This window comes from Lutra lutra, chromosome 10, assembly GCF_902655055.1.
Source record: "Lutra lutra chromosome 10, mLutLut1.2, whole genome shotgun sequence".
Lineage (NCBI taxonomy): Eukaryota > Metazoa > Chordata > Mammalia > Carnivora > Mustelidae > Lutra > Lutra lutra.
The window spans coordinates 41,673,694-41,811,660 of NC_062287.1; the positions used below are offsets into that span (position 1 = coordinate 41,673,694).

At 38.3% G+C, this 137,967-nt stretch overlaps 3 protein-coding genes and 1 non-coding gene across 6 annotated transcripts in view; 1 reads left to right on the top strand and 3 right to left on the bottom strand.

Moving 5' to 3' along the window:
• The window catches only part of TRIM77 (tripartite motif containing 77), an 11,979-nt gene extending 4,071 nt beyond the window's left edge, over positions 1 to 7,908 (bottom strand). The window contains exons 1-5 of the mRNA XM_047693490.1: positions 7,893 to 7,908; positions 3,116 to 3,396; positions 2,365 to 2,451; positions 2,199 to 2,264; positions 2,069 to 2,134 (exon numbers count right to left, since the gene is read on the bottom strand). Coding sequence (XP_047549446.1) covers positions 2,069 to 2,134; positions 2,199 to 2,264; positions 2,365 to 2,451; positions 3,116 to 3,396; positions 7,893 to 7,908 — 516 coding nt within the window. The remainder of the gene's footprint in view (positions 1 to 2,068; positions 2,135 to 2,198; positions 2,265 to 2,364; positions 2,452 to 3,115; positions 3,397 to 7,892) is intronic.
• Positions 7,909 to 12,363: 4,455 nt separating this feature from the next.
• Positions 12,364 to 12,638, top strand: LOC125080096 (ragulator complex protein LAMTOR5-like). The gene is given in 2 exon segments (XM_047693941.1): positions 12,364 to 12,517; positions 12,520 to 12,638. Coding segments are annotated over 2 exon segments (273 nt in total).
• Positions 12,639 to 29,399: 16,761 nt separating this feature from the next.
• LOC125078783 (glutamate carboxypeptidase 2) lies at positions 29,400 to 90,872 on the bottom strand. 3 transcript variants are annotated; one of them, XM_047691950.1, is made up of 19 exons: positions 90,626 to 90,872; positions 88,557 to 88,665; positions 83,035 to 83,221; positions 74,473 to 74,574; positions 66,220 to 66,345; positions 65,191 to 65,377; positions 62,398 to 62,491; positions 56,511 to 56,609; positions 56,128 to 56,213; positions 54,493 to 54,612; positions 52,243 to 52,325; positions 47,248 to 47,311; positions 42,704 to 42,771; positions 40,755 to 40,846; positions 38,864 to 38,954; positions 35,681 to 35,945; positions 35,323 to 35,404; positions 31,883 to 31,975; positions 29,400 to 30,319 (listed from the first exon to the last, which is right to left on the bottom strand). In XM_047691950.1, the coding sequence occupies exons 1-19, from the start codon at positions 90,741 to 90,743 to the stop codon at positions 30,130 to 30,132; spliced, it is 2,256 nt and encodes a 751-aa protein (XP_047547906.1). In that variant the 5' UTR covers positions 90,744 to 90,872; the 3' UTR covers positions 29,400 to 30,129. The 3 variants fall into 3 exon arrangements, with proteins under 3 accessions (XP_047547906.1, XP_047547908.1, XP_047547907.1); XM_047691952.1 differs by lacking the exon at positions 31,883 to 31,975 and having other exon boundaries at positions 30,198 to 30,319; positions 35,327 to 35,404; XM_047691951.1 differs by lacking the exon at positions 29,400 to 30,319 and having other exon boundaries at positions 31,904 to 32,034.
• Positions 80,155 to 80,227, bottom strand: LOC125080307 (small nucleolar RNA SNORD107). The gene has a single exon (XR_007121328.1). It is a non-coding gene; the product is annotated as a small nucleolar RNA SNORD107 (small nucleolar RNA).
• Positions 90,873 to 137,967: the final 47,095 nt, after the last annotated feature.

Below are 137,967 nucleotides of genomic sequence, written 5' to 3' on the forward strand. Positions count from 1 at the left end.
CTACCATCACCTTAGGGGCTAGAATTTGAACCTACACATCATGATCTGAAGCATATATTCACATCATAGAAGTACTACATACAGCTTTATGTCTTTCTTCTTCTAAGAAACCACACATTTGGTTTCTTTCTTACCTTTTTCCCTCCTTCCTTTCTTTCTTTTACATTTATTTATTTGCCTGCACCAGTGTTTACAACGACTTACCCTCAAACATCCATGTTTTCATGTAAAAATAGAAATTTAAGATCAATTTTTATTGTTTTACATAATTCATAATATTTAAATCATAATTCATTTTCCTGAATGCTCATATTCATAAACTGACTATCTGCTCTCAGCAAAAAAGCAACAATTGACTTCCTCAGGAAAATAGAGGACATTGCACATGATCTTTCTAAATTACCTTCATTTCCAAAACTCAGTGCTTTACCAGAGCTTGTCCCTGCCTGCCTCAGGACCATACCCACCTCCTCTTGACTGGTCCACCCTGTGTCACCTCCTTAGAGACATCAGCTTACAATCCTACAAACACATTCTTGCCTCTCTTCTGTCTCCTACATCTCTGTGTCTCTGAACCCCTTGTTCTGTGGGTCTGTCTCCAGTTCACTTTCTCCCCTTCTCTTCACACCATCTTTAAACACACACAGATTTACCAGATTATTTTGGAAGTATCAACATTAAACATCCTTGTTAAAATGGCTTTAGCTAGCTTCTGTGCTAACACTTTTATTGCCATAAAAGCCAACTTATTGACCGAATGGAATCAAACTCAGTGTGTCCATGGGTGTAATTTCCGGTTATTCATCCAAGCAATGACTCCTCGCTTCTGTTCCCTACTCTTTCCTGAACTACACATTCCAACTTGCCAAGAGCCTGTTTTTACTAAATCCAAATAATATGATTCATTCTTATATTACTTCACCTTCTTTCCATGTTTGAATTATTTCCTGCCCATTTCTTTTACTAATCCTTCTGTCTCCTACTGCAGAGAGCTGTGTTCTCAGAGAGGTGCTCATCCCCCTGCTCCCCCATCCCTGACCAGCTCCTTCTGATCTCTGCCCAGGTGTAACCTTGGCCAGCATACATTCCCCAAGCCCACACTCCTTATACTCATTTTCTGCTTTCATTTTACCCAAGCACTTCATAAATATCATATATCACAACTTTTACTTTTACTAAATTTTACTAAATTTCTGGATCAAGTTCTTTTACTGATTATAAACTCCTGAGCTCAGTGATTTGTTTCTCTTTTTGCCCATTCCTGTATCTCTTTGTTGGCCTAGAACAGTGAGCAACACATCAAAAGCCCTCATATGAATGAATGACTCATTAGAAATCCATCCTAGGGGTGCCTGGGTGGGAGCGTGGGACTCTTAATTTCTGCTCAGGTCATGATCTCAGAATTAAGAGATCAAGCCCTGTCTCAGGCTCTGTGTTCAGTGTGAAATCTGCTTGAGATTCTCTCTTCCTCTGACCTTCCTTACCACTTCTTATCCCTGCTCACATGCTCTCTAAAATAAATAAATCTTAAAAAAATATAAAAGAAATCCATCCTAAATGATCAACATAATGTTCTTATTCCTCTTTGGCATTCTCATAGTACCATGCACAGATAACTGTTCAATGAATTTTTATTCTCTGATACTGGTCTCTCATATGTCTCCTTCAATATTGCTTGAGTTCTTTGAAAAGAAAGGTCTACTTGTCTTCTTCAGATTCAGGTTCTCAATTCTTCTTCATGAATCATCAATGACACAATCCAAAATCCTTAGCTAGGCATTTGTATTCTTGATCTGGGCATAATGACATTTCTAGCTACATCGCTCATCACTGTCTGCCTCGTGCCCCATGTACTAATCAATTGGAGCAGCAAGCAGATCTCGAACAATTTCATGGGTTGTCTGGTTTGTCTCGTCTTTACTTTTCTTGTCCCTCATATCTCTCTGCCATCAATATCCAGGAAATGACAAATTCTACTAACATACAAACATCACATTGATTTTCACTTGTTGAGAAGCTTTTCTTAACATTCAAAATTTGCTAAGTTCTTATAGAACTCTGTATTTACCTCCATCCCCGTGATCATTGCATTCTGTCTTGAGATAGTGCATTTCTTATCCCTGATGATGTATTGCTGGTAGATATTGCTTTATCCAGAAAAAAACAGGAAAAGTCTTTTAGTTACACAATGGGCTCACTGTGAAATCCTGTACTGAAGGCCATGTTTCCTGTAGAGAAACATATGTAGCTCTTTTCCTGATTACCTGCTCAAGGAACATTATGATTTAATTTAAGTTCTTCCACTGTCAGTTACCATGGTATCTCTCCCAAGCTGGTTCCAAGGGAAACAGGGCCTACTCTTACCTTCCATGCTCTAAATAAGTTGTACTCTTTGTTTAGATTTTTCTGTCTGCTTTTCCAAATAGACTTCATTTGTATCAGAAGTTTCTCCTGTAAAAGAACTGCAAATTTAAGCACTAGAAAAACAGAAATAGCACTTTTCAGATACCTCAAAAATTGATAAGGGGATTGACATGAGAAAAATAAAAAAGTAAAGAAAGCAGATATGTCAATGATTTTCCCTGGGAACACTAATAGTCAAATCTGGGAGACTGACCAAAAATAGAGTTCCTGAATTTAGAAAATGCAATCCATAATCTGAGGAATCTACTACTTACATTATATGTAATATGGACAATGTTCAGAAGTGAATCTTGATTCATATTTAATTTTGAAATGATGGCCATCACTTTTTCTATGGTATGATTACAATACATTATCTCTAAATCTGCTATCACTAGAAGACATTTTCTGTCATCATTGCTAAAGTAGCCAATGACTGTCACTGTCTCTAGAGATTACTTACCCTGTTAGTTATGCTGAAATGCCAACAGAATTTGCCTCAACCCAACAGAATTTAAACTTCAGGGGAGCAAAGATGTTTGTCTAGTTTCTTCAGTGTTGTATCCCTAATTTTTCAGAACAGTGCATGGCGCATGGTATCTTGCAATTCTGTTTGCTTGAGGACTAAGAGAAGAAAGATAAAGATCAACAATCATTGCTCATTGCCTGATAAGGCATAGAGTCTTCCACATTTCACAGTGACGGTACTTACCCTGCACTGCTCAGCAGCTTGTGACATTGGTGAGTGTCTGTGAGTGGCATGCCTTTGGGAATTGGAGCAGTGCAAACACAGCGGGCTCTTTTCAGTTGAACAGAAGAGGTCCTTTAATACTAGGTGTATCCTATAGACTTGCTTGGCAGAGTTCGGTAACTGGCAGGCAATGGATTCTTTGGAAGCACGAACTTGTTTCACAGCGAAAATAATGCCTTTGAAGTCTATTCGTGGAGATACTGTCCTGCACACAGAGCAGTGAGTAGGATGCTGAGCGTCCTCTCACAGGAGGCAGAGACAAGGAGTACAAAAGTTGTGCCCACCGCTAAGGGTGAAAGGGTCTGTGAAATAGTCCTTGCAGATGTAGCAGATAAGCTCCCTGGGGACATGCTGCACAAAAGTAGAATTCATGTTTCTGAGGAAATAAAAGGAAAAGGAAACTGAATTGAGTCAAGCCTTCTCTCACTAATACACACATGCACAATAGCAGCATAGGTAGTGCTGGGGATAAGTTGGTAAGGCAGAAGGGGAGTCCTCCAGACCGACAGCCGGCATGCTTGTTTTCCAGCCATACCATGTAGACCTGCTTCTCAGTTCCCATTAGAGATTCGGGATTTGTCAACCATGTTGTCTCCTTTACAGACATAAATACATCAGAGGTTCTGGCTCATCCCTAGCCATAAGCAGGGGGCCATATTTGGTCCAAAAATCATCATACTTTTCCTTTATTTTCCTCTTTCTGATTGGTTAGCACAAGGCATGTGCTCCAATTCTGACCAGTGGATTAAAAAGAAAGACTCCTAGGAGAGTCTATAAAAATATTTCTTGCTCTAGAAGAAACATGGGAGACAGACCTGTTTTGTTCTGTTTTTGTTTCCAGACATTATTTGGATACAATGCCCATTTGCATAGCCATTTTATGGTATCAAAGCCTAAGGATAACAGCCAATAGCCTGGAGCTAACAAAAGGGATGGGAAAAAACTTTCTGGATTTGCAGAAATGTCATTAAACACTACTTATCTTTGCTGGAGAGACCTAAAGGAGAGGTAGAAAACAGCCACTTTAGATACACTGTAACATTAACTAAATCAACAAGAATCATCAATAGATTCTAAAATAACTAAGATAAAAACCTTTGGGAAGAGAGTATTCATATAACAAATAAAGTTATACCCCACATATTAGTTCCTAAATGCAAAGAAGAAAAAAGTACCTTTATAAGGCAAATATTTAGCTGACACATTAACCAAGTAACCAAACTGTGGCCATGGATCTCATACATTCATAGGTGTAGACCACTTAAGGACACAAAGGCACATCTGTAGCATCCCTCCCAGAAACATTTAATCTGTAAGTAACCATGGAGGAATGCTAGACAAATACATTTAGGAGACATTATGTAAAACAATAATCCAGGGCTATTCAAATAATCTTAATTTCTTAGGAGAAAATGGTTTGAAATGATTATACATGAAAGGTGAGTAAAATAAGAAAATTCACTAGAATAGGCCATCCTTGACCCACTCCCAGATTGAAAAAAATAATAGCCAATAGGACAACTGGGGGACATTATAAAGATAATGGGGTCTTCCCATTTGAGTTCCAAAATGTGGAAAGCTGGAAAAATTGTTGCTGCCCTCCTACTGCAAGAAAAATGCTAGACAAACTAAACATTAATGATTTGTGTTCAAACCATTAGAAAATTGAGGAAGCAAATCAAACAACTAAGATTATGCATAGTGGCAGGCACAAGCGTGGAGGAAAACAGGCTCTCTGCATGTTTATCTGGAGGAGATTTTATTAGAGGCCATATAAATTGGTATGAAGATAAACTAGTTTTAATTAGCCACTAAAAACCAAATGCAAGTGAAAATAAGCATGCAAAGGTCCTTAGGATTATCGATGTAGAGAGCAATACAGGTAGAGAGATGAAAGAGTTAGAGTTTTCTAAGAAGCAGCACAAAGAGAGGACCTGGAGCCAAACCAAGAAGTAAAACAGAGTAGTGCCTCTCAACTGAGACCTACCCCGAATCAACCAGGGAAATTTGGTACTCTTTAGAGACAATTTTGGTTGTCATAGTTTGAGGATATTACTAGCATCTAGTGGGTAGAGGCCAGAGTTGTCTTTAAATACCCCACAGTGAACAGCACAAAAAAGAATTTACAACAAAAGTTATCAGCCCCAATTTGCTAACTGTGAGAGGTGGAGAAAACCCCTACCAGAGGCATTGGAAGTCTCTGGAACACATAACATTAACATACTCTAACTTTGGTAACCAGAGCAATAACAAACTTCAAACTCATGTCAAGTCCTGACTAGCTTAACACAAATCCCCATAGTAAAGGTCTAGCAGAAGAAAGTGTGTGCATCTATTGTCATAATACAGTACCTATTGTCATATATAATGCTAGGTATTCAACAAAACATAAGACATGTCAAAAGGCATTAAAAAAATCAACCTATGACAAAGTACTCCTCACAGCCAGACTTAGATACAAAACAGATGTTTGAGCTTTTATTTTTTATTTATTTATTTTTTTTAAAGATTTTATTTATTTATTTGACAGAGAGAGATCACAAGCAGGCAGAGAGGCAGGCAGAGAGAGAGAGGAGGAAGCAGGCTCCCCGCTGAGCAGAGAGCCCAATGCGGGGCTCGATCCCAGGACTCTGAGATCATGACCTGAGCCGAAGGCAGCGGCTTAACCCACTGAGCCACCCAGGCGCCCCATGTTTGAGCTTTTAAACAAGGACTTCAGAATAACTCATAATTAGTATATTAAAGGCTTTGATGAAAAATGTCAACAACATGCAAGATACACAGGTAATTTCAGGACAGATGAAAACTGTAGGATAGACTTGGATAAGCTAGAAACAAAATCTATAGAAAATGTCATTGTTGGGCTTCAAAGTACATGTGATACAGCCAAGGAAAGTCAATGACCACAAAAATAGGTCAATACAAAACACACAATCCAAATACAAAACACACAATCCAAACACAAAGGAAAAACAAAGAGTGGAAAATAAAAACAGAATAGAGCATCAAAGAGCAATAAAGCAACATTAAATGATTTACCTTATGTGTAATTAGGTTACACATAAGCAAGAAAACAAAGAGAACAGGGCAGAAAGAAACAACTTAAGAAATACCTTTTTTTAAAGATTTTTAAAAATTTATTTGACAGAGATCACAAGTAGGCAGAGCAGCAGGCAGAGAGAGAGGGAAAAGCAGGCTCCCTGCTGAGCAGAAAGTCTGATGTAGAGCTCGATCCCAGGACCCTGAGACCATGACCTGAGCAAAGGCAGAGTCTTAAACCATTGAGTCACCAAGGCACCCCTGAAAAAATACTTTTCTAATTTTCTAAAATTAGTGATAAATATTTAAAAAAAGATTCTTGATGTTCAGAAAATATCAAACAGAAAAAAATATATAAAACAAACAAGTGAACCAACAAAACCTCCAACACCTTAGCAAGTCACATTCAAACTGAATGAAAACAGTAACAAGGAGAAAGTCTTGAAGGCAGCCACAACAATGGATGGATGAAGATTATATACCAAGGAGTAAAGGTAAGAATTATACCAACAAGCCTATCAGAATCTATGCAACTAAGAAGACAATGTTTTTAAAGCATTGAAAGAAAATAACAGTCAACCCACAATTCTATATCCACTGAAAATATCCTTCAAAAGTAGGAGATTTTTTAATTTTTCAAAGAAAGAAAAATTAAGGGAATCGATATTAGCCAATCAAATGTACAAAAAGTACATGTACAAAGTTGTACAAATTTCTTCAGAGAAAAGAATGTCATGCTGAGAGGAAACTTGACTCTTTATAAAGAAATGGAGGGCACTAGAAATTAGATTAGATAAAATGTAAGGTATTACAATATTTTCTTTAATAATAACTATTTAAAGCAAAGATAGTCACAATGTACTATGTGTTTATGACATATGTAAAAGTGAAATGATGACAATGATGCAAGACAAAGTCAAGAAGAATTAGGACTATGATCAAGTTTTGACATCGCATGTAAAGAGTATTACTCTTTAGAGCATAGTATTACTATAAGAGTATAGTATTACTGAAGGTGGACAAGTGAGTCAAATGAATTCTTTCATTCCCCCACACATATAAAAGTTAGATTTACATTCTACCAAGTGTGCAAAAGCCTTATGTCTTAAAAAAGTATATACTTCAATCAAATATTACTTTATTGCTGAAAAATGTTAACCATCATCTAAGCTTTCAGCTGGTCATAATCCTGATTACAGATCACCATAACAAATATAATAATGATAAAGTTAGAAACATTGTGAGAATGACTAAAATGTGACACATGGACATGAAGTGAGCAGATGCTATAGGAAAAATGGTGCTGATAGACTTGCTGGATGAAAGGCTGACACAAACTTTCATTTGTAAAAATCTCAGTATCTGTACTGTGCAATAAAATGAGGTATGCTTATATTTTAAACTCTACGGCAGACACTAAAAAAAAATTAAAGTAGAGGTATAAAAAATGAGTGAGTCACTTGAAGAAATAAAATAAACTTGAAAAGTACAGGTCTAGACTTCCAGTTTCTGGTGTAACATGTGAGAAGCTCAGAAATCACACTATGTCCCAACAAGTAAAAAGCTAAAAAACTGAAAAATCAACAACTCTAGATCCATTAGAGACATGAGGTCACAGGTCAAATGGCTGCTGCTCCCAATTGGAGAGAGTCACATAGGCAGATACAGAGAGTCTCAGTTTACCAGAGCAGAAACTCACCTGCAGAACTGTCCATGGGACAGTGCTGGTTAGGAAAACCTATACTGCAGTTGATATATGGCTAGAGGCTCAGGGTACATAAGGCTGAGGGCTTAAAAACTCTAGGGGAATGCACACATAGGAAGGACCCACACTTTTGTGAGTTTTACCTAGAGAAACTTTATCAGGTCCTTACTGTGAATATTGAGGGGAAAAAACTGCAGCTGCTTTGGCAGGGGGAGGGGAAAAGTAAGTAACCATTTTGAAGTGTGTTAGAGCATTCTATTCTTCTTAAAGATGACTGTCCTCTTTAAAAGGAGAAACTATTTAACCAGAACCAACCTCCCAGGGAGAAGGGATGACCCAAGTCCAGCCACCTCTAGACATCAATCTATTTCAAGCAAAGAGTGGGGAACTGAGAAGCACTGCTGACCTCTACAGCCCATGGATACAGGATCACTAAAAGTCTGACATACTCAGAAGACTACACTCACCAAGGAGGTGGGGTGAGACGATATATCCCCCTTACTAGCACATTACTAGAATTGCACATTTCCTGCAATTCCTTTTATCTAGTATATCATGTTAGCCTTTCAAGAAATTACAAGGCTCACTAACTAGCAAAAAACAGTTTGAAGACATTGAAGAGGCATTAGAATTGGAGTCAGATATCCCAAGAATGGTGGAAATATCAGATAAGATATTTAAATTTGAAAACCTATGATTAATATGCTAACAGGGTTAATGGAAACAGTAGACAATATACAAGAACAGATAGATAAGAAGTAGGGAGACCAAAGTGCTAAGAGAGTATTTCTAAGAATGTTAGAGGTAAAAATAACATAACATAAATGAAGAATGCCTTTGATGGGCTCATTAGTACACTAGACATTTCGAGGAATTAGAGCTTGAGCTCCTTAGAAATACCTAAATTTAAAAGCAAAGAGAAAAAGGAAAGCAATAAACCCTAAGAATATCCAATAACTGTAGGACAACTATAAATAGCATAACATACCCATAATGGGAATACTAGAAGGAGAAGAAAGAAAGGAGCAAACATTAGTTGAAATAATACTGAGTGAGAATTTTCTGAAATTAATGTTAGGCACCAAGCCACACATCAGGAAGCTCAGAAGACACGAAGGAGAATAAACGCCAAAAATGTAATATTTAAATTTAAAAAATTAAATATAAATTATAAATCTTTAAAGCAGTCATGGGTAAAAATATCTTACTGACATAGAATCAAAGTATATCAGACTTTTCTTCAGGAATCATGCAGGCAAGAAGAGAGTAGAGTGAAATATTTAAAATACTGAGATAAAATAAACACAAACCTAGAAATATGTATACTGCCCAATCATTCCTTAAAAGTGAAGGAGAAATAAAGACTTTATCAGATTAAAATTAAAAAAGAAAGAATGAGGGTCACCTGGGTGGCTTCGTTGGTTAAGCATCTGCCTTCCACTCAGGTCATAATCTCAGGGTCTTGAGATTGAGTCCAAGGTCAGGCTCCCTGCTTAGCAGGGAGTTTGCTTCTCCTTTTGCCTCTGCCTCTCCCCACTGCCTCCCCGTTCATGCTCACACACACAAACTCTCTTTCAAATAAATAAATAAAATATTTTTTTTTAAAAAGGAAAGAATGAAAAGAAAGTAAGGGGATGTATGGCCTGGATCCACACCTTGTAAGAAATGTTGACAGAAGTCCTTTTAGACAGATGAAGGTGAAATAAATCAGAAACTAAGGTAAAGAAAAGAAACTCAGTAAGAAAACAATTTAAAAAATGAACAAAACTTCTGACAGACACCTTCCTACAGAAGATATGTGTATCTTTGTATGTCATTAGGGAATTGCAAATTAAAACAATTAATGGGCCAAACTTAGAATAATGACAACATCAAATGTTGATAAAGATGTGGAGCAACAGGAACTCTCATTCACTGATGTTGGGAAATACAAAATGGTATGGGTAGTTTGGAAGAGTTTGGCAGTTTCTTATAAAACCAAACATGCTCTTCCAACAATCGTGCTCCTTGGTATTTACCCAAATAAATATAAAACTATGTCCACACAAAACTCTGTACATGTTTATAGCAGCTTTGTTAATAACTGCCAAAACTTGGAAGCAATCAATATGTCTTTAGGTAGGAGAATGGATAAATAAACTTTGGGACATCCAGCCAGTGAACAGTACTCAACACTTAAAAGAATTGAGCTGTCAATCCATGAAAAGATAAGAACTTAAATGAGTATCACTAAGTGAAGGAAGCCACTATGAAAAAACTACATACTACATGAATCCAACTATATGTCATTCTGGGAAAGGCAAAACTGGAGACAGCAAGAAAAAAAAAATCAATTGTTTCCAGCGGTTGTTGTGAGGAAGTATTGGATAGGTGAAGTACAAAAGATTTCTGGGGCAGTAATACTATTCTGTATGATACTACAATACCATGTCATTATGCTGTTATAACCCACAGAATGTACAATACTAAGAGTGATGCCTAATGTAAATTATGGACTTTGGTTGATAATGATGTGTCCATGTAGATTAATCAATTGTCACAAATGTGCCACTCTGGTAGAAAAGGTTGTCTATAGTAGAAAATTTGATAGTATGAAAGGTTGTAAGTGTGTGGTATTCAGGAACTCTTTGTACTCTCTCCTGATTTTTTTTCTGTGAACTTTAAACTTCTCTGAAGATAGTTTATTTTAAAAAATGAAAAAAGTTGAAATTTGATCTCTTCTAAACAGTTTTATATTTTAAAATGCCCACTTAATTTGCTTAGCATAATACTCTCTAACATGTAACTAACTGGAATTTAAATAAAAACTTAAAAAAAGTATGTCTACTTAATCTCAAGAAGGCAGAAAAAAGTAAGTGAGAAAAAGAGAAAAATGGAAAACAGACATCTAATGTTACTGTTTAATTACATCAATAACTATGATAAATATGAATGCTTTCAGCTCACTAATCAAACAGAGATTGTCAGAATGCATAAAACATAATCTGAAATTCTGCGCAGTCTACAATAAGCCTGCTTTAAGTATAAAGGCCTCGGCTCAAAATAAAAGGATAAGAAAGATACACATGAACCCTAACCTAAAGAAAACTGGAGTAGCTCTGTTAATTTTAAAGACATAGGAACAAGGAAGAACATTAAGGATTAAGAAGGTATTACACAATGATATAGAAGTCGATTATCTAAGAATACATAAAAATCCTAAGCATGTATGCATGAAACAAAAAAATTTCATAATGCATGAAGGAAAAACTGATATACACAAAAAGAGAAAAAGAAATTCACTAGTATCTTTGGAGATTTCAACATTCCTCTTCAGGTAATTAATAAAATAAGTAGGAAGAAAATTATAAGGATATAGACAACTGACTGAGCTTAACTAATACTTAGAAATCATTCCACCCAACAACACAGACTATACATTTTTCCCAAATGTACATGAAACATTAATCAAGATAGTCATATTTTGGGCCATAAAAAAAGTCTTACATGTTTGAAATAACAGAAATCTTACAATATATGTTCTTAGACTAAAATGGGAATTAGTTAAACAAAAATATCAGGAGAATCTCAAGATACTGGAAATTTTTAAAAAAAGCATAATAATCCATTTCTCAAAGAAAGAATCATAGGAGAAATTTTAAAATATGTTAACGTCAATGAAAAATGTCATATAACATATCAAAATTTGGGATGTAGCTGAATTAATTCTTAGTGGAAGAATTACAGCATTAAATGCACATATAAGGAGAAAGGAAAGATCTAAAACAATAATGTAACATTCAACTTAAATTAGAGAAATAAAAGCAGGTTATAAATAGAGCAAACAGAAAGGAGAAACTAATAAAAGTTACAGCAGGAATGAGTAAAGCTGAAAACAGAAAGACAATCAAGAAAACAATTGAATCTACAATCAAACAAAAAGCTGTACAAGGAAGCATATTCCTAAATGTCCCTTAAACACAAAGGCAAAAATGCTTAATAAAATATCTGCAAGAAAAGAATCCAACAATATTTAAAAATGTAATATAGAATGACAAAGTTTGTTTGTTCAAGAAAACATGAGAGTACTTCCACATTTCAAATATAATCCATGTAAATTACCTTATTAAATTACTAAAGAAGAAAAACCATATCATATCAATATAAGAAGAAGAAAACACTCAACAAAGTACAACATCCATTCATGATAAAAAGTCTCAGCAACCAGGTAAAGAAAGGAGCTTCCTTGACTCAATAAGAGTTTCTATGAAAAAAACTAATGCTGAGAACATTCTTAACAGTGAGAATCCAAATTCTTCTTTTCCAATTTTAGGATAATAAAAGAGATGTCCTCTCTCACCACTTCTGTTTTACATTGCACTAGAAATCCTAGGTAGTGCAGCAAAACAAGAAAACAAAAACAAAAACAAAAAAAGAGAAACATTGGACTTGTTATGGATCCCAGAGCAGGTGGACAGTGGGAGTGATGGAGGTGACCTCGGAGGAGCACTTGGAGGACACAATGAAGAATTCTTCCATTGCTGGAATCTTGCACACAGATTCACAAGGACTTAATTTGGGCTTCTGTGAGACCCTGTCAGATGAGCATGCTGGAGTCATATCTGTTCTAGACTAGCAAGCAGCAAGCTAACCTCAGACCCAAATGATACTCCTGTCGTGTGTGTAGAATCAGATAATGGGAGCATTGTGATCCAGAAACATGACAGCATCACAGTAGCAGTGTGCAAAATGACTTCTTAGCATGTCATATCAGTTCTCCAGCAGTCTGTCATAGGGGCTGCATCCTACCTATGCTAATTATATTGTAGAACTATTAAAGTTCCAGTGGGTAGACCATTCATTTGGCATGCATTGGACACTTTTCTATTAATTTTAGAGTAAGCTTCATTTTGACACTCAATAGACTGAGTTATCAAAATATTAGTAAGAAAGGATCATGTTTTGAAGTAACAAATCCAAGTCACTTTGTATATAGAATTTTCTTATGTTCAATAAATCTAGTTGGAGGGAAAAATAGAAAAACATTGGGAAGGAAGAAATAAAATGTATGTATTTGCAGAAAACATGATTATGAGTGTAGAATATCCCAAAGACTTTACCAAAAAAAAAATCTTGAAATAATGAATGAGTTTAGCAAGGTCACAGGACAAAAGGTCAATATGTAAAAGTCATCTTGATTCCTACATATACACAATGAAAAAGTTGTATCTGAAAATTTTTTAAAATGCCACATGTATAGCTTCAAAATTTGTATTTGAAATTTTTAAAAAGCCTACATTTACAAAAACTTAAAGAAGGGAATTAACTTGATTCGTAAATTCTAGAGAGCTGATGTACAACATTCTTACCAATACTGTATTGTACACTTAAAAATGCATTAAATGGAACATTTTGTGTTAAGACTTCTTACCAGAATAAAGAAGTTGAAAACAAAAACAAGGGTCAAAGAAACTTTCACAGATGATGGATGGACAAGCTCATTATCCTTATTTTGTTGAAAGTTACTTATGTGTACCTATGATGAAAATTTCCAAATTGTGCATTTTTAGTATGTGCAGTTTGCTGTATGTCAAATATATCAGAGTAAAATTATTAAATTTTTTTCTTTTTATTTATTACAGTTAATATTAGTGTAATATTATTTTCAGATGTACTATTTAGTGATTCAACACTTCCATACAATACCCAGTGTTCAGCACAATAAATGTACTCCTTAATGCCCATCACCTACTTAATCCTTCTTAAAACCACATTCTCTTTCTGATAACCAACAGTTTGTTCTCTATAGTTAAGTGTCTGTTTCTTGGTTGGCCCGTCTCTCTTTTTTCCTCTATGCTCCTTTGTTTTGTTTCTTAAATCCCACATATAAATGAAATCATATGCTATACACCATATACAAAAATAAATTCAAAATGGATTAAAGATGTGTGAGACATGAAACCATTAAAATCCTAGAGGAGAACCCGACAATAACCTTTTTGATATTAGCTCTAGCAAGTTCTTTTAAGATAGATCTTCTCAGGCAAGAAAAGAAAAGAAAAAATGAACTATTGGGACTTAATCAAAATAAAAAGCTTCTGCACAGTGAAGTAAACAATCAACAAAACTTTTAGAGAACCAATGGAATGGGAGAAGATATTTGTGAATGACATATGTGATAAAGGATTAGTATTCAAAATATATAAAGAACTTATAAAAAATTTTACAAAACGAGTAATTCAACTAAAAAATGGGCAGAAGACATGAATAGACCTGTTTCCAAAGAAGACATCCAGATAGCTAATAGACACAGGAAAAGATGCTCAACATCACCCATCATTAGCAAAATACAAATCAAACTAACAATGAGAAATCACCTCACACTGGTCAGAATGGCTAAATCAAAAACACAAGAAACAATGTGTTGGCGAGGATGTGGGGAAAGGGAACCCTCTTGCACTATTGGTAGGAATACAAACTGGTACAGCCACTCTGGAAAACAGTATGGAGTTGCCACAAAAAGTTAAAAATAGAACTACCATATGATCCAGCAATTGTACTACTAGGCACTTACCTAGATGATATAAAAATACAGATTTGAAAGCATACATACATCCTGATGTTTATAGCAGTGTTATCAACAATAGGCAAATTATGGAAAGAGCCCAAATGTCCATCAACTGATGAATGGATAAAGAAGAAGTGGTAATATTCATTGTGTGTATATATATATATACACACACACACACACACACACACACACACAAACACACACACAATGGAATATTGCTCAGCCATAAAAAAAGAATGAAATCTTACCATTTGTAATGATATGGATGGAGACAGAGATTATTACACTAAGTGAAATAAGTCAGTCAGAGAAAGATTGTTAACTTTTAAGAAAGTAAATTAACTAGGTATAAACTTAACAAAATATGTGCAGATCAGTACAGTGGAAGCTATGATGCAATGATATAAGGAATAAGATTCAAATAAATGAAGAAATAAACCACATTCATAGAATGAATAACTTACAGACTTATGATGACAATTCTCTCAATTTGATCTATAAATTCAGTGTAATCTCCAACAAAGTTCTAGAAAATATTTTGTAGTTACAAACAAGCTAGGTCAGAAGTGTATTATAGTACACCAAAGCAAATAGAATAGCCAAAACAATCCTAAAACAACAAAAAAATTAGAATATTCACATTACTGGATTTCAAGACTTATAATCACACAGTAATCAAGACGTGTAGTATTGACAAAAGGATAGACATATGGATCATCAGAGCCAGACAAAAGGTGGAGCAGAGACCTGCCCAGTCATGTCAGCAGATTTTCCACCAAAGCATAAAGGCACTTTGATGGAGAAAAGACATCCTTAGATAAAACATCAAAAGCTCACTTCATGAAAGGAAGATTGTTAAATTTGACTTTATCAAAAATAAAAACTTCTGCTCTCTGAAAGTTAACATTTTAAGAATATAAACCAAGCCACATTCCACAAGAAAATATTTTAGTCAAATAACTGATAAAAAATTTATATTCAGAAGATACAAAAACATTTAAAGCTCAAACATAAAAAAGCAAACAATCCAATTTTTAAAATGCATGAAAGATACAGACATTTCACCAAAGCAAATTTCTGGATGGCAAACAAGCATATGTAAATACTCTGAATCATTAGTCATCAGAGACACTAGAATTAAAACCATAATTACATACTACTATATATCTAATACAATGGTTAAAATAAAGTAAAATAAAATAAAACTGATAACACCAGATACTGGTGAGGATGCAGAACAACAGGAAATTTCATTTAGTGCTGGTGGGAATGAATAGCACCAGTTACTCTGGAAAACAATTTGGCATCTATCTATCTAATCTATCTATCTTTAATAAAGTTAAACATAGATTTAGCATATAACTCAGTACCTCACTCATTGGTATTTACCCAAAGGAACTGAAAACTTATGTTCACACAAAAACCAGTATGGGGATGTTTATAAAGGTTTGCTCATAATCAAAACACCAGGAAGGAAACAAAATATCCTTCAGCAGGTAAATGGATAAGCAGTATGTGGTACATCCCTAAAAGAAAATGCTATTCGGTCATAACAAGGAATGAGTTACTCATGTACATAACAATATGGATGAATATTAGATGCATTTTGCTGAGTAGAAAGGAGCCAGATCCAAAGGGATACTTATTTTATGATGCCACTAGGGGAAATCCTCAAAAAAGCTAGACTATAGGGATGAAAAACAGAATATTGGTGTCTCAGGGTTATAGGAGTGGGGACTAGTTGACAACAAAGGGGACATACAGAGGAATTCTTAAAAGTAATGGAACCAGTCTACTCTTTGGGATAGGACTGGAGGATGGATTCATGCCTCATTGCATTTCTCCAAAGCCACAAAATTCTACATCACCAGGAGTGATCTCTAATATATGCAAATTAACAAAGCCAAATAGGCTATCCAAGGAACCTAGGATGGAATGTCAACTGCCACAAATGATCTCATTGTATTACAAATGAATGGCATGGCCTCTTTGAGGGAGTGGGGGAAAGTAGATCTAAGTAAATTTGGAAAACAGTATTTTGATTAGAAATTGTAAAGTGAAGACAAAAAATATTTATACATAAACACTAGACTCGAGTTTGTAAATTTGTTTCTCATAGGGTTGTATATTAACATTTCTGAAGGAATGTTATATTTGTGTCAAGAATGAACATATAGTAAACAAAAGGTAGATAATAAAAGCCTGACTTTTCATGTCAGGGAAAATAACTGACAAATAAGGGATGGGGAGGGCTGGAATAACCACTGCGGTTCTGAATAGAATTCTGCAATATACTATGATTTCATGTTTAGTTTAAAAATACACTGATAGATAAAGAAATTATATTATACATACATCTAGATGTAAACAGATTCGTACATAGACACAGATTTCCTAGTTATTTTCTGCTGAAAAGGTTAAGTCAGTAACATGCTAATAACAAACACATATGATCCAGCTCTTGGTTGGGTTCAATATCAGCCTCCAATAAAAAGGACCAGAGCAACTTGGAGAATGGCTGATTCTAGGTCTTGAGGAAAGAAAACACATATGGAATCTTCAACACTTCACAATACCAGCAGGTTAAGACATGGCTCAAAGAAAGAGAAAAAAAAAAAAAAAAAAGTGGAAGCATGCCAAAAGCAAAAAGGAGCCAACAACCTGAAAAAGTCCCCAGTGGCCAAGACTGGAACAATTTTTGCAAAAAAATAAAATAATATAGGATTCTAATCCAAAGTATAAAATAAATACACATGATATAAATTAAATCACTGAATACATGCATATATGTAAATATATATGAGAGAAGTGGCCGAATCTTCCTTATAGAGTATTTCAATAATATATGTAGACCTTAAACCCCTTACCAGGAGATTCAACTTAATTCCCACCATCATTATTCCATATACCTTTGAGATGGGGATAGACAGTGATTTAATTACAAAGAATAGAAGAGGGAAAGAGAAAAACTACTTTTACAGTATGTAAAACATACCTTCACCAAGTAATGAAAGTGAACTCATCAATGATAAATCCTGTTGTGGCCATTTAAGGCCTCATGTAGAGCCTTATATGATGATATGAAAAGGATACTTCAACTCTGGTACTCTTTCCCCAAACCTATAACCACAGTCTAACCATGAAAAAAAAAAACCAGTCAAACCCCAAATTGAAAACATTCTTACAGTATACCTGGTTATTATACCTCAAGATTGCCAAGATCATGAAAAATAAGGAAAGACAAAAAATGTCACAGGTCAGAGGACATTGGGGACACCCAACATTCCAATTCAGTATCATACTCTCGATTGGATCCTAAATAAAGAGAGCTTACTAGTGGAAAAATTTATGAAAGCCAGGTCAAGTCTGAGTCTAATTGGTGGTAATGTACCAGTGTCTTTTTTTTTTTTTTTTTTTTTTAGTTTTTGACACGTACATCATGATAACATAAGATATTCACAAGGGAGACACCTTGAATGAGGGGTTGTTATGGGTTGAAGTGTGTCCTCAAAAGAAGATATATTAAAATCCCATCCCCAGAACCTCATAATTGATCTTGTTTGGAAATAGGGTCTTTGCAGAGAAAATCAAATTAAGAAGAGGTCATTAGGGTAACCCCTCATCCCACAATATACTAACCCTACAAAAAGGGAAAATTTGACACAGAGACAGGCATGCATAGGGGGAAGTTAGCCATGGGAAGACCAAGGATTGAGTGAAGGATCTGTGCACTGAGGAAAGCCAAAGATTGCCAGCAAACAGCAGACACCAGGAGGATTGTAAGCAATAATTGCTCCCTGCAGGTTTCAGAGGAAGGATGATCCTGCCAACACCTTGATTTTAGTTGCTCCAGCAGTGTAAGACAATCCATTTCTTTTGTTCTAAGCCCCTCAGTTTGTGATACTTTGTTATGGGAGCTCTAGAAAAGCAAATGCAAGGTTATACAGGAACTCTCCATAGCATTAGTGCAATATTTTTCAAGTCCAAAATAACAAGTTTATATAAAAGAAACAACAACAACAAAATCAATGTATTATGTGAAAACCAAAATAAAGATACCATTTACAATATGTTAAAAAAAGAAAAGAAAGAAAGAAAGAAAAGAAAAGAAAAAGAGAAAGTAAGAAAAATGTAGGGAAATTTATCAAAACATGTACAAAATCTGTATGCTGTAATCTATAAAGTCCTAATGAAAGAAATAAAAAAGACCAAAAAATGGAGAGAGACATAATTTGTTATGGTTTGGAAGACAATATAGGAAACATGACAATTCCTTTCATTTTGATCGATAGATATAATGCAATTCCTACAAAAATTTCAGCAGGATGTTTGTAGATGCAGACAAGCTGATATTAAAATTTACATGTAAAGGCAAAGAAGCTCGAAGAATTAACAATTTTTGGAAATGAAGAATAAGGTTAGAATCATATTTTCTAATTTTATTTTTTTCCCATACTTTCTAATTTTAAAAATGACTATAAAGCTATGGTAATAAAGACAGTGTAGTGTTGGTAAAGAGACACACACATAGATCACTGGAACAGAATAGAGCCCATAAATTGACTTACATCCGTATGAATAGTTGATTTTTGATTAAAGGTGTAAAATCAATTCAATGGAGAAAGGTTTTTGCAACAGCTGGGCATACCCTCCAACTAAACTTCACTCCTTATGCAAAAATTAATTCAATATGAATCAGAGATATAAATGTAAAATGTAAAATTATTTTAAAAATTTTTAGAAGATATTGATTAAAAATCCTTGTGACTCTGGTTTGTACAAAGATTTCTTAGCTACAACACCAAAATCATGAATCATAATAATAAATACTAACTGAACATCATCAAAATGAAAGACATCTGCTCTTTAAACAGATAATATTTAGACTGTGAAAAGATAGCCATCAGATTAAAAGAAGATATTAGTAAATCATATACCTGATAAAAGATTTCTGTCCAAAATCTGTTAAAAATTTTCAAATCTGGATAAACAGGCAACAAACCAATTAAAAATATAGGCAAAAAATTCAACAGACACTTCACCTCAGAAAATATACAACAGGCAAGTAAGCCTAAGAAAAGACGCTAAACCGCATTAGTCATTAAGGAATGCAAATTAAAACCACAATGAGATCCAACTACATACCCAATAGAATAACTAACATTAAAATCAAACCAAAACAACAAAACAGACCACACCAAACATCGGTAAGGATATGGAGGAACAACTTCACTACTGGAATCTGGACCTTACCAGTAAGTGTGGCCCGAAGAGAGAGAGAAACCTCAGCCCCACCTTCAGACAGTGCTTGTTCTGTTCTCATGGTCCCTGTATTGTTCATCCTCTGAAGGGACAGTCAGGCTAATTCTTATGACAGCTCACTCTCCTGAATCGTGAAGGTTTTGATGCTGGCTCAGAGACATACCATCTATTTGCTAAAATCTAGTTTATATTAATACTCTGCACTGAATGGGGAGGCCCTGTCCTTGCCTCAGTCCTCTGACTGTGTCCCTATATGCACCTATATTCAGTAGAACCATAAGGTCTGACAGAATCATTCTGATGTGGGGCGCCTGGGTGGCTCAGTGGGTTAAAGCCTCTGCCTTCGGCTCAGGTCATGATCGCAGGGTCCTGGGATCAAGCCCCGCATCGGGCTCTCTGTTCAGCGGGGAGCCTGCTTCCTCCTCTCTCTCTCTGCCTGCCTCTCTGTCTACTTGTGATCTCTGTCTGCCAAATAAATAAATAAAATCTTAAAAAAAAAAAAAAAGAATCATTCTGATGTCCTTCTCCTTCTTCAGTCCAGATCCCAGTACAGAAGTCTAGAAGGTCTCTGCCCATGTTCCAGGGCTGTGTTCTTCCTCTTCTGGCTCACCACATGAGATGAGCTGTTAATCTAAATATCACAGAATGAGAAATGGGGGCTGCTGTTCTTACCTGAGATCTAGCAATAAGAATGTAAGATCCTCAGGTTGAGGGGAGGAAGCAAAAGGCGAGGGTTCTTAAACCGTTTGGTCCTATTCTTGTGGCATGACTTCATTTCAAATAGTTGGATTGAAGGTTCTCCAGTCTTGATTGATCCCATAAATATGTGAGGAGAGCATGTCTAATTGGACAGGAGATATTTGGGATTATGTAAAAATCCCAAGAGAGAAAGAGAAAAGTAATGTCCAGGTAAAGAAGTAGAAAGGAGAGTGAGACAAGAGAAGCATCAGAACCAGAGAAGAACTTAGGGAAAGCAGTACAAAAAGAGAAATGTAGTTTGAGCCAAAAAAATCTTCTGGGGGTGCTGAGGGCAGGTTCAGAGAAAAAAGTTCAAACAGTGCCTGCACAAAGTAAATTGCCCTTACTTTAAATGAATGCACCCATGAATTTGGGAGGAAGATAATCCTCGGGGAACAGCAGCCAAGTTGTAGAGAATATGGGATGCTGATAGAGGAGGTGACAGGCAACATGTCTTGTATGTTTCAGGTGGTCTAAGATTCCATTTCATGGAATTGGCACAAAACTGCTGTTTGTTAAGGCCCAAAGGGACAACACAGCTGAGAGTAATATGGCATCATAGTTAAGAAGTCACAGCCCCATTGCTCACCAGCCCAGTTATGTTGAGACGCCTGTTTCTTCATTTGCAAAACAAAGTGTCTGTCTCACAGGGGGACACTGGACCAGGGCCTTGCACTACTATTCACCATTACTGTTGTTATGTCTATAAACAGAATGACAATAAAGGAGAGAGGGAGCACACTTGCGAGAAGGGCAAAAAAAAGAGGAATGAAAGGAAAAGTAGAGAAACGAGCAGCGAGTGGTAAATACTCAGCAAGAGATGCAGAGAAAAACCCACATCTGAGTTAGTGATTGGTAAAAGAGCCCGGAAAAACCCTCAAAGGTTTTTAACACTTCAAAATTGGTAAGGGAAAAATGATGTTGGGAAATGGACACCCTGCATATATTCCAGAGTAGAGATCTCCTCTCACACTCAGGGTTCTAGGACCCCATGGTCATGTCCACCCCCCAGGGTCATGTCCCACAGTAGTAACAGATCTCAACTATCACTTCCTGCAGCTCCATGACCTGGCTAAAAGGTCAGCAGAGAATGGCCAAAGTTCTCAACTAAGGAGCTGGTCTATAGACAGTCTGACCTCCTTTCATTCAGTTCTCAGTCTGTAGGTGGGGCATGATGCCAGATTTGGACTCCCACAACCCCCAGAATGAATCTACAGATCACTCCCTCATGCTCTTGAACCTTTCCAGAGGTTTTAATAAGAGCTTCTCAGAGCCACAGAGGGTCTCAGCTGCCTTGAGACATGGATGAGATCAGGAACCGCCGTTAGGTTCATAGCAGAGCCACAAAGGGATGGGAGAATTGATGGGGTGTATGAGGTCTCCAGGCATGGCGAAGCATGAGAAGTGAACTCATGAGTTCTGGGAACTCTGCAAACACCCAGCAAAGCACACACCCAAGACTCAACTTTGTGTGTTTAATGAAGCCATAGCCTCTCAGGTGTCCCCAGACATGGCTCCCTTAGACTAAGGAGGACTAAATTGAAAATGTTCCCATTCTAGCTTTGAGAGTGAGCAGCCAACTGGCACACAGAACAGAGCTCCTCATAGCTCTCCCCCATTCCTTGTTCTCTGGGATACAAGCCCCTGGCAGCGTGAGGATAATATTCCTAAGCAGGACACTAATCACACACTCCCAGGCCCCATCCTAGTTTTCCTGAAAATAGGCATTTAAGCAGCCTTTTAGGGTCAGAGGTTCTAGGTAGGGCACTCCTCTTGTTTGTTCCTCAGAAGGCATAACAGCCTCGCAGAGACAGAGAACAAGAAGAAGAACAACAAAAATAAATGGCATGAATTTCCTCCTTTACTCCAACTGATTGATACAAATCAAAGCCACGAAAGAGAATAGTAACCACCTGTAATATTCCTCTCAAGGCCCCTAAGTGAAACCTTCTTCAATATTCACCTCTGCTTAGCCCAGCCCTTATTTCAAACCAGCTTCTCATAATACCAAAGGGCAGAAAATAATGAGAGGGAAGGGAAGGGGGAAAGAAAGAAAAAGAAAGAAAGAAGAAAGAAAGAAGAAAGAAAGAAAGAAAGAAAGAAAAGGAGGGAGGGAGGGAGGGAGGGAAAGGAAAGAAAAGGAAAGAAGGAAGCAAGGAGGAAAGGAGGAAGGAAGGATTGATCCTGGATCTCACTCAGGCTTGAAAAACAGGACCACTTTTTATTGCTATTTTTCTCCAGACACTCCGCAAAATTTTTCTCCAGAGCTCCTCAAAAATTACAAGACTTTTGGGGCGCCTGGGTGACTCAGTCGGTAAGCATCTGACTCTTAGTTTTGGCTATGGCTATGATGTCAGGGTCCTGACATCGACAACTGCACTCAGGGCAGAGTCTTCTTGAGGTTCTCTCTCTCCCTCTCCCCTGCTCTCTTTCTCTCTAAAATAAAATATTTTTTAAAAATTATAAAGTTTTCGGGGGGGGGTTGGGAATATCTGCTTTCTTCTCCCCCCTTCTTGTGTGCACGTGCTTGCTCACATGCGCTCAGACCTCGTCAACAGGATACAGACACTGCTGTGATTAGGGCTAATGAAATACATCTCAAATTATTATTTATTCTAGAAGTTTTGCTAATCCTTCATTCTCCCAAGAAGCATTCAAAAGTGCACCTGATTTCACAGCGAGGAGATCTCTCTCTCTCTCCTCTCTCTTCCCATCAGTCTGTCTCTCAATACATACGAAAGCAACCTTATCAGTCAATTCAAATTTTTGGCTGATTTTCTTAATAACATTATCTTTCACTGAATCACAAAATTGAAAAAAAAAAGTAACCAAAAGTATTAGCAAAAATTAACAATATTACTGAGAAAAACTTTCTATATTATGGGTTACAATGATTTAATGTAACATCCTTTCATTATGTAGCATTTTATAAACATATTACAAGGAGCAAAAGTATGCATGCACAGATGTGTTGGGAGAGTGGAGGAAGACTGCTGTCCCTATGTGTTCACAGACCTTTGCATGAAGAGCATAAATCCTCTTTCAATGACAGAAGTGAAACTCAGAACCTGCCAAGGAGCTCTGGAGGCATGTCTCCAGGCGTAGAAGGGGGTTCTCCAGTTCCACTTCTATGAAGGCTTTCTGGATAACCTGTCACCATCAAGGGGACCAGGGGTTAGTGTATGTGTGTTCCACACGAATATGCTGATTGAAGCTGGTCCCACCTCCAAGCAGGGGGCAGAGATGAGGCTGGCACTTTGAATAAAGCCTCCAGGAAAACTACAAGGGAAGAAAAGCAACAGTAACCAGAAGCAAGGCAATCTTGTTTTACACAACTCACTTTGCTCACCTTCCAGTTGCTGCTTCTCCTCAGGGAACTTCCCTCCCTGGCCTGTTTCCGTCGGCCCCCACCACCCAGAACTGACGCTCTGGATCTCTACCTAGACTGTCTAGGCTCAGAAAGGGGAGGATTTGAGCAGGAGAGGACAAAAGAAGCTTCCCTTCCCAGCTGTGCCATGTTTCCTTCCTGAGAAAGGACCCTCGTCCGAGATTAGCCTCCAGACTGCGTTCACCTAGGAATAGCGTCTGAATCACCGGCAGGGCTTGTTAGAACACAGACCGCTGGGCCTCCATCACAGAGATCCTTGATCAGACCCTCGATCACTCTGGGGTGCAGCTGGAGGGTTTGCCCATCTAAGAAGCTCTAAGACGCTGGTGCTGGTCCTAATGCCTGTACCATCCTCTGAGAACCCCCGCCTTAGGCCACTGTTCGTGAACAATGATGCTTTTAGGTTGTACGCTGGAAAGCATGAGGATGGAAGTTCAGGTTGCAGACTTGCTGCTGTGGCTTTTTGTGACACGTGGTGAGAGAAGGGAGTGGTGGGAAATGCAGGTCCTTCTGTCCCTGCAGCCCCAGTGCCTTGGGAGGGGGGTCAGGATGGCTCTGATGCAGCAGCCTTGGCAAAGGCATTCTGCACTTTCTTAAAATATTAACATTAATTGACCAGAGAACCCAGAAACCCCACTCCTAGGTGTACCCGAGAGAACTAAAAAACATGTCTGTACAAAGACCTGAACTCAAATATTTATAATAGCATTATTTTTGACAGCTAAAAATAGGAGCCTCAGATTTAACAATAGCTCTTCATAATGTGATTCTGCAAAAGCAAAAAATAAAAAACCCCCAAAACAAACAAACAAAAAAAACTGTAAAAAATTATTTTGGCTGGTTTTACAGAAATGATTCTGTTGATAATATGTACATATTTATTCACATTTTCTACTTTATGAATAACATATGCCCTTATTAAAAACTGGTAATACAAAAAAGAAGCAGCCCTAGTAAAATATTTATCACCTGAAATCTATTCCTAGCTAACAGTTGAATATACTGAATAAATGTATAATTTTTATATAATAGCAAATGACTTAGCTTACATCTGACCATAGCTCCAGCCACTTCCACTTTTGCTTTTTTTTTTTTAAAGATTTTTATTTATTTATTTGACAGAGATCACAAGTAGGCAGAGAGACAGGGAGGGAAACAGGCTCCCCGATGAGCAGAAAGCCTGATGTGGGGCTTGATCCCAGGATGCTGGGATCATACCTGAGCCAAAGGCAGAGGCTTTAACCCACTGAGTCACCCAGGTGCCCCCAATTTTTGCTTTTTTAAAAATGTCATTCTTTTTATCTATTAAGCAATGGACTCATTGGGAGACTGGATCACATTTCAGTTTTCCGCTACAATTCACTCTTCATCTTGCAAATAATACTACAAGGAAATACTCAGTTCTGAAAGGTTTTTGTGGTCAAATAAAGCACTTATTTCTGAAAATAATAATAATAATGAGCAAAAGAGGAATGAGTACCCATATGATCCCAACAAAAAGTAATCATGTATCTAGAGTATCCCTCCTAATAAAGCAGGTGTAGTGATGGAAATATATTTTCGGAAACAAATGATGTAAGTTTAAGAGAATATAGATTTCAGCTGAGAGAAAGAATTTCCATGCAGCTGAATGTGCAGTGCCTTGATACACCTGTCCTCAATTTTTAGCTGGAGAGCTCCTTACCTGGCTTATGGCACTTTTTTTTCTTAAGAGTTCTCTCTCATGACCCATTCTGGCTGTATTTTCCTGGAGTTACTGACAAATCCCCATGTCCTTCCTTTCAGGTCTCTCTGTATGATGCTGTTCCTCATGGAGACATGGAGGCATCTTCTAAGCTCTGATTGCTTCTCTTCTTAAATTCACATAATCCCGCCAGGACATTGGGTTACTCAGAATATAACCCTATTTTTATCTCTTTTACCGAACCTCGCTGATTCTCTGTCTCATGACAGGTCAATCTGTTACACCTAGGGCTTAACCTTGCCAATTCCCAGAGCTCTCAGAACTTTATTTCTCCCTCCCTGCTCCTTCTCTGTACCGGGATTGAAATTCTTTTATCCATCCAATTTCACCCACGTAATGAGTTCCTGATGAAGTGCACACCGAGAGCCTCCCTGACAAGTGAATTCCTGACTCCTCTCTTCCAACTCATATATTTGGAAAGTAGTCCCGCTGGTTCTCAGGAAATGGGTTTGGAGCGATATGGGCTGGACTGCAATCCATTATTTACCCCTGCTTCTGAGATCTGGGGCATCCTCTGTTCTCATGCCCACTCCCTGCTCTTCCTTTCCTCTTCCCTGCTTTACTGTTCTACAGAGTACTATCAGACTCTAATACATCATATATTTTACTTATTTAATGTGCACTATATTGCCTTCCCTGAATTAGATTGCTGGTTGTATAACAAAGGGATACTGTTTGTCTTGTTTGCTACTGCATTTTCATTAACTAGAGTACACAAAATATAGATACAAATACATGTGACACAGCTGTCCCTCCCTGCTGCTGGTACTCACAAGCAGTCTCTCTCTCTTTTAATAAAATGAACAAGAACAAAAAATAAATAAAGGAAAGTGTTTCAATCAACACTTACTATGTAGAATCATCTACCAAAAGAATGTCTTGATAAAATCTGTGACTGAATAATTGCCTCACTTTAGTAAATATTTCTTGGGTCATCTACATAATATTGTAATGCAAATAATGCGATTGAAATTCTGGTTTCTTAAATCACCCAGCTGGAGCTTGAATGATATCAGTGTATTGTTATTTTTAATCTTATATCCTTTGGAGTATGCATTGCTTTGTAATTTTGGTTGCCATGTAGATGCATTGGTTTTTGAGTATTAACAAATCACTTAATTAAAACACACATCCACAAGATATCATGCACTAAACTTACATTTATCAATATCTTCCTTTGTAGAATGTGTTAATTATTATAGTATTTTATTTTAAAATTATTTTAAATTTATTTAAAATTATTTTATTTTAAAATTATTCTCTACATTATAGACTTTTCAAGTTATTTAGTTATTCAGCTATTGAAAGTTGCAAATTGCCTCTTGATGTGCTGAGAACATTTTAAGATCAAGGTGAATAATAAATAGGGGCCTAGGGGCGCCTGGGTGGCTCAGTGGGTTAGGCCGCTGCCTTCGGCTCAGGTCATGATCTCGGAGTCCTGGGATCGAGTCCCGCATGGGGCTCTCTGCTCAGCAGGGAGCCTGCTTCCTCCTGTCTCTCTGCCTGCCTCTCTGCCTGCTTGTGATCTCTCTCTGTCAAATAAATAAATAAAAAATCTTTAATAAATAAATAAATAAATAAATAAATAAATAAATAGGGGCCTAGAGAATGGGCCTAAAGCAAGTGCTGCAGAACCACCCAGCAGTTAGGGAGGGCATAAGAACCTGGGTGGGTGAGGAGGACTGCAAACACATTTAGAAAAGGAACCCAGGGGCCTGGGTGGCTCAGCTGGTTAAATGTCTGCTTTGGGGGGGGGGCGCCTGGGTGGCTCAGTGGGTTAAGCCGCTGCCTTCGGCTCAGGTCATGATCTCAGGGTCCTGGGATCGAGTCCTCCATCGGGCTCTTTGCTCATCAGGGAGCCTGCTTCCCTCTCTCCCTCTCCGCCTGCCTCTTTGTCTACTTGTGATCTCTCTCTGTCAAATAAATAAAATCTTTAAAAAAAAAAATGTCTGCTTTGGGCTCTGGTCATGATCCCAGAGTCTTGGGATCTAGTCCTGCCCAAGGCTTCTTGCTCAGCAGGGAGCCTCCTTCTCCCTCTGCCCCCCTCCTGCTTGTGCTCTCTCTCTCTCTCTGACAAATAAATATATATATATATTTTTAAAGACAAAAATAGAAAAAGAACCAGAGCCCTGAGTGTGGTGGGAATAGTGCAGAGGAAGGATGTTCCAACCTGTCTTCCCCAGCTTGGCCCCTCATCCCCCCGCCCTACACACATACATACACGCCTGATAACACAGCAGGTGAGATTCCAGATTCCTTTGCTGGTTGCTGCAGAAAGGAGGTGCCAGGGCTAAGAGACCCAGCGGGGCCTTTCTTGGCTTCTGGTCCCAAAAGCGCCGCAGCAAATGCTCCTGATCTTGGTTTTGGTGCAGATGCTTCAAGGATTGTCCTGCTACACCTCCTGTCCCGAGTTTAAGATCCCTCTGCCCTAAGCTGAGGGCTGACAGGACACCTGGAGGACTGAGAAGCTGTTAGGGAGCTGGAACTATGGCTGAAGAGTCTGAGGACAGTTGGTAGTGTTTGAGGCTAGTACACAAATAGCCCCAGTTTAACAAATAATGTTGATCTATATCATTCTATTCTTATTGAATTCTCGTAGGATAACCACTGTTTTCTCCTAGATACCTAATGGGACTGATAATGTTGCAGTTAATTTTTATTCAGCATAAAAACTTGACCCCCAAAAAGGATTTGAATTTATTAGTGAGAAAATTAATGTTTGATTGCTTAATAAGAGCTTATTTCTCCAAACTATTTTGAAAATACAATAGGAAATAGTAGAATTTTTTTAAAAGATTTTATTTATTTATTTGACAGAGAGAGATATCACAAGTAGGTGGAGAGGCAGACAGAGAGAGAGAGGAGGAAGCAGGCTCCCTGCTGAGCAGACAGCCGGATGCGGGGCTTGATCCCAGGACCCTGGGATCATGACCTGAGCCGAAGGCAGAGGCTTTAACCCACTGAGCCAGCCAGGCACCCCTAGAATTTTTTTTTTTTTAAACAAAAGATTATGTGGCCTGAGTCACGTTACTCCTATGTTTCTCAGGATTGGCTGTCCAGGATAGAGTGTCAAAATATTATTAAATATGTTTGTATTTTTTGTCTTCTTTATTTTTTATTTAGACACACAATTTCACTGTTTTCATTACTGCCTGCAGTGCCCCATCCCGCAGGGCCCCCATCCTGCAGGGTCCCATCCTGCAGGGCCCCCATCCTGCAGTGCCCCATCCTGCAGGGCCCCCATCCTGCAGTGCCCCATCCTGCAGGGCCCCATCCTGCAGTGCAGGCTGCTGGGATAGTGCGTGCTCCTTGCAGTTCCTGGTGGCCAGAACTCAGTAGCCGGGAGCTTTTTCTAACACTGCTGTCGGTTGGTTGGTGGTAGAGGGCCACTAGAGGCAAGGCAATTCCCCTGAATCAGCTTCCCATGGTGGCCTAGAGTCCAGCGTTCTGGGGAGTTTTTTTGCACTCTGCTAGCAAAGCACCACCGTGCCTTCTCTGCTGTTCAGTAAGGCCCATAGCATGGGGAAAATCCTTCAATGGCCACTTCATCTCACTCCTAGGGATGGTGACTGCTCCTTGGACCTGCTATAAAGGTTCTTGTTACCTTTAACTAGATAGTATCTCATTACTGCAATGCTACTAGAACTAATCATTCTCTATATTAACCTTCCCTGCTTATGTTGCCGTATGGTTTCTCTGTCTTAACTGGACCCTGACTGATAAATGTTATGTTCATGCAAATGAATTCTCCACATCAGTGAACTGAACTCCAGCCCCAAATACCTGCAAAGGTGAGTGAAGAAATGAAGTGTTAGAAAATAGATACACAGTGTGATTTTATTTACAGTTTAAAAACCAAACAAACCCCCAAACACATAAAGAATATAGCCATGTGTGGAATAATGATAAATAACAGAAAAGATTCACGTAAGATTCAAGAAAGTGAGTATCTCTGGCAGAAGAGGAAGGCACACTCGTCAGTGGTAGATGGGACATTCAGAGATATGGGTAACATTCCTTTCCTTAATTTGGTTATTTGTGGGAGGCAGTTCAACAAATCTTCATTTCTTTATTATTTTTCACTGTACATACATTACATATATCCTTTGATAGAAATAAGATATTTGATATTTTAAGAAAAGTAATTATCCTTTACAGCACAGAGTGACTATGTTTACCAGCAGTGTGATTAGACTAGTGTAGCTCAACTAGTTGGTTAAGATAGTGATCTCTCAGCCCTGGGTGACCAATAGGGCCAATGCCAGTGCAGAATTAGCCTCGATTCCCTCTACTGCCACATAAGAGTTTTAATACAGTAGGTGTTTGCCTTAATTTTAACTCTTAGTTCAAATTCAGAATATCCTTCTATAATTATAGAATAAAAATTGTCCATCTTTCTTTTTTGATTCATAGGGAGAAGAATGCTAGTGTGTGTGTGTGTGTGTGTGTTAACTTTATTTTTTAAGTTTATTTTTTAGAATATGACTTTTATGATTCTTTCTGAGTGACAGACCATACCTAGTCAGTATAGGTTCTCTGAAGAACCACCTCAGGCCACTTCCCTCAGAGTCCCGGCTGCAGCCTGCACTGTAAAGGCTGCGATGGAGATCTGCCTCTTCACCTCTCCCCAGGCCTTGGACGGATCCACTCTGTTTTCAATATCAAACAGAGCATCATAAATTCCTGGGAATGACTCCCCTGCATACTTGTTGTGGCTGCTGGGAGCATAGATGACGTGCCTGTTAATAAAAACAGTTGGCTGTTTTTGGACAGTTGCTGTCCAAACGATACACACAAGAGAAAAACAAGAGCGCTCTACAAATCCTGGACTGCAGAATTCTAATCTCACGATTTGAACAAGTCACTTGTCAGCTAAACTGCCAAGTTTAATCATCTCCAAAGTCCAGTCTAGGAAGTATATGTTTTGACTTTAAACAGAGGACTTCATGTCATTCAGAGCAACAAAAATAACATTAATAGTCCCAATAGCTTGTCACCTACTATGGGTCGTGCTTGTGATTAAATGATTTGCCTATAACTTTTCTAGTCCTTAAAAATAAATGCTAGAGGGGTTCCTGGGTGGCTGAGTCGGTTAAGCCTCTGACTCTTGGTTTCAGCTCAGGTCATGATCTCAGGGTCTTGGGGTCCAGTCCCTCACCAGGCTCCCCGCCAGTAGGGCGTCTGCTTCTCTGCCTCTCTCTCTCTCCTTCTGTCCCTCCTCCCACTTGCACACGCACGTGTATCCTCTCTCTTTCTAAAATACATAAATAAATCTTAAAAAAAAAACCTCTACAAAGTTGATACTAGCATTTCAAAAAGGAGGAAATTGAGATCTGCGAGATGATGTGTTTAGTCTCAAGCTACACTGCAAGTAAGTACTGACTTTTCACTGTCCCACGTCACCCCCGGAAATGTAGCCCAGCGGTGATGATCAAAGTCCTATTTGTGACCTGCCTACCTACTACTGTGGTTTTTTTCTCTTTAAAAAAGGAGACACACTAACATGTGAGAATGCCTAGCTTAAAGCACGAATAATCATTAAAAACAGCTTTGAAAGTATAACATGATCTGGGTAGAAGGTGATATTTTACTGAAAGACATATGTCAGTCATGTCAAAGCACGTGAAGGGAAGGGTAAGTTCCCAAGCAAAGAGGTAAAGAAGGAAAGAAGCACACTTGTGCTGCCATTGGGAGACAGTCACCATGTCTGATGACCCCCTTACTCCTAATTCTGATCCTTTGATAATCCATAAACAAAGAGAACAGGGCCATTTCTCACTCGTCACTGATCTAATTTATTCTCCAATTCTTAGCAAGATCAATCTAATGTTCATCACTGATGTTTATCAGAAATATTTAGAATTGTCAAAAATTAGAAAAAAATCTGAACATTAGGAGAATGAGTATGTAAATACATATTTTATACATTTTACATATATTTATTATGTCTTATGTGTATACATACATAAAGACAAATATATTTAAAATGAGAGGGGGCTAAAATTATATAAGCCAAATATAAACATGATTTTATAACTAACTGACAGAATTGGGGTGGTTTTACTTTCTACTTGTGACTTTGTCGATCTTCTAAGTTTCCTACAATGAACATATGTTCTTTTATAATCAGAAGTAAACAATATATTAAAATGTATGCAGCAATCACATTACATTATATGAATAATATATCATTTCCTACATATAGTTTGAAATTTCTATTTGCTTAAATCAACTATATTTTTTCCACAGTGCAAAAAATAAGAAAAAAAGAATATAATCAAGTGTCATATTTGTATCCTTACCTATAGAAAGGCCTGTCTGGTAATCCTAAAGGATCAATAAATGCTCGTTCCAAAAACATCAGTTGATCATTCATAATTCTCAATAATATTGGGCTAAACAACAAAACAAATACAGTTGTCACTTCTTGAGAAAACATGCACCACACAGCAAACTGAAAATTCACAACAAAGTTAAATATAATATGTCTTAAATCTCTATAATATGCAAATTAAGAACAATAGTATAACAGTTACCTTTTTAAAATCTTATAGAATACTATTCTGCTGAGGCTTATAAAACCACATAAAGTTATAGTGGTTGAAAAGGACAATAGTAATTTTTATTTATTTTGAATAATAATTAATTGGCAATCCTAGTTTTTAAATATAAGCAAGATGTTTTTTTATCTTAGGAATCCTAATAATCTACTCAAAGTAGTCATTTGATATTGAATGGGACAGTCTATTAATGGTTAGTAGGGCTCCTGGAAAATTATGCATATTTACCAAATGATAGCCAATGTTTTATTATTATTTTATTATTATTAAAGCCAAATGTCCTAGTACATCATAATCTATTCCTGTAAGGCACTTTGCCAGAGGGAGGAAAGATCATAGTTTTTAAAGACAGAAAATCAACTTCATAGAATTTATGGTATTTGGAATCTCCTTAAGATTTATTGCTTATTGTTGATATTTTTTTAACCCACACAAAAATTTGAAAAGAACTGTAAAGTACAAGGAAAAAAAATCCCATGTCCACTCCAGGATGACATAGTTATTATACTAATTGGTTTACTTTGAATTTTTCTCTATATTTGTTCAATTAAAATATAATCAAAGTGTTCACAATTTTAAATATTTTTTGTTTACTTCACATTTTATAGTAAATATCTTATATTTCCTTTATAATCAACTCTTTCAATGCTTATGAAATGTTCAAATTAGTGGACATTTAATTTTTTAGTCATTTCTGTCCTCTTAAGTATTGATTGCTTTAAATTATTTGATATATTTTTTTAATAAACTATTCCTATTTATTATTATTATTTTTAAAGATTTTATTTATCTTTTTGACACAGAGAAAGCACATAAGCAGGAGGAGAGGCAGAAGGAGAAGGAGAAACAGGCTCCCCACTACAGGGAGCCCCACATGGGGCTTGAACCCAGGACCCTGAGATAATGACCTGAGCCAAAGGCAGATATTTAACTGACTGAGCCACCCAGGCATCTCTATTTATTTATTTGTTTGTTTGTTTACTTATAGAAAGATAGAGCATGAGCTGGGAGAGGGGTGGGGGAGGGACAGAGGGAGTAGGAGAGAGAGAGTCTTAAGCAGGCTCCATGCTTAGCATGGAGCCTGATGTGGGGCTCCATCTCATGACCCTGAGATCGTGACCTGAGCTGAAGTCAAGAGTCATATGTTTAACCAAGTGAGCGACCCAGGAGTCCCTTGAATTGTTTGGTGTTACAATTTGTATCTTACTCTGAGAAGCTCTTTTTCCTTTCCAAACTTGAAATTATTTCCTGAAGAAAAGGTCTAAGAAATGGAAATACAATGGCAAAGTCTAAGAACTCTGTAAATAGCTCTTGAAACTTTAACAGTATGTATTTATGCTTTTCAAAAAGGTTTTTCTTTTTGGTTTTATTTATTTTTTCAAAAAGGTTTTTAAAACAATTCACAACACTACCAGAAAACAGCAAGAGCATCTGCTCCAGGATGCCATCTGGTGCAATGGGTTCAACCAGGTTTTAAATCATTACTAAGTTGAAACAAAAATAGTTATTTTGAAAATGGTATAACTTTATTTTTACCTGTATTTTTTAATCAGTAGGGAATTTGAATGTTTTTTGTGTCTGTCTGTATAGGCAGTGTCTTCTTTTGGAGTTGTCTTGTCCACTGCCAACATTTTCAACTTTGTTCTTTTGTAGTTTCTTTTTTTAAAAAAATACTTTATTTATCTATTTGACAGACGGAGAGCACAAGTAGGCACAGAGGCAGGCAGAGAGAGGGAGGGAAGCAGGCTTACCACTGAGCAGAGAGCCCAATGCGGGGCACGATCCCAGGACCCAGAGATCATGACCTGAGCCGAAGGCAGAGGCTTAACCCACTAAGCCACCCAGGTGCCCCTCTTTTGTATTTTCTTAAACAATTTTCAAAAATATTTTTTATGATGTTCATACTACTCCCTTTCCATATTTGCTGGAAAAGAGGTTTCCCAGCCTTCTATCTTTGCTTTTGCTGATTAACTTTCATATTCTGAACCATTTCAGTGTTTTCAAACCTGATTGACTTTTCATTTCCCTGTTGCTTCTAAACTTAGAATTTCACTTCCAGGAAATTTCAACTTTTAATAAAGAATTTTTCTACAACCATTGCTTATGTTTGCATGCAATGTGAAGTGAAATTCAGAACTCCCTTTTTTATCAGTTGCTGAGAGCTTAAACAACATTACTGTTGAGTATGTTTTTCGTCCTCCATTTATTGTTGGTATGTCCTTCATTACAAAATACCTATTTCTTACCCAAATGCATTATTATATGTCACTCATCTATTTCTGGACTGCCTGCTCTTATCTTTCAATGTATTTTTGCATCAGTCCCCAAGGATTTCATATTTGTGTCATCATAATAGGCTTAATACACAGTCAACGTTTACTCTCAAAATTCTACTTTAAAAAAATTTCCTTAATATTGTCTCATTATTTTTCTCCCATCTTAAAGTTCTATTCCAATTATGTTTATTTTGGTGATTTCACACAGAATTAATGCTAAATGCTGAATATTGGAAGAAAACTGACTTCTCAATACTTGTTCTGGAGAAAGAATTTTACTGGGTAGAAGTGGACATGAGGAACTCTGGAGGTAATGACATTAAGAAGAGGAAGAAAAGAAAGTATGTTCTGGAAATAGGAGAAGTTGGTTGAAGTATGATGGACAGACACTGAAAGAACATGAGATGAGGCTAGAAAAAGCTGGGGTCACACAGTGGAGGACCTTCAATGCTAAGGTGGGAATTTTGTAACTAAACAGCTGGTCATTAAGGAGCTGCTGGAATTTCTCAGCACACGGCGGCCACTCAGAAAGTTAGAGAGGGGGGAGCCTGGGTGGCTCGGTGGGTTAAAGCCTCTACCTTTGGCTCAGGTCATGATCTTAGGGTCCTGGAATCGAGCCCCTCACCTGGCTCGCTGCTCAGCCGGGAGTCTGCTTCCCCCCTCTTCTCTGCCTGCCTCTCTGCCTACTTGTGATCTCTGTCAAATAAAATCTTAAAAAAAAAAAAAAGAAAGAAAGTTGGAGATGGGTCTTGCTGAGATATGGCAGCCCTGTACAGGATGCCTTAAGGTGGAGAGACAGAAAGGAGCAAAAACACTTCCCAAAGATATTTCAGCAACAAAGATGTCAATTAGTATCTCTTTCTCATTGTATTTGTTCTAGCCATAAGTTAAAAATGTAGAACATACTTGTTTTTGTCCAAGTCTTGAAGTCTCTCATTGAACTTAGAAGCAACTTCTGTAAAGTTCTTCACAGCAGAGAAAAGTGCATCTGAAATAGAAATTGGGGCTTAGGGGCATTGTCCTTTGGCTTATGCAAAGGGGACAGTATAGGAAGCAGTTTGTTCTCTTCTGTACTTTACAAGGTTCTTATATTTATATATTACAAGAGGGGCATCGGTGAAATGGCAAATACATTTATAGATGTCAACAATGTATCTGATCTCACAGACTGGCAATAAATAACACGTGGACTAAGGTAGGTCACTACATTTTAGAGATTAATTGAAACACGGAGATGAGTTTTCAGAGAGGAGGTGTAGCATACCAAATGACACACTGTATGTTTTCATTTCTTGTGGATGGTTCATTGAAATATTGTAGATTTTGTCAGCATACGTTCTCAAAACAATAGCATAATCTCGACAGTCAAATGGGAGCACTATGGAATTGGCTAGTTCAAATACCATCCCTCCTCGAACCTGTGCCACAGCGAGGTGGTACTTAAAAGTTGGATCATAAAATTTTTCCACCAATTCATATGTTTCGTAGACACTGTGATACAATGGATAGCTCCTGAATTTGCTTGTTGCCTACAAAACGAAAAGGAAAAAGAGCCACACAAAAGAACACAAAAACTAAACTATATCTCTTATAAAATAGCTTATAATAAGATGCATAGTACCATATTTACTATTAATATTAGTAAAACTATTTTGGCCAGTAATGAATAAAGAAATGTATTTAAGAACCTTAATAATACACTTACTAAAGGGTTAATATTATAATATGAAAATATATCCCAGATGTGTAATTAAAAAATATGTGTATACAACATAAACGATAGAATAAAAATTATCTGGAAAGACCTAATGGTCTTGTCTTCAAGGATATGGAGATGTGAAAACGTTTCTGAAACAAAGACAAGATAATGTTGCATTTCAGTCTAAATAATTTAAGAAGATAGGGAATTGCTAGAGGCGATGGTATATGGGCATTATGCAACATTATATATGGTAAAGCTGCAAAATACTAAAGACTGAAATTCCACGAATGGATGATTTTCTGACAAGCAGCCTGTGGAAGTGTGAAGAGTCCGCCCAGTAAGGAGAAATGTAGTGGATCCAGAATCTCACGAAGGAGAGAGAAGGAATGCTCAGATATATATAAGACACCAAGAACATAAACAAAAGGCCAGAGGCAAGGACTTTTCAAACTTTGAATTGCTGATTTATGTCTTTTGTCTGTCTTATTTAGTTGTGGTGTTTTTTTTTAATTGACATAAAAGAACACTTTATTTAGCAGTGTGTTGAAGCGGCTAGGATTCTAAAATTAGACAGCTGGAGTTTGAATCCAGCCCGTAGGACCTATTACCAAATAACTCTGACTGGTTATTAACCCAAAAATTATTAGCTTTTCTTTAGTATTCTCATGAGTAAAACATAGATAATATTAACATCTAGCCTCAACCCACCCCCATCTAACCCTGCCTAACTTCCTACCCCAGTGGTAGGATTAAAGATTTCCTGTCTGGAGAGAATAACTAGTCCAAGAGAAAAGATTGATAGATTCTATAGACCTATAGTTGTTGCCTCCCCACAAAGCATTGAGAACAGGCATTCTCGATCACTCTTCTCTGAAGCCTCCCATTTGACAGCTGCCGCCCTTGCAGACATGGCTTCAGTCAGCTTCTCATGGACTAATTCCTAAATAAGACAGGTGGCCAAAGATGACCAGGCACTTGAAAACAGCCTTTGACTTAAAAGATACAGACCAAAAACACAAACTAAAATAAAATCAACTTAAGAGTATGGAGGTACTGCAAGAAATGGAGGGAAACTTATAGTAATAATAATAATAATAATTATAATTATAATTATAATATAAAGATTTCAATAAAAAAGAATGACAGAGTTGAGAAAGATATTTTTTTCTAAGATTTTATTTATTTATTTGATGGGCAGAGATCACAAGTAGGCAGAGAGGCAGGCAGAAAGAGAGGAAGGGAAGCAGGCTCCCTGCTGATCAGAGAGCCCGATGCAGGCCTCAATCCCAGGACCCTGAGATCATAACCTGAGCCAAAGGCAGAGGCTTTAACCCACTGAGCCACCCAGGTGCCCCAAAATATTTCTGATAGTAAAAAACAAAACAAAACAAAACACAGATAAGAAACAAAAGATAAAAAATAAGCACATCAGAAAATAATCCCCAGATGTTAAACAGCTAGTAATAGTTCAAAAAAGTCAAAAGAGGGAAGAAGTGATCAAAGGAAAAAACATTCCCTCCAACGGCAGGATGTGGGTTTCCAGACCAAAAGGCCCACTCTGTGCCGAGCCCAGTGTAAGGAAAAAGGTGTACCAAAGCCCACACATAAAACGAGGACCACATAAAAGATACCAGAACCTTCCTTTAAAAAAAGTCTCCTTTTCAAGAAGTTCCTGAAGGATGTGTTCCAAACATGATAAAGAGTAAACAAGAAAAAGAAAGATACAAAATCCAGGAAAGAGCGGATGTAGAACAGGAGAGAACTGAAGGTACTCTCAGACTTTTCAGTGAAAGAAAATTTCACAGGCAAGAGCTGTGTGACAGGGAAAGAGAACCACCAGAGAACCCAGACGAGCAGGAGAAGAACAACCCAGGAGGGAAAAAGAAATCTGCCAGATCACTGATATGTTGGAGTATACTAAAAGTTTGTGGTGAGTTAGTTATGGACACATGGAAGGGGAAAAAAAAGATACTCTAATCCACAAGTATGGTACAACAGTATATTGAGAAAATGCAATGAGGGAAAATGGTTGAGAGTTGGGAGAAAATTGATATAGAAGCGCAAAAATGCCTATCTTCCCTAATGAGAAGCAAATGGAAGATACGTCAAACTGAAAAAGAAATAAATGGCACCAGGAACACAGTATGTGTAAGCATGCATGTAGGTATCAGAAGAAACCAGTGAAAAAACTGAAAAAATGTGAATCTGTTGAACAGAAGCAGAGGTGGGACAAGCCCACAAGTAGAATAAGGGACCAGTGTTTTTCATCATACATACTTACAGAACTGTTATGAGCTTTTATGAACTATGTTCTTATGTTACTTTGGTAAACATAAAAACTGTAAAATTGTCATTACCACCAGCATGAACGATGGTAGGGGAAAAAGTCATGAACTGTATATGTATTCATTGTTCCTTGTGCCATAGAGCATAACTTTCACGTTTACTTATTGGAGATCAAATGGGATAAAAATCCAAATATTTCTAGTGTAAGTAACTGGGTGAAAGCAATGCCACCTAGTGAAACAGAAAATAGATTTAAAGGAATACAAGCAAGTAAGTTCTAAGGCTCAGGACGCCGGATGCGGGCATTCCCCCGTGTGACAGTAGCCCCACCTCAACCACTTCTGCTTCAAATTCCTCTATTTCTTAAAGGCTTACGTTGCCTTTTTTTAAAATTCAGAATTATTTGTTTAGCTAAAATATATTCATAAGCAATCTTCAAAAACATACTGACAGACTTACCCAGTTTTTAGTGTACCGTGCTCTGCCTGAAGCAATTCCAAGTCTTTGGAAGAACACCTCAAAGTCATTACCAGATCCCAGTTTGCTAATCCTTTTAGAGATAAAATAGGAGATTACCTGAGTAGTTTGTTCAGTGACTACAAATTAAAGCTTAATTAAACTCCATTCTTGCTCTTATAATTTTTCTTTATAAAAATCATATCAGACGAACAACAACAAAAAATAATTGAGAGGAAAAACTGAGAGAAATAATTGATCACAAAGTATCTACTTCAATAAGACTATCTTGGGTTGGGGTGCTTGGGTGGCTCAGTGGGTTAAGCCGCTGCCTTCGGCTCAGGTCATGATCTCAGGGTCCTGGGATCGAGTCCCACATCGGGCTCTCTGCTCAGCAGGGAGCCTGCTTCCCTCTCTCTCTCTGCCTGCCTCTCTGTCTGCTTGTGATCTCTGTCTGTCAGATAAATAAATAAAATCTTTAAAAAAAAAAAAAAAAGACTATCTTGGGTAGTAGTGACCATTGTTCTTTTGGGTTCCTGGGCCCAATTCCAACATGTGGAGGGGGATGTGTGGTGTTTCCCGTACCAGCGACAAGCAATGCTCTGGGACACTAGCTAGGTGTCCTCCAATTCAACTCAATTCTGACACTGAAGGTAGCACAGATTCCACAGGTGAAGAGCTCAGTCCCACAGGACTGCCTCTCCACCGATTTCAGAACCAACCACAAATCCAGGTTGTCATCTGTGCTTCTGACTGACCGGCTGCAGATTGGAGATTCCCAAGTACTGTTCCTTGGGTTCAAATAATTTGCTAGAGCTGTTCCCAGAACCCAGAGAACAATTTTCCTTAGTAGATCACCGGTTTATTATAAAAGGATGTAACTCAGGAACAGCCAGATGGAGGAGGTGCAGAGGGCAATGTGTAGGGAAAGTACACACAGCGGTCCACAGCCTCCCCAGGTGCCCCACTCTGCTCTAAGTTCCATGTATCCACCAACGTGGAAGCCCTCCGAACCCTGTCTTCTTGGGTTTGTATGCAGGCTTCACTACAAAGACATAATTGATTAAATAATTGGCCACTGCAGACTGATTCAACCTCTGGTTATGGGGTGGGATTCAAAGTCCCAACCCTCTAATTATATGGTCGGTTCTCTTGGCCATCAGCCCCCATCCTTAGGTGGGGTCCAAGGGTCACCCTGCTAACAATGAGAGATACCCTTGTCTCTTTCATCACTTAGAATATTTTAAAGGTTTTAGGAGCTCTCTGTGCCACTCAACGGGCCAAAGATTGAATATATACTTCCTATTATAAATTATAATATCACAATTGCATAGGTTAATTTTTTTAAAGATTCATTAAGTTGGAAAATATTTTCCCTCAACTTACTTTATCATCTGTATTTGTTGTTCATGATAAAGTTAAGAGAAGCAGAATTATTTTTAGATAATTCAGATGTAAATCCTACCTTAAAATTTTTTAATTATTCGTATAGGTATGATCTTATCTATAATCAATCTATATCTGAGATACTTATTCCTTTATCCTTGCCTGTGAAGACACATCCAATACTGAAATGGCGCCTGTATTTTTCTTAGAGAAACCAAAATATTTTTTGACTGTATGATATTCAGAAAAAGGAAAACGTGTCGAGTAACTTAGGTACAGAAATGCTAGGGGAACTTCTTTAAAACATTATAACTTTGGACTTAGGGAGCATGCTATGTTTTGCCTTCTCAAAAAAGAACCATTTTTAGATGGCCTACAGGTTTAACTTCAAAACACATGGCAATAGTTTATTTGTGAACCAAAGCATCACCTTCCCTTTGAAAGAAAGCACACTTTCATTTTCAACCCAGTCCTACACTCTATCCAGTAGAAAGTCTTGTTTGTTTACCTTGGCATGCCACTGAACTCCGGTGAAGGACTTTTTCCATTCCAGCTCTCATAAAGAGATCTGCCTTCAAAGCCTTCATCAGGGCTTTGGAGCTACAGATTAAAAGTGAAAAAAAGGAAAATACTTATAAATAAGATATTTTAAAATTTAAATGTCCATTAACCAGGGAATAAATTACTAAAGTATATTCAGCAAAATGCATGATACACAATTTGCACATTAGCTGTCATTAAGAATTGCAATAATGAGTTTCTGACAATAGAGGAAAATGTTCATGCTACTATATATAAATGTGACTATTACAAAAAATACATGAAGTATATGGAAAAGCAGGCCATATTATTACCAAGCCACTTATGCAAATGAAAGGTCATATTGTAAGACTTTTTTGTCTATTTTTTCTGAATTGAGGGAGGCTGCTCTCAAAAACACGTTTCTTTCCTCTTCTAAAAAGAAAATGAAAAGAAGCAAGGTGATTAAAAGAAGGTATCTCTTTTAATATTGCTTCTTGACAGTAAGGTTGCCAAAGTCATTAAAACATAATAAAACAAATGCATTAATTTTTATTTAATTAATTGAGTATTTATTGTAACTTTGTTAAATACTGGGCTTGAAATACATTTTCTGGTTTTACAGATGAGGAAACTAAGGAAAAAAATATGACCTATTATGGAGTTCTAGACCAATTCTTGAAATCTAGTGTATAAGATGTTACGCTGAAAATACTCACAAACTAAATTTTAATTAATGTTCCATCAACTACTCACAGGTCATTTATTATACATTATATAGTATACAATTTTTTATTTTATATTTAATAAAAGTCCTATGTTCTACTTTTCAACAAATTCAATTTTTAAAAGCTTATAGAGTACCTATGTCATTTAAGACTTTGTGCAAATGCCAGGGATACGACGCACAATAAGACACATTACATACTCTGTAAGAGTGGGAACTGCAAGTAAAAAATGTGGAATTCAACATGCTAGGTGCAAAGGTCTATGGGAACATAAATGAATTTGCATAAACACAAGGAGAGAGTCAGAACATAGGTTAACAGAAATTATGTTATTAATCTCCTAATTTGTAAAATATGAATAAATAAGTCAACAAAAGAATTTCACTCAAGCTTCTAAGCTGACACCAAATTTTGATATAAGGGACAGCACTACTCCATTTATGCTAAAAAATGCACATTCAGAACCGTGTAGAAATACAGTACTAAATTTTCCATTTATCACTCAAATGTAAAATGCTATTAATCACTCTCCCCAAACAAAATAGAACAAAACCAACCCCCAAACTGTCAACCATCGTGTAATTTCAAAGGTGACCTAGAGGGTGGTGTTTTTGCAAGTGTCCCTGGGGGCCACCAAACCAGCCAGAAAAAGAATATAACTGATGAGCTTCCTTAGCATTTACCTTAAATTACATGAATGGTGCACATTCTCAGAAACACCCTGTCGCAGATACGTGGTCTCACCTAGCCTCTACCCCAAACCGACCAGACCCTGGAGTCAGCGGTTGGTGTTTCCACACATTCTCCTTCTCAGTCACTTGAAACTTTAACTCTTCCTGAGTCCTGGGCTAATTGATATCAGCACACGAAGGAGTATAAATCAGTTTTTAAATTAAGGAGTGAAATCACAGGACCAAGTCCCAGTTCAGCCACTGCACGAGTTGTGTGACTCGGGGGCTAATGCTTTTTGATCTTAGTTTTCTCAATTTCTAATGGGGATGGCAGACACAATGCTACCCCAAGGCTGCTTCAGGGTAGTTGGGAGAAATGGGGTAACATGTGTAAACAGTTTATTAAATGTAATGTTCTCTGGAGTTTAGTAGATGTATTATTTGCTATGCAAGAGAAAGACAGGACATAATAATCGTACCTCAAGAAAACATCACTTGTAGAACTCAAACTTTCTAAAATTATACATAATTATTTTTACCTCCTTTGTTAGGTTGTATACCAAGCTGTACATCAGTGGGGTACAGTCGACTCTCAGAGTATAGTTCCCTTAAAGATAAAGAGAGAGTGGTTTTTTTTAATTTACTTTATTCTTTCATTCAAAGATAAATCCTAACTCTTTAGCCAAAAGGATCCTTTTAAAACCTAAGTCCAATAAAAACTCTCCAACTTATTATTTAATAAAGTATCATGCTCATCACAGCCCTCATTTCCAAGTATGAAACAACCCCCATGGCCGCTCCAGATCTTCACCTCCCACTCTGCCTACTTCGCTACTCAGGGGCTTTGCACATACAGTTCCCTTGGCTTGGAACAGTGTTCTGCACTGATCTGCATGACTGTAGTCTAATGTCATGTTTTCTGAGAGTTTCCCCCAAAATCCTACCTAAAGGAGCACACTTTCTTCTCTTTATCCTAGCCACTCTTTTTTTTTTTCTGATGGTGCCTAATTTTTCTCATTGTTTATCTCTCAAATATGTTAAATATTTGCCTTTTTCTTTTCCATCCTCCCACCAGACTAGAAGTTCCATGGGAGCAGGGGTTCTCTTTTATTGTGGGCCCATCCCCAGGGCTTAGCACAGAGTCCTACCCTTTAGCATTTACCCAATAAATATTTGTTGTAAAAACGCATTTATGGGGGTGCCTCGGTGGCTCAGTCAGTAAAGCGTCTGACTCTTGATTTCGGCTCAGGTCATGGTCCCAGGGTCCTGAATCAATACCTGAATCGGGCTTCATGCTCAGCTAGGAGTCTGCTTGAGATTCTCTCTCTCCCTCTCCCCTAGCCTCTCCCCCCAGCTTAGATGTGTGCACATGCACATGCTCTCTTTCTCTCAAATAGAATAAATAAAATCTTTTTAAAAAATGTATTTGTAAGGCAGATACTCTCCAGCTACTTCTTAATAAAGAGCAGAGGTGGCATTCCCATTGCTCAGGAATTCTGTTTGATGAGTTTGAGAATCTTGTGAACAGCCAGGAGAGGTGTCCCCAAGACGCTGTGGGAGCACAGGGAGGGGATGCTAAAGCAGGTTGGGGGCCTGGGGAAGGGGAGGTTAAGACAACTTCATCAAGGAACAGCCCGTACAAATACCCAGAAATAAAATAGTACACGATGTACTCAGAGAATGGCCAGCAGTTCTTATCTCAAAACTTCAGATCCATGTCTGGGGACAGGAAAAGTTGAGGTTTTAACAATAAGTAGACACCCCAGCAGAACTGTTCATAGAACCTGAAAGGCTGGTTCTAAAATCCAACTGGAAGAATACATATATACAGATTTTAGCCACTGCCATTTTAATTTTTTTAAATTTTTTCATTTTTGAAATATTTTATTTATTTGTCAGAAAGAGACAGAGAGAGAACACAAGCACAGGGAAAGGCAAGCAGAGAGGGAAGCAGACTCCCTGCTGAGCAAGGATGCTGATGGGACATGATCCCAGGATCCTGGGATCATGACCCAAGCTGAAGGCACATGCTCAACGGACAGAGACACCCAGGCATCCCCAGCCACTGCCATTTTTAAAAGCGGTAAGAGCTAGTAGGAGTGCAAACCAGAGAGTCAGAGAAGTGTGTCAGCAAGTATTACCACGTAATGCACACATAGCATGATCCAGCCACGATACTGTAGCTCTCCACTTGTATAGAAAAAGGCAAGGCAGGCAAATAAACAAGATATTTACTGCAGCAAATTGAAGCCATCTGACCATCAGCTAGAGAACTGAGACATAAATTACTCTGTTGAAAACACTGTACAAGTTTTTGTTTTCAAGGGATAGATCTATATATACTGGCATGGGAAGTTTTCCATAATACGCTGTTGAATGGAAAAGGAGAAGACACGGAACCACATAGCATGTAGTACATAGTACGTAATATGTAATGAAAACCTGTATAAGGTAGTGAGGGGCAGCAGAATACAGTAGTTAGAAGGATAAAGTTGACCAGCTGGATTGAAGTCTCAGCTCAATCCTTTACTAGCTCTGTGACCTTGGGAAAGTTACTTAATCTCTCTGAATTGGTGGTTTTCTCTTCTACACAAGGGAGATAATAAAGTACTACCTAACAGGATTATTAGATTGAATAAATGTTTCCATGTAAAGCACTTAAGACAGCACCTTCAACACCACTGATGGTTTGTAGAGCTCAGTTCTATGCGTGAATGTCAGTGTGATGGAAATACCCCAAATTTAGGACAGTACCACCTTTGGAGAGAGGGCTGAGTTTGAAGGTGGTATTAGTAAAGGTTTTTGCTTTAATTATCAATTTTGCATTTTACCATGAGAAAGCCAACGTGTCACTTTTTATTTAAAAAATAAATATTTAACAAAAATTTAAATATAAAGCAAAGTAAGATATAAATGGCCTAGTCATCAAGTACCATGGTGTCACATGCTCTTGATCCTGAAAATCATGGGGAGACAATGAAGCATTGCAAGGCAGGGAGTGACATCAGCAAATTCCAGTGATTTAAAACCATTAAAAATCAAATCTTACAAACAGAACTAGCAATAAGGACATTATTCTACTTTTGAAAAATACATGTTTAAGTTCTTATTCTCTTGTAGCAAGAGTGTTTCATCTGATTATGTGTTTCTAAGTTAGGTAAAAGTGCCAAATACATTAATTTTTGAACTTTTGTTCTGTGAGAGGCACAGGTCTTGGAGTTTTGCAAATATTAACAGCTTTAGCCCTGATAAGAGCTTTGGAGATCTGTGCTCTTGGTAACTCAATTTTTAATTTTTTTTTAAGTGTTTTTCTTCTTCTTTTTAAAATATTTTATTTATTTATTTAGAGAGTGATTGAGCAAGAGAGAGAGAGAGAGAAAGCACAAGCAGGGGGAGCGGCAAAGGGAGAGGGGGAAGCAGATTCCCCGGTGAGCAGGGAGCCTGATCTGGGGCTCAATCCCAAGACCCTGAGTTCATGATCTGAGCCGAAGACAGACGCTCAACTGACTGAGCCACCCAGGCAGCCCAGTAACTCTATCTAGAGGTGAGAAAACTGAGACACGGAAAGTGAGTCACAACCTAAGGTAACATAACTAGGAAGTGGCAGTGCCACAAGGAAGGTGATGCCCTTCCCCGGAACGTAAGAGAAGCCAGGCAGGATGGCTGAAATGCACTGCGTGAGCTCCCTTCTGGGACGATGTAACTTGGACAGGTGGACGAAGAAGACATGTACATGACAGCATGCCTCTGGCAAAATGTAATGTCTTAATTACGGCTGACATGGAAGGTTTACTCCTACACTAAAGGGAAGATTCTAAAAGTCCACCCTGCGTTCATTGACTCATTCATTTGCTGCACCTGGACAACACATGTCTCTTTAACAAGACTTTAGGAAGTCACAAGTCATCCACATCCTGTCTGTTCCTGGCTGAAGAATACAGCCTAGTAATAGAAGTCCTTTGTAAAGCAAATCGTTGTGTAGCCTTGATAGTGATGAGTGCTGAAGACAGGGCTTCCCTGGAAAAGTTACAGTTCAGGGGAGGCTGTAAGAGTAAGAATTCAGCAGGTAGAGTGTGCTGAGCAGTCATCTGAGTACTGGGATCAGCAGCTGCCCTGGCTGGGAAGGTGCAGTCAAGAACAGGAAGATGAGTAGCTGGGAGGGTAGTGTCAATGGACTGCTTGATCTTGGGAATAGACCCAACAATGTCCTTTCATTCGAATCTCTGCTTATTAAAAGCAAATCCATTCTTAAAGGCCAGTCTCAAGTGTCATTACTCAAGCCTTTCCTGAACTTGCTACTATTCTCTCTTCTGAACACCCAGACCAGTCTGATTATAGCAGTTTTTTTAAACTAGTATGATTTTTTAAAGGTTTTATTCATTTATTTGAAAGAGAGAGAGACACCTGGACCAAAGTCAGACACTGAGCCAAAGGCAGTGGTTTAACGGAGTGAGCCACCCAGGTGTCCATATGGCCTTTTCCTTGTACCTGCAGATATTAGAAAGCTAGACTAATTAATCGTTCGTGCTGAGCCACAGACTCCTTCGTGCAAGACTGTTCTACACTAACCTCTGATCCCTTTGAAATACTAGAAAGTGCATTATAGAGAGAAATGCTCAATAACTATTCATTGAATTGAAAAAAAATTAAAAATACTTGGACATCAGTATTTTTTTTCTAAAATCTATATGCATGATATGATAAAACTAGGATTTTATTTACATTATACTTTTTTTTGTTACCCCATTCTAAAACCATAGGAATCTGTAGCTCTGTGATTTACTTATTCATTTCACTAGAAATCTTTAGTTCTATGATTTATTTATTCACTTAATAGGTAGTTACGATCCTTACCACAGACAAGGTAATCTGCCAGATGAAGCAAATCAGAGAAGGCTGCTTTCCCCAGTTAGCACTCTTGGGCTCACAGCTGCTGTGAGGCAAGTGCACAGCCAGACCGGCCAGCAGCAGAGTCCCTAACCCCATGTACTGGATTTGCCTTCCTTACGGAAGCATCATTTATGAATTAAGTGACGGCTGCTACCATGATCACATCTTTTCCTATGAGACCAATGTTATTCACCTTCTATGGAAGAATCAGCATTAACATAGGCCACAGCACGTTCCTGAAGGAGTCTGGAATTCTCCTATAATAAAGAAGAAAGAAAACGATAAACATATACCATGGCCTCCCCTTAAAACAATATACATCTACTTGTGTTGTGTGCAGATTTTGGAAGTAAGCTGACCACAAAATTGATACATAAGATTCTGAAAATTGAGTTTGTTTAGGAGAATTCCGATAAGGACCATTCTAAGAAATAATGAGCAAAACATTTTTAAAACTAAAATTTAAGATGAACTTGCCCATATTCTTAATATGGTAAATAGAAAATGAGCTGATTCCTTAACCATGCCATGGTTTATCCTTTAAGAAATTCTCTTAGCAAACACGAATGACCTAAGAAAGAAACCCCTCAGTGGAAATCTTCCCATGAACATCTCTATCTCAATCTCTCTCTCTTTCTCATTTTTTAAAGTAGGCTTCAAACCACTGTGGAGCCCAACTGGGCTTGAACTTCTAACCCTGAGATCCAGACCTGACCTGAGCTCACGAGCGGGATGTTTAACCAACTGACCCACTCAGGCGGGTCCCCCTCCATCCAAACATTTCTTTATTTAAGAAAAGAATCTTGCCTGATTCAATAATTTCAAGTTTCAAATTTATGGGTTAAAAATATATGAAATTTTGGGGTGCCTGGGTGGCTCAGTGGGTTAAGCCGCTGCCTTCGGCTCAGGTCATGATCTCAGGGTCCTGGGATCGAGCCCCGCATCGGGCTCTCTGCTCAGCAGGGAGCCTGCTTCCTCCTCTCTCTCTGACTTGCCTCTCTGCCTGCTTGTGATCTCTCTCTGTCAAATAAATAAATAAAATCTTTAAAAAAATATATATATATATATATGAAATTTCTGTACTATACTCAGAAGCATGAAGTTCTCCTGTGGGATGGCACCACCTACTGATCAAAACTGATCATTGCACAACAATAAAATGCTGAAGAAAAGCGTTGCTGGCTTTTTTTTTAGCTATCAGGTGGATTTTGAATCTCTAAAACATGTGATTTCCTAAGCGTCCGGACAGTAAGAAGAGAAGTGGAAAAAACCTGTAGCTCTAGGTGGTGAATATGGAAGAGACAAACCTCGAAATATTTAGGATCTTTCTGATGCCACCATAAATCTTTCCTGTCTTCCGGAACATTACTACCCCCCGCCACCCCGCCCACCCCACAAACACAGTTGAAGTTTATGCGGATTCTTCGATTCCTAAAGTATATAATAGAAGCCAAGTAAGTTTTACACCATGACTGGCAGTTAATGAGATAAACATTAACTTTGCATATGTGTACAGCTAATGGTCCTAGTCCACAAGGCCAACAATATATGCAAGTTTAAACATATGCCATCTACATTTTAAATCCAGTACAGTTAGCATATCCTGTTATAGTTTCAAGTGTACCATATAGTGATTCAACAGTTCTATACACTACCCAGTGCTCATAATGGTTAAGTGTACTCTTAATCCCCATCACCTATTTCATATTTCACAGCACCCTCACCTCCCTCTGATAACCACCTGTTCGTTCTCTGTAGTTAAGAGACTATTTCTTGGTTTGTCTCTTTCTCTACCCTTCCCCCTTGGTTGTTTCTTGAATTCCATATACGATATTCATCTTTCTCTAACTTATTTTGCTTAGCATTATACTCTCTAGATCCATCCATGTTATTGCAAATGGCAAGATTTCATTCTTTTTTACAGCTGAATAGTATTCCATTCTACACATATCTATATAGATCTCACATCTTCTTTATCCATTCATCTATTGATGGACACTTGGGCTGCTTCCATAATTTGGCTATTGTAAATAATGCTGCCATAAACATATAGGTGCATGTATCTTTTTGAGTTAGTGTTTTTCATATTTGAGTAGTGGAATTACTGGATCATATGGTAATTCTATTTTTTAATTTTTTGAGGAACCTCCATACTGGTTTCCACAGTGGTTGCATCAGTTTGCATTCCCACCAACCATTCATAAGGGTTCCTTTTTCTCCACATTCTTGCCAACACTTTTGTCTTTGATTTTATACATTTTGACCAGTGTGAGGCAATACCTCATTGTGGTTCTGATTTCCATTTCCCTGATGATGAGTAACATTGAGCATTTTTTCCTGTGTCCATTGGTTATCTGTATATCTTCTTGGGGAAATGTCTGTTCATGTTTTCTGCTCATTTTTTAATCAGATTGGTTTTTATGTGTTGAGTTGCTCAGTTCTTTATATGTTTTGGATATCAACCTTTTATCAGGTAAGTTGTTTGCGAAAGACAGTAGCCTGTCTTTCAGTACTGTTTATTGTTTCCTTCGCTGTACAGGTTTTTGATATAATCTCAATAGTTTAATTTTTAGTTTCCCTTGCCTCAGGAAAGGCATTATTGAGCATGATGTCATCTGTGGGTTTTCATATATGGTCTTTTTATGTTGAGGTGTGTTTCCTCTAAACCTACTTTGTTGAGGGTTTTCATCACAAATGGATGTAATACTTTGTCAAAAGCTTTTTCTGCATCTATTGAAATGAGCATATGGTTATCCTTTCTCTTGCTGATGTGATGTATCAAACTAGCTGATTTGCAAATATTGAAAATATTGAAAACCACCTAGGTTTAAAATCCCACCTAGTTGTGGTGAATGTTTTTTTTTAATGTATCATTGGATTCAGTTAGCTAATATTTTGTTCAGGATTTTTGCATCTACGTTCCTCAAAGATATTGGCTTGCAGTTCTTTTTGTGTAGTGTCCTTACCTGGTCCTGGTATCAGGTTAATGTTGGTCTCATAGAATGAATTTGGAAATTTACTTTCTGTTTCTATTTCATGGATTAGTTTGAAAAAATAGGTATTAACTCTTTTTAAAGTTTTTGGTAGAATTCTCCAGAAGCCATCTGGTCCTGGACTTATGTTTGTTGGGAATTTTTTGATTACTGATTTAAATTCATTGCTGGTAATTGATCTATTCAAATTTTCTATTTCTTCCTGATTCAGTTTTGCTAAATTATATAAGTTACATGTTTCTAAGAATTTATCCATTTCTTCTGGGCTGTCCAGTTTGTTGGCACATAAAATTTTTCATAATACTCTCTTCTAATCCTCTGTATATCTGCGGTGTTGGCTGGTATTTCTCCTCTTTTCATTTCTGATTTTGTTTATTTAGAGTCCTCTCTTTTATTTTGGTGAGTTTAGCTAAAGGTTTATCAATTTTGTTGATCTTTTCAGAGAAAAAGCTCCTGGTTTCATTGATCTAGTGTATTGTTTTTTATTTTGTTTTTAGTTTCTATTTTGTTTATTTCTGCTCTAATCTTTACAGTTCCCTTCCTTCTATCGATTTGGGGTTTTGTTTCTTCTTTTTCTAGTTTTTTTAGATGTAAGGTTAGGTTGTTTATCTGAGATTTTTCTTGCTTCTTGAGGTAGGCATGTATTGCTATAAACTTCCCTCTTAGAACAGCTTTTCCTGTATCCCAAAGAATTTGGACCATTGTGTTTTCATTTTCATTTGTTTCCATGTGTTTTTTGATTTCCTCTTTCATTTCTTGGTTGACCCACTCGTTGTTTAGTAGCATGTTATTTAACCTCCATGTGTTTGTGCTCTTTCCAGATTTTTTTTTTTTTTTGTGGTTGACTTGTAGTTTCACGTTGTTGTGGTCAGAAAAGATGCATGGGAGGCCTTCAATCTTTTTGAATTTGTTAAGGCTTATCTTGTGGCATAATATATGATCTATACTGGAAAATGTTCCTTATAGACTTGAGAGGAATGTGTATTCTGCTGTTTTAGAATGGAATGTTCTGAATATTCTGTTAGATCCATCTGGTCCAAAGTGTCATTCAAAGCCCCTATTTCCTTATTGATTCTGTTTGCACAATCTATCTGTTGATGTAAACAGGGTGTCAAAGTCCCCTACTATTACAATTAGTTCCTTTATGTTTGTTGTTAACTGCTTTACGTATTTGAGCGCTCCCCTGTTGGGTGCATAAACACAATTGTTACCTCTTCTTGTTGGATTGTTTCTTTTATGATTATATAGTGTCCTTCTTTGTCTTTTGTTACAGTCTTTGTTTTCAAATCCACCTCGTCCAATGTACGTATTGCTAGCCCAGATTTCCTTTCACATCTATTTGCATAAATGTTTCTCCATCCCTTCACTTTCAGTCTGCATGGGTATCCAAGTCTAAAATGAATCTCTTGTAGGCTGCACGTATATGGGTCTTGCTTTTTTATCCATTCTGTCTCAATGCCTTTTGATTGGAATGTTTAGTCCATTTACATTCAAAGTAATTATTGATAGTGATGTACTTATTGCCATTTTGTTACTTGTTTTAATAGTTCCTCTCTGTTCCTTTCTTCCTTGGCACTCTTCTCCCATGGTTTGTTGGCTTTCTCTAGTGACATACTTGAATTCCTGTCTCTTTATTTGTTGCACATCCATTACCGGTTTCTGATCTGTGGTTACCACTGGGCTTGTGTATAACATCTTCTGTGTAAAGGTAAAATTACTTCTAAAGGGGCCTATCAAATATTCCACAGTGAGACTTCCTGCCTTATTTTTACCATGATTTAATTTAGAGTCAGTCATATAAGGAACATAAATGTGAAAAGTATACCTTACTGTACAGGGTCAAGGGGGGATTTAAATGTGGTTAGCTTTAGGAGCTAATTTGGAAAGTGCAATAGAAACATGATATTTTATTTTGATGTTTGGTTTCTAGTGAATTTACTTATTTACTGTCACACTCCCAGGTAGTGAAGAGTAATCATTTTGACTATTGGCATTAGTGCCTTGAAAAGTTCAAACAAAACAGTTCCTTAATGCAAAGAGATTGTTATTTTGAAACAAGGATGCTTTGTTTCAGATTTTGGAAAAAAGTGACTATGTTCTCACTGAATTTACTTGTTATTTTTACATTCTTGAGAATCAAGTCCTAACTGCTTTACTATTATGAAAATTTATATTGTAGCAAATTATCAACTAACCTCTGCCCACTCAGTAGAACCAAGAAGACCAAATTCTTCTGCATCCCAGCTTGCAAACAAAATTGTTCTTCTAGGTCTCCATCCTAAAATATATGTGTAGACACATAAATGCTGGGAAAATGCATAATATATCCAAGACATTGTAAAACTCCACAGAAAAACAACACTATAACTTCATTGGCTGTTTAGGAAAGGTGAACTCTGGTGAGAATTTTTATTTATATAATTTCCTTTCATGAGATTTTAAAGCCAAATTGTCAATAAAAAAGCACATTTGCGCTGAAAAGGGGGAAAACGTAGACACATCAAAAATTCTGTGAGGTCCTAATATTTTAATCGGTGTATAACGATTGGATATACACAGGCAGCCATCTGGCTCTACAGCTGCCCAGAAAGAAAGAAGAAAGTGCTAGATGTGGTCTGTGTTCTGAAAGCAGAGGGAACGGAGAGAAAATTCCTTACAACTCTTCCACATTCTGGCATCGTACAAACAATTGTTCACTGCCAGCTGGTTGTGTGATTTCACTCCATTCTCTACCAGAATCCATCAACAGAAGCTCTGTTAGCAGTTCCGATGTCTGTGGCTGCTGCAGTAATTCAGCATCACTCAACAGGGAAGTGATACGGCGGGGAGTTATGAACACTGACCTCGGAGTTAAAGAAAGATCTGATTTCAATTCTTGGTTCTTTTGCTTACTAGCAGGAGGACTGAGGGGGAAGTTATGCAAGCTTCCTCAGTTTCCCTTTCTTCATCTGTACCCCAGAAGTAGCAAGGTAAAGATGAAGATACTACTTGATTTAGGGGAAGACTGAATGGAGTCATGTTTACAAATACAGCACTTCATATGTGCTCCAGAACTTGTCATCATTTTGGTAAATAGCTCATTTGTGCTTATTAAGAAGATGGATCCCTACCGCTGAGTCCAATGTTCTATTTTTGTCAAGTTTGTTCATGATGTTATTCAAATTTCCTATGAATTGTTATTCCTCATCATTGCATTCTTTGGGCACGCTATTTTTGTCATTGCAGTGTTTTATATTCACCATAGGGAGTCTTATTGCAAAATCATGGCATTTTTTTTGTACCACTGTTAAGCACTAGCTAATTTATGAGCTATGTAGATTCAAGCTTTCATAATTCTATGTTCTTTAAACACAAGATAGCTGTGTGGGGAAAAAAGAATAGAGCCCTTTATCATTTTGTTTTAAAGAGAAACATGGCTTTGCAGACTGGTAGCCAGAAATTTGACTTGAAACCCTGGTTCTCTGACTCTGCCATACACTAGCTACATCACACACTAGCGATACAACTGGATTCTACACTAGTGATACAACTGGATTCTATAAACCTTAATTAGCTTATTGGTGAAACGAGAACAGAAATAACTAAACTTCTCCATGGTTGCTAGGAGTTCAAAATAGAGAACACACAAAAACACTGGTTCTCTGAGGAAATGAGCACCATGCAAACTGAACATATTTTTGCCATTGTTTTTATTGTTACTAAAACACCCTGGATCACATTTCCAGCCCCAAATCCTTGTTTGCAGGGTCAGTATACAGAGTGGATTTTCTGCTCTCAAGGTGTAATTTATTTTCAAAAGCAGCTGTTCAAATTCAATCTTATCTTTGTTTTCAGAGGAAGATTCTAAAATGATTGGAGCAACGGTGCTAGAAGGAGAAGGCTAAATCTTGGGAGAGCAAACAAAGGCTGGGGCTGTGGAAAGGCAAACATCAAACTTCTGAGAAATTCTATTACGCAGCAAGACCAGTACTTTTCTGAAAAAGCTTCCATCTCCTCTCTTGGGACACCTGACCTGACATGTGAGGCTAGAAGGGCCCAAGGAACTTCTACTCACAGTTCTCTGATCAGGACACTTCGGCCTATGACCTATTTTGGTTTGTCCTCTCGTGTGAAGAAACCCATTTCCACCTTCTTTGCTGTCAGAAGCAACCCCTAACAGCGGAACTCCTTTATTTCAGATTATAATTTTATGAATACCAATAATGTAAATAACATTCTATAAATAAGCAAAAATAAACAATATAATTAACTAACCCACATGAGTAATATAGCCACTCGTTACTGAAAGCTGTTCTAAGGACCTGTTGCTATGAAGGTGGTACATTTTGCATCCGTGCTCTCAGGTGACCCTTCACGCAATCCTGTTAGGATGTGGTAACTTTACACACTTCACAGAGGATTACACTGAAATTCAGAGAGGTTGATCTTTTTTACTTTGTTATTACCTTCTTTCTTCAGTGTTCCAAAACTCCTCACAATTTCATGAACAACAGCTGCTCCGCTCTGAGGGTCAATGCCACCAAATACCCATGAGTCACGGTGACCTCCAAGAATGACATATCTGTCTAGAAAGTATCATTGCAGAATTACTTGTCATTCCAGGTCAACAACAGAGCAAACTGCAAATAACTCAAGAGCATCCAAACACAGAGCTTTTGTGACTCAAAGAAAGATACTACGGTTCCTGAAGACTTGTATAAATACACTATTTTGTTCTGATTTTGATGTGTGAAGAAAATATGAATGTGATAAGCAAAGATATACTTCAACATAAGATAGTAATCATAGGTACAGAAGTAATGTTATGTCTAGAATTATAGAAATTATTCTATCCATGTCTTTTTATAATTCTGTTACTTCTCTCTTACCTACTTATCACTTTGCTTCCAGTATTTTCAGAGTAAGAGAACTCAGTGGCCACATAGTAGGTTCTCCATTTCCTACTCCTTCTGGTCAATTTTCAAGGCACAGCTCAGTGATTTTCCTCCTCTATGACTCTTTCCTAGCTTCCAAATGGGAGGGAAATTATCCCACGATCCAGCTTTCAGAGCAATCCTATCATATCCGACAAAGCAGTTACCACACTTCAATGTATGGCTCTTTGACCATGGCCCCTTGTCCTCATTTTATCTCTCCATCTCTCATGCCTAATACAAAGCCAGCACAAAACAGGTACCCAGGAAGATTCAATGAATTGCCCATTATATATTATTTAGTACTGACCGAAAGCATACCAATATTCTTTATCCCTGAAAGAAGCAATGGCTGCTTCTAAGAAAAATGTGATTTAACTCTAATGCCGGTTGGTAACAAATATGTAACCTTAATTCCTAAGGAACTGAAACATAATGAAGTAAGGCTATTTTATAAAACTTATTAATCTGTAATTTCATCTGAAATTCTGTAAAAATCATGTGTCTATATATCTTATTAACTTCAGTGCAAAATAAAACTATATAAAGGATTCATTCCTTAATTTTCTTTCTTTTTTGTGTTTCAGAGAGTGAGCACACATGAGTGGGGTTGGGCAGCAGAGAGAGAGAGAGAAAGACAGAGAATCTTAAGCGGAGTGTGGAGCCTGATGCAGGGCTTGATCTCATGACCCTGACATCAGGACCCAAGCCAAAAATCAAGAGTTGGAAGCTTAACTGACTGAGCCACCTAGGTACCCCAAGTTTACCTTAATTTTCTAAGAGTGTTATCTTTTATACGGATGCTTGCAGCTATCATGAAAATATCTCCCCAAGCAAAATACATGGTAAACAAATCCAGAAACCCTGAGAAAATACCTCAAAATGACCTCTCCCTGCCCTTCCTCCCTTGATCCTCTACTTGAAGCATGCACAGTTTAATATTAATTAACCTTGGGCATCTAGCCAACAGAGACCCACACTCCCTTTTCTTTACAACATGTATCATAATACAAAATTACCTCATATTTATGAATTCTATGCTTATGTAAGTTCCCTGAGGGTGAAGAATTGCTGTGCTCTGTTCATCTCACGTTCCCAGAGCTCTGAGGAGTCCCTGGCCTAGAAGAACTGTTCAATTAATATCTGTGGGCTAAATGATTAATTTACCTGGTTCTACAGCTCCTCTGAGAGTCCCAATCACATTGTATATTCTCGTCACTTTGTTGTTAGAAAGGATGTGCATCTTGACTTTTCTAATGCAAAAATAAAGGACACACTCTGAAAATACTAGTTAACGCTCTGTCACCCACAATTTTTTAACTCTTACATCATTTTAAAGATTTCTAAATGTTCACATGCCAGAATTCCATTGTTCAGTTGTCTGATACTAAGGATGTAAGTGCTCTCCCCTCCACAACTTGTGGGATTTCTTTTTCCTGCTGGTACTAGATATATTTTACTTTTTCAGTCATCCTCTGTAATTTTTTTTTTTTTTTTGAAAAAAGATTTCCTTCCCCGAAAGAGAGTTACAATAGAAAGAGTCTCTTAACTGTGTAGAAAAGTTTCCAAGAAAGCCAGGTCCAACATTGTAGGGCACTTGGAGACTTCCTTTCCAGCTGCTATCTGGAGGCGGGGCCCCACCCATTTTCCTGTTGAATGCAAAAAGTGTTATTAGCTGAAGGAACACTTTGGAGCTACCAGTTAAAATGTCAGTGAGCTCGCTTTCTTGAGGGCCTGCTCCTAGGCTTCTATGAGTCAGGGAAATGCCATCTACCCCTCACTATGGCTCTTACGATGAGGGATCTACTGTCACTCCTCCTTCAAAGATGAGAGGCATGAGGCTTAGAGAGACAGGTAACACGCGTGAAGTCATGCAGCTGGTGTGTGGTACAGCTGAGGGTCAAACCGCTGGTAAGAATCCAGACTCTGCATTCCCAGTTTCAACAGAAAGCCAGTTTACAAAAGTGCTTTCCAGAGCACACACTGGGGAAAGAGCTCTGACGTCACACTTGGGGATTTTCTAGTTTGTTATTTTTCCCACTGATAAATATCATCTTTCACAAAGTCCTTCCACACACATCTATTAGAGAGTGAAGAAGAGCAAAGGAAAAGCTTTCACTTCAATCAACAGGCCCTAAAAGCTTCATGCTATTTTTTGTTTTGTTTTGCTTTAATTTAAAAAGGTAGAGAGGCGCCTCGGTGGCTCAGGTCATGATCCCAGGGTCCTGGGATAGAGCCTCTCATCAGGCTCCCTACTCAGAGGGGAGCTTGCTTCTCCCTCTGCCTGCTGCTCCCCCTGCTTGTGCATGCGCTCTCTTCTCTCCCTGTCAAATAATAATAATAATAATAATAATAATAATAATAATAATAATAATAATAATTTTAAAACTTTTTAAAAAAGTAGAAAGACTCAGGCAGACCAGCCAGTACATGCCACTAGCCCTGGTTATTTCTCAGAGGTTAACTGAGAAAGATAATGTGATAAAATTTATGGGACGAAGGGGTTCTTGTGGTTTTACTTCAGCATAACTGCCTTTACTCTTTTAAGACCACTGATTCATTCATTCTTGATTTCAACATGGAAACCAAATGTGCCCTTGCTACACTGTAACAAAGAATGTGGTTCAAGGGAAAATTAAGAGCATGAGAAAGATCAATCTATCTTTTATGACCTTATCTTTCCTCATAGACAACCCCACACACCCTCGGCTTCGCAATGGAGCAAGGTCTCCAGCTCCCTCATTCATTCTGGGCCTACACACACCTGCTCTTCTCTGCCTGCCTCTTTGAGGAAATGGGAACAATTCAACTTGACCTAGAAGCCACAATACACACAATACTAAAACAACCGATTAGATTATCTTCTCATAGAAAACTAATTATAGGTAATATTCTATTTTAAAATGCTCTATCAGAGAGTAAATGCTTACTTTTTTTTTCCCAGGAGTTTGGCTAACAAACATAATTTCAAGTAATACACTACATAATTTGTTTATCTATTTATAATAAAATTTCACATAAAGACCATCAAGTAACATGAAGAGGCATTTTACATTGGTAAAAAGCATAATCAGTCAAAACAGCAGAGTATTAAATATGCAAAAATGTTGCAGAACATATGTGAAGAAATATATACCTATGCTGGATTATACATAAAATATTTCTATAATGATATATTGTAAGTTAACAATACTAATTGCTTTGGTGGGGTAATGGGTAAGATGGAAACCTTTTACAGTATACCCTTTGAATTTTAAACCGTGTAAATGTTATTTCCTTCTTGAAATAAAAACATGATAAACAAAAGAATGTAAATTCATCAGGAAGAATAACAGTAAATTTGTGTATTATAATAGAAGGAAGGAAATGAATAGTCCATATTCCCACAAAATAATAAAATATAAAGCTACAATTGTAGTGCCCCACAAGACAAGCAAACAGATCACTGGAACAGAATTTAATAGTTGTATGTAAGACTCTGATGTATCCATGTGGGAAATATAATACATCTATGGAGAACAGAAGTTTTAGTCAATAAATGTTACTGACATAATTAAGAATATATTCTGCTTTAGGTACTTATTTAGGTACTTATTTAGGTATACTCTATAAATAAAACATAAATTCTAAGAATATAAAAAAGTTGAATATTAAACTTTCAAACCACAAAAATTTCAGGAAATATAAGTAAATGTTGAAAATGTCTCTGAAAATATTTGATTGGATAGGCGATGCTCAACAAATATGTATGAACAGCATTGCATTTAAAATCGATATCCTGGGGGCGCCTGGGTGGCTCAGTGAGTTAAAGCCTCTGCTTTGGCTCAGGTCATGATCCCAGGTTCCTGGGATCGAGCCCCACATCGGGCTCTCTGCTCAGCAAGGAGCCTGCTTCCCCCTCTCTCTCTGCCTGCCTCTCTGCCTACTTGTGATCTTTCTCTGTCAAATAAATAAATTTAAAAAAATCTTAAAAAAAAAAAACCTATATCCTGTAGCAAATCAATTTTTATTTGTCCGTTTGGCAAAGATTTATTGTCTATAATGTTCAAGACAGTGTGATCTACTCACTAAGGAACACAGATAATATACATGACAAGGTGGTTCTACCGAAGAGTGTAATCAGAAGTTGATCAGATATAAAGTCAACTATAATATAAAACAAAGCAAGATAAATGATAGAAAAAGTTGTAAAGAATATAGACAAAGGAAAGCTTAATTTAGCTTGTGGGATCATGAACAACTTTCTAGAGGTTTTACTTATTTGAATTTTAAAGGATTAATTAAGGTCTGGACATGGGAAGATGATGTGAAGAATGTTCCAGGTACAAAGTATGGTATAAAGAGGTACAGAAGCAGAAAAGCATAGGGCAAGTGTAAGGCATGGTGACTGTTTTGGCTGCATTATAAGATGACTAGGGTAACCATGAGAGAAGCCTGAAAATGAGTAAAACTTTGTTTCTAGGAAAATGGAAATGTGCTTTACCCTATTCTTCCTGATAAGTACAACTAAGTTCTCTGGACCGTAAGTGTATAGAAAATAAACATAGGCTCTGCTTATTAATTATATAATGTTTATTAATCCAACTACAAAAGAAATAATTTACCAATCAATAATAGATGGGAATTTGGGAAAAATGCAAATCTATGGAAATCAAACAGCTGACTCCTAAATACCCAATGGCTGAAAGAAAAAAATCACAAGAGTAATTAGAAAATACTTGGTGTTGAATGGAAATGAAAACACAACATATCAAAACTTAAAGGATGCAGCTAAAGCAGTGATTAGAGAGAAATGTATAGCCATAAACATCTATATTCAAGAAGTAGAAAGACATCAAACAATAAACTAGTCTTCCACCTTAGAAAACTGGACAATAAAGAGCAAACTAAGCTAGTATCAATCATAAGAAAGGAAAGAACAAAGATTGTAACAAAAATAATTAGAGAATAGAGGAAAAAAATAGAGAAAACCCAGGACACCAAAAGTTGATTCTTTGACCAGATCAACAAAATTGACAAGTAATAGCATGACAGATGTTATTATTATTGCTGTCATTATTGTAGGTGTTGCTATCACAATCCTAGTTACTCAGGGAGGCAAATGAAAGCCATGTAATCACATTCCCTTCAGTATAGATGGGAATCCCTCCCACCCAAGGAAATGTGGTTTTGCTTTACTTTAACTCACATCTCATCATCTTTTATTGAAATGCTCAGCATTCTTGGGCCATTATATGATTTTGTATTTCTCTTCATCGTCTCACAGATTTATTAAGAAATTCCCATTTTATGATGTATCCAACTTGTAAAACATCTTTTGCAATTAATACATCATGTTAAATGGTTAACTGTTTGTGGACATCTGAGAATTAACTGTCAGGGACAACAAGCATACTCCTCACCTAAGTGTGCTGAGGGAGAAAATTTACACAGTGAAATTCATAAACAAATTATATATTTTTTGAAAAAAATGTATAAGACTAAATTCTAACTTTGTAGAATGTTTCATTATATCTTAGAAAGTATGGAAGAAGAAATAGGAGAGGGGCCCCACTGGCTCAGTTGGTGGAGTATGCGACTCTTGATCTTGGGGTTATGAGTTCGAGCCCCACGTTGGCTGTAGGGATTACTTAAAAATAAAATCTTAAAAAAAATAAAAGAAATAGGAGCTGTCTTCCTGCTCTTAATATATAAAGATCATCTCCTATTTCTAAGTAGACTGTGCTTCCAAGTTCATTTTTAATTATGGTATTCTCAAAGCAAAATGCACTTTTCCATGGTAGTGATGTTATTAGTGGTGATTGCATTTACAAGATGGCTTAAAGAAGCTGACTTAAGTACATCAGAGACAAACTGCATTTATGATTTTTTCTTCTGATCAAGTAATTCTAGCCCATATTTAGGACATAGCCGACTTCAGAGCAGTCAAATGGTAGACATAATTAAGTATACCTCAAATCAATTCTATAAGATCTTTTCTTTTTTCCTTCCATGAATTATTTTTCTAATTACAAAGATAATAGAGGTTTTTAAAAACTTTTACATAATTGAGATTATTCTATGTCTCTGCATATCTATATATTTATCTCTAGATATCTAGATAGCTAGATAAATCTGCCATTTCCACTTAGTAGTGTAGCATATGCATGTTTCCATATTATTACATATTCTTGTAGAAGATGTATTTTAACAGCTCCATGTACTATTATAGGCAGTGATGTATCTGACTACTTACCGATTATTAAAGATATCTGTTATTTATAGTTTTCCACTATTATAAGTAATGTTATAATCACTTTCATCTTTTAAATATCAAAGATATTTAGACTTTATAAATATGTTTAGATAAACACACAGCCATGGTGCCCTCAGAAGTTGTGCCTGGATCCTGAATTCTAATCCATGTGGCAAAGCTGAGTCCAAAAGCAAAAAAGACCAAGGTGCTATTCCTTAATCTGCCCTTAAATGGAACAGGTCCCTCCACTACTCCAAATGTCAGCCTTCTCAACTGTAAAAGGAGGTCATAAGAAGTCTCCTTATGGAGACTGGAATTAAATGATTAAGAATGCCTTAAACTCAAATAAGAAAAGGTACTACCTGGCCAGATGCTTCTCTCACACCTACTTACAGAGAAGTCATGCTCTCTTCTTCCTAAAGGAGACTGGACAAGAAGGTACATGCAGATGGAAAAAAGCAGGGCAGGACTGGGGAAAGGGTTCCAACATCAGGAAAGCAAAGGGGGAAGAAGAATAGAGAGGAAAATAAAATGGAATTGCTCTCCCAGGGTGTTATCACAGGTCACACAAGTTGTGGACAATACGAGGATGAGATGAGTAAGAGAGTTCTCAGGAGAAAAGCTTGTGAGAGAAATAGCGGGGGGAGGCGGGACAAGGCTGAAAAGCCAACAGACTGCAATGCAGGTTTCATGCGGGTAAAGGAGAAAGAGAAGGAAGGAAAGGGTGGTGGGGTGGTGGCGTCAAGTTGGGTAAGCCTGCCTGCCATAGAATCCTGAGACAAAGTCTCCCATGAGAGAGTTTCCCATGTGCCTCCCAGCGATGGGCCTGTTTTTAGTTGTCCCTGCTGCAACCAGTCACTGACTGGGAACGCCTGTGGGAAGTGAGGCCTTGACCCAAACAGGGTGATGGATTTCAAAGCGCAGTAGCTAACACCACTGATCAATCATGCCCCTACAGTTGGAGAGCTGGAAGTCTCATTTTTATGACTGTCACACACTAGATACCACTCCGTACCATAAATTCCAGGCTAGAACCACAATTCTTTAGCATGGTGACAAAATCATAGGTTCTACCATATCAGAGAATTTCAGCATTTCTGAATATTGAAGAAATAGTCAGATGTTGAATACTGTCGATAGTTGAAGATGGCCAATAAAGAGAAATATCTCAACAGCCACCTGTCTGCTGCTGACAAACTTACTCCAGGAGCTTCTGTGCATCATCGTACCCAACTGGATGGACAGGAATGCTCGGAAGACCAACAGCCTCTGTGATTTCACGTCTATAAGCGTATTCTGAAAAAAGTGGAACACATCTTAGTAAAAATTCAGTCCCTTTCTTTTTTCTTTTTTCAACGTCTTTTTTTTTTTAAGTTATGTATTTATTTGACAGAGAGAGAGATTACAAATAGGCAGAGAGGGGTATTCGTCTGTGATTTAACAGTCTTGCATTCAACACAGCAGTATTCACCACAACACATTCCCTCCCCAATGTCCATCACCCAACCACCCCATCCCCCCACACCCCTCTCCTTCAGCAACCCACAGTTTGTATCCTGAGATTGTCTCTTATGGTTTGCTTCCCTCTCTGGTTTCATCTTCTTTCATTTTTCTCTCCCTTCCCCTATGATCCTCTGCTTTGTTTCTTAAATTGCACATATCAGTGAGATCATATGATAATTATCTTTCTCTGACTGACTTATTTCGTTCAGCATAATACCCTCTAGTTCCATCCGCATCTTTGCAAACAGCAGGATTTCATTTTTGATGGCTATATAATATTCCATTATATATACACATCTTCTTCATCCATTCATCTGTCAATGGACATCTGGACTCTTTCCATAGATTGGCTATTGTGGTCATTGCTGCTATAAACATTGGGGTGCAGGTGCCCCTTTGCATCACTACATTTGTATGTTTGGGGTAAATACCCAGTAGTGCAATTGCTAGGTGTAGGGTAGCTCTATTTCCAACTTTTTGAGGAACCGCCATACTGTTTTTCAGAGTGGCTGCACCATTTTTCAGTCCCACCAACAGTGTAGGAGGGTTCCCCTTTCTTTGCATCCTCACTAACACCTGTCATTTCCTGACTGGTTAATTTTAGCCATTCTGACTGGCGTGAGGTGGCATCTCACTGTGGCTTTGATTTGTATTTCCCTGATTTGGTGACCTATTTTATCCAAGATATACACCTTAGCTATTTTTAAACCACACAAACTCAGGGGTGCCTGGGTGGCTCAGTGGGTTAATTATCTTTTTTTTTTTTTTAAAGATTTTATTTATTTGTCAGAGAGAGAGGGAGAGAGAACAAGCACAGGCAGACAGAATGGCAGGCAGAGGCAGAGGGAGAAGCAGGCTCCTGCTGAGCAAGGAGCCCGATGCGGGACTCGATCCCAGGACGCTGGAATCATGACCTGAGCCGAAGGCAGCTGCTTAACCAACTGAGCCACCCAGGCATCCCGGTTAATTATCTTTTGTCTCCAGTCATAATCCCAGGATCGTGGGATCAAGCTCCACTTGGGGTTCCCTGCTCAGTGGGGAGCCTGTTTTTCCCTCTGCCCCTGCTCAAGCTCTCTCTGTCTCTCTCTTTCTCATAAATAAATAAAATCTTAAAAAAAAACCCAAAACACACACACACAAACTCAGTGATCACAGATATTTGTAAACCTTATCAAATAGCTGAGTACATTCAAAATAAAATGGCTCCCTTTATTCATGACCGACAATTTTACAGGGAAGCACTTCAGCCCTCACAAGCATGTGTATCCGGAGCCAGGCTGCCGGAAGCGCTCACTTTTCGGTGTGATGATCTGGGCAGCTGCCCTCTTGTCTCCGTTTCCTTCTGTCAAGCACAGGCAGTAATATTATGAAGCTAATAGTTCTGTTAATACGTGTAAGAGCTGTCATTCAGGAAACACTCCTAGAAAGTTATCACTACGGTATTTATATAACAGATGCAATAAGCATTTTCTGGACTCTACTTTATTTTTTTTTAAAGATTTTATTTATTTATTGAGAAACAGAGTATGGGCAGGGAGAGGGGCTATGAGAGAGGGAGATAGAGAATCCTCAAGTAGACTCTGGGCTGAGTGCGGAGCCCGATGTGGGACTCAATGTCACAACCAGGAAATCATGATCCAGGCTGAAATCAAGAGTCAGAGGCTTAACTGACCCACCTGGCATGCCACCCAGGCATGCCAGGACTCTATATTTTAAATGTGTCACTTTGGAGGTTTATAGAACTTCTTTTCTGCTGTCCCTTATCCACAAATAGGAAATCCAAAAACTTAAAAACCATAAATTTGGAGGGATTACTTAGCATCAAACCCTGATCTGAAAATAAACAAACAAAAAAACCTGATCTGATGCAAACTCATTTGACAGTGAAATCTAGTTTGAGCAGACATGTGGTTATTCATACTATTTATCCTTTATTACTTACCTCTGCTTATGATTATCTATACATTATTGCAAAATATTTATATGCCTGCTTCCTGTATTCTATCCCAGCATCCTGGGTGTCAGGCAGTATAGGGGATATGCCCCATAGTACTTTTAAATATCTGAAAATACCTGAGTTCTAAAACCCATCAGGCCCAAAGTTAAGGAATAAGAGATAAGGGAGGGGCGCCTGGGTGGCTCAGTCGTTAAGTGTCTGCCTTCAGCTCAGGTCATGATCCCAGGGTCCTGGGATAGAGCCCGGCATCGGGCATCAGGCTCTCTTCTTGGCAGGAAGCCTGCTTCTCCCTCTTTCACTCTCCCTGCTGTGTTCCCTTTCTCACTGTCTCTCTCTCTGTCAAGTAAATAAATAAAATCTTAAAAAAAAAAAATTAGAAAACAATAATAGGTAAGGGACCTAAGCCAATAATTTCCAGTTACTTCTTAGATGTAACGAGAACTTAAAAAGTCATACTTCATCTGGAAACTCTTTAATAGAATCACTTAAAAAATTTTTTTTAGTTTCCTGTGATGATTAAGGTCTGATCACTCACCATTTGCTGGGTAACCAGGTGTGAGAGGGTCCCCTGCACCATTAAGATTTAAGATATTTCCACGCTGGACACCACGTCCAGGCAGATTCCAACCATCTGGATAGGACTTCACCCCAGGAGCAAAGTAATCAGCAGGATCTGAATACAGAATGACTCCTTTGGCCCCTGCCAGCTGGGCATTTTTAACCTGGAAAACACAATGTCTCTCTTATTTCAGGTTGGTTGTTCCAGATTTGATAATATCATTTTTTTTGAAATTACAGTTAAATGAATAGCTAAACTTTATTTTCAATTTTTATCATTAGACCTACAACAAAGGACATCTCACAGAGGACTGGCTTTTGCTTTTTCCTACTTCAGGTTCTAAAATTGAGTTTCTAAGAAAAAAAATAAAATAATAAAATAAAATGGGTTTCTAGGGATGGATCATCCCTCAGAGCTATAGCTTTAGGAAATGTCCATAATAGTGATAACAAGTATTTGCTATTTTTTTCACTAGTCTGGAAGCACAAGAAGAAAGCTGACTCTACAGGCCAGATTTCTATAACTTATGACCAGAAGGGAATATTTTTGAAATTTAATGTCTCGCACAAAAGAGGAAAAAAATGAACAGACCAAATGACAGTAATTTTTTAAAACTGCTATGTAGAATTTGGTTTCTCTGATTACCTATAATAAAATTCACATTAAAATTGAATTTAGTAAGTATTTTCAAAGATAATATTAAAAACAAATATACTGATGGCAACAACAAATACAGTGAATGCTTCTATGTAGACCACAGATAAAATGGGCAGGTTTGGAAAAATCTGCTTGGTTCTCCTTGAACTTCTACACTGGTTCAAACTCCAACGACCCAATTTAAAATCCTTGTCTATAAGCTAGTAAATGTGTCCTCCCCATAACGTGGCTGTATTAAAAAATATGAAAGGATCATGATCCTCAGAAAGTTTTAAGGATACGTTTCTATACAGGTAAGATACAATATATTTTTTTATATTAGGGGTAAAGAAAAAAAATGATTTTTACCTTATTTCCTCTGAAAATTTTCCCATATCTGGCAATCACAATCTTCCCAGAGCAATTGATTTTCAGGTCCCTCTCTAGTTTAAAGAAGTCTTCAGTCTGTGCATAGTTAACATACACGAGATCACCCTGTTGAGATCAGGAATGATTTAGTATAAGTACAATTTAATCTGAGGAGGTTTCTCTACATGAGGACTATTTCACATCTTTGAATGAGGGAAGAGGTAAGAGCAGGCAGGAGAAAAGGAGAAAAGCACAAGCCTCACGTAAGAGATTCAAAGGAGAAATGGACTTGAATTAAGACAAGTGGCTGAGTTAGAGATGTATGAATTTAACAGTAAGCTTGGTCTATATGTCTTCTCTAGAGCGGCTATAACGCTATAGAAGTGTTCCCTCCAAAATGTACATGAATATACATGTTGCTGCATGCAGTCTGGAGGGGTCCAGGCACACTAGGTCAAGAAACCCTTGAGGAGGGGCGCCTGGGTGGCTCAGTGGGTTAAAGCCTCTGCCTTTGGCTCAAGTCATGATCTCAGGTCCTGGAATCAACCCCCGCATCAGGCTCTCTGTTCAGCAGGGAGCCTGCTTCCTCCTCTGTCTGTCTGCCTCTCTGCCTACTTGTGATCTCTCTCTGTCAAATAAATAAATAAAATCTTAAAAAAAAAAAAAAAAAAAACCCTTGAGGACAGCTTCATTCTTAAAGTATATTCACAACTAGTAGCCTAATGAGTCTCCACTACCACCCATAAGTAAGAAAACTGCTTTAGGAGTCTGGTTTCATATCATTAGTGTGACCTCATGCAAGTCTTAATAACATCTCTGAATCTCAGTATTCTCATTTGCAAAATGACCTGTTAGATGAGACCAGGATTCTTCATTTTTTTCTCACCTACTTCCTACATTAATTTTGAAAAACAACAATAGCCCCTCATATATTTACTTGACATCTAAAATTGTTTATCACACCTTTAAGTAGCTACAACAAATGCAATTGCCAGTATACTATAACTACTAATATTCTGAGAAGCAATTTTACATCACTTTTTATGTGTATCCAAAGAAATATACACACTATACTGATTTTCTATTCAACATCATCCATTTGAAAAGGAAGACACTTTTCAGTCAGAATTTTATCACCTCTTTTCTTCTCAAACTTCTGTCTTATTCCCCTTTCCTCAAAAAATTTTACTTTAAGGTAAAATATATTTGTGCTGGACACTGAGATGTGCTGCCCAGATTCCCCTTCGATGAGGACCTTTTGGCTCCAACCGCAAGGAAGGCTCTCTGCAAACAGCCTTCAGTTCTCAGGTCTCTTCAGGAATTGCCTCAGCTATAGACAACAGCCCTGCTCAAAGTCATGCCCCTTCTTGGGGTGTCACAGTCTGTGACTGGTCAGTGGGAAGTATAAAGCGTTGGACATTTTAGTCCAACCCGGGACATTTCTGAAGCACTCTTTTGACTCCAGAAACGCCCTCAGGCCAGCCTACACTGTCCCTGAGCTGCCTTTGAGGTTCACAGCTCCCTCTGCTCAAACCAGCTTCTCTTCCCTCCCAGGACACAATTATTGATCCCAAGAGAATACCTCTTAATTAACGTCTAGGATGCTACATTTCATTTCAGTTTCTGTGACCTAGAATCTAGGAATGCCTAGAAGTCTTTTCTTGATCACTACCAAACTTCCCTTGATTAAGAATATACGTGTGTGTGTGTGTGTGTGTGTGTGTATGCACATTTTAAAAATGTCTTATAATAGGATGTGTGCACTAAGAAAATTCTTTAGGAGTAAGCTAATTATTAGCAGTATCAGATTGAGTCCAACAACATTACAAATTTGTGTAAATTATACCCAACCATAAAATTTTACTTGAAATATATTTCTTAATGCTATTAGATATTAAAACATCAGGTCACTGGATGAAAAAATTGTTGCTAGAATGAGACAGGACTCCACATTAGTTCTATTCACATTTCTTGTTTTTAGACTTAATTTCTGAGAAACCTTAAGATAGGAGTAAAAGAAGTTCTATTGCAGAATTCTCACTAAGTTATTTAAACTCCTTCCAAGTTACAATGCCCAAATCACACACCGATCTATCATCCAAGTTAATTCTAATGATGTCAGCTAGACGCTCAACTAGGCTCATTTAATTTTGTTCAGTTGCAAACCATATGACTTGCCAAATCTCTTGTTACCAGCTATGAGAATCTTTCACTATTGTCTCTTTGTTCAGAACCTCAGAAATTTTTATGACTCAGAGATATGCTTCATATTGTTTTAGGATGGGTGACAGATATCTTTCATTTGTAAAAATAAGATTAAAGTGAGTATAAATAAGAAAGTGGGAACAAAGTACCAGCAGGACCTGACCATCAGCTAGTTCTCAATCCAATGTCATTGTACCCTGAGAAATCGGTGGTGGACACCATTCTCTTTAAAATGATCTGCCTTTGGAAAGTCTTCACACATCCTAGTTTAAAGTCGCTGGGCTGGACAATTTCTCATATCTCATATCCTTATTTTTATCGTTTCCCTCTTCAGCTACATTTCTCCTAGAACGTGCACAGGAAATGTACAACAGATACTAACAAAAAATTGTTTCCAAGCTAATTCTAGGATTCATTTGACAAACATGTTGAAAATATATCATTACAATTCCAGCAATGTTCTATGAACTAAAGATACAGCATGTCTCTGTCCTGGGAGGAACTTACATTCAAGTGAAATGCAGAAAGATAAGATAATAATAAAAATAATAACTAACAGGTAAATTACATAGTATATTAAAAAGTGGTAAGTGCTGTAGAAAATTATTTCAAAGTTTAAATAGAATCTAGTACTTGGGTGCATGCAATTTTAAACTAAAAGAGGAAAATCTACTGAGAAGGTGACATTTGAATCTTTGCTTCAGTAAAGGGGTTACTTTTAGTTCTTATATTTCTTCCTCAGACAATGCAATATTAATGCACTATTAATGGCCGTATTGTATGCCTCATTTATAATTGTTAGCCCTCTCTTGGAGCTCACTCTTAGTCTGTGAATATAGAATAATTAACCAATTTAATTTCAGTGAATTTTGTCTTAGTGTCAGTGTCCTACTTGAAATTTATCCCTATTTAATATCACCAACTTTGGGGAGACTCCTCCCTTAAATATCTGTAAGTGGCGGCTGTCTTTTGATAAATCTGCAATCCTCACAAAACAAATGAGGGATCAGAGGAGACATTAGTTTAAAAACGACAGTCCACTGTGAAAATGAAAACAAGAGTGATAGATATGTCCTCTGGGCAGTTCACAAATGCAAGCTGTCACCGTAGGTTAGAAAAAGGCTTTGTTTTCAGACAATGACCTTCTTGTAAAGTTTACACTGTACCATTGTTCTATGACTGGGAATAAATACAATCTTGCACTGTTAGCCTAGAATTTTCCATTTCTTGCAAGCTTCCATCTTCCTGCTCTTGTTAATTGAAACAGTACTGGGAGGCAAGGCCTTTGGCTCCCAAAACATGGTTCTTAAGCCCTCAGAATCCATGTCACCTGGGGCCTCGTTGGAAATGAACAATGAAGACCTATCCAAACTCAAGGGCGTGGGAATTAGAAGTGTTTTACAAGCCTTCCAGTCTATCATGGTACGTGTTGACATTTGAGAACTGCTAGATTAGATTATATTTTTATTTTATTTTAGTTTTAGTTTTTAAAAAATATTTTATTTATTTGTCAGAGAGAGAGAAAGATCAAGAATGTGTACAAGCCAGGAGAGCAGCAGGCCGAGGGAGAGGCAGGCTCCTCCTGGAGCAAGAAGCCCGATGCAGGACCCTGGGATCATGACCTGAGCTGAAGGCAGACACTCACCTGACTGAGCCACCCAGGCGCCCTACAGTGAAACATTTTAAGCACAGATATATATAACTTTAAAAAGAATTAGCATTGCACTGGCTAAGTATAGGTGCTCCAGTAAAGCCCATCAGCCAGCAAACTCATCTACTATTTGAACACAAACAAGAAACACAGAATCACAGACTCTTCCTATTAATCTAGAAGAGTTTAGGTCTACTTGAAAGAAATGAGTTAATAATCTCCATGACTCTTGCGAATAAAATAATTCTGTCGAAGTCCAAAAATTACTTGCGATTTCAACCAATTATACATTAAACCCACAAACAAATATGGGAATAATTTTCTCCCTATAGCATTCTGCCTTCTCATCTAGAAACGTAATTTTTTTACATAATATTTTCACTGCTCAATAAATTTTACAGTGCTCTTTAACTACTTCATACTCATTGAAGACTTTTAAAGTGTATTTAACATTTTATGCTCTTTTTTTTTTTAAAGATTTTTTATTTATTTATTTGACAGAGAGATCACAAGTAGACAGAGAGGCAAGCAGAGAGAGAGAGGAGGAAGCAGGCTCCCTGCTGAGCAGAGAGCCCAATGCGGGACTCGATCCCAGGACCCTGAGATCATGACCTGAGCCGAAGGCAGCGGCTTAACCCACTGAGCCACCCTGGCGCCCATTTTATGCTCTTTTAAATTTTTTTTTTGTTATATTTCCTGTTACTATACACTACTTGTACACATGCACTTAACTCTTATCTGATAATATTAATGCTATTTTTAAATAATGATGTATTAGTATTTTTTGTATATTCTGATTATATAGATATATCACTGTAAATAATGAATAAAGAAGACCCAAAGTATAAAAACATAAGGAGAACATTTGGGCAATAATAAAATTAAAGATATCTTTTCAATAAAGGGCAACTTGGGGTGCCTGATTGGCTCAGTCAGGTAAGCGTCTGCCTTTGGCTCAGGTTATGATCCCACAGTCCTGGGTCTGGGCTCTCTGCTCAGCAGAGTCTGCCTCTCCCTCACCCTCTGCCTGCCCCCTGTTTGTGCTCTCTCTCTCAGCATCTCACAAATTAAAAAAAAAAAAAATCCTTAAAAAAATAAGGGGCTTGGGTGGCTCAGTCATTAAGCATCTGCCTTTGGCTCAGATCATGATCCCAGGGTCCTGGGGTCCAGCCCAGCATCAGGCTTCCTGCTCAGGAGGAAGGCTGCTTTTCCCTCTCCCACTCCCTCTGCTTGTGTTCCCTCTCTCGCTGTCTCTCTCCATCAATTAAATAAAGTCTTAAAAAATGGAAAAATAAAAATAAATAAATAAATCAAAAATAAAGGACAGTTTAGATAACATGAACAAATGGATGGAAAATTAGAAAAAGGTTTTGTAATATTTAAACTGTAAGGACCTATTTTATATTTTTATATTTTAGCCAGAGGCTTCCATTGAGGTTAAACAATAACTTTGTTGTTTAACCCTTAAACTGTCCCTGCTCCCCTTCCCCCAGGGGACTTACTTAAAAACAAGTCCCGGAAACCAGCCTTAGGTAACAAAGCTCAAATACAAGGCTGGGTCAGGCCTGGTGGAGACGTGGGATCAGTGGGGGCACGTACTATCTCCAAGCTACCAAGGTGATAGGCTAGTTTCTATGGCTACTGTGGGGTGAATTGTAATTCAATTAGCCACCCTTGTGTGTCCAGGCCCAACCACGTGGCCTTTGCTCTATAAAAGTTAGTCAGGAAAGCAGGGAGGGGTCGCCCTCTCTGTAAGAGGTGCGGCCTTGGCCGGCCAGTTTGACTCTTGATGCCTGGCACGAAATAAAGCTTTGCTTGACCTTCGCTCTGTATCAGTCTCGCTCCTTTAATCGCGGACTCATTATTGGGGCATAACAAAACCAATATGGAATAAATAATGAAAATTTTTAAGAAACCCTTAAATTTAATCAGAAAAAGGCTGGAAATTCTACAGGAAGAAGAGAAGGCTTTCTTAGTCATTGCACAGAATAAAACCAAAACAGCTAATAAATAAATACGTTTATAGATGAGCAACCTCACTTGTAATCAGAGAAATATCTCAAAAATCATAAAGTCAGAGAATTTCAAGTGTTGATGAAAATACATGAGGAAACACGAATACTCATTTAGTGTCAGTGGAAGCAATTAACTGCTACTGTCTGGACACTGTGAAATTAAATATTCCTACAAAACAGCAATCCCACAATGGGTTTACTATAAACAGAGAAACCCTTGCAAGCCCAGACAGGGACACATATGAGGATATTTCCTGCAACGCTGTGCTGATGAGGGTTTCGGAGTAAAGCAGTGCTGTCCTCAAAGAGAATGGGTAAGTTACATGTGGTGTGCATGTAACATGGAATGATAGGCAACAGTAAAAAGTAATGAACTACCCTGACATAAAGCGACACAGACGGAGTTTTTTAAAGGCCATTGATTGAAAAGAGTAAGAGAACAAGCAAGACCTAAAGTTTCATGCTATTTACATAAATTTAAAATACATCAAACACAAAGTAAGGCCATATGTTTTCATATGAGCCTGGGTGGCTCAGTCAGTTAAGTGTCTGACTCTTGATTTTGGCTCAGGTCATGATCTCAGTTTTGTGAGACTGGAGCTTGCCTAAGATTCTCTCTCTCCCTCTCCCTCTCCACACCCCACACGGCCTGCTCTCTTCCTCTAAAGAAAAACAAAAAAAAAGAATATATGCTGCAAAGGACACAAATACATCGGGCAGGAGGAGAGGAAGGAGACTGAGAGTGAGAATGAGAGATGAAAAGAAAAGAAAAGAAATTAAATTAAGGTTCATACATGGGCCCATGATGGTAAGGCACCTTAAGCTTGGAATAAGTCTAAGTGACCTCAGTACACCTGAGATCTAAAATATATATTTTCGGGGCGCCTGGGTGGCTCAGTGGGTTAATGCCGCTGCCTTCGGCTCAGGTCATGATCCCAGGGTTCTGGGATCGAGCCCCGCATCGGGCTCTCTGCTCAACAGGGAGCCTGCTTCCTCCTCTCTCTCTGCCTGCCTCTCTGCCTACTTGTGATCTCTGTCTGTCAAATAAATAAATAAAATATAAAAAAAAAATAAAAATAAAAAAAATAAAATATATATTTTCGCTTCCAAAAATATCTCTTCACTTCCAAATGTTGTATCTCTCATTTCCTATCTCATGTCAACTATGAAATAATTATGATTGCAAGCATTCTATTTATGTGCTAAATATTAGAAAAAATTTTCTAATATTATACCATTAAGAAGCAAACTATTCATGTGAAGTAAATTTCATACAACCAATGGAAAATACTCTTTCATTCTAAGTTTGCAAGAGTTTTTAAATTATAAGTTAATAAATCCAATAAATTTGAAAATAAAAAATAATATTTTCTCTCTTACTTATTAAAAAATATGGCACTACCTGGTATTAAATCATCTTTATGTTCTTGCAATAAATCCTAATTGACTAATAAAAGCCCTCCATTAAGTGATACTTCAATATACCCAACTGTCAATTAACAATTTCTTTTGACTATATCCCGGGCAGTTTAACCAAATACATTCAAAATTGAATTTACTTACTGTCAAATATTATAATAGGAAAGACAACTTTTAAAAAGATAGTAATAAATTATATTGACCGCTTTCAATTTAGCTTTCTTATAAAAAACAAATGTACCTCACAGGAATCTGGGGATTGATTACAGAATTTCAGATGATAGTTATGCACACTGCTTTACTGAGTAGACCACACAGAATTTTCTAGAATGGACATTCATGCTCTTCATTTGAAAATGGCAACAATACTATTATTCAAGTTCTTTAAAAACTAATCAGTGCTATGTAACAGTAGTAATTAAGGCAGTGTTTTCATACAATGGAAATTACTTAGCAATAAAAAGGAATGAATTAAAAGCTAAAACACGTGAATCTCATAGACTCTAATTTAGTGAAAGAAACTGGACACAAATGATTACATGCTGTACGATTCCATAGATACGGATTTTAAAATAGGCAAAACTAATCAATGTGGCAAAAACAATTAGAATGACTGCCTGGCAGGGGGTCGGGGGTGTGATACTGACTGAGAAAGGGCATAAAGTTACTTTCTGAAGTGATGGTAATATTGTGTGTGTTAAGGGGTCTGGATTACACAGGTACATGCATTTGTCAAAAGTCAGTAAATGTACGTTTTGGATTTCTGCTCTCACTGCAGTAGATTTTACCTTTAAAAACTGTCGACAAAGCAATAAATGGTGCTTTTTCTTATTAAGAAATTCTAATGTCCTATGAAAAGGGGGTAAATTTGAATTATGTCAAAATCTCCTTATCACTCTTTGTTTCCTGCATGTATGAGGGGGTTCTGTCTGTTATTTGTATATTATTGTATTGCATTGTTACCTCGGGCATCCCCTGGGGAGAGAAGGCATTAAATGGTGGCACAACATCTGAAACATTTTCATATCCTGGAGGAAGTGGTTCAAACAATGACGAGTTGAAAATCTGGAAAAGTAAAAATAAACTAGTCGAAACCGAGTCAGGTAAAGTTTGATTACTACAAACAAACAAGGAAAAATGTACTTTATCGTTGCTGCCAATAAAGGGTTTTGTATTTTGTATTTTGAAAATACATATCAAATCCCCAGCACTGTGCTAGAAGAATAAACTACAGACCCAGAGAGCATCTACAGAGCACCAGGTTTGACTTAGGAGGGAAATTTTAACACCCAAATAAAAAGTAGCATTATACTGTAATCTTAAACCCTTATAACATTGCTAAGATAATTATTTAGCAACAAATTAAATACCAAATTTGCTTCAATAAAAAAACTTACATTTGGGGGTAGAATCCATATCTAATAGTATCTAGATACACTGAACAACATTCACACTGAAAAGAACTAAAGATGCTGAACTATATATAAAATAGTATCTTTTTAAGTGTATCATCAAATTGGAAGGAAAAAAAAAGTAAGGAACCTCAGAATCCAGAAAAATGGGGTGTGAAAGCAGGAATCTCAAGAGATTGCACTAAAGCCTGCCTTTGCCTTCGTTGGACCCATGAGAGCCAAAACAGAAATTCTGAGATGGTCCAGATAATGGAGTATAATAAGATACCACTGCATAAAGCTGGATTGCCAAAGAACACCCTTTAGGGTTAAGGATAGTACATATGAGGGCTTGTAAACTGAAGAGAGGGGGGCCTGGGTGGTGCAGTTGGTTGGGCATCTGATTCTTGGTTTCAGCTCAGCTGGTGGTCTCAGGGTTGTGAGATTGGGCCGCACGTTGGGCTCTGCACTCAGCATGGAGTCTGCATGGGATTCTCTCTCCCTATGCACCCCCTCTCTAAAAATCAATCAATCAATCAGTCAATCTTTCTAAAAAAGAGATAGAAGAAAATAGAAAGGATGTAGAGGAGCCAAATTTGAATATATAATGATTAAGAATTTTCCAAACTGACAAAATTATGAACTCTTAAGATTCAGATGGTCCAGTGAATCCTGGCCAAGCTAATAAAAAACTAATCTACCTCCAGACCGGTCACAGTAAAATTATGATATTCAATATACTACTTAATGTTCAAAGTTACAAAAGAGAGATTATACAAGAAACCCAAACAGAATAATAGACTGCCACTCACTTCTCAACAACATTAATGGATACCATAAAGCTGTCAAATATCCTCTCCATGTGTGAAGGGACAGTAACTGCCAAACTACAAATCTAGGTCCCACAAAAATATCCTTCCTTTGGAAAATGAAATGGGGATGCCTGGGTGGCTCAGTCGATTAAGCATCTGACTCCTGATTTCGGATTGGGTCATGATCTCAGGGTGGTGGCATTGAGCCCCATGCTGGACTGCAAGCTGGGTGTGGACCCTGCTTAAGATTCTCTCTCTTCTTCCCTCTGTCCCTCCCCTTGTGCATGTACCTCCCATCCCCCCCTCCAAAAGACTTAAAAAAAGGAAATGAAAGACACATTTCCTACCAAAAATTAACAGCTTGGAGCCAAACTTTAAAAAAATCTCTAAAGGGGGGGCACCTGGGTGGCTCAGTGCTTAAGCCTCTGCCTTCAGCTCAGGTCATGATCTCAGGGACCTGGGATTGAGTCCCACATCGGGCTCTCTGCTCTGCAGGGAGCCTGCTTCCTCCTCTCTCTCTCTCTCTCTCTGCCTGCCTCTCTGCCTACTGTGATCTCTGTCTGTCAAATAAATAAATAAAAATCTTAAAAAAAAATATCTCTAGAGGATATCATTGAACAAAACAAATAAAGCCTCTAAAAGAAGCTCTAAGATGATTCAAGAAAGACTGATAAGGAAGGTATCCTGATTGTGGGAAAAATGAATAAATATGTACTGTACATAATAATGAAAAGAATTATTCAAGGTGACAAGAACAAGACTGAATTAGAATTATGGGCATAAACTGATAGGGTATGACCAAAGTGAAAGTATTCTAAGATGTCTGTATTGTAGAAACATTGACTGAGCCCCATACATACTTTAAGGTTTTGCTGAGTCATTTTGACCTTGGAAAACGTTCAAGTATAGCTTCTCTGGGAGCCCAGAAGCAGAGCCCACAAACATAAGAAGTTGAAAACTTCCTTTCTTTTATCACAACCAGGAGTTGATTTGGGGGATATTTATTTCTATTTCTTTCTTTACTTTTTTTTAAGAAGATTTTATTTATTTATTTGACAGACAGACAGAGATCACAAGTAGGCAGAGAGGCAGGCAGAGAGAGAGGGGAAGGAAAGCAGGCTCCCTGCTGAGCAGAGAGTCCCTTGCGGCTTGTCCCAGGACCCTGGGATCACGACCTGAGCCCCAGGCAGAGACTTTAACCCACTGAGCCACACAGGTGCCCCTCTACTTCTTTAAATAACATGCTGTGTTTCAGATTTAGGCATTAGCTATGGATATTGTGACAGTTCAACTGTTTTTGTCCCTCTGTTCCACCTGTGAATGCTTTTGTATTATCACCATCTCCCAATGTAATTTAACTATTGTGACTATTCAGAGCTGAGTTCTGTGGTAAACTGTAAACTTTTACTCTCCTGCACAACACACACAAGTTCCTCTTTCCACTGGCAACAAATACGACTAGTGTTCTATAGATGCTACCAGAAATATTTCAAATATATACAGACACATTATCTTATCTTTGTTCATGTAGAGATAACACATGGTATAGGTTGAACTGTACACTGCCTTTTTTTGTGTCATAAAAGGTAAACAGAAATTTGTAAACTAAATTGTTTTAGTTATATTCAGAATACATAATTTGAGGCTAATATTAGTGAATTCTGGAAAGTGAGCAATGCTTTCTGGTATATAGTCTACCTTTGATAAAGTTCCTCCAAAAAAGTTGTTTCCTTGACCTTACTAATTTCTCCTACTTGTTAGTATTACTTATAAACTTGCTATAAAATCTCCTCGTACAGAGAAGCTGTAAAATCGAAGATTACCATATTGGCAAATTGAGTGAGACCAACTTGAGTCCTCCCTTGGCTGAAAGATGTGCTGATGCAAGGACTTTGTTTCTAGATGGATTTGTATTGTACTTTATTACAGTTTCTTTTATAATCTTTCTCAATGATTCAGATGAGTTTTGTACCCTAAGTGGGTCACAGAAGAATTACAGGCTATATGGAGGATGTGGGGATTTTTGAAGGTTGCTACGGTTTCATGTTAGGATCTGTGTGCCTCAGGAAAGGTAGATATTTGGTGCTCTTGTTGGGATAACATAACGTCAGGTTCACTCCCAGTCTCCCATCACTGTTCGTACCCATGCCTAGGACCAGGGCCATGTACCATGTTGAAAAGTAGTGACAGATAATCCAAACTCGAAGGGAATTTTTTTAATGTCTCACAATTAATTTTGATAGTTGCTATGACCTTTATCAGGTGATGTAAATTAAGTTCCTTTCCAAGTTTACTAAGTGTTTTTATCATGAATTCAAGTTCCATTTGTTCAACGCTTTTTTGGGGGGAGGATTTTTTTGAGATAAGTATGTAACTTTTCTTTTTCATAATGATAATTATATTACTTATATGTATATATTACACATTTGTCCTGTATTTTTGCAATTTGCTTGTTGGGTTATCATTTCTAGATTATACTTGCCTTACGAAATGAGTGCAGTTTTTAACATTCTTTGAAGTAGGTTGTATTATGTTTAAATGATCTTTTAATCTTTCAAACTTAAAGGAAAACCACTTGGTCTTGATGCCCTGTGTTGTAGGAGTTTTTGAAGAACTGATTTAATTTCTTTGAAGTTATTTGGATTTTTACTAATGCATTCTTGTTTCTTTTTTTTTTTTTTTTTCATTTCATCTCAGCTATGAATTACTGGCACACATCTTCCTAGCATTATCTTTTCTTATCTTTCTTATCTGTGTGGCATCTCTAGAGATGCCTCTTTTCTCATTCCTTATTTATTTAGGTTTATTTAGGCTTTCCTTATATTTTTCCTTATTGATCTTTGTCCATTAGGGGACAAAAGGGATTATTTGGGTGGATTACTTCATCAGTGCTAACCGGATAATTCCAGATTGACTAGTTAAAGGTCACATTCCTGGGAGAGGCTGAAACTGCATTAGGTTGGATATTAAGTCTTGGTTTGCTGAGTGGGGCTCAGGACAAGTAACTCCATTTGGGGCCTGTTGTAACTTTTCCTCCAACAGATAAAAAGAAATTTAGAATTGTTGGTGAAATGAAACACTTAGGTAGTGACCCTCTTTCTCTCTCTCTTTTTTTTTTTTTTAAGATTTTATTTATTTATTTGACAGACAGAGATCACAAGCAGGCAGAGAGGCAGGCAGAGAGAGAAGGAAGCAGGCTCCCCGCTGAGCAGAGAGCCCGATGCGGGGCTCGATCCCAGGACCCTGAGATCATGACCTGAGCCGAAGGCAGCGGCTTAACCCACTGACCCACCCAGGCACCCCCCCTCTTTCTCTCTTAATAAGATTTTTGACTTTGCCCTAAAACTTACTTTATAAGATAAAACCATTTTTTAAGTCAATATCTACTTGGTGTTTCTTTTTCAGTTTTGTTTCTTTCAAACTTGTGATGTTATGTCCAAGTCACTCCTTATAAAATAGTACATAGCTGATTTTACTTAGTCTGACACGCTATGTTTTTAATCAGATTTTTTCCTTTAAATATTTTTCTAATTGCTGATACACAGCATTTAAGTCATTTTTACTCTCCTATTATGTGATTTTTACTCTTCCTTTTCCTCCCCAATGCTCCTTTTTCTTACGTGGAAATCGTGTATCCTGGGCTGCTGTCTTTTTTTTTTTTTTTTTTTTTTTTTTTTTAGATTTTTATTCATTGATCATCTTACTGAATGTGAACTTGGTGAAAATTTGTATAGTTAATTCATTATCAAAAAGAAATTTGGAGTGCCTGGGTGGCTCAGTGCGTTAAACCCTCTGCCTTCAGCTCTGGTCATGATCCCAGGATCCTGGAATTGAGTCGAACATCAGGCTCTCTGCTTAGTGTGGAGCCTGCTTCCTCCTTTCTCTCTGCCCACTTCTCTTTTCTACTTGTTATCTTTTTGGCATAGATGGACTTGTTGCATTTAATACCTGAAGTCATTAATCAACATTCACATCTAAAACAAATATATCCTTGGAACTGGATTTCAAATACTGCTCTCTTATTGGTCCTTCATCATCTCAATTAAGCAGTAGAGATCCTCTCACCCCATACTCACTGCATTTTATAATACATGTTCCACAAATATTAGTTCCCCTCTTTCCTGGACATCACTAATTTTGGCATTCTATGTTTGATCGAAGAGGTGGTTGTCTCCCTTTTACATGTCCTTGCTTCCATCTCAGCATGTGGGATCTAAGGATGAGTTTCCTTTTTTGCTTTCAACAGCATATATGTTTAAAAAGAAGGGAAAAATAATAAGCTCAGAATATCTTATGAAAACTTAAAAAAAGATGTCTGAAGAATTGGCAATGTATACTGACAATTTACACCTGCCATTTCTAAGTATTCAAGTTTCCACAGTAAGTCAAAATATCTGTTGAAAATAATGTTCTCTGAAAAGTCTACTGAGGCACATTGACTGGATTTCAGAGTGTCATTTAAGCTCAAGTTTTGAAATCATTATGTTCAGACAAGGTCCTTTGTCATCATGAACCCTGGGCTGCTGTCTTAACTTGGGTTCAAATTAAACTCTCTTGCCATTCCTTTACAATTTAAAAGGTTTGTTCATTTTGTGTCAACAGTTGAATAGTGCTTGCTTCAGGAAAGGGAGAATTAGGGAGGAAGCAAGGCACTTTGGAGAAGTATGTGATTCTTTATGTTCAGATGTACTTTGAATGAAAATAAAAAAGGAAAATGAACTAATGATATAGCTTTATAGGAACTAATGATAGGAAGCTTTAGACAGTGTGATATTGTGATTTATAATAAATGTATATTTGATCTTCATCTTTGTCTGGCACTGAGCTCCTAAAACCTCCTAAAAGGAATTTCCTAATGAAAGCAACAAAGCTGTCTATTGTTATGTTAACGACTTAACTTTTGGATACCTCTTAAGGATGGGAGCAGGTAGCCAGGAGAACCAACTTAGTGATTACAGGGTTGGAACTTTCAGTCCCATTGCAAAACTCCCAACCAGGAGGAGAGATGGAGCTGGAAGTTGAATCAATCAATCACCAATAGTCAAAATTTAATCATCACACCTATGTAATGAAGCCTCCATAAAAACTCAAAGGACAGGGTTAAGAGATTCTGGGTTGGTGAACACATGGAGATGTCCAGGGACTGGGGCTCCTAGAGAGGACCTGGAAGCTCTCTGCTCTTTCCCACATACTTTGCCCTATGCATCCTTCATCTGGTATTGATTCGTATCATTTACCATCCTTTTAATAAATCAGTAATCTGAATGTAAAGTATTTTTGCAAATGTTAATTTACTCTAGCAAATTAATCAAACCTGAGGAGGGGATCATAGGAACCTCTGATTTCTGCCCATCTGTCAGAAGTACTGTTAACAACCTGGGCTTTCAACTGGCATCCTGTGTTGAATAGGGTCACTGGAACCTCCAGTCTATAGCTGGTAGGTCAGAAACACAGGCTGGGCTTGCAACTGGTATCTGAATGGGTTGGGGAGGGGGCAGTCTTATGAGACTGAACTCTTACCTAGGGAATCTGACTATCACCACGTAAATAGCGTCAGAATTGAGTTGAATTATAGGGCACCCAACTGGTGTCTGAGAATTGCTTGTTGTGTGTATGTAGGGAAAACACTCCCCATCCCAACAGAAATTGGACAAGGAAGCCAAAGGAGACAGCTAATGCCATTCCAGAAAATCTCCAGAATGATATTTCTACATGATACCTTTATATTATGTGACAAGGTTGAAGAATTTAATAAATGCCAATAATGGCCAAACAATGAAATGGAATAATAAAAGCAAAGTCACAGTCAAAATTGGGAGGTGAAAGAAGGAAAAAAGAAGTGCAAGTTTGTTATTTTCCTCATTGTATAGAGGTCATCCCCAAATCTGACAGATCAAGAGAAAAAAAAAAAATATATATATATATATATATACACACACACATATATGTATATTTATTTAACATTATCTATCTCTTATTTCATCATTAAATAACTTTCCTAAACATACTTTTATAAACTGCTTAGTACTTAATTATATAGATATCTCCCCACTTATTTAACAAATGTTATGGATCATATGTGGTATACTGATATTCCATATAACTTTTTTTTAAATACTTTTTAAATTTTGAGAGAGTTTAATATTTTAAAAAGATAAAGTATTAACTAAAATAATTTAAATAATAGTATGGAAAGTTTTAAATCATATTAGGAAATTTAGCATGGGATTACATCACTGACAGGAAAATGTAACAGCGTATTTGCCATTAAAAGACTGATTTATTAGTCGATAGAAGGTGATCGACATATTAGGAAAAAAAATTTTAAATTTATATATATTTAAATCACATGACATTTTCAGGTCACTGATCAAGCTGGACATATTTGAAGCTATATACAATTGAGAAGGCCCAACTAACAAAAGGACAGAAGGAAACTATCTAGATTGAAAGGGGCTATTTCAGTTAAGATACAATAGCTCTAAAACTAAGGTATGATAAACAGGGTTAAGCAAAAGAGTTGAACTTTACCAGCTTTCATACTGAATACATATCATACTAAGAAATACCTCAATTACTTGTATTATCTTTTCTTCCTCAAGTATATACCCTAACTCGCAAACAAGATTATAAATTCTTTAGATAATCATTCTTTTTTTTTTTAAGATCTTATTTATTTGACAGAGAGAGATCACAAGTAGGCAGAGAGGCAAGCAGAGAGAGAGAGGAGGAGGAAGCAGGCTCCCTGCTGAGCAGAGATCATGACCTGAGCTGAAGGCAGAGGCTTAACCCACTGAGCTACCCAGGCGCCCTTTAGATAATCATTCTATAGACATTCTCTCTAAACTCTCTTCTGCCTTCAAATGCCCACATCCAAGTTCTGGGCACAAAGCTGAACACATGATCCTATAAGCCATGTCACTGAGTACAAATAAAAAGCTGCAGACTCAAACTATACACCAGGTGTCTTGAGTTTCCTCACACCCCCACACTTAGACAGTATCTTTTATAGTCTGAACCTATAAAAAATTGTGTCTATTTTATTTGCCCGGAAGTACTAATATATCATATTCTATATCAACACACAGTACTAAAAAACAGAATATACAACTGTCATCAAGCATTAATTTTTCCAACATCACTCCAAATTCAAACATCATAGGAAAGGAATTGACAATGGCAATGAGATACTAAAGACAACATTCCCAAGTTTCAATAATATTGATTTCTATCAATACTTAGAGATGGTATGAAGGCATACTCTCATAAAAGCTGTTTAAAAATAATAGAGATGAGGATAGTTTCTTATTTCTTTGTTTTACCTCATTTCCGTCTTCATCAATTATTGAGATGTAGTTGGGATGAGTCTTATTTGGATAGGACAACAGGACATCATAATGGGCCAACTCAACAGAATCCAGGCCAAATTCTTTCCACTGGGATTGAATTTGCTTTGCAAGCTGAAAGTTTTGTTCTGTTCCTGCTAAATGTGGCAGCCGTGTAAAATTACTGGTGAACAAAAATTCAAAGTGGTTAGAAATTAATGTTTAGTCAGCCTTTATCCCAAATGAACAACCAAGGAAGGCAGATTGATATTTAAAAGGTGCTTTGAAATGTGATACGTTAAAAAAGCAAAGTTGTACTATTATTGCATCAAATAGATTATCAAAGTGTATTTTGAAGTTTTCATGCTCTAATTTGTACTTATTCAAGAGAAAAATTGGAGAAACTGATCTTTGTAGAAAATTGTTACGTGCAGTCCTGTGGGCGTCCCTATATAGTAGATGAGGAAAGTGTCCTCTTCTTTTCTTAAGACTCATATATCTTAGAACTTCCATGGAATTATTTGTTTCACTACATGAAATAGATTTAGAAGGTAAAAGATATTTTCATACAAAATGCCAAGGTGTGACATGCCAAGAATGATTGATAATTACATTTATTTTTAAATACTTCAAGTTATGGCCAAGTGAGAAACTTTTTGATTAGCAACCTTTATAAAGTATCTTCATTAAGGAATAATCTAAACATATTTTGAGAAGCTCAGACTGAATCACTTGTACTCCATTGACTGTGCATAGTAATACACTTAAAAATCAATGATGATAATAAGCCTGACCAGGAATATCTCTAACGAATAAGTTATGTGGGCAGAATTTCAGCTACCAAAAATATTTTTACGAGTCTATTACTTTCCCATTTAATATATCTGGATACTGATGCCTTTGTTGTTTAAATTTCTCTCTCTTTTGGAAATGTGTTGTTTCCCTAAAGATTCAGCTCATTGGTATTTTCATCTTAACCCACTTAAAGAAAAAAAAATCCACATGCCATCATGTATCATAAAAAGACATTTATTTCTAGATCTTCACACACTTCTGCTTCTGAATATGTAGGGTTTTTTTTTTTTTTCTAAAACCAACACATGTCTATCCTTATAGGGTTTTGTTTTTTTTTAAACTAACAAATAGGCAACATGACTACGATAATTCCATTTTCAAATGTTTACTTTTACTGTAAATTTATCTTAATTTTTGACTTGGAAAATCAACTGCCCAGAATAACTCTCAATTTTTAAAAAAAATGCAGTTCATGGGATTATTTTTTATAATTCTATTAAAATAATTTAAACTGTATTTACAAAGATAGTATTAAAATCCTTATGCAAAAAATGTGTAAGGGCTTAACACTATAGGGGTCAAAGGTGGGCTGCCCCAAGATGGGCCACTTTGGCATGAACATTATTCTGAGCTGAAGGTCATAAAAACCCTTACAGTCTCAAAAGAAACTTTTGCCACTCCCTTAACAACAGAAGACTTTAAATTGGTGATCTTTCTCAAAATAAGGGTTATTAGCAGAGATCAGTTTTATCTGAGTGACCCATCTGTATGGCAGGGCAAATATCTAATTACCAAACATCTGATTTTCTTATCATCCTACAAAGTGCATTCCTTTGATATACCTCATTTTGCCTGTCTTTGGAATTCCCATGTCTATATGGATTCCCCACACATACACTATTAAGTCTGATTTTCTCCTGTGAATCTCTCTTGTGTCAATTTAATTTAGTCCTTCTAGTAGGACCTTGAAGGAACAAGACATTCTTGCTCCCTTCTATCAACAGACACAAAATTTTGAATGTGTATCACAAAAGGTAGTAACAAAAATAACACAATTCTAAGAGGCAGCTGAGCTGTCTTTGTATCTTTTCAATGTATACCTGAAGAGATAACAGAAAAAGAGCCAACACGTTGTTATTTTTTTTCTATATTATACAGATCACAAACTGTAACATAACTAAAGTAGATGCAGATTATGCATAGTTCTTAAAGTTAGAGTGATCACTGTCCCTAAATGTAAGAAATAGGGCACCTGGCTGGCTCAGTTTGGTAGAGCATGTGCCTCTTGGTCTCAGGGTTGTGAGTTTGAGCCCTCCGTTAGGAGTAGAGTTTACTTAAAAAAAAAAAAAAAAATTAAGAAAAAAGAACAGTTGCCAGTAGGGAGTCTTGAAACTGTTTTCCCTACCACAAAAAAAGAAAGGAAGGAAGGAAGGGAGTGAGAGAGAGAGGGAGAAATTGATTATCAGACCTGGCTACTATGAGTGAAATTCCTCATAACACTTTTATAATTACCAACGAGGATACAACACTGTGCTACAATCAGGGCTGGAACCCACACATTTGGAGCAAAGCTGATCCTAATGAAGAGTAGGAAAAAAATTCATTTCCAATGATAAATAAACTGATACAATCCTGTAAATGGTATAGTAGAGGTTTGCAACTAACCTCTGTAATCCTGGCTAAATCTTCAGTTTCTCATCTATACCCGTGGAAAATATTGCTACCTCACTACTTTCCAAAGCTCTGTAGCTCAATTGGGTAACTTAAACTGCACCTCTTAATTTTTCTTGTTTTAATCAATTATGAAGTGTGTTACACGTAATTTGTCGATTCTACTAAAATATCAAGTTTTATTAAAAAATAATAATTTACAGATCATCCCAAATAGCCAACAACTTATATTTAAAAATGGGCTCACATTTCTCTGTCTGGCTAGAAAAGTGCCATGTATCATTACAATATCTCAATTAATAAAGAGACCTGTTAGTACTCCTGTTTTAATACATTGTGTCTGGTTTACAAATGATGGAAAGGGCTTGCAGGACCTAGATGTCTGGAAGGCAGCTAGTAAAAGCACTCAAAGGCGTGTAACGGAAATTCTGAGCCCAGAGGTCTAAAACAGTTTTCCAAAATAATCTTATTTTTAGGAACCCTGAAGAAGGGAAGGAAAATTTCCCTAATGAGGTGCAAAGTAGTGAACAGAGTTGAGAATTCAACCAGGTGTTTTCAAAACAGAAGGGAAACAGGACAACCCTGTATCAGAGGGAGGCTGGGATCCACCCAGCCACAACAGAGAGGCAGACAACTTGGAAGTAGAGAGGATCTTTATAGAACAAAGGAGAATAAGATGGCAGATATGAGGCTTTACCAACCCCTGGCCTATTGGTAGAATTAGATTGAAAGCTCTCTGACGGCTGAATGGCAAATGGGAAATCTGGAGAGTCCAGGAAGTGTCCGATAATTCTGTGGTCCTTGTTGATGTGGGAAACAAAAGTAGAAGAAAAATTACTAAACTTCCTTACTACCTAGAGCCCACTGATAATTCCTTGAAACAGGAGGAGTGACATTCCTCTAGGGACTCAGCTGCCTCAATGTTAATATTTTGCTAAGGGCAAAAGGCACTCCTAGCCTGAACCACCCTCCTGCCCCCAGCCAGGATCCTGTAAGTCTACTTTAATGTATAAAAATTCCTTTGGAAACTTCCTTTATCTCTAACACCCCCCCCCCCCCCCGCCCCGCCAAGATACATGTTGGCAATCATCCTCCAAGCATATGACTCACTGATATACATCTGAAGGGTCTCGTGACTAAGGTTTTATTAGATGGTAATAAATGACATTTTCCCAACAACAGCTAGCCCCCCTCAAGGTCCTGGAAATCTTGCTTCCCAATTCGTTTGAGACTTAACTATCCCTAACCCTCTCCCAACTTGAAAGTGTATAATGGGCCACTCCTCATGACCCTGGTGCAGCTCCTTCTACCCACAGGTCTTGTCCCTGTGCTTTAATAAAATCACCTTTTTGCACCAAAGACATCTCAAGAATTCTTTCTTGGCTGTCAGGTTCGAACCCTAACATCGTCTTTCCTACATCACTTGGAGGTATGAACTGGGTTCTCATAATTTCTTTCTTTTGTGCTAGTGGTAAAAACGCTTGACCTCTCAACAGTTAGAGGAGTTTGGTTGGGGTCATGGAGAATAAGCAAGAAACTAACTGCTTTCATTTTACTCAGGGTCCAGAAAGATAAGTGAAGGCATTCATGTTTCTTCTCTGCCGGTCAGTCCATGTCCCAGATTAGGAAAGGAAGCAGGGGACAGTAGCTCTGTCTAGGAGTGACCATTATATCTTGCCAGAACTCCACTTTTATTTTATCTATTAAACATAATTATAGCAAAATAACTCCAAGAGGCAGAGGAGGGGTTTCCACAAAATTTAAACTTCTGGGTCTCTCAGTTGAAGACCTTCCAAAGACCTGGAAGGTGCCCTAGCACATTTTTATTCACAGTTTTAATTCTATTGTAATAGGAAGCACCTGGGTAGCTCCGTTAAGTATCTGCCTTCAGCTCAGGTCATGATCCCGGGGTCCTGGGATGGGGCCTGCATCCAGATCTCTGCTCACTGGGGAGCCTGCTTCTTCCTCTCCCTTGGCTGCTCCCCCTGCTTGTGTTGTCTCTCTCAAACAGATAAAGAAAATCTTAAAAAAAAAAAAACTAAAAAATAAAACAGACATCTGTATTTATATGATCATGTATGTGCACATCTATGCATTTTTGTGCATATATATGTGTGTGTATATAAACGGTCTTTTATATAAAATTATAACTTGTATTCACTAAGGAATCCTTCAATCACTATCAGGAACTCCAAGTATTTTACTTTGAAAAAGCTAAGTATTCTAATCAGTTACATACAATCATTCCACACAAGGGTTTTATTTTTAGTTGCTTTGCAAATACTCTTTAAAATTTACTCATTTACATCTTTTGCTCTACATTACAGACAGCTATTTCGGAAACAGGTAGCTAGTTTTCAAGCCATGTTACGTATACACTCTCTAATTCATCCTTGTCACAACGATATCATGGTCATCATTTTATAGATGTGGAAATGAGAGCTTAGGAAGGTTAAGTATTCACTCCAAGTGACCTTACTGTCAATGGGCAAAGATGGAATTTAAATTCAAAAATATCTGAGTCCAAAGGCCAAGTTTATTCTTTTGACTAAAATACAATGTCTTCTAAAACAAGAGTCAGCAAATTCTGTTCCGCTGACCAGATCCAGCCCGCTTCCTTGTTTTTTTATGGTCTACAAGCTGAAAATGGTTATTACATTTTAAATAGCTTAAAAAAGAGAAGAATATTCTGTGACACATATGACATTCAAATTTCAGTGCCCATAAATAATTAAATTATTGCAACTGCCACTCTCGTATGTTTACGTATTTTCTCTGGCCTCTTCTGTGCTACAGCAGAGCTGGGTAATTGTGACAGAGATCGGCTGGCCTACAGGGGCTGGTCCTTTACAGACAGTTTAATGACTCCTGCCCAAAATTTTCTCTAGTGATACAGTTTAGCTAACAGTATAATCCTGTCTAGATGAAATACGAAACAAGGTTTTCAACAAATAAAACTTTTTTTAAAAAGTCAGTTCCTGTATATGAAATATTGAAACATTTTCTGAACAGAATAACAAATTACCCATATAAGCTATCAAGTATATGCTTACTATAAGAACCTCTTGATGTTCTCAGCTTTCAATTCATCCAAAAATGCCTTCTTCACATTATGCTGTGGGACAATATTAGTAGGTTCATTAGAGGATCTTATAAACCGACCTGTAAAATATATACAAAGATAGGATGAGACATGAGCTCACAAATAGGACCTATTTTCCCTTATTATTATATCTGTCATGCATGAAACACAAAGTATCAGTGACCTCCAGCAGTAACTGAGATTCTCTTATGTTTAATTTCTCTTGCTCTTCCATTGGGGGAAAAAGGAATCATGGAAACACTTTTCAAATACAGATCAGTCACAACATATTTTTAAATTCAATTTCAACAACAGGTATTGCTGTGATTCTAAAAAAACAAAATATTTTCTAAGATGACTAAATTAAATATGTTTCAACTAATGGGGATAAACAAGATCTCTTAAAGGTTATGGCAAAAAGGAGATCTACCTATTTTCTCCTGAAAGCTTCTATCCCAAGTGACTGCTCCTCTGCTGACTCATAATGAGCATTTAGTAAATGCTGATAATGAATTAATGATGAAGCTATTTCAAGTACATAAATTATTGTTCTGCTTCAGAAACTAGAGCAAAATGTGTTGAGATTCTGTGTTTCCAGTTGAAGCAGCCTGAGACTTTGAACTTCAGAAAGCTAAAAGAAAACTACAATCTACCCAATGGCTCTGCACGATGCCCAGTGCACACAGAGGCCAGAGGGAACAGGTTGCCAGATCATGTCGAGCGGTTGGTTAGCTCTGGTAGCTGGCTTTTAATCTGGGGGAAATGAGGCATCTTTATAGGCTTTATTTAGAGAAATGATACAACCTGGGCATAAAATAGTTACCAAAATACCCATCCAGCTTTCGTGGAACTTTCCAGTTATTAACCATATACATGCACACACACACACACACATATATATACACTTGCATACTGAAACAAAGGGGTGGCAGCAAATGGAAATTCAGTTCCACCCCTACATAAAACAAAAGGACTTGGATTCGACTGGGATCAGGGAAAGGCACACTGAGGATGAAATGCTTTAATCCAGAGCTGAAAAATGAACAAAATGAAGAGGTGGGAGGCCTGTGGGGGAGAGGAAAGCAGAGAATCCTAGGAAAAAATTAACAATTAATAAAGAACTTGTTCTGTGTCATCCACTGGGCAGTGAATTCAGGACAGGGATGAACTACCTTATACTGGTCCTGTGCGCCAGCGTCCAATTAGAAACATCCCCTCATCGAGAAGGAATAAAGTGCCAACACCCCAACACCGTGCTGGGAGCTTTAAGTGCTGTTTCATTTACCATTCCGAATAAATTACAGAGATTTCCTCATCTTAAAAATTTGAAAACTGAGGCCAGGAGAGACTCAGTAAATTGTTCAGAGCCACAGAGAAGTAGCTGAGGCAAAATTAAAATCTAAGAGTCTGAGCTTTTCTGTGTTGTCCTTGGTTCTAAGTCGGGTTAAGTGCGCGAATCAGTGCACAGAGCAACGCAAAAGACCTACAGGTAAAGATCTGTTCAGGGCGCTGAAAAATCATAGCCCGTTTCCAAACGTTCCTCTAATTATCTGACTGCCAAGGACGAAAGAATGAGGAGAGAAAAGAGCCTCCGTGCAACAATGCCCTATGTATAACCACTGCATACATGAAGCAGCCCAGGTATCCGACGACTGAAGACCCCAAACAGGTGAGAGTCCTTTCTGGCAAAGCTCCCTGGGAGGCCTGGTTCAACTCCCCCGCTCATCCTAACACGCACCAGTTTCTCAAAGAGCTCGAGGGGGTGGCACCGGCTGAATGAAGTCCAGTTTCAGGGTCTCTGCGTTCCACTCCTTACCCCGGGTGACTGTCCTACGATAGCCTGTCCTGAACCCCACTGTGCCCCGTCTCCAGTGACCCCCAACTAATCCGTGGGGGCCCGGTCCCCACCTTCCCGCAAACCAAACCACGGTCCCCGGGGGAAACACTCTACAGGACCGCACTCGACAGCGGCCTGCGAGTCCCGGGAACCGCGGGCCCGCGGGATAGGCGCCGGCGTGCGCGAGTCGAGCGCGCCCCTACCGAAGAAGAAGCCGACGATCAGGAGGCCGGCGGCCAGCACCAGCGCCCCAACGCACAGCCAGCGCGGGCGGCGCCAAGCGACAAAGGTCGAGTCGGCTTCGTGCAGGGGATTCCACATCTCGGCGCGCCCGGCGGCCCCCCGCCCCCGGGCTCTGCGCCTCTGCTGCGGCCCCTCTGCAGCGTGGCAGCGGGACCCAGGCGTCCGCCCACCCTCGCCGCGCTTATCCGCTACTGAGGGCTGGAAGGCGCTTCCTGCCCGGGACTCTAGTTTCTCCGCCCTAAAGTAGTTCTAGCTCACTCCGAACCAATCAGCTTCGGGGGTTCTTAAAAGTGCAAACAATGGTCATTCAGCATCCTGAAGCTGTCCGATGGTGACTTCTGTACTTTTCCGTATGTCTGTGTACAGCAAATTAAAACTTTTCTTTAAAAAAAAAAAAAAAGACATAGCATGATCTCACTTTGAGTTTCTTGAAGTATTTTGTGTGTATGCATAGAAAAATGTCTGGGTAGGATTAGTACCGAAATGTTTACAGTATTTACCTGCGGAGGGTGGTATGGTGAAGGCTGGGAGAGGGGGTGTAGAGGCTTTTCTTGAACTTCTTACTTTATATGTATATATGTATATATATACATATATATATATCTTAAAATAAGCAAGTTTCACTTAGTAATAAAAATTAACAGAAAAATATTGCATTTTGCTTAAATGTGACAAATGTGGTTTTTCTTCAAAAGTAAGAAGCTATTTTCTATTGCGTATTCTGCTTTTTTCTTTTAGTTTTGTAAGAATTTTTAAATATATACATGCCTATAATTTTTAAATTTATTTCTTTGACTCAATAATGAAGATTTTCATATCAATATATAAATGATCTCCTTTATTGTTTTTAGTAGCTTTATATTTTCAAGGATGGATGTGAATGCAATTTTTATTCTAAGCATACCAAAAATTTCTACTTGTAGCTGATTCATATAAGAATTTAATATATTGAATTAAAGCTAAAAACAAAAAAAAAATTAAAGCTAAAAGCTGTTTTGAAAAGTAGCACCGCAAATTTTGTCATGAATAAACATTTAAAAAGGAGTGGCCCTTATAGAACTTGAAATATGAGAAGGCGTTCTCCAGACAGACGAAGGGGACATATTCCACACACAGCAGAATAATCAGAGAACCTTAGTGATTTCAGTGTGATATGAAGCAAGGTGAGTGTGATTTGTACAGAGCAAAATAAAAACTTAATGAGATTTGTTTGGAATACAAAAGTAAGAATTCAGCCAGAAGCTGATTGGGCATAAATATTGGCAAAGGTCACAGTTGTTGTTGTCATTGTTGTTTATTTTAAGATTTATTTATTTGTTCTAGAGAGAGTGTGTGTGTGAGGAGGGCAGGGGGTTGGGAGACAGAGGGAGAGGAGAGAATTCTCAAGCTGACTCTGGCTGAGCACAAAGCCTGACAAGGGGCTGGATCTCATGACCCATGAGATCATGATCTGAGTCAAAATAAAGAGTCAGACAAAACCAACTGAGCCACCCAGGCACCACTAAAGGTCACAGTTTTGAAGGTCTGTAATGGGAATTTGGAGAAAAATATATTAAAACCAAAACTGAAGGGAATTGAGTTAGCATGTGGCAGAAGAAAGATCTTCTTCAAACCTCTCGGCAGAATACGGGGGATAAAATGAGGTGACTGGGTGGCTCAGTCCGTTAAACATCTGCCTTCGGCTCAGGTCATGATCTCGGGGGTCCTGGGATCCCACCCTGCATTCCCTCATTGGTCTCCTGGCTCAGCAGGGAGTCTGCTTCTCCCTCTTCCTCAGCCCCTCCCTCCCCCTTGTTGTCTTTCTCTCCCTCAAATAAGCAAATAAAATATTTAAAAAAAAAAAGAATATGGGGAAGAGGAAACTGGAGATTCAATTAAAATGCAATTTTATTGGGAAATGAGAGGAACATGGAATGGAGGAATACTACATTGTTTATATCCAACTAGAAACTGAAAGCTAGAACCTCTGTTTTTTTTTTTATTTTGTTTTGTATTGTTTTAAACAATTGAAATTTTTGTACACTGTTGGTGGAATGCAGAACGGTACAGCCACTATGAAAAACAGTATGGAGTTTCCTCAAAACTTTAAGAAGAACTACCAGCGATCCCAGTCCTGGGTATTCATCCGGAAGAATCGAAAGCAGGATCTCAAAGAGATATTAACACTGCCATGTTTACTGCAGCCCTATTATACACAATAGCCAGGATGTGGAAACAACTTAAATGTCCACCAATCAATGAATAGGTTAAAAAAAATGTGGTGTATACATACAGTGGGATATTGTTCATCCTTGAAAAAGAAAAAAATCCTGCAACATGCAACAATATCAATGAACCTTGAGGCCTTTCTGCTAAGTAAAATAGCCAGTCACAGAAGGGAAAATACTGCATGCTTCCACTTATACGTCTAAAAGAGTCAGTCAAACTCAAAGGAGCCAAGAATAGAACAGTGGTTGCTAGGGAGTTGCTAATCAAGGGCTATAAAATTTTAGTTGTATAAGATGAAAAAGATCTAGATTTATGGTGTACATCATTGTACCTATAGATAACATCGTGCTGTATAGATGACAATACTGTTTTGCACACTTGGAAATCTGTTAAAAGAGGGCCAAGATATGAAGGCAACCCAAGTGTCTATCAAGAGATGATTGGATAAAGAAAAGGTGGTATAGATATACAATGGAATACTACTCAGCCATAAAAATAATGGAATCTGTCATTTGCCACAGCATGGGTGGATCTACAGGGGATAATGTTAAGTGAAATAAGTCAGAGAGAAACAAATACGTATGATGACAGTCATATGGGGAATTTGAGAAACAAAACAAATGAACAAAGAAAGAAAGAAACACCCCCCCCCCCCAACTCCAGACTCTTAACTATAGAGAACAAACTGGTGGTTACCAGAGGGGAGATGGGTAGGGAGCACGAGTGAAGTAGGTGAAGGAGAGTAAGAGATTAAGATTAACATCACTGGGTGACGTATAGAATTGTTGCGTCGGATATTCCACACCTGAAGCTGATACCACACTGTATGTTAATTATACTGAAATTAAAAAATAAAAAATAAAATAAAAACAAAAAGCAAAATAAAGAAATATATAATCTGCTAAAAGGATAGATCTCATATTAAATGTTTTCACCACTATTTAAAAAGCAAACTAGATGGCAATTCTAAAAACTAAAGGATGCTAACAGGCTCATGTTATAACCCAAACAACAAATTCATAAAGATTTGGCTTCCAAAATGTCGAATCTTAGATTCATTGAGGATATTCACCTCATAAAAAAAAAAACAACAACAAATATTATTGAAAAGACATAAACATCCCCACATACAAATAAGCCAAATACATCTCCTCAAAGTCAAGGCTTTAAAATCATCTATCCATACTTGATTTTAAGTCTATCTCAATTATTCACATACACAATTATAGATCAATTGTTCTGTCTTCCCAAAATTACCGAGGTAGTAGTCAATTCTCTTTCTCTGTCCATCCAGCCCCAGCCTATCTCCCCCTCCCTCTCTCTCTCCTCCCACCCTGCCCTTTCTCTGTCAGCAGAATGGCTGAAGCTTGGGATGCTGTTATCTAGAGTTATCTAGGCCGATAACGGCATCCTTTCCAACCAAATAGGAAAAGCATGACAAAAGTGTAGGTTTCCATCAAGAACACAAGTAACAGACTTACAGATTTACTTGTTTGCTTATTTTAAATAACATAAGAACCAAAGAAAATTAAGTCTAGTGGTATAACCACTGGGTTGCAGAGTCTTATGAGAAGAAGTATTAGGTTAAATCCAGATCCAAGCATGTAATCTACATGGATTTTGAAATCCACATGACCATTTAGTGGGTTGATACAGGGACCACAATAGGGCATCACAGGCACAGATGTGAGTATCCCTGCTCAGTATCTCAGATAGCTATGCAAATCTTAAATATCTAAGGGAGTATCCTTGAAGACTGTGATGACACCAATGTTTCCTTTGAGAAAAGCTTATTTTTACCTCCAGAATATTTTTATTTAAACACAGAAATGTATGGGTAATTATAAGAAATTTAGGCATATTTAGTATTTCAAAAATGTAATTTGTGATATTTGAGAGAATTTGGCCTATTCAATTAGACTTAATTCTAAATTTAAGCTGTATAATCAAGTAATTGAGTTCACCTTCTGGGTTTTAAATTGAAATTACTCAGTGTATTTATATGCAGTTTTACTGGAATATGTAAAAGAAATTAAGATTTTCCATAATTATAAATTAAATTTATTAGACTTATAAGAATTAACTTTTAAGTACTTGAAAATTTTTGTTAAATGATTGAAGTGCCTAAAAATTAATAGAACCCATTAAATGACTAAATGCTATTTAAAATGTTTAACAGTATTTAATCAGGTGTGTAAAGTAAGACTAAAATGAAAAAAAAATCACATAGTATTGTTAAAATTTATTACGTTTATAAATAGAATGAGATATGTACACTGAAATTAAAGGCTCTGAGGAAGAACAAGATTTTAAAAAATTCCTAACTTCAATTCAACCAAATACTGATTATAAAAATCAAAGCAAACCTCTGAATATTTTTTTCTGTATAAAACCTGCCCTCAAGAACATTAAAAAAAAAAGTCACAGTGTCTAGCAAAGTTAATTACTAGTTCCCCAATTAACATTTTCTTTTCTATACTAGACGACACTTTCAAACATACTGGCAATCCTTAGTTTCTGTTGCCAGGTCCTCCTTTGCCTGTCCCTTAAATGTGGGCGTGTCTCTAAGGTCTGCCTTTGGTCCTGTGTTCTTTTCTTTCTATAGCATGCATTAGGGGCGCCTGGGTGGCTCAGTGGGTTAAAGCCTCTGACTTCGGCTCAGGTCATGATCTCAGGATCCTGGGATTGAGCCCCACATCCGGCTCTCTGCTCAGCAAGGAGCCTGCTTCCTCCTCTCTCTCTGCCTGCCTCTCTGCCTACTCGTGATCTTTCTGTCAAATAAATAAATAAAATCTTAAAAAAAAAAAAAAGAAATATAGCATCCATTAGGTGATTTCAAACTCCAAGTGCCAAGTACTCTGGCAGAAACTGGCTAGAGGTTTGCCAAACATTGCCCTGTGTCCTAAGCACACAACTAGACTACAAGTTTCAGTATCCCTTAAAACTGGGTAGGCCACGTTCCTGTGTAATGGTTACTGAAATACAGGAGAAAATAATGTCTGGCATGGCCAAGCCTGGCCCTTAAAAACCTCCTATACAATCGTCCACTCTCCCTCCTCACATCAATCATTTGGCTGAATGCACACGGTCTTAAGAGAGGAATCAAGGCCTATGGAATGGTATTGCCTCAAGATGGAAAGAACATCTATTCCTAAATCATTTCTTGGAGGAGCGACCAGTAATCAAGAATGTCTAATTGGACTTCAAAGAAGTGAAAAATAAACGTCTATATTTTTTAACCCAACGGATTTCTTTGTGACAGTAGCTAGTGTCGCTCAATATTACTGATGTTGATGGAATGTTCCATCTTTTCATGTTTATTGCCAGCTTAGACATCACAGCCTTGAGATACAGGAATTAAATATCTAATTGCTGAATTGAGATTTTTGCCTAGAAGTCTATTTGGCCACTCAAATGTCACATGACCAAAGAGAAGTTGGTCTACTACCCAGGTGTATTAGTCAAAGTTCAGCAAAGAAACAGAACAAGTAGGACACACGTGACTATATATAAGAGAAGATTTATTATAGGAACTGGCTCAGATGGTTATGGAGGCTGAGAAGCCCTTAATGTGCTGTCTGCAAGCTAGAGACCCAGGAAAGCCAGTGGTATAATTCAGTCCAAGTCCAAAATCCTAAGAAGGGGTATTGGGTGGGGAGGGAGAGCTCTGGGTTAAGTCCCTAAACCTGATTCAGTTGCTTTGAAGTCAGAAAGCAGGAAAAGATGTATATCCCCATTCAAGAAGAAAGAAAAGGAATTTGCCTTTTTCAAATCTTTTTATTCAATTAGGGCCCAATCACATTAGTGAGGGAAGATCATTTTTACTCAGTCTATTGAATCAAACACTAATCTCTTCCAGAGACACCCTCACAGACTAAGAAATAATATTTATCAGCTATCAGCCAGGTTGACATAAACTTAACCATAACACCTCGTCCTGACACCACTCCCACCTCCTGGTAGACTTCTGTGTCTGCCCTGAGTAAATGCACCACTCTCCATTGCTTTTCAGGATGAAGTCTTAAGTCATTCTTTATTCACTTATGAAATATTTAGTGTCTTCTATGTGCCTATGCCAGGTGCAGCAGACACAATCATAGACAAAGTAGACCTGGTTCCTGTTATCTCTTTTATTCATATACCTAACTACCGACCACCAGTGTCTCCTAAAAAATAAATGTCATCATTTCAATCTTTTTTTGAAAATCTTTTTTTTTACTTGCTTTCCCCCCTACAAGATCAAGATTAAATTCTTCATCAAGTTCTGCACATTTTTCCAAAACCTTACTCAAATCCATTCTTGTAATGGACATCAACCTTGAAAACCTTGTGCCTTCCAAAACCTTACTCAAATCCATTCTTGTAATGGACATCAACCTTGAAAACCTTGTGCCTTTGGTCACAGTTAATTGAATGAAGAACACACCTGATTTGGCTTAGAGGAAAGTCTTTTTTGCTGAGGTGTTGAGTTGGAGTTTGAAGTGGCTTTGTGTTACATAGGCAGCCAGTCGGCTTCTGCCTACCACACAGAGAGAAGAGAAAGAAAGCAAGATTAACTAGAAAGTAGAAGGAAGGAAGTGTCCAGAGAAAAGCAGAGGTAGTATCAGAAATGCCCTAGTTCCTGACCTTTAAGATCTTGGTTCCAGTGTTTCTAGAGACCCAGTGTCATTCCTGCTCTTGGGTTCTGTGGAATATTCTTGTGTCTTTATAATGAACCCCTGTTCCCTTACTCAGTCTCCTTTTTGTATAAACTAACTGGAATTTGTTTCTCTTGCTTAAAATCCTGAGTAATTAAGCTCTCCAGTTTCTCCAGTTTCTCTCCAGTTTCATCACTCATTCAGCTCTAGTTCCCCATTCCCAGCCCACATCACCTCCAGAGGCAGCCAGAAAGCAGAACTTAAGAGGCTCAGCAGGTACCTTTATCTGGTTGCTCATTTGCTCCTGGGGGCCACTGTGGGGTGAGGGAGGCCTCCTTTGGTTCCCTCTTATGAAACCAAAACTATTAAAAGATAAACTGAGGCAGATTAAAATTTGAAGAGTTTACTTAAGAAAAATCAATTCAAGAGACAGAGGGGCAAGATAGTGGAGGAGTAGGAGGCCTAAATTTTGTCTGGTCTCAGGAATTTAGCTAGATAGCTATCAAACCATTCTGAACACCTAAAACTCAATAGGAGATCAAAGACAAGAATAGCAGCAATTCTAGGAACAAAAGCGACCACTTTCTGGAAGGTAGGATGTGTGGAGAAGTGAATCCAAGGAGATATATGGGAAGATAGACTGTGGGGGAGGGCTGGCTGCTGGCAAGTGGTAGAGCAGTTGAGCACAAAATTGGAACTTTTAGAAGTCTGCTCCACTGAGGGATGTTGCTCCAGAGGCTGAGTGGGGGGTGGATTCCTTGCAGGGACAGTGTGGTCTCAGGACCTGCAGGGACACAAAAAGACCACGGGTGCCTGAGTGTGCAGAGCCCCCAGGTATCAGACCTGGGAAGCCGGATGCAGAGAGAGCCAAAGAGGGGGCTCTCAGCTTGAGGTTACCTTAAACAGTGATCTAAGGCACAGTCAGACCACTGGTCTTTGAGCAGGGACCCACAGGTGGCAGATCTGGTGATACCTCCTCCTTCCTCTTCCGGGAGGAGTGACACAGGACTGCACTGCAGGAATCTGCTGGGTCTGGAGACATAGACAAGGGCCATGTGCCAGAGATAGAAACTCTCAGTCACAAGCTGGGTGAGCTTGGAGTGCAGCCAAAGACCTGGGAGATGGGAGGGATTGACTGCTTTTTTCTGAGGGTGCGCTGAGGAGTGGGGCCTGAGTTTTCGGCTCCTCTGGGTCAGAGACTGAGAGGCCGCCATCTTCATTCTCCTCCTCCAAAGCTGTACAGAAAGCATTCAGGGAACAAAATCTACTGAGAAAAACCTAAGCAGATTGCTTAGCCTGGCCCCTGGCAAGGGTGGTGCAATTCCCCCTCAGGCAAAAACATTGGAGAATCACTGCAACAGACCCTACCCCAGAAGACTGGCAAGAACACCCAGCCAAGACCAAGTTCACCAATCAATGAGAACAGCAGAACTCCAGAGCTAGGGGAATGCTGCACATTGAATTCATGGCATTTTTCCTCATGATTCTTTAGTCTTTCAAAGCTAAATTTTTTTAATTCTATTTTCTTCTTATTCTATTTTTAAAAATTTTCCTCTTTCCTATTTTAACCTTTTTTTAACTATTTTATCTGATCAATACCTTTAAAAAAATATTTTTTAATCTTCATTGTTATAGTCATATTCTATCCTTCATTGTATTTAACCTTATTTTTTGTATACATATAAGTTTTTCTTTCTTTAAAATTTAGGGATACAATTTCTTCTAACAAATGAAGATATACCCTAAATCTAACATATGCCATTGTTCTAATCTCCAGCCTGACCACATTTTCTCTTTTTTCAAGAGAAATCTTATCAATTTCTTTTATAGTATCTTTTTTTTTTTTTAAGATTTTTTTTTTTTTTATTTGTCAGAGAGAGAGGGAGAGAGAGTGAGTGCAAGCAGACAGAATGGCAGGCAGAGGCAGAGGGAGAAGCAGGCTCCCTGCCGAGCAAGGAGCCCGATGCGGGACTCGATCCCAGGACGCTGGGATCATGACCTGAGCCGAAGGCAGCTGCTTAACCAACTGAGCCACCCAGGCGTCCCTCTTTTTTTTTTTTAAGATTTTATTTATTTATTTGACAGACAGAGATCACAAGTAGAGAGGCAGGCAGAGAGAGAGAGGGAAGCAGGCTCCCTGCGAGCAGAGAGCCCGATGTGGGACTCGATCCCAGGACCCTGAGATCATGACCTGAGCCGAAGGCAGCGGCTTAACCCAGGTGCTCTCTTTTATAGTATCTTTTTAAAATTTTCATGTTTACAGTCATACTCCATCCCTTTATCATGTTTACCCTTTTTTTTTTTGTATATATGTAAGTTTTTCTTTCTTTAAAATGTTGGGAGGCAGTTTCTTCTAAAAGACCAAAATACACCCAGAATCAAGTGTGTGGCTTTGTTCTATTCACTGGTCTAATCGTATATATCTATATCTATATCTATATCTATATCTATATCTATATATTTTTTCCTCCTTTCCTCTGCCCCCAGTCTTAAGTCTCTTCTGATTTAGTTAGTGTATATTTTTCTGGGTTTGTTGCTACACTTCTAGTATTTTGTTCTCTCATTCATCCATTCTTCTCTGGATAAAATGACAAGGTGGAGAAACTCACCTCAAAAAAAAAAAAAAAAAAAGAAAGAAAGAAAAAGAGGCTGTACTGACAGCTAGGGACCTAATAAATACAGATATTAGTAAGATGTCAGAACTAGAGTTCAGAATGATGATTATAAAGATACTAGCTGGGCTTGAAAAAAGCATAGGAGATACTAGAGAATCCCTTTCTAGAGAAATAAAAACCATTTCTGGAGAAATAAAAGAACTAAAATCTAACCAAGTTGAAATTTAAAAAAGTTATTAATGAAGTACAATAAAAAAATGGAGGCTCTTAATGCTAGGATAAATGAGACAAAAGAGAGAATTGGTGATATAGAAGAACAAATGATGGAGAATAAAGAAGTTGAGAAAAAGAGAGATAAACAACTACTGGAAACAATATTAGAATAATTGGGATACCAGAAGAAGAAGAAAGGGGGGGCAGAAGGTGTATTGGAGCATATTATAACAGAGAATTTCCCTAACTGGGGGAAGGGAATAAGTGTCAAAATCCAGGAGGCACAGAGAACGCTCCTCAACAAAACAACAAAACAAAATCAACAAAAATAGATCAACACCTCATCTTCTAATAATAAAATTTATAAGTCTCAGTGATGAAGAGAATATCCTGAAAGCAGCTTGGGACAAGAGGTCTGTAACGTACATTTGTAGAAATATTAGATAGGCAGCAGATCTATCCACCGAGACTTGGCAGGCTAGAAAGGAATGGCATGATATATTCAGAGCACTAAACGAGAAAAGTATGCAGTCAAGAATTCTATAACCAGCTAGGCTGTCATTGAAAATAGAAGGAGGGGCGCCTGGGTGGCTCAGTGGGTTAAGCTGCTGCCTTCGGCTCAGGTCATGATCTCAGAGTCCTGGGATCGAGCCCCGCATCGGGCTCTCTGCTCAGCAGGGAGCCTGCTTCCTCCTCTCTCTCTGCCTGCCTCTCTGCCTGCTTGTGATCTCTCTGTCAAATAAATAAATAAAATCTTAAAAAAAAAAAAAAAAGAAAAGAAAATAGAAGGAAAGTGGGGTGCCTGGGTGGCTCAGTGGGTTAAAGCCTCTGCCTTCGGCTCAGGTCATGATCTCAGGGTCCTGGGATCGAGCCCCGCATCGGGCTCTCTGCTCTGCAGGGAGCCTGCTTCCCTCTCTTTCTGCCTGCCTCTCTGCCTACTTGTGATCTGTCTGTCAAATAAATAAATAAAATCCTTTAAAAAAAAGAAAGAAAGAAAGAAAGAAAATAGAAGGAAAGAGAAAAAGCTTCCAAGACAAACAAAAACTAAGAGAATTTGCTAACACCAAACGAGCCCTACAGGAAATATTGAAAGTGGTCTTCTAAGCAAAGAGAGAGCCTAAAAGTAGCAGATCAAAAAGGAACGGAAACTGGGGCGCCTGGGTGGCTCAGTGGGTTAAGCCGCTGCCTTCGGCTCAGGTCATGATCCCAGGTCCTGGGTTCAAGCCCCACATCGGGCTTTCCGCTCGGCGGGGAGCCTGCTTCCTCCTCTCTCTCTGCTTGCCTCTCTGCCTACTTGTGATTTCTCTCTGTCAAATAAATAAATAAAATCTTTAAAAAAAAAAAAGGAACGGAAACTATATACAGTAATAGTCACCTTACAGGCAGTATAATGGCACTAAATTCATATCTTTCAGTAGTTACCCTGAATGTAAACTGGCCAAATGCCCCAATCAAGAGACACAGGGTATCGGAATGGTTAAAAAACAAAACAAAAAAAAAAAACAAGACCCATTGATATGGTGTCTGCAAGAAACTCATTTTAGACTCAAAGACACATCCATATTTAACGTGGGGGGAGGGAAACAATTTACCATGCTAATGGACATCAAAAGAAAGCTGGGGTGGCAATCCCTATATCAGATAAATTAGATTTTTTTTCTTTTTTTTTCTTTTTTTTTAAAGATTCCATTCTCCATGCTCCACATGACTTGCTATCAGGGAAATACAAATCAAAACCACATTGAGATACCACCTCACACCAGCCAGAATGCTAAAAATGACAAGTCAGGAAACGACAGGTGTTGGTGAGGATGCAGAGAAAGGGAAGCCCCCCTACACTGTTGGTGAGAATGCAAGCTGGCACAGCTACTCTGGAAAACGGTATGGAGGTTTCTCAAAAAGTTGAAAATAGAGCTACTCTACAATCCAGCAATTGTAGTACTGGCTATTTACCCTAAAGATATAATGTAGTGATTCAAAGGGACATGTGCACCCCAATGTTTACAGCAGCAATGTCCACAATAGTGAAGCTGTAGAAAGAGTCTAGATTCCATCAAGAAGAGGTTATATATATATATATATATATATATATATATATGATGGAATATTACACAGCCATCAAAACCCCCCAAATCTTGCCGTTAGCAATGACCTAGATGAAACTAGAGGGTATTATGCTGAGTGAAATAAATCAATCAGAGAAAGACAATTATCATATGGTCTCTCTAATATGAGGAATTTAAGCGGGAGGACAGGAAGGGGAAGGGAGGGATAGGGTGGCTGGGTGACAGACATTGGGGAGGGTATGTGCTATGCTGAGTGCTGTGAGTTGTGTAAGACTGATGAGCCGCAGACCTGTACCCCTGAAAGAAATAATACATTACCTGTTAATAAAACAAAAAAAGAAAAATCCAGCTCAAATCAGGGAACATCAGACTGGAAGTGGTTAAGAATATTCCACTGACAGAAGCATGATGAGTCTTTTCATAGGGAAAAGGCAGAAGAAAAGTGAGGAAATTACTGATTGATTCTAGCTTAAAGACCAGTTGGCTGATTGTGATTGGTTGTCCTTAGCACTTTTTAAGAAAAGATTTTATTTATTTGAGAGAGAGAGAGAGAGCATGTGCACGAGTTGGGGTGGGAGAAGCAGGCTCCCCACTGAGCAGGGAGCCCTCCACCAGGTACTCAGGACACATGGGATTTGATCCCTGGGCTTGATCCCAGGACCCTGAGATCATGATCTGAGCAGACGGTAAATGCTTAAGAGACTAAGACACTCCTGTCCTGAGGATTTTGATTTCTGAAACTTGTGGCTTGGATTTGGGTTTGCTTCCAGAGGCTGTCATGGCATTAGAGCCACATCAGGCTAATGGCCTCCTGGTTTCACTAACTTAACGATGTTCATTTATCAGTTTGGGATTTTGTCCTCCAAGTCCAGTGGGTATAAAGAAAGGATCTCTTAACAAAAATATGCTCTAACGCAAGTTTATTTATGGAGGTTTATAAAGACTTTTTGTTGTTGTTGGAGTAGGAATTTGTTAACCAACCATTTGAGGGCTTAGAAATAGTTGTGAGCTATTTCACACTTTTTGTATTGGGGTCCTCGATGCCCTCTTACACTAGAATATTGTGTTATTTTCTTCAGAAATGTCTATTTTGTGATTGTGTACTTTTCTAATATGTACTGTATCTTGGTTAAGAAAATCCTAATGATTGTCCACCTTTTCTTCAGCCAAGAGCTGAACTTAAATGTTTTTTTGAGCTACAGGCCAATAATATGCAAATAAATTGCTTGTGTGGTATAAGGTTAGTGGCTAGGACAGCCTTGTGAGAGGAAAAACATCTTCACCTTTCAGGAGTGTAAGGAAAACATCCTGTTCCTCGGGACTGACTTCTCCACCTGTGATTCTGACATGATTATATGATGATGTATATTGATGTATGCTTGACAATTCATTTCATAGTTTCTTGCCCTTTCCGGTGAGGAATTTGATCTGTTCTTCTATTCCAGCTCCTCCCATTAGGAGGTAAGTGCTAAGGAGAGTAGAGAATTATAGGAGAAGGGTGACAGACACCTGAGAGTGAGGGTTTCAAGGTTATATTTTCCAGAAAGCCTGAAATTATGTCAATTACTCAAAACACATTTGAATTAGAATTTCTTTCTCTATGTCTTTTTGTTTAGTTTTTAAAAATTTTCTCCTTTAATTTTTTTTTTCAGTACAAATTAGATAGAAAAATTCTAGCTTTGTCCTAGCTGAATAGACAGGACAAGGAATGCGTCTAGATCTCAGACCTAAATATGTAGAGGCACAGCTTCTCCCCAAAGAGGCAAGCTAGTCGGGGAGGACCCTCTTAGGAAAGCCCAGTAAAGACAGTTGACATGAAGTGGAAACTGGCGGTTGTTTTGCAAAATAAAACTTTACCCTTTGGACAAGGACAAAGAGAGAGCTGTAACATAGTTTCAGATCCCAGAAGAAAAGGCAGTCTTGCCCTTACCAAGATACCCTTCTGTTGTTTAGCCTCTGCTTGGAATGCTCATTTCCATCTCTTGTACTTACTCTTCTTCCTGTTTCTTGGGAAAGCTGCCCTATTCCATCTATGTTTCTACCTGGATATTTTTAATTTATTTTGTTCTCATTAGCATGTATTACTCCTATATTATTCAAATGGATTTTGCTGTTTAATGGAAAGAACTCTAAGTCAGGAATCAAGAACTGTGATTTTATATATTTAAAAGATTTAACCATGTGATCATAACTGTCATTTCTTATTTACTATATGTCTGAGACTGTGATAAATGTTTACATGGACAGATGGAAATCAGAGAAATGTTAGGTGAGCAATGAACTAGAGGGTAGATATATATGATAAAATTTACTTTGGTTACAGAATAAAACATAAATAGAATTATCTATAGTGTACAAGCAGTCATTACTGTGTTTTATGCTTAGGCATAAGTAGAGAGTATTTTAGACAGATGTTGCGATTTTTATAGCCAAGCCAAGTAACTCAATAGAAGAGAAGTCTGCCTTTATTATTTTATTATTATTTTTTATCAAAGCTAGGAAGCTAGATGTGTTGTTCCCACTAAAAAGCTGTACCCTCAGGGGCACATGTATGGGTCAGTCAGTTGAGCATCTGACTCTTGATCTCAGCTCAGGTCTTGATCTCAGGGCCATTAGTTCAAGCCCCATATTAGGCTCCACACTGAGTATGGAGTCCACAAAAGGAAACAAAAGATGCCATACTCACAGCCTCGCCATTGTAAGACCAGAATTTTACTGTGATAATATGAAATAGAACTGAGTTATACCCCTCATTCAGAAGGTTCAGGGCAATATATGCTATATAATACGGTGAAATGGGAAACAGGGAGAAGGGGAAGCACAACTTTTATTAGGATGTGAATCCAAGATTCTTAAAAGGGAAAAGTAACTTTCTCATTTTTAAGTTGTTTTTTTTTATTTCCCCTTGGGGAATTCGTAAATATTCCTTTCCCCTCCCCATTTTCACTCCTGACTTTTCATAAAGATAGTGTAAGTTATTGACAGAAAGACTTTTTTTGGAAGTTGTCATTCCAGGTGAATTCCATTATTCAATTAAAACTCTGCACACAGGAGGGGTGCCTGGGGGGCTCAGTCAGCTCTGCATTCAACTCTTGGTTTCAGCTCAGGTCATGATCTCAGGGTCGTGAAATAAGCATGGAGTCCTGTTTTAGACTCAGCATCTGCACTCAGTGGGGAGTCTGCTTGTAGACTCTCTCCCTCTGCCCCTCCCTCTACTCATGCTTGTGCGCTCTCTCTCTCTCAAATAAATAAATAAGTAAGTCTTAAAATAAAAAAACTGCACACAGGAAAACAATTTGGACTAGTAAGCAAGTGGCATAGATGTTTGTGCTAGCTCAATAGGTATTGTGCTATTTCAATAGGTAGGACATCTTTATTAGTATTTTTTATCTTCATTATAATAATTATCATCATTATTATTATAGCTTGCTATAGGTGTGTACATTCTGGGTAGTGGATTTTGTCAGCAAGAGTAAGATGAAGTTATCACAGCCCAAAATATGGAGGAGTTCTAAAACTCAGGACTTTGCAACACAAAGATTTTTGAAAAGACTAAGAATTCCTTTCTTCTAAATAAGATAATAAAAGCTATGCCCTTTGTTACACCACCAATTTAACTCTCATTATGGGCTATATATTACCAATGATGAATGTCAGAGTTCTGTCAGAACCAGCCACTGCATAGCTACCCTTGGGGCACACATGGCGTTCAATGTGGATTGTTTACCCTGGGACTCTGGTCAGGTAAAAATATTTAATTCCAGTTTAGTAATCCCTTAACTTATCCTGGCTATTAGAATCATCTTTATTCTAGTTTGGTTGAATTCTTTATTGCTTCATCTAAATTTTGCAAATTCCTTTCTAAATGTCTTCACATTCTGTTCTGGTACCATATCCTTCTGCATTCAAATATTTCTTGGTAATGAAATTAACCATATATATGTACAGCCATAATTTTCAGCCTTCACTGTGCAGTGTACCTTTATTTTTCCTCTTTTTTCCTCCCAGTGTGTGTTGAGTACTGATCTGCCTGCACCATTAAAAACGTAGTTGTCTTCCCAGGAAGAGTCTCTTCATGGAGATCCCAAATGAAAAATTTCCTTTCATTGGACAGAAATGGGGATGAAGACCTGGCACTTCATATATAACAACATTTATTACCTTTGTTTGAATGAAACAGTTTAGAATTATTATTGGTTAACCATTTTATGTGCCATAACATTTTAGGGATACATGCTAATTTAACACATCTTCCCTATATCCTTGTTTATTTTTTATCCTGTTGCACTTTATAAATCTTTTGTAAGCCATCTCAGATCTTTTGGTGAATTAAGTCTAGAAATGAGTTATTTCTCTGCTCTAGCCAAATGTATATGTGCCTGTTATATGTTAAATATTTCCCCCAAAATTTACACGTTGAAATCCTAACTCCTAGTACCTGAGAATATGATCTTTTTATTTTTTTAAAGATTTTATTTATTTGTTTATTTGACAGAGAGAGAGACAGAGATCACAAGCAGGCAGAGGCAGAGAGGGGGGAAGCAGGCTCCCCACTGAGCAGAGAGCCCGATGCGGGGCTCGATCCCAGGACCTTGAGATCATGACCTGAGCCAAAGGCAGCGGCTTAACCCACTGAGCCACGCAGGCACCCCGAGAATATGATCTTATTTGGAGACTGGACCTTTACAGAGGAAATTGAGCTAAAATGGGGCCAGTAGAATATGCCCCAAAGCACTATGCAACATGACCAGTGTCCTTATGCAAAAGGAAAATGTGGATATAGACATTCAGAGAGGGAAAATACCTTGTGAAAACAAAGCAAAGATTAGGGTGATGCTTCTACGTGTCAAGCAACACCAGTGATTGTCAGCAAACAATGGAAGTTAGAGTAGGGGCATGAAACAGATCTTTTTCCCACTGCCTTTGGAAGGAACCAATCCGACCAACACTTTGATCTTGGACTTCTAGCCTCCAGAACTGTGAGATAATAAATTCCTCTTGTTTAAGCCACTCATCTGTGGTATTTGATAGTAGCAGTCCTTGGGGAATGAAGGCAGTACCTCTATAAAACAATCATCTTACCAACTACAGATTTTTTTTCCTTTGGTATTTTTTTCTACACTGGAGTATGTGTTCATCAGGCAAGTAACCTATCCTGTCACAGACTTTATACTCTGTGGCAGTTTTGTAAGGGATAGAAAATGTAAGACACGATTCCTGCCTTAAGATCCAAAATTTATTCATCAAATATTTATTAAGTGCTTGATGTAACTATGTAACTAATAGTCAGCTCAAAGGTCATACGATGCTGAATGCAAGAGATGCTGATCCCTACTTTCATGGGGCAAATTGTCTGGAAGATGGTGGTGGGGTGGAGCATTAAGAATATACACAAAGGCAGCTCCTGGGTAGCTCAGTCAGTTGAGGTTGAACATCTGACTCTTGATTTTGGCTCAAGTCATGATCTCAGGGTCCTGGGATCAAGCCCCACATCAGGTTCCATGCTGAGTGGAGAGTCTTCTTGAGGACTCTCTCTCTCCCCGCTGCCACTTCCCCTGCTCTCTCTCTCTCTCTCTCAAATAAATAAATGAATCTTTAAAACAAGAAGAAAGATAAACTAAAAACAAAAAGATAAACTAAAAACAAAAAGACAAAATACACACACACACTGGGGCGCCTGGGTGGCTCAGTGGGTTAAAGCCTCTGCCTTTGGTTCAGGTCATGGTCCCAGGGTCCCAGGGTCCTGGGATCAAGCCCGCATCGGGCTCTCTGCTCAGCGGGGAGCCTGCTTCCTCCTCTCTGCCTGCCTCTCTGCCTACTTGTGATCTGTCTGTCAAATAAATAAAAATCTTAAAAAAAAAAGAGAGAGAAAAGAAGAAAATACACACACAGAGAGAGAGAGAGAGAGAGAGAAAACAGTTGCAAATAGTTTGAAGGAAAAGAAGGCAAGCCATGTTTTTATAACAGCAATTTCAGTGCATATAAATATGTGATAATTGTCAAGCGGGAAAGCAACAGCTGTGTGTAGAGAACAGCAAACAGTGATCACCTTTGGCCATGGGATGGTCTGGGAAGGCCTCCAAGGAAAGACATGTGAGCTCTGCTTACAAAGAGCAGTTGATTTTGACAGATGGTGGGGAGAGAGCCCATTTAAAGATGTCAAGATGAGAATGAGCGAGAACCTCTGGGTCATTAGCAGTCCATCTGTCTGGAGCATAGAGAAGTAGAATAAGTAGAATGACATGGCACTGATAGCTATTATTACTTTTTTAAGGCTTACTAAGTGCCAGGGACTGGAAAAAAGACTTACATTATCTTAATTATCTTCACATTTTCTGATGTAGCCTATAGTTGTCCCACTTTATAGATGAGGTTACTGAAGTTTGCTCAACCATTGCTCTGGACTCATGTTACTCCCCACCTGGACTTTTTCACCCAGCCTTATTAACTCTGATTGGGAATAAGGTCTTTAACTCCACAGCTCTTTTTTTTCCCCCATGAAAAAGACTGACCTCCAAAACACAGAATCTGAAGATAGATAGCAGGTAGATTTTAGAACATTTCATATTCTTAAAAATCTGTAAATTTTGCTTTAGAGTAAATGGAAGAGAAACAGAACTTCTGCGAAGTAGTAACATGAGCTGAAGACATTGAGGCAAGAAGAAATTTGAGGAAGTAGGATCCCTTAGCACTTACTAAAGGGAAGATCCAGATCAGAAATATAGGTGTGTTATTAGGATGGCTTAGTGTACACAAGAAGCATTTGAGGTTCTTGCTAATCATTCCTATTTCCAGGCACCACCCCCAGGAGGTTGCTAATGTGAGGAGGCTTAAAACAATATTCTGTTCTTTCCTGGCCAAAGGATTAGGGAGGCAGCGTGAACCAAACTTCCTTTTTCACAGCAGGCTCGGGGCCTGCAGGGACCAGAATTCATTCCTCTTTTCATTCCCTTTCCCCCTAGGACCTGAGATCTTGCTCATTATAAGCATGTGGATGAATTGAACTTCAGAGTGAAAGACTGAAAGAAAGAAGAATCATTATGGTTGTGTGAATTGAAAACGAGAACAAATTCAAGAAAACACAATTTGTAAGCCTGGGAGTGAGAACACATGGGGTACAGGGTGTAACATGTGACCAGCAAAAAGATTAAAATGAAATCTCTGGCCAATTATATTTGAGTGATCTGCTGCTTAGGGTGTGTGATTAAGTTCCTAGAAGCTCTGATTTTTTGGGTACTTTTCCTCTGCAGACTCTGAAAGCACTTCAAAGAGACTGTGTCACTGTTAGGAGACAATATAAAACACCAATTGATTAGTTTCCCATTCTGGAAACATGCAGGCATCGTTCTTTCTGCTGAACACCACAGAGAGGAAACAGAGAATAGCCCGTCTCTCTTCCTTTCTTTCTTTCTTCCTTCCCTCCCTCCTTCTTTCCTTCCTTCCTCCCTCCCTCCCTCCCTCCTTTTCTTCCTTCCTTCCTTCCTTCCTTCCTTCCTTCCTTCCTTCCTTCCTTTCTTTCTTTTTTTCTTTCTTTCCTTCCTTCTTTCCTTCTTTCAGATTTTATTTATTTATTTGACAAAGAGAGACACAGAGAGAGAGGGAACACAAGCAGGGGGAGTGCGATAGGGACGGGGAGAAACAGGCTTCCCCCTGAGCAGAGAGCCCTATACAGGGCTCGATCTCAGGACCCTGAAATCATGACCCAAGGTAAAGACAGATGCTTAACCAACTGAGCCGCCCAAGTGCCCTGAGAAAAACTTTTTCAATGTAAATAGCAGGAACATATGTAGGAAAGCACAGAATGGTCTTCTGAGTTGGAAATTGGCTAGAACTCAGGGATATGAATGCCCATCTTCCTCTCAGACATGCTGGGTGCCAATAGATATGAATGAAACCTATGAAAATGGCAGGATCAAATAATGCTAGCCTTTATTTAAGAAGTCCTTATTTATGGGGCGCCTGGGTGGCTTAGTCGGTTAAGTGTCGGACTCTTGGTTTGGGCTCAGGTCGTGATCTCAGCGTCATGAATGGTATGGAGTCTGCTTGAGATTTTCACTCTCCTTCTGCCCCTTCACTTCTTGTGGACACTCATGCTTTCTCTAAAATAAATAAATATGTAATTAAAATCTTTTTTTAAAAAGTTCTCATTTAGGGGCGCCTGGGTGGCTCAGTGGGTTAAGCCGCTGCCTTCGGCTCAGGTCATGATCTCAGGGTCCTGGGATCGAGTCCCACATCGGGCTCTCTGCTCAGCAAGAAGCCTGCTTCCCTCTCTCTCTCTCTCTGCCTGCCTCTCCGTCTACTTGTGATCTCTCTCTGTCAAATAAATAAATAAAATCTTAAAAAAAAAAAAAGTTCTCATTTAGTGACCTGAATATTGTGGGCATTCTAATAAATATCTTTTGAAAGAATAATAGCAATAACAAACTTAGGGAATACACACACTTAAATGTTTGCTGGTTTGTCTCCCTGACTTCTTCTGTCACTGGACCTAGATTTAGAGAGGTCCTTTCTTCTAGGCAACACTTTCATTTTTTCTATGTCTTCCTTAAAAATCCAAGTCAGCAATTAGACTCTCCTTCTTCCTTAAGTCACATTTTTTTTTTCCAGCTCAACCAGATCATTCTCATAAACACACAGGCATACCATAATACCTTTTGAAAAATAACTCCCTTCTTTAAAATAACCTCCAACTATCACCTGATTTCTCTGCTTCCCTATATATCAAATTTCCTTGAAAGAGATTTCTTGTATTCATTCTCATGTCCCCTTTCTCTCTTCCTGTTCTCACTTGAATCTACTCCTAAAGCAACTCTTCTCAAGATTACCCATGACTTTTGTAGTTGCTAAATGCAAGGATGTAAAATCTCAATCTTTCCTAACTCACCTCTCAGCAGCAGTGATGCCGTGAATGAATCTCTCCTAGAAATATTTTCTTCACTTGACTATTGGAAGATACTCTCTCACTTCTCCTACTCCTCTTTGCAGCTCCCTTCACTGATTCTTACCATCTTTCCACTGGAGTTCACTGGGGTTCTGTCCTGACCTCCCTTCTCTTCTCTCTCAACACTATCTCCCAAGGCCATATCACCCAATATTACAGTTTTAAATATTATATGTATTTTGATGATGCCCAAATGTTCTTTCCTGAGCTTGGAATTCTATTAAACTGCCACTGAACATTGTCCCTTCTGCAGTTAATGGACACCTTAAATTTAATACATCCTGGAGCTTGATATCCAGCTCCTCCAAACCGGATCTTCCTGGGTATCTAATGTCAGCTTCCTCTTCCAATGGCTTAAGCAACCTGGAGTCAACCTCCAGTGGACTTTTCTCTTTTGCTCATACATATTTGCTCCATCAATCAGTTCTGTTAATTGTACCTTCAAAGGGTATAAACAATCTGGTGACTCCTCTCCCACTGCTAACTCTTCTCCAGGGGGCCATCGTCTGTTTCCTAGAGAAATATGATACTCTACTTTTGGTCTCTCTGATTCAGCATGTGCCTCCCTCCTGTGGCCTGTTCTGAACATGGCAGCTGGATCAGATTGAGTAATGTCACCCCTGTACCCTAAACTCTACAATGGTTTTTCACCATCCTCCTTACAGTGGCTAACAGGCCTTGTATGATCTGCTCCCCCCCCCCCCCCGCCTTTTTTGTTTAGATCTAGTTTCTTCTACTCTTTTTAGGCTTCATTCATTAGTCACACTGTCCTCCTTGGTGTTTTTCGTGCTCTACACATGCTCCCAGCACAGAGTTTTTACTCTTACTGTTCCGCCTTCTCAGAGCTCTCTTCCTCAAATACCTACATGTCTCCCTCCATGCCTCTTTCACTAAAACATCAGTTTCTCCAGGAGGCTTTCCCTGACTACCATCTTGAAAATTATCCCTCCCAGCACTATCTATCCCCCACCTCTACTCAATTTTTTCTAATAATACTTATAGCTATCTGACTACCATGTTTTACTTATGTAATTATTGACTGTCCTGCCCTCTAGAATATAAGTATAATGAGGGTCAGGATTTCATTCACTGTTTTGTCTCCAGCGTGATGAAGAATTTCTGACACACAGTAGTCACTCAATAAGTAACAGTGGAATGCTTTAAAGTCAGACAACTCTGGATTCCATCCCCCAGCTTCTCTACCCATCAGATATAGAAGTAAAAATAATGTGAATATTAGAAGCATCCTTGTGGTATTGACTAGAAATAGTAACCTAATCTCTACAAGAACCCAGTTGATAAAAATTGAAGAAATATAGTGTGACAGTCATAGTCATTGAATGAACTTTAATAAAAGTACATTGAAATGTTAGATGTTTTGTGTTATATTTGAAAGAATGAATTGGGACCTTTTGCTTTATAAGTCAGATGGACTCCCAAACCCCTTTTAAAATTAAATTGAGAAGGTCTTGTTTCCTCTGAAGCCTTCCTCATTTCCCAGTCGCTCCTTCCTCAGCATATTTTATACATATCTTCACTTTAGCCCTTATCACATCATAGTATATTTCCCTGTAATGACTTTATTTCCCCAGCTAGGCAGTGAGGTTCTTAAAGAAAGAGATGATAGATATCTATATATGCATCCCCAGTCACTAGAACTGTTTCTGTCACATAGTAGGGTCTCATAAACCTTTGTTGAGTAGATTAGGTAATTTAGACTCGGATGGCACAAGATGGGAAATAATTCACTGTTATCACAAATAAGAGAATTACTCTAAAACAAAGCCTTGTTTGTAGACATATTAATGAGGAAGGGAACCATGAAAGACTATCTTCAAAAATTAGAACATATCTTCCAAATTTTGGATGTAATTACCCTAGAAAATGTTAATAAAAGTGCGAAGGGGCTTTATTTTCATTATCCTGTATTTTGTATTACCCTGATTCAGTCACCAGATGTCAGTAGGAGACTGTGGTCCAAGTTGCTCTTTCTGTAAACAAAAAGGAAACAAAGACTTGACACTGAGACTTGGAACAAATCTATTTCCTTGTACAAACTCTTCTGAATGGTAAGCCTAGTAGCCTTAGCATTTTATTTTTGGCCTGATTTTGATGTAGTCTGGTGCAGAAGGAAGGACCCCAGACTGGGAATCAGAAATCTTGGGTTTTAGCTCCAATTCTGACATTTTTTAGTTTTTGACTAGCTGGTAAGTTTCTTTATCTTTTTGGACTCCGAAAGGTTTCCTCATTGGAAAGTAAGGGCAGCAAAAGAAGATGACTCCCATAAATCTTCCAGCTCTAACTTTTGATGACTCTATTCCCTCCTCTTGCTAATTCCTTAAGAGAGTGGCAAGGAACTATTCACCTCTAGTGGTGACTGGGAAAGTCGGTTCACATGAGAATTCTGGGTACCCTTATTACTCACTCAATTTTATTCTAAACACAGGACCCCCTGGATTGTGACCTTCTGTGCAGCTGGAAAACCTTTATATTCTTTCCCACTTTCATACAATCAATCTCCAACGTTGGCTGACATGTGTAAAATCCTTTTTCCATCTGGAAAAAGGATTTTACACATATAAAAACATTACAGAAAATTCATTTAATATGTCATGTAAATGTAATACTTTTAGCAAGTGTCATGTTTGGGGTTTCACTTTCACGGGGGAATGAATTATTTATTTTAGGTATTTCTGAATATTCTCCCTCTTTGTTACCAGCTCTCTGCACTGCCCACCCATCCACCTACCTAAAACACATACGGCCTCATCTTTTATTCATGAGGTTCCACAGAAGCCTGCAATCATCAACCACTTCTAGAAGACTCAGACACTGTTGTCGTATGAATGTCTCATTCATCTCTTTCGTGCATATTTATGCATCAGTTAGATACTTATATTGCATATAGCTCATTTCATGGGAGGGTTCTCACATTCTCAAACTCCCTCAGAGTTAAGCCCCAGAGTAAGTATATTTGAGAATAGCCTGAATTAGATGGAGCCCTTAACACTTAGAGCCACCATTCTTGTACCCGAATTGTATAGACCAAGTTCACATATGTTTTTATAGAATATATATTCCATCCTGGAACATATACTGATTATTTACTAAGCATTGCACACTGCTGGTGTTCTGGAATCTAGACCACAAATACACAGTGTGGCATGGAGACAGCGTGGAGAGGCACTGACCCAGCATAGTGGTGACAGCTACAATGGGATCTCATATCCTGTGCAGTGGGACTCGAGAAAGGCGAGCCTAGCCTGTCTGGGGGAACCACAGAGCGCTTCACAAAGGGTTTACAGACTTACCCTTGAGCTGACTTTCATAGAAAGTCAGGTTTGGATGGGAGTTCGGGAGACTATTCCAGGCAGAGGGGGCAGCAGAGGCAAAGAAACAGAGACACAAGCTTGTGTATTAAACTGGCGATCTGCTTGCCCACGGTCTGTGTTGGCTGGTTAGCAAGTGAGGGGGTGAGCTGCTGAGGGAAGAGACTGAATTCATAGTACCCACTGTTTTCTCTTTGAAATTTAGAATATGTTCTTTTGCCTCTCCCTTCCTCTTTACGTATTTTGGTATCATTCAAAGGTCAGTTCTGGAGCTTCACGGGGAACTATTTTTCACGATCTTCGTTAGTTTACAGAAAATCTACATTGTGTATCGTCTGTGACACATTGTTACTCTTGAATATATATATGAGCTCTTCTCCTGGCTAGACAATGAGTTCCCCCAGGTCACGTCTGTACTTTATAGTCACTTCAAATTATTATTATATGGAGTTTAGGAGGAAGGAAAGACGAAAAGAATGGGGGTCGGGGGAGAAAGCAGGAAGGAAGGAAAAAGCAAGGAGGTACAGAATGGATGTTGCTAATGGGAAGTGGAATTAATATTTTTCAAGAGTATGTTAGATTCTGGAAAATAAATAGAAATCATTAGTAATATAGCTGAGCAATTGGTTTTAGAATATTTGTCATTGTCCAGGACTCAACCAAGCAGGTGAAACGGGAGGAGGCCCCAGGGTAGATATCCATATAGCCATAGACAAGCATACTGACTATGTTTTGAGAGGAAGGAATTGGGGGAAAAAACAGTTTGATAGAGAGCTCTGCTCCGAAATACTGGGCAGAGAATGAAACTCAGCGTGCATGGATTATATAAAATAATATCATGTTCTAAGATTAGATACTAAGAGAGACCCCTAAAAGGGCAAGAGTGCAGGTCCTTTCATTGCTCTGCCTTATTATTTTTAAGTCGAACTGCTTTTTGGTTCAAGACAAACCTTGGGGAGCTTCTCCAATGGTAACGGCCAGAGATATAGAAGCTGCCAAGGCAGAGGGGGAGGGCAGGCTGACCTCAGGCAGAAACGGGTGTGGGTGCTGGTTCCAGCCCTTAGGAGCTCTGTGACCTTGAACAAGGTGTTCCTACTTCTCCCACAAACTTTAGTTTCCTGGCCAGTGAAATGCAGATAATAACGTTTCCTTCTCGGTGGGATTTGGTGTTGATTGAACACATAGTAAGTGCTTGGTAAATAATAGTTATTACTGACGAGCGTGGAACCATGAAAATACAAAAGACTTGACTCTGGGTTAGAGAATATGAAGTATGGTTCCAGCTTCATTATTCACTTTCTGTGTGATCTCAGTCACATATATTTTGCTCCTCATCCATACAGTGGAGACCTCTACGTATTGTGCCTCACTATCCTGTGAGATAGTGTATGTAAATCACTGTACAGTTTAAGGAATCATTTTTATTACAACTCTCATTTTAAAAATACAGTGTTGCAGGCCTCCAAGATTGAGCACCTGTGCCTTGTTCTGCCTGACAGCCTAGGACTGATCTACTTGCAGAATTTTAGTGCTCTGGTTGCTAAAAACAGCATCACGTGGGCACTGTGCAAAGTACAGTACCCATTTCATGGGTTGATGAAGGCACACATGCCAAAGTTGAGAGTCTAATTGGAAACCGGATCGTCCTGTCTGGTGTCTTACCGCTACTTTACATTGTGAAAGAAAATCCTCAGAATTTAGCGATCCGGGGTTTGGTTGTCATGATTACTATCAACTTTCAGATCACATCTGCAGGTTGTTTAGCAAATTCTTTAACCCACTCTTCTTAGAAAGTGATAGGATTTAGAGACACTACTGTTCTCTTTGGCTTTCGTGTCTGCAATTCAGCAAGATGCACTAGCAACATTTTCCTATATTAAGGCCAAATCTCACTTGCAAATGTCAGCTTTCTTCTGAATCTTTTCCTTAAATTGTACTTTAAAACTCTGGAGCTCAGTTGCCTCAGCTGTTAAGAATGGTCATTGATTTGGGGGCCTCTGTGTTTTCTTGAAGCCCTAGAGATTTGCACAAGCTCCCATGGCATTAGTGGGAGACTGTTAAGTCTTCTTGTTTATATGTCTTCTCATATAGATCATATTATCCTGAAAGTAGAGGCATTAAAAGAAATGTGGTTTATTTTGCAACAGTGGCAGAAAATATGAAGTTACTGCAATATATGTCACTTGTTTATGTATACTATTATATTTTATCTGTAATAATTCATTAAGTTATTATAAATGTAAATACTTCATAAAGTAATTGCACATTAATCACTTTATTGTATCTTATCCGTACTCATTTGAAGAACATAGGGTAGATAAAACTCTGTTATTCATTTCATGTTCCTAATGATCATACACAGAGTTTGTGATCTTGTTCCATGCCATTGAGTTAGCAAAAGGAATATTTAAATTCAGGTCTACTAACATAACATAATGAAGAAAAATTTTAAAATAAATAAAAAATAAAAAATTGAACTTCTAGAAATGAAAAAAAAAAAAAAAACGCAGGTCTTCTGACTCCAAGCTAACTCCAATCCACCAAAACTGGTGTTTAAATCAAAATATTCGGACACCTGGGTGGCTCAGTCAATTAAGCATCTGAGCTCAGCTAAGGTCTTGATCCCAGAGTCCTGGGATCTAGTCCGGCATATGGCTCCCTGCTCAGTGGGGAGTCTGCTTCTCTCTCCCTCTGCCCCTGCCCCTCACCTGCACATGCTGTCTCTCGCTCATGCTCTCTCTCACAAATAAATGAATAAAATCTTTTAAAAAGTAAATCAAAATATTAGTTGCCCAGAGAAAGTAAACTTGAAGAAATAAGTTAATCAGTTTTAAGTGATCTCTTTGCTTAGAAGTAGAGATAATACTTTTCATTCTCCTCGAAGCACTGGTTGCATGGGGGAACTGGACACTTCCTGGGTTTCATTAATGGGAATTTCATCATTTAATTTGAAATATCATTAATTCTTAAGACATTAGGCACAGTCATGTTAATATATAATTTTGTAAGCTTAGTTTAGAGTTAGACATAACGTAATTGTGTTTAAATTCTCTGCTAATGCCTCTATCCATCAGAGCTGATAAATGAGGTGCCCGTCTCTGTACGTCATATGCATGGATTTCCTCAAGTTAGCAACATGCCACTGAACTTGGCTTCCTTGTTTTGGAAATCTCTTAGTTCTTTCATAATACTGCAACATCATAACTTCAGAGGAAAATGTAATTTTTATCATTTTGTGTTTTTATGAAGAAATAATGGTTAATTATTGAATGTTGATTCCATTTATGTTGAGTTGCTTTTGAAACACTATATAGTGATTTTTGAATTACATGCCACATCCTTTTAAAAATACTTGGAGAGGGGATCACATATGCAGATTAATAAAATATAAGTACATATGAAAAATTAATCATAGTTGAAGAATGATGCATGATGCTTGGGAAAAAAAAAAAGAAGTTTTCCCCAAATTTAGGCATTATTTATTCTTTGCCATCATATAATTCTAGACCAAAAGGATCCCTGGGGTTTATATTATTGAATAGCTTTTGTAATGGCTGAGGAAACTACAGACATAAGTGTTTTGTCAAAAATTGCACAGTTAATTGGTAGCAACACCAAAAACAGAACATAAGCTATTTTTCAACCATGTGCCAGAATCCCCTCTAACATCAGACTTCCTTAATAATGTATTACTTAATAATTAAATAGCATCTAGCAGTTTTCTCATCCCATATGCATTGCAGATAACTATCATAAATATTGTAAGCCCCTTCTAGAACTTTCTCTTTCCTCACTCCAAAAGAGGGGGGAAAACCTCATCACGCTATAGTCGGATTATTGGCTAACACAACTCTGAGCCCTTCCCTTCACTCCCAATAACTCCCAGCCTCTATATTCTATGCTTCTCTAATCCTATGGACAAGACCATCTTTGTAAAATCTTATAAATTCTCAGAACAAAATCTTTAATGACTCATTTTAAAAAATATTAAATCTAAACTTCTTTAACAAGGTTGTATAAAATCTAACCCAATCCACTAGTGTTATGATGGAGAGGGGAGGTACATATGAGACAATTTTTTTAATTATAGGCTGAAGAAAGGTAAGGGCTGTTTGGAAGTGCAAATGGGGAAGTCCAGTCCTAATATTGAAATAAAGCATAATTCATGACAAAGGGGAATCAGAAGCAATGGAAGCAAGATGCAGTCTTTTCCTCAGAGAAGAAGCTTGAGCTAACAAAACACTTTTTTATTTATTTCAAAATTTAATTTATTTTTATTTTTTTGGGAAGAGAGAGTATGCAAGTGGGGTGAGGGCAGAGGGAGGAGGAGAGAGAGAATCTTAAGCAGGCTCCATGCCCAACACAGAGCCCGATGCAGGGCTCCATCTCAGGACCTGAGATCATGACCTAAGCCGGAATCAAGAGTCAGATGCATAACCAGCTGAACCACCCATGTCCCCCCATAACACTCTTTTCAAGGAAAAAGGCATAAGTAAACTTTCCTAAGGGTTCTTCTCCATGTTGGGAGGATTGGGCCACCTGGTATTTCCTGGGGCCTGGGACACAGCTGCTTCAGTCAGAAGAGGTTGCCCCAAGTAAAATGCACACTTTACCTTCTTCCTTAATCTCCAGCCTTTCCCAAACAAGGGTCACTGAATCTTGATCAGCAGCAACTTGGGCTATTTGAAATTCTTTTGATCTGCATACTTTGTTGTGCTTCATTCATCAGAAGGTACCAAGATCAGTTTTTACCCTGAGACCAAACATACCCTCTATAGGTACATGTTGGAGTCATTCTTTAAACAAGTCAGAAAAGGATGGTGGTGTCTGAGGCTATGAACATAGGCCATGTGTGACATGTGTTGGAATGCACATATCACGGTCTTCCCAGCTAAACTGAGGAAGACCTCTGCTCCAAGGATACTTTAAAGAATATGCAAAACAACCAATTGTGCTGTAAGAGGAATATATTAACACTTCTGCGAATCATCATTTTTATCTAAAATTAAAATAATTAAAATATAATTTAGGTTTATTAATATGTAATTAATACAATGCATATATCTTAATATTATTTATATGTCAATGTATACTTCCAGTTTATGAACAATGAATATATACATATATTCAGTATTCATATATATGCATATATTCATTATTTGTATGTATACATATATTCATTATTCATATATATACACATATTCATTATTCATATAGTCACATATATCCATTATTCATATATATTCATTGTTCATATATTGGAAGTACGTTATCCAAACTTCACTGATCAGTTGAAGCATCAAAAAAAATTGGAGACTACTGGGGTTCGTGGGTAGCTCAGTGGGTTAAAGCCTCAGCCTTTGGCCCAGGGTCCTGGGATGGAGCCCTGCATCGGGCTCTCTCCTCAGCGAGGAGCCTGCTTCTTCTCCTCTCTCTCTCTACCTGCCTCTCCCCCTACTTGAGATCTCTGTCTGTCAAATAAATAAATAAAATCTTTAAAAAAAATTGGAGGCTACTGCTGTAGACCTCTCTCTCATTCGCTTATGAACCCTGTGGAGCTACTCATGTCAGAACTTTGGAATGACACAAATTGATTCGAGATGAATTTGTTAGCCTCCTGGAGTAGCTAGGAGATGTGGTTGTGAAGACAACGTGGGTTTGCTAAAATACCTTGTTTTTCTCCTAGAATATAAGCATTCACTAGACAACACACACACACACACACACACATACTCACACATGAGGAACCCTGAGGCTGAGAGAGGTTTATTAAATTGTTTAAGATAACAGACTTCAGGGAGGGGGGTTGGGAGAGGGGGGGTGGGATTATGGACATTGGGGAGGGTATGTGCTATGGTGAGTGCTGTGAAGTGTGTAAACCTGGCGATTCACAGACCCATACCCCTGGGGATAAAAATATATTATATGTTTATATAAAATAAAATTTAAAAAAAAAGATAACAGACTTCACTGTAAGCAAAGTAAATGCTTCAGGTCTATCCTGCATCTTGCCATGAGAACTTCCTGCACTTGTTCCCTTGTTTATGTTATTCTCATGACATGATAGCCTTTTTTCTGTCCTTCCCTATATCCAGATTCTTCCGATTCTGCAAGACTCAGCATCTCTTATATGAAGCCTTTATGGATGACTCCAGTGCTTCTTTGTCTCTTTTCTTTTCTTTAAATTTGTGGTGTGAGGGGCGCCTGGGTGGCTCAGTGGGTTGGGCCGCTGCCTTCGGCTCAGGTCATGATCCCAGGTCCTGGGTTCGAGCCCCGCATCGGGCTTTCTGCTCGGCGGGGAGCCTGCTTCCTCCTCTCTCTCTGCCTGCCTCTCTGCCTACTTGTGATTTCTCTCTGTCAAATAAATGAATGGAAAGTCTTTAAAAAAAAAAAAAATTTGTGGTGTGAGCTTTGTTTATGAGGATCTACTCTATGTCAGATATATAAGTATTTAGCATGATCTCATGCAACACCATGAGTTTCAATAGGTGTGACCTGTGAATATGTTATATAGCAAATAGAATGTCACAAACTAAAGTGATGAACCTTAAAATGGAGGGCTTATCCTGGGTTATTTGGGGAGGCCCAATCCAATCACATGAGTCCTTCAAGTAGAGGAGGAAGACAGTGAAGTCCATCAGAGATATAGCAGAAGAAGTTGCAGGAAAGATGACAAGCATGAGAGAGGCTTGACATTGTGGAGGGGAGGTGGGCCACAAACTTCTGGAAGCTGGGAGTAGCCCTTAGCTGATAGTGAAGAAATGAAGACCCCAGTCCTGCAATAGTAGAAACCAAATTCTATCAAAATTCTGTATGAGCAAGAAAATGGATTCTCCCTTGGAGCCTCCAAAAAGGGACACAGCTCTGCTGACATTTTGTCCACCTTGTGGGATCCCGAGCAAATGAAACTGGCCAACCCCACTTGGACTCGCGGCCTACAGAATGGTAAGCTAATAAATCTGCGTTGTTTTCTGTTGGTAAGTTTGTAGTAACTTGTTACAGAAGCTATAGAAAATTAGGACAGTTGTTAGCTATAATTTTCAAATAAAAGTTTGAACCATAGAATAGTTAAGCTCATACAAATTGTATGTGTCAGAACGGACTCTTTCAAATATACTCTATTTCCTCCTGAATGTGCATGTTCCACGATCTCTTTTCCTTAAAGTGGAGAACAATACCTTAAATATTTTTCTATCTTCTTCATGTTCTCTGGCATAGCCTTGAACACACAGGCATTCCAGAGGGGTAGACATTTGCTGTGCTTTCCTTCAGTGAAGGACTCAATGCCCTGATAGCTGAGAGTGCTATCATTTGTAACCTTCAACCACCATCCCCTTCAGAGACCATCCCAACTACATAGCAACCTTGCCCAAACACACATTCTTCCCAGAGTAGCCCACATAAAATGACTAATCTGTATCAAGTAAAGACCTAGCTATGTTGATTGAAGTTGGGAGACCACTGAAAGATATTTGTAGCTACAGAGCTCCCCAAGGGGGCAGCCAAGGCTGTTGAGTTTCCCTTGCAGATCCATTTCTCCCTATTCCATCCTGTTCCATTTCTTTCCTTCCACAGGCATAGAGGTGTGGATCCCAGGGACACTTACTAACTTCTCAATTAAGCCAACTAACCTGCTTCTCAGAATCTGCCTCCCAGGAGCCCAAGCTGTGACAACCTGCCAATGCCTCTGGTTGGTTACCATATCTAAACATTTGGATGAAGTTTATTTTTCCTATTCGTGTGGGTAAATTGTTAGCTTCGAGTTACAAATCTCCCAAGTGTTTGAAGAGACTATTTAAATAGTGCTTGTCATTTCCATCTCTCATTTTATGAATTTGAGGGCTGCAGATGGCCAGTTTTATAAATAATCTCCACTTTGATTAGTGTTTTTTTATTAAAGATTTTTATTTATTTATTTGACAGACAGAGATCACAAGTAGGCAGAGAGGCAGGCAGAGAGAGAGGAAGGGAAGCAGGCTCCCTGCTGAGCAGAGAGCCCGATGCAGGACTCGATCCCAGGACCTTGAGATCATGACCTGAGCCGAAGGCAGCGGCTTAACCCACTGAGCCACCCAGGCACCCTGATTAGTGTTTTTTAATGGTGCAGGTCCATAGAGTATACTAGAATGAAGTAAGATGTATTCTTACATGATACATCTATCAAGCACCACAGGGATAGAGGTATACCAGCATGCTCAAACAAAATCCACACACTTTATGATTAACTGAGAGGGTGCCATAGAAAGTAGATGAATACCTTCTATATTTCCCTCCTTCCTTCTTGCTGCCATGTTCCTGGCCTGCGAGTTAGCTAACTTACTTGGGGGTGCTAGGTCTAAGGGAGGTTCTTCTGCAGGTGTCTTGGCTTCTTCTTATTCTTGTTAAAGTCACAGAAGCCATCTTTCTGGTACCCGTGATGAGTTGTCTCTCTCCCTGGCCTTTGTGGTGCTTGTTCTATGATCTCTGTACCTCCTGCCTGCTTTCCAGGAGAATTCAGCGGGCCTCTGGGTAGCCTTTTGCTATTTCCAGTTACCTTACACACTCTCAAAACTTGTAGTCCAAAAGCAAAACCGTCTAAGTGTCACAGCTTGAGGTAAACAACTCCTTTTATTCCATTGCTGTAATCTCCTTTCCTTTTTCCCTCCGTCATTTTTGTTGTTAATGAAAAATCTCCTTCAATTCCCCTTGGAACATCTTCTCACTAACTCGTCAAGAGCCTCTCTTTCCTTGAGCACAACTTTATAGATATTTATAGAAATATCTTATTTCTGTAGATATTTCTATGGCTATTTCTAATTTTCTGCCAGAGAATTACAGTTCAGCATTAGGTTTTTATAACATTCAGTTTCTCTTGGCATTCATGTTATCTACTCTTACCACTGTTTTATGCCACAAAAAGTAGAAGTACTCAGCATAGTAATATTTTTAACTCTCAGAACTCCAAACTGACATCAGAAGAGGCTTAGAGTGAATGAAGAACTTTAATTTTATACATGACTTCCACGCAGTGGTGAGCACTTGTCCCTTTGGATAATTAGGAGGTAGACTTCTCAGACCTCAGGTCAAAGTCCACATTTAAATCCCCAGCATTTAGCTTCCTACAATGCATGCAGACATCCTTGCCCTTTGAACCCAGTACATCCCATAATAGTTGTTTTGCAGTGAATGCACATTTCCGGGAGAAATGAGGTTGCCTGCTCCCCTTCTAATGCCCAGTGCTATACTTCTAACAGCAGGTAGGTTTTCATGGGCAAAGTTGTCGCCTTTGTGTTTCCAGTGTCCAAATACAGATAAGACGGTAAGTCATCAGGATAGTATCCTGAAAGTACCTCTCTTTCTTCCTGTGGCAGAATATCCCACAAGACTAAGTTTTACCCATTATTTCATTTTATCTTTGGCAAGCCCATTTTGCAAAAGATATTATCTCGGGGCACCTGGGTTGCTCAGTGGGTTAAAGCCTCTGCCTTCGGCTCAGGTCATGGTCCCAGTGTCCTGGGATCGAGCCCCACATCGGGCTCTGTGCTCTGCAGGGAGCCTGCTTCCCCCCCTCTCTCTGTCTGCCTCTCTGCCTACTTGTGATCTCTGTCTGTCAAATAAATAAAAAAAAAAAGAAAGGCTTTAAAAAAAAAAAAAGATATTATCTCAACAATAGCCAAGCACAAGCAAACAAACCTGGATTTATATTCTTAATCCCACTTCACCCCTCAATACTGTCATCATTTTGGCCAGATGTCCACTGTGATTGAATGCCTGCTCATGTTCTGTTGTTGTTGTTGTTTTTGTTGTTATTTGGTTATTTACAATTTTGAGATTCTTCAGATTATCTTTTGCTCATCTCTTCTCCTCACCTGTATGAAGTCTATGTTTCACTCTTGCTCTTATCTGGTCTCTGCCCATCTCTTAATGACATCCTTCTTCTATTTCAAAATGCCACAGATAAATTTGATTAGCTGCCCCATTGCTTCTATCATATTCTCCCCCACCTCCGTTCTTTATGCTCTAGGTTCCTTTGCACAGATTAATTGGCTACAACAGGCACTCATTACTGAGTACAGGTGCTGCTGTAAGCTGGAGTCCTGGAGGCACCAATCTGATGCTCACAATAGTCTTCAAAGCCAATGACCAGAAGCTGGGCTTCATCTCTTCATGGAGCAGTGAGGAGAACAGCTTTTTCCCAGTTTTAGTTTGGCTTTATTCCACATGAATATAAAAAATCTATTTGTATCTCAATAATTTACAAATTTATAGTGAAATAGCTCTTTTATTTTTTACTTACACTGCCTACTTTTTCCACCACTTCTTAGCAAAAATATGAGTCCATAGGGCCTTGAAAAGGAGACCAGCCTAGGAGCAAAACAAACCTCAGTGTAGATAGCTAACACTCATAAAGTGTTTTTGGAGGTGGCAAATTTGGGATGATAGTGAACAACACCCATTTGCTTAAGTCTCCCCTTTGTGCTAAGTCACAGTCTAGCCCCACTTCTGGGGGAAACCACATGAAATTCATGAACTGAAATGTGGAGGTAGAGCAGGGAGGAGATCTGGATGGAAAGTGGTCTTAGAGGAAGTCATAGGGTTCTGATGAGAAAACCTAATAGATGGGCAGTAGTCAGGGAGTAGAATGGAATTACCCTCAAGAGGTTCCCAAGTACGTATCAGTTACCAGTGCTAAGAAACTGTGTGGATGACAGAGCAAGGCTTGTCACTTGTCTTACAGACTGTACTCTCAGAAATGAGGGCACACATCCTTCCCAGAAGGAGGTCTGGGTGGTTCATATCTGTGTCCATCATACCTGTACTAACAATATCCTACAGGAGAGGCAATCGAGGTAGAGATTATAGCATTGACTCTGGCATTGGATTTAGAAACCTGGCTCTACTACTGATGGTGCAAGTTACTTAATTTTTCTGTGTCTCTCTCCCTTGTCTGGAAAACAGAGATGATAAAATCTATCTTATAGGCTATTGTGATAATAAATGAATGTTTATAATCATACACAACACTTAATCTATTCAATAAATGTTAGTTATTTCACACTATACAATTTTATGAACCAAAACATTTCTAATAATCTGTCGTATTTTCAAGTCACTTAAGAATACCCAACCCAGGGGCACTTGGGTAGCTCAGTGGGTTAAGCCTCTGCCTTAGGTTCGGGTCATGATCCCAGAGTCCCGGGATTAAGCCCCACATTGGGCTCTCTGCTCACAGGGAGCCTGCTACCCCCCACCCCTCACCCCCCGCCCCTGCCTGCCTCTCTGCCTACTTGTGATCTCTCTCTCTCTCTCTCTGTCAAATAAATCAATAAAATCATAAAACAAACAGACAAACAAAAACCAACCAAACAAAAAAGAATGTCCATCCCCAGGCACCTGGGTGGCTCAGTCAGTTAAGCATCTGTCTTAGTCTCAGGTCATGATCTCAGGGTGCTGGCGTCAAGTCCTGTGTTGGGCTCCCTGTTCAGCGGGGAGACTGCTTCTCCCTCTGCTGCTCCCCCTGCTTATGCTCTCTTTCTCTAATAAATGAATAAAATATTTAAAAAAAAATACCCATCCTGAGGATTGGGTGGCACAGACTTCTGGTTATGGGGATGAAAGGTACAGCCTAAGGAATATAGTCAATGGTATTGCAATAGCATTTTAAGGTGACAGATGGTAGCTACACTTGTGGTTGCTATAATGTAATGTATACAATTATCAAATCACTATGATGTATACCTGAAACCAATGTAACATTGTGTGTCAACTATTCTTCAATGGAAAAAAGAATAGTCATCCCAATTTTCATTTAGAAAATGGGGGTTCCATAGTTTCTCTGTATATTTATTTTAGACTTTTCTCCTTATGTTTTACAGTAGCCCACTTACTTTCTCTACAATCAATTGGAAGCCCAAGATCGCTTCCCTGGACAAAAATTTAAAAGCTATGTTACCCCATATATACCCTTCAGCATGACCTATAAAATGTGAAAGCCCCACACTAAGATAATGCTTTGCATAGTTTCTTACACTTCCAAAAGACTTCCTCATTCCTTATCTGCAATATTTCATGTCTATGTCATTAACTCAGGGATGGAAGAGGCTATGCATATTCAGCATTTCTCTTGAAATCCAGTCCCTTGTTACTCAGCCACTGATTTTCTTCAATGTGTGTCCCTCAGATGCCCACAAAAAGCACTAGACCACTTCCCTGTTTTTCAGTAGACTCCAAATGTAGGCATGCCCTAACAAACTAACAGTTGTAAATCAATTTTTTAGGAGCTAGGATGAAACATTAAGATCACAGTTTGGACTTTGTTTCAAAAAAGTAACTCTTTTTATTCGTTTCTTATGTCCAGAGAAATTTCCTTGAGGTTCAGCTCTTAAGATATTCTGTAGAGATAAGATTAAGCAATTTTAATAAGCTAGAATCAGAAAAACATTGGAAGGAGCCTAAGGAGACATACTGACTAAATATTGCAAGACATTCTATAGATGAGATCCGAAGACAGAAAATGGACAGTGGGTAAAATCTCAGGAAATCTGAATAAAGCATGGGCTTTAGTTTATAACATAATATTGATAATAACTAATAAGTTGTAACAAATGTACCACATGAATATAAGATGTTTAGTCATAAGGGAAACTGGATGTGGGTATACAGGAACTCTGTACCACCTTCACAACTTTTCTGTAAATCTAAAACCATTCTAAAATAGAAAGTTTAATAAAAAATAAGTGGAAGTTCCCCCAAACATTTGTTGACAAGAGCATTCTCACATCTGTGCTTTTGTTCTTACTAGTTCTCACAGCCCTGCTTCCCATGCTCCCTGTTTATGGTAGATGAGTATTTTTCCTTTCTTGTTGACTTTGTTCTTGGCCCTATGACTTGCCTTGGCAAGTGGATGTAATTGAGCAGAATGTGTGTGCACAACGTGGCTCAGTGCCTCTAGCTCTACCCTCTACCATGAAAACAGTATATCCCAGAGAGTGGGTCCTCCTTTCACCTGCATTCCAGAATGAGAAAACAGGTAGAGCTGAATGGAGCTGAGCCCTCATGTAATCTAAGTAAGACAAATGTTTGCTGTTGTAAACCACGAAGAAAATGGGAATATTTGCCACTACAACAGTAGTAAACTAATACTCTGGTTCATACCTTTCAAACTCGATTCAGTTCTTGTACTGTCTCTTTCATGAAGCCTTCCCTAGGTATCTGCATGACTCATTTATACCCTCCAGATTGAGCAAATAAAAATAGAGAACTTACTGTATTTTAAAAATCTGTAGAGCTTAATTTGATTATAAACTGTTTAAAGCAGGTCCTAATCTTATTCAAACACTCAGCAAAATATGTTGTGCCCTATTGTTCCTGGCACTTTATTAAGCTTTGTAAATACAATGGTGTATGAAAACAAATGAGCCCTACATTCCTCAAGGTTTTAAACTACTGGAGAGGACAGATTAAATAAATAATTAGAATACTCAATGTAAAACTATAGTTCTAACCAATGCTGTTTAAAGATACCAGTACATGGTCCTCCGAGGATCTATGGGACATTTGACAGAGTCTTAGCTTTAAGACAAGGAAAGGTTTCCCTGGAAGAGTGACTTAAGAGGCAAAGAGGTTGGGAAGACTAATTGAGCCTCTAAATAACCCATGGATAGAAGTAGCCAGTATGGTTGGAGAAGATACAGTGAAGTTTCTATGAGATAAGATTGGACAGGTAGATGGGAGACAGACACGACATAGTTAACACTAACACTAAACTCGGTGTTACACACATAGTATGTGCTTAACAAACAATGATGACAATACATGGCTTGACTCAGGTTAGCTAAACTTTCTAACAAACATACTGGATGCCTGTGGTCAGGTAACAGAAGTGCAAAAGTGAATTAGGCAGAAGCCTTCACCCTCAGGGAGCTTATGTACTAGAGGCTATAACCATCCACCAGCCATAGTTGAATACTCTATGACCAAACCACAGCACTCCAAAACGAAACGAAACACCACACACACACACACACACACACACACACACACACACCCCTTTGTGGGAAAAAAGAAGAAAAAGGAAAATTGCTTTATTGACTTACGGAATCCAAACACATGCTACACAATGAAGCTGCTGGGAGGAGACTATAGCTGGTCTTGAAAGACCTGGCGCCCTGGAGCTAAAGACCCCAGTGCTGCCAGAATTCTTTCCGTGTCCTGTATCTGTTCTTTCATTTTATTTTTTATTTTTTTTTTAAGATTTTATTTATTTATTTGACAGAGAGAAATCACAAGTAGGCAGAGAGGCAAGCAGAGAGAGAGGAGGAAGCAGGCTCCCCGCTGAGCGGAAAGCCCGATGTGGGGCTTGAACCCAGGACCTGGGATCATGACCTGAGCCGAAGGCAGCGGCTTAACCTACTGAGCCACCCAGGCGCCCCTGTTCTTTCATTTTAGACTAGCTTTCTTCACATAAGGACGTATTGCTGTCTTCAGTTTGTGAGTTCTACATTTCCTGACTTCAGGCATCAGAGAGACGATACAGAAACCCTTTCTTACTGAGCTTGGCCCAGAGACCCAGCCTTGGAGCAGTCATTCAGGATTCGGGCCACAAAATCAAGTCAAGGCCATTAAACCACAAGAAAGGAAGGATTCCTGAAACACACAGCAACACAGATGAAAAGATTATGGTAAGTGAAATAAGCTAGACACACACACACACACACAAACTATATATTATGTGATTTCCTTTATATGAAATTTTGAAAAAGACAAAACTATAGTGAGAAAAAGAAGACAAATGATTGCCAGTGATCAGAGGAAGAGATTGAATGTAAAGGAGTATGAGAGAACTCTTTGGGGGGAATGGAATTGTTTTATATTATTATTTTGGTAGTAGTTACACAGTTTCATAGATTTGTCAAAATCCTTTGAACTGTACTGTTGAAATTGGTACATTTTGCTGTAATAAATTATTTCCCAGTAACGCTTTTTAAAAAGCAATACAACCATGCAGTTAAGTGACAAGCTGTTCTAAGAGAAGATGCTGGACAGATTATACAAAGCATCCACCACAGGTAGAGTTTGATAAGTGATACACCAATGAGAAAACAGAGAGCCATGGGGGGCAGGGGGAGACACTGAGAGATGGGAGTGATTTACATGCAAGTGAAGGAGGTGTCAAATGTGTGTTTTATCTGTGATTGAGAACAAACGTTGAAAGGAGCTATTCCCATGAAGATTCCTAGATATGTGAAATTTAACAAAACAGGCATTTCAAAGAATGTAACTAGTTAAAAAAAAATGTGTATGTGGGACATGTTTGAGAAAGGGAAATGGGCTGAGAGAGACAGAGGGGAAGAATGAACCAAATGAGAGAGACTTTCTATCCTGCGACTGAGCATTCTTAGACAAAAAGGAATGAAGAATCCTGTTTCTTTCTATAAACGAAGACCAGAAAATGGGAAGGTAGAGGTATCATTTTCATAGTTTATGGTTATTTTTTTAGAGAAAAGGAAAGTTATTTCCTTCTGACTCTGACTCACCATACGTCTTCAACTTTATAACAATCGGTGACTGTAGGTTTCTATCTCATTTGCTTAAGTATGAGCCTACTTAAAGATCAGCCAGAGAGTGGCAGAGGCTTTCTCCTTAGAATTGCAAATATGCTAGCAATGAACTGAGAACTGTTTATTTATGGCTAACACTTGTTTTTGTTCCATGCGCCAGGAGGGCCTTTCTTGCTGGGGGGATTTGCTGGAGCCACTCAAGATCAGCCAGAGTGTGGTACAGCCATTGCACAGCCGGGAACGGAATTCTGTAGCCAGGCTGAAATGTCTGAATTTTGCTCCTCTTGCACTGCCTGTGGTAGCGAATTTATCTTGATGATTGTGTTTTCTCATTCTTCTAAACTTTGCTGCACTTTAGTAAAGTTGTGTGGTATGATTTAGTGAGCTCCGGAACAGGAATCAAAAACCTGGCTTCTCATGACGTTAGTAGTGCTCATTTCTTCATTCAATAGGTATTTATGGAGCCCTTACTATGTGCTAGGTGCTGCTCACATGGAGCTTATGCACTAATAACCAGGTAGCAAAGTAATGATGGGATGTAAGAGCTACGTTTGGGCAGGTAAAGGCAACTCCAAGAGCTAATGTTACTAGTGGCTAACAATGTTAGAAGGAAGGTATAGAGATATCCTCTTCAAGTCAAAATCAAGAGATGAAAAGGAGCATGCCAAGGGGAAAGGGGTAGAAAGCCTCAAGATGAGGGAAATCATGGGGGTCTTAAGAATTCGGAAGATGTTTCTTGATTAAGGGGTGTATGTAAGAGAGTAAAATAGGTAACTTGGAGAGACCATCTGGAGTTAAATTCTGAGAAAACTTACGATTCAACTTAAGATTATATTTCATGCTAAGGGTAGCTAGTCATTTGTCATTAGAACATTGTACATTGGAGGTTGTATCGGACAGACATTATTTGTTTACTCAGTATTTATTTCCTTGGGAAACCAATCCCTCCCTATGCAGCAGTGATGTTAACTCTGTCAACTTAACCCAGCTATAGGCATTACACATGTGACAATCAGAATGCTTCATCTCTTTGGTTGTAGTGATTGGTTCAGGGTTAAGAACTTGACCCAAGCAAGGTCACTCAGAGATTTACTGTGAAATTTGATATGCACATGTCAGAGAAAAGGAGTTCTTCATCTTTTGATGGGAAGCTATAGCAGACTAATGGCTGTTGAAATGGCAATACATCTTATTATCCAATAGAGAGTGAACATGAAGCCAAAATACAAAAGAAAACACTGAAAAGGGAAGGAGAGTTCTATCTACCTAAGTCCCTGGATCCAGCCATGCCTGATGCAGCTATCACCCTTAAACTTTCTAGTTATATGAACCAATTGTTTTCCTTTTCCTCCTAAAGTAGCTTGAGCTGCATTTCTTAAAATTAAAATACTCTTCTTTAACACAGAGGTGATTCTGACTGCCCATGGGGCTATTAATGAAGACCAACCTTTAATATATATAAGAATGAATTGTAAACTCTCTAAAGAGTACGTGGGTCATTATGATACTTTTAATGTAAGTCCACTTGACCATGGAGACAAAAAAAAATTTAAATAATTATTCACATCACATAGTGGTAAGTTATTCTTTTCATTAAGTAAACTATCATAATAGATCTTTGCATCTGCTTTGATTTAGAATTGTAACTGGTTTCAATTGCCTCTGTGTGGGGCTTAGTTCTAAACACTGTTCTTTGTTTTTATTAATGTATGAAACCAGCAAGTATTATGTTTATTCAAATGCTTATGGGCAAGTACACTGAATTACTTAGAAAAATAGTTTGTTTCTACCCAGTGTTATTTTGATAGAGATATTGGGGCATTATTTTTCTTTAATATGATTGAGATAACAAAGCTGGTTTCCACAACACTATTTCCTCAGAGATATTTATTTGTTAGAGAATTAAGGAATTCCCTGCTATTGCCATGCATATGTTATATCTAGTTGCTATCTTACCCCCTCTCCCCAATATTTCAAGCTCTCCTTGCCAGTGCATCAGGACAAACAAACAAACAAAAAACCCAACCACAACATTTATTTTGGTCCTCAAATGGTTTGTCATTAATTCTGTCATATTCTGGGATGCTCACAGAATCTTCTTCAGATTCTGACAATTTGTCTGACAATTCAGACAAATGTGGCAGCATTTCCAGTCATTCTGATGACATAGTTAGGAAACAGGCTGATAAACTCTGTCTGGATCATTCACAATGCCAGATGTTCTTGGCAATATTTTTATGTGAAAATCTATCTGATATATTCTAGAAATGGAAATTACCCTCACTTTCCCAGGGTCTGATGTATTTTTCTCAAGTATTTCTTTAGTAAGCCACCTGGATAAAATGAGTGTAGGAGTGAAAACAACATTGGCTTTTCACTCAAAAGTTTGGAATTTTCCCTTCAAACAAAAGTATTGTTTTCCTCATTCTTCCTTGTTAGGAATCCACCACTGTAGTAGAGGAGGTTGAACATCTCTTTTAAGAGCTTTTTCCATACATTCTGAGAAGCTAAAATAGAAATGATAATTTACAAAACATAGCATGACTTGCACAACAGACTATACTAAATTACGGCATGCAGCATATGCTACATAAGCCCACACTGCTTTAACATCACCCCATTTAGACCCATGTGTTCCAAGATAAGACCACAGATGAAATGATTAATCCTAAGTCTGAACTCATGTTTTTCAAAGAGAAGACCATGACTGTCTTACTGATTTGTCTTGTTTATAAATTCTGACCAACTCAGGCCTAGACCATGCTTACTAACTTCTGTTCTAAAATCACTATGTCTATCAATTATCCCCCAACCCCAATTCTAGAAGTACCTCTCCCTAAGTATTCCCTCTTGGGAACTATGGATACCCTTGCTAATGTTTTGCTGTCACTTGCTCAGAAAGCTTAAGAATCTTGGCTTTGTGGGATCAACAGGTGTCCCTGAGGATCTTTAAGGAGGGAGTTGAACTAGTCAGGGACCTTGGCATGGTTTTCCTCATCATCCATCATGGTATACACACTGTGCTCTTTGCTCCTAGAATTTGAATCCTGGTACCTAGGGATATAACAGATAGTCCCTTCTGATTAGTTAATGAAAAGGCATCTGAGAAGAGATGATGACCAGGGACTTATTCTTGTTCAAATACGTTTTTGGATGGAAGTGAATCAAAGCCATGTGATGACTTCCTGTTCTCTTCATTTGTCCAGAATCCTTATTTTAGGCCAGTATCCAAGAGCTAAATTCTCACTCATGTGATTTTATTTCCTGTGCTGGACTAAAACAATCAGGCTTAAGTTTTCAATAGTTGAAGGTCCCAAGTCTGGGAGGTATTTGTTTTATCAGAATATTCCTGAAAGAAAATCAATGAACCAAAATTTGATGTTGGTACTCTGTGTATCAACCAAATATTCGTTACCTATTTTTCATATGTATCATGTCAGCCCCGGGTAACAGTATTTTCTAATTTACTTTAGGAGTACATCAAGGACTCAGTCAAATATCCTGTCTTTCCACCCAATGCCTAGGCAGATTCAAAAACTGTGCATAAAGATTAACTGGCTTATACTGAACATAATTATATGCTAAACTATGCATTTTATGTGTTTATCTCATTAAATTCAAGTAACCTCGATAGAATGGATTTATAACCCCCATTTTCCAGGTTTTAAGAGCTTGAGTAACATGCTCAATATCACTCTTTTGGGAAGTGTTAGACTTTGCTCTCAGGAAGCTTTCAATCTGGCTGAATAGATAACGATATTCAGAGAACAGTTATATAATAACATGAAAACAGAAGACATATCCCAAGACAGTACCTTATTCATTGTCCCACCTGATCTGTGGAATCTAATTTCTCTGAATTCAAAGAAAGAAGAGATTATGATGGAACAGACTCTACTTTGCAAGCTTCCTAAAGCAGATGGATAATTACACTGGACTTGAAAATATATACAATGGTAGAGTGTTTTGTAAGAAGGGTCGTGGTAAGCAGAGGGACAATACATTCTCAAAAGGAGAAACCGGCAGGGCAATGATTTGGATTGTCAAATTACCAACGGCATTTTCAGTCACCAGTGAAGTCATGAGTGGGGCATGGAGGACAGAGGCACCTAAGGAATGGCCAGCTAGTAACGTTGAGGAAGGTGAAAAGTGTCATTTGCAGCCACACTATCCGTTCTTCTCCAGAGCCATGTCATACTATGAGAAGACTGGTAACTCAGTTGTATTCTCACAGAATGTACCTGCGCTGAGAGTTGCCACAATTTGAAAGAGAACTTGGAAAGGCAGCCCAAGCCACTTCCAAACACCAAACGGAATCATTTATTCGTTAGCTTGTCTGTTAGTGTGCTGTTGATGTTCTCATTTTTTTTTCAGTCTTTTGAGCAGTAACAAGACAGAAAAGTGGTACAGCTGAGAGTTAGAAAAAGAAAAATCAATAAATACTCGGCTCTGATGTGGATATGGTCAATGAGGAGGAGACTGATATTTATAAGTGCTTATAGATGGATCATGGATCATAGATGGTGAACAGAGGTAAGATTTTTTTTTGGTACACATTGTTTTACTTAATCATTACAACAACTGCTAAGAAGTTGGTATTATTTACCCTACTTGTTTTTTTTTTTTTTGCAGGAGGGAAAGCTGAGGTTTAGGAAAATTTAATACGTGGCCCAAAGTCATACATTTACATTAAGAAGTAAAGTCTTGGGGTGCCTGGGTGGCTCAGTAGGTTAAGCCTCTGCCTTCGGCTCAGGTCATGGTCTCAGGGCCCTGGGATCAAGCCCCATGTCTCTGCTCAGCAGGGAGCCTCCTTCCCCCCTGTCTCTGCCTGCCTCTCTGCCTACTTATAATCTCTCTCGGTCAAATAAATAAATAAAATCTTAAAAAAAAAAGAAGTAAAGTCTTTATTTAAACCAGATCTCATTGATTTCTAGGTCCATCTTTTCTCATCAAATAAATCTCTTAAACAAACAGAAAAAAAAACCCTCAAATTTTAGTGAGCAAGCATCCATAGGAAATTTAATAAGAAAGCGATTCAAATAATTCAGTGTTTCAATTATGTATTGCTATGTTGCACACTACCCAACATTTAGTAACTTAAAATGGCTTTTAATTTTTTTTCTTTATTTTGTGTTAAATGGGCTCAGCTACATGGTTCTTCTGCCACATTAAACCAGATGTTAGCTAGTCCTGCAGTCATCCGGAAGCTCTGCTGAACTAGAATTTCCAAAACAGTTCACTTAAATGGCTGCAGTTGGTGCTGGCTGTTGGCTTGGATCTTACGTGGACTTGAGGCTGCTGACCAGAGTGTCATGATTCTCTTCCACATGGTCTGGGCTTCTACAGCATGGTGGCTGGGTTCCAAGAGGGAGTGTCTAAGTGCTCAAAAGTATAAGCTGCAGATCCCATAAGATTCAGTTTTAATGTCCATACTGGGTTTCTATTGCCATATTCAATTGCTCAAAACAAGTCATTGGACCAGGCTAAACTAAGCAGGTGAGAAAGAAATTCCACCTCTCAAGGAAAGAGTGGCTAGGGATTTGGGGCCATTTTAAAACAATTACCACTTACTTCTCCATGATGAAAATGGAGATAGAGGACACAAGGAAGGGAAAGGTGAGTATCAAAATCAAAGCTTTCCACAGACACATTAGAATGCAAAAAGTATGTACTTGGATATCAAGACTGTGACTCCAAATGGGCATAGAAACAGGAAATTCCCTCATGATTGTAAACAAGGCAGATAGACATTTATAGGTAGTTTCTTGTGGTTTCCACACTCAGGATGCAATACAAATCTAGTTTAATACATTATCTATTAATTAAACTTATTTCTTAATAATGTATCAGATGATTAGATATCACTAGACGGCTAAGAGATGATGTTATTCCGAATATTACTGGTGTGGGACGCCTGTGCAATGAAGTGTTTTTAGCTAATTTCATGTGTATGTATTATTCCGCCATTGGTACTTTAATTACTACCCCATGGGGGTAGGAATCCCGCCCCCATTTCACGGCGCTGTTTACTCTTCATGCTCAATAAATGTCATGACTTGCCCACAGATTCAACTCTTTCAGATTGTTGTGAAAATAAACGCAGCTCCAGAGAGGTCTCCCTGTCATCCTCAGGTGACCTCCTGAGCAAAAGGAAACAGAATGAAATCAGCCAACCATTTTATTTCACAAAGATCACTGTTTAGTCATTTCAAACAACAACCTTTTAGTTAGTATCCTCAGTGCAGAAACCTGCAGCTTCCACAGGGGTGAAAAGTTTTATTTTACATTGACCTCTTAGGGACAGGCAAGCACTTGCTGAAGAAGCAAGTTCTCATTATTAATTAGTAATTCATTATTGCATGGTTGCAAAGAAACCTTATGACCTGCTGAGACTTAAAATGGGCACAATCATCAAGGTTTCCATCATTTCAGAATAAGAAACAATTTCAGTCTAAAGTGCATGATTTCTGGAACATATTTCTAGATATTTCCGTTCTTTTACTCTATTTTTGGAAGGCAAGTTAAAAAAATAAGAATGTTAGGTTGCTTTAGCCTAGAATGATTACTTTATCCTAATATTAACAATTAAGTAGACTTTACTACTAATTAACTTTTCATTTTTTTCCCTACAAACATAAATTTACTTTAATCAGAAAAGTCAAGAAACAAAAGTTTTAACTAATTTCTTTGGATTTTAACAAGACTTTTTAACTGGGATATTTTTTGTTAAATGTGAAATGTGTTTGGCAGAGTAAAGAAAAAGCAAATGAGTATCTAATCACTACTGAGAAAATAACTAATTATAATTGTGTGAAATCATATGGTAGGAATAGGAAGCATGAGAACAGATACAAGTAATAATAAAGAAGTCGTTTGTTACTTTTTTTCATTAATCAGAGGGCAAGTGTTGCAATGAGAAAAATAAAGCTACTGATGATTGTGTTTTAATATAAAAAATCATTGTTAGGGTTTATTGAAAGTGCAGCTATCTGTTCTTCAGGATCTTTAGTCTAAAAATATTGCACATCAAAAAAAAAAAAAAACAAAAAAACAAAAAACAAACCCCAAATAAGAGTTATTTATATTGGTATATAGAGAGAGCTTTTGATACTAGCCAACATAAACATAATATTTGATAAATAAGTTGGATACATAAGAATAGTTTTTTTTTTAAGATTTATTTATTTACTTGTTTATTTGACAGAGAGACTGATCACAAGTAGGCAGAGAGGCAGGCAGAGAGAGAGGGGTAGCAGACTTCCTGCTGAGCAGAGAGCCCAATGTGGGGCTCCATCCCAGGACCCTGAGATCATGACCTGAGCTGAAAGAAGAGGCTTAACCCACTGAGCCACCCAGGCACCCTATGGACGCATAATAGTTTTAATTATTCAAATAAATCATTAAGGGATTTCTCTTTCTGAAATTCCAGTGAAGTTGTTTGTAAGCCACTGATCTAATAGCTCTGTTGGTTCTTGCTGTATTTGAGAACACTTTTCTTTCCCACTCTTCTTAAAATGTTCCTTTCAGGGCGCCTGGGTGGCTCAGTGGGTTTAAAGCCTCTGCCTTCAGCTCAGGTCATGATCTCAGGGTCCTGGGATCGAGCCCCGCGTCGGGCTCTCTGCTTCACAGGGAGCCTGTTTCCCTTCCTCTCTCTCTGCCTGCCTTTCTGCCTGCTCGTGATCTCTGTCTGTCAAATGAAAAAAAAATTAAAAAAAAAATAAAACCTTAAAAAAAAATGTTCTTCTCTCTTGACT

Excerpts from the sequence above, each read along its gene's own strand:
- LOC125078783 (XM_047691950.1), bottom strand. The coding sequence starts at position 90,743 with ATGTGGAATCCCCTGCACGAAGCCGACTCGACCTTTGTCGCTTGGCGC. Across the intron at positions 56,610-62,397 it reads GATGCACAGAAGCTCCTGGA|GAAAATGGGTGGGGCCCCGC; the intron begins GTAAGTTTGTCA and ends TGCATTCAACAG. Across the intron at positions 38,955-40,754 it reads GAGTTCAGTGGCATGCCAAG|GATTAGCAAACTGGGATCTG; the intron begins GTAAACAAACAA and ends TATCTCTAAAAG.